At 41.7% G+C, this 144,179-nt stretch overlaps 1 protein-coding gene across 1 annotated transcript; it reads right to left on the bottom strand.

Moving 5' to 3' along the window:
- Nucleotides 1-56,321: 56,321 nt before the first annotated feature.
- LOC126252077 (28S rRNA (cytosine-C(5))-methyltransferase) lies at nt 56,322-143,472 on the bottom strand. Its single transcript, XM_049952929.1, has 6 exons — nt 143,271-143,472; nt 142,246-142,516; nt 119,209-119,468; nt 114,756-114,871; nt 71,446-71,618; nt 56,322-58,320 (listed from the first exon to the last, which is right to left on the bottom strand). The coding sequence occupies exons 1-6, from the start codon at nt 143,391-143,393 to the stop codon at nt 56,936-56,938; spliced, it is 2,328 nt and encodes a 775-aa protein (XP_049808886.1). The 5' UTR covers nt 143,394-143,472; the 3' UTR covers nt 56,322-56,935.
- Between the last annotated feature and the right edge of the window lie 707 nt (nt 143,473-144,179).

Here is a 144,179-nt window from a genome sequence, read left to right as displayed (position 1 = left end):
CTGCTACTGCCAAGACAAATATGTAGTGAGTACATGTAGAGGCAGTCGATCAACTATGTCTTTCATGTTCAGGCCTCCAATCACATTTTGCAGGGTACCACAAAAATTTGTTGTGCATTTTGAATCTACCTCCGTTAAAATGCAAAAAAATCTGCTGTGATGACGATGTTGCCTTTTGCCTGTCTTAGAAAATGTGGGGACTTCATTGTTGAAAAACTTTCCCCTTGCAAGTCTCTGTTGTTTGATCCAGAGAAAGTGCAGAGCTGTCACTACATATCCATCTGCACTCACAACAAGAACAACAGCAGTAGAACACACTGAAGTACCGCCAGTAGAAGAAGGGGAAACAACTGTCTGCACTCACAGCAGCAACAGCAGTAGAATACACAAAAACACCACCAGAAGAAGAAGAGAAAACAACTGCAAGTGAAATGTGTAGCTTAATGGGTAGCAGTAGACCAACTAATGATTCATAAAAGGGAAAGTAACAAATTTTATAGTGCCTCAAAGGAAAGCAAGGAAAAATGTAATACTAATGAAAACGCTGTTGCCTTCATGCTTGGCTTCATGCTTAGTGTTTGTCTTCATGCAATACCAGTTCAAGATATCTTCTGTTACTATATGTACAACAAGGGACAGGGGAGAAAATGTGCAGATGAAGTGGTGTCATTTTTTAATGATTATATTGACCAATTTGTCCCAAGGAACATTCATTCTTGCTGTATGATTGGAAGTTTGGAAGGGTAAAATGTGCTCTTAAGAAGAAGTATAGGATTGACACCTCCTATGAATATTGCGAGTTTATTGATGCATCTTCCAAAAACTGTGTATTTACTTTAAAAATGGTTGAAACAGGTGATATTAAGGATTTTACCAAAAGGTTGCCTCAGTTTTATAAGATGATGGTGGTATCCCAAGAAATATCACATTTCTTGAGAAAGAAAACAGCACTTCAATGTATCCTAGTTTAGTTATTTCAGGTATTCGTCAAAAAAGAAAGGATGTGTTGTAACAAACGCCCAATTTAGTGGTTGATCGAAGACACCTTTCCTCTGTCTCACAGGAAGAGATGTTCCACACACATTTTCCACTCAAGCATTATATCAAGACGTTAAAGTTCCTATAAAACTGAGTAAGACAGAAGATGTTTGGAAAGTCCTATGATATATCCCTGAAGAATGTATGAACTTTTATGAACAGATTTTATCCTGGTCACATGCTGACATTTAAAAATTCTGCAAATGACAAAGCACAGCTATTAGGTTTAGCATAAGCAAAATGTTATCAAGATAACAAACAAACATACAAACATAAATCCTTGTTTCATAGATCATGAATACGGCATTTCTTAATGATGTGGAACATGTCACTTTAACATAAGTTTTCTTTACACAAAATAATTAATTTTTTTCATCTATTGAGAATTCATCTGTTGAGTAGAAGGAGTTATCATTCAGAAATTCTTTTAATTTGCTTTTAAATGTGGTTTGGCTATCTGTCAGACTTTTTTATACTATTTGGCAAATGACCGAAGATTTTTGTGGCAGTATAAATCACTCCTTTCTATGCCAAAGTGAGATTTAATCCAGAATAGCGAAGATCATCCTTTCTTCTAGTGTTGTAGATATGCACTTTGCTGTTATTTTTGAATTGGGATGGGTTATTAACGACAAATTTCATAAGTGAATATATATACACTCCTGGAAATGGAAAAAAGAACACATTGACACCAGTGTGTCAGACCCACCATACTTGCTCCGGACACTGCGAGAGGGCTGTACAAGCAATGATCACACGCACGGCACAGCGGACACACCAGGAACCGCGGTGTTGGCCGTCGAATGGCGCTAGCTGCGCAGCATTTGTGCACCGCCGCCGTCAGTGTCAGCCAATTTGCCGTGGCATACGGAGCTCCATCGCAGTCTTTAACACTGGTAGCATGCCGCGACAGCGTGGACGTGAACCGTATGTGCAGTTGACGGACTTTGAGCGAGGGCGTATAGTGGGCATGCGGGAGGCCGGGTGGACGTACCGCCGAATTGCTCAACACGTGGGGCGTGAGGTCTCCACAGTACATCGATGTTGTCGCCAGTTTCAGTATGCTCTGCGTCCATCATGTGTTGATGCACAGGCGTGGTGTCAGAAGTCGGAGAGGGTAAAACCCATGCTGGCTTGACACGTTCAAACGATACCTTTGTCGGAAAACCATTGTACATTATGTACATGGTATGCTTATTTCTACTCAGCACCTGAAATGGGCCCATATATGGTGGTTGTAAAGACGATTTGACTGAGTCTGTTCGCAACATTACATGAGCGCAATCGTATAAGTCTTTGTGTACAAACACCTTACGGTTGCCATGGCGAGAAGGTGGCGGGCAACGTATATTTGTGCAGTGACGTTTTAGCTACTGCACCCAGTGTGTGAGGCCCTCTGATCCAGGTAGTAAGGTTGGTACTAAATAATCTGCAGGAATCTGTAGTGGCTCACCGTAAACCATCTTGGCAACTGATGCACCAATATCGGGTTTGCAAGCTGTCCACAGGCCTAACAACACTAATAGCAATGCTTCCGTCCATCTCTCTTGATGACACATCAATGCTGCTTTGAGTGTTCTGTGCCATCATTCGACCATACCATTACTGGCAGGGTGATAGGTAGTCGTGTGGTGGCGTTGGAAACCGCACATTTTGGATAGCTCGAGGAATAACGTAGATTCGAACTGACGTCCTTGGTCAGTTGTGACATGAAGGGGGCATCCAAAACGGGCAACCCACGTACACATAAACGTCTTCGCAATAGTTTCGGCTGAAATATCGACTATTGGAGTTGCTTCTGCCCATCTTGTGCACCTATCTGTGGCTGTAAACAAATATCTGCAACACTCTGACTATGGGAGAGGTCCAACCAGGTCCACGTGAACGTGTGCGAATCTAGCAGAGGTACCTTGAAAATCTCCAATATCAGCACGCACATGTCATCCTACTTTAGTTTGTTGACAAGGAATGCAGGAACGTACCCAAAGGCGCGCATCTCTTTTCATAGAAGGCCACACATAGCGGTCTGTCAGCAGCTTGATTGTAGCGTTGACTCCTGGGTGTGATAGTGTGTGGACACTGTCGAATGTCGTCTTGCGCAGTATTTCTGAAATGAATGGTCTTGGTCTGCCTTGAGAAAAGTTGCACCACAGCTTCAGCTTGGAGTTAGCCACCAGAATTTGCTCGAACTTCAGACCTGTAAACGGGTCGTTTAACAGCTGTCGTAGCTCTGCATCCTTGGTGTGTTCCACTGCAAGTTTATCATAGTCTATAATTTCTGAAATCCCGCAAATACGTGAAAAATAGTCAGCCACTAGATTTTCTCCGCCTCTTAAATGGCGTATATCTGTCGTGAACTGACTTATGAACTCAATATAACGGAACTGTCTTGGTGAGCACTTATCACTGGTGTTTTTAAAAGCCGATGTTATGGGTTTGTGGTCTGTAAACACAGTCACTGGTCTAGCCTCTATTTGTGGGCGGAAGTATCGAATTACTTCGTAGATCGCGAACAATTCTCTGTCATACGCGCTCCACTTCTGTGCAGTCTGTAACTTTTTAGAGAAAAACCGTAGTGGTTGCCATTGCCCTTCTACACGCTGGTGCAGCGCCGCCCATATTGCTGACTGGCTCGCGTCTACAACAATAGCTAGCTGTGCGTAGTGAACTCGGTGAGCGAGCAACACTGCTTTGCTGAGGCTTGCTTGAAGATCTTTAAATGCTTTGTCCATTTCTTGTGTCCACTTAATTATTCGTCGACCTTTGGCGTCGCGTCCCTTGAGTGCATCAGTGAGTGGTGCTTGCACCGTAGCCGTTGCTGGCAGATGACGTCTATAAAAATTTATTACTCCCATGTATCGTCGTAGCTCTTGGTAGTTCGTCGGCTTCGGAAGGGCCCGTATCGACGCGATCTTCTCTGGCAGAGGCAATATATCTTCTGATTACACAGTATGGCCGAGGAAAGTGACTTGGTTTTTGTGCATGACGCATTTATTTTCGTTTAAAACGAATGGCTCTGAGCACTATGGGACTCAACTGCTGAGGTCATTAGTCCCCTAGAACTTAGAACTAGTTAAACCTAACTAACCTAAGGACATCACAAACATCCATGCCCGAGGCAGGATTCGAACCTGCGACCGTAGCGGTCTTGCGGTTCCAGACTGCAGCGCCTTTAACCGCACGGCTACTTCGGCCGTTTAAAACGACTCCGTAGTCAGATAGACGCTTGCGAAGGTGACATAGATGCTGTTCATGTGTTTGACTATCCGGAGAGAAAACCAAGATGTCATCAAGATAAGCAAAGCAAAATGTTAATCCCTTTATCACTTCATCGATAAAACGCTGCCAAGTGTGTGCTGCGTTCTTAAGGCCAAAAGGCATAAATAAAAACTCGAATAATCCAAATGGTGTAATCACTGCTGTCTTCTGAACATGTCTTGGAGACACCAGTATCTGGTTGTATGCTTTCTTGCACTCTAGGACGCTAAAAATTTTCGCGCCGGCCAAAGCACATGTGAAGTCTTGTATATTAGGTACTGGGTATCTATCTGGAATGGTTCTTGATTTTAATGATCGGTAATCCCCACACGGTCTCCATGATCCATCCTTCTTACGTACTAAGTGTAGGGGTGAAGACCACGGACTGTCTGACCGGCGAATTATTCCCGACTGTAACATTTCCTCGAATATCGCCTTTGTTTCTGTCAATCTCTCTGGTGCGATTCTACGTGCTCGTCGTGAAACTGGTTGTCCTGGCGTGGTAAGAATATAGTGAACCGTACTACGTTTAACTTCTTTTGTCTGTCTGTCAGAACATCTCCGATTCTTCTCTTCGTCATGTAGCTCTTCGGCTACAGAGTTGCCAATCGCCTGTAGCTTCTCACAAGTTGTATGCCCTTTAGTGCTTGATATTGCACTGTTGTCTGTCAGATTTAACAAACGTTTTCCTTGTAAGTCGACCGCCAACTCGAAATGTGCCAGAAAATCAGCGCCCAAAATAGGTCCTGATATACCAGCTATCACAAAAGACCAGGGAAACTGTTTGGAAAAAAACCACGTCAATCTTGCACACTTTACACCCGTACGTGTTAATCACCGAGTTATTCACTGCCTTCAAACGTGGCTGTATGTCTTTTTCGTTGTGTGGCGCATGGCTGACAGGAAGCGAACTAATGTCTGCCCCGGTATCCACCAAAAACCTTGTACCCGTAAGTACGCCTGATACATACAATCTTTTCGAAGCCAGAGGTATATGTATTGACGATTGCTGTCGCTGACATGAAAACACTGCATTGTTTCTGTACATACCTTGGTTGTCTGAGTAGGCGCACGGTGATGTATATCTTGTAGCATCTCTCCCAAAACGTTTATGGTACCAACACACCTTACGCTCGTCCTCTTGTTGACTTCGTGTTTCACGCCCAGCCCGGTCTCTCTTGCGCTTAAAGATAACTTGTGGTCGCTGTACCGTGCGTAGCCGTTCGCAAATCCTCTATTGCAGTTTTTAAATCTCTAATCTCGTTTGAACTTTTTGTTGTTTGTCGCTTTGCGACCGCGGCACAGTTTATTGTTATATCGTCGGTTTGGTCTTGCTGGTTGTGGTAGTTATCGTACGTGGCATCTGTCGACGTCATTGCGACTGTTGCAGTAGGCTCGTGCGTCTCGTAGATTCTGTCTGCAGCGAGCAGCAGTTTGTCAACTGATCTTTCGTTGTATATAGCTAGTGTAGTTCTTACTTGCGTTGGTAGCTGTTGTTGCCACACGTGGAGTAACAGTTTATCAGAGACTGTCGAACTATCTACCAGGCTGCGTAAATGACGCCAGTATTCTGACGGGGTCCTATCTCCCCGTTTCTCTTGGTACAGTACTTGTTTGACTCTTATGTCGACTGACTTAATACACCGAGAAATTAATTCTTCTTTCAGTCTACAGTATGCTCCTTCTGTAGGTGGGTTCACTATAATGTCAGATATCAAAGCCGAGGTCTGATGGTCCAAACTATTTATCACCAAGGTGAACTTCTCGTGATCACTGACTATTCTTTGTTGTAGAAATATATTTTCCATTACCGCGAACCATGTGTGTGGCTGAGAAGACTTGAATGGGGGCGCTCGTAATTGCAACCGTTGAGTTGATGAAGCGTTGAAACCAGCGGGTAGTTCCATTGCTAACTTGCTGTGGTTGTGCTGCAGTAGTCCCAGTTCCCGATTATGTTGCCTTGCTGGTGTGTGCCATGGTTGTTGAACCAACGTCATTCCGTTGGTCCAGTATATGCTTGAAGTTCATATCTTTCGAAATATGCAACTGTAAAGTTTCTATCTCATTCTGAAGCCTATGAATTTCTGCCGACGACGTTCATTGCTTGTGCAGTTAATGTTCGACGTAGCTAACGAAAGGTTTAAAGTTCCTTAATCGGAGGTCACCAATTATGCAGGCGACTTGCCTGCAACAAATAATTGCATACCCGTCCGGTATAATGTGTTAACGAAAAAATATTTACTCGCAAAAACTCACAATGAGAAGAAACTAAAAAGACAACAGAGAAGTAACAAAAACTAGGAGACTCTATAGCCTTACGGCAAAGATAAAAAACAACATATGACCAGAAAGAAAACTCTCGCGCACTTTTGATATCACTTTGCACCAGACATGAAAAATATCACTGCCACAAGGTAAACACAGAAACTATTGTTTCTGCTGTTATGTTGTCTGTCGGAGTTGCCACAGGCCAGCATGTGTAATACCCACGACACTATGTTTTAGCCACAAGATGTTAAAATGAACTAAGTGTACAAACTTCAACAAATATTATCGGTACTACGTATAAAAAAGACCGTATCGTGTAAAAATGACGATAATTATTTCATTATTTCAGTCTTAATTTAATTTCTGTGTTAATTAAAACTATTATCAGAGAACTGCATTCATAGACACTGAAAATTATAATTTTTTTGTTCTCTATGATAACTGTGGTTAAGTTGTTCTTCCTGTGCTAACCGATGAACTGTTCTAACATGAGACTTGTGATGTCTGTAAAGAGAAAGTCTGTAACTACACTCCTGGAAATGGAAAAAAGAACACATTGACACCGGTGTGTCAGACCCACCATACTTGCTCCGGACACTGCGAGAGGGCTGTACAAGCAATGATCACACGCACGGCACAGCGGACACACCAGGAACCGCGGTGTTGGCCGTCGAATGGCGCTAGCTGCGCAGCATTTGTGCACCGCCGCCGTCAGTGTCAGCCAGTTTGCCGTGGCATACGGAGCTCCATCGCAGTCTTTAACACTGGTAGCATGCCGCGACAGCGTGGACGTGAACCGTATGTGCAGTTGACGGACTTTGAGCGAGGGCGTATAGTGGGCATGCGGGAGGCCGGGTGGACGTACCGCCGAATTGCTCAACACGTGGGGCGTGAGGTCTCCACAGTACATCGATGTTGTCGCCAGTGGTCGGCGGAAGGTGCACGTGCCCGTCGACCTGGGACCGGACCGCAGCGACGCACGGATGCACGCCAAGACCGTAGGATCCTACACAGTGCCGTAGGGGACCGCACCGCCACTTCCCAGCAAATTAGGGACACTGTTGCTCCTGGGGTATCGGCGAGGACCATTCGCAACCGTCACCATGAAGCTGGGCCACGGTCCCGCACACCGTTAGGCCGTCTTCCGCTCACGCCCCAACATCGTGCAGCCCGCCTCCAGTGGTGTCGCGACAGGCGTGAATGGAGTGACGAATGGAGACGTGTCGTCTTCAGCGATGAGAGTCGCTTCTGCCTTGGTGCCAATGATGGTCGTATGCGTGTTTGGCGCCGTGCAGCTGAGCGCCACAATCAGGACTGCATACGACCGAGGCACACAGGGCCAACACCCGGCATCATGGTGTGGGGAGCGATCTCCTACACTGGCCATACACCACTGGTGATCGTCGAGGGGACACTGAATAGTGCACGGTACATCCAAACCGTCATCGAACCCATCGTTCTACCATTCCTAGACCGGCAAGGGAACTTGCTGTTCCAACAGGACAATGCACGTCCGCATGTATCCCGTGCCACCCAACGTGCTCTAGAAGGTGTAAGTCAACTACCCTGGCCAGCAAGATCTCCGGATCTGTCCCCCATTGAGCATGTTTGGGACTGGATGAAGCGTCGTCTCACGCGGTCTGCATGTCCAGCACGAACGCTGGTCCAACTGAGGCGCCAGGTGGAAATGGCATGGCAAGCCGTTCCACAGGACTACATCCAGCATCTCTACAATCGTCTCCATGGGAGAATAGCAGCCTGCATTGCTGCGAAAGGTGGATATACACTGTACTAGTGCCGACATTGTGCATGCTCTGTTGCCTGTGTCTATGTGCCTGTGGTTCTGTCAGTGTGATCATGTGATGTATCTGACCCCAGGAATGTGTCAATAAAGTTTCCCCTTCCTGGGACAATGAATTCAGGGTGTTCTTATTTCAATTTCCAGGAGTGTATATTGTGGAGGTACTGCGATTATCCCGAGTTCCTTAAATAAATGTCTGCAAGGTGATCTTGGGTGGGCTCCAGCTATTATTCTGATTGCACGCTTTTGTGCAATGAATATCTTAATGACGAATTGCCCAAAAGTATGTCATATGAAAGCAGTGAATGAAAACAGGCATAGTAGGCTAATTTACTGATATGTTTATCACCATTAGCTGAACCTAACTGTTTCAGCAGATCATCGATGTGTTTCTTCCAATTCAATTTCTCATCAGTGCAGACAACTAGAAATTTAAAGCATTCTGCAACAGACTTCTGTTCATAGTCTATATTTATCAATGGTGTTATGCCATTTATTGTACAGAATTAAACCGTGTTTTCTCTAAATTTAGTAAGAGTCCATTTGCAGAGAACCACGTAATAATTTTCTGAAAGACATTATTTGCAATTTACTCAGCTGATCCTTGCTTTTGGCTGTGATTACTATTCTTGTATCATAAGCAAAAATCACTAGCTTTGCATCTTCATGAATATAGAGTGGCAAGACGTTAATATATATTAAAAACAATAAGGGACCCAAGACTGAACCCTGTGAGATACCATTCTTGATACCTCCCCAGTTACAGGACTCTGCTGGTTTTTGCAGACTATCTGTACTGTTAACTTCAACCTTGTGCATTCTTCCAGTTAAGTATGAATTCAACCATATTTGCACTGTTCCATTCATTCCACAATACTTAAGCTTATTTAGAAGACTTTCATAATTCACACAATCAAAAGCCTTCGAGAGATCACAAAATATCCCAATGGGTGATGTTCAGTTATTTAATACATTTAATATTTGATCAGTGAAAGCATGTATAGCATTTACTCTTGAAAAGCCTTTCCGAAAACCAAATTGATATTTTGTTAGTACTTTACATTTACAAATATGTGATGCTACTCTTGAATATATTACTTTTTCAAAAATTTTGGATAAAGCTATCAGAAGTGAGATTCCTGCTAGTCGTTAGCATCAGATCTATCCCCTTTTTATGCAGTGGTTTAACAATAGCGTATTTCAGTCTATCTGGAAAAATACCCTGTTTCAGTGAGCTACTACATATGTGGCTGAGAATCCTACTTGTTTGTAGGGAACAAGCTTTTAGTACTATTTTGAAAATGCCGTCAATTCCATGTGAGCTTTTACTATTGAGTGAATTTATTATTTTCCTAATTTCAATAGGAGAGGTGGGTTGAATTTCAGTTTTATCAAATTTTATAGGTACTGCCTCTTCCATATACTGCCTTGCAATTTCTAATAAATAGCTGGATCCTATTTTCTCTACAACACTTAAAAAATGATTATTAAAATGTTTTCTTCTTCTGACTTCTTGTTAACAAACTTTTCATTGTGTTTGATAGAAATACAGTTTCCTGTGCTCTTGGTTGCCCTGGTTCCCTTATAAAAATATTCCAGATTGTGTTAATTTTACTATCAGATTTGCTAATCTCAGACATAATGCACAAACTTCTGGGTTTTTTAATAACTTTTCTTAATACACTGCAGTAGTTTTTATAATGTTTCACTGTTTTGGGATCATTACTCCTCCTAGCTATAAGATACAATTCCCTTTTCTGTTTACAAGGTATTTTTATCCCTTTAGTAAGCCATGGCTTTTTACATGGTTTCTTACAGTTATATTTCACTGTTTTGTTAAGGAAACTGTTTTCAAATATACTCACAAAGCTATTATGAAATAGGTTAAATTTTTAATTAGCATCATGTTCCCTGTACTCCTCATTCCAGTCTAACTGTTGCAAGCAATCCATAAAATTTTGAATTGTTAAATCGTTAATTGAATGCACTATTTTGGAGGATTAATTTGCATTACTGTATGGAGCTATATCATGTACTGTAACTAGCTGTGCATCAAGATCAGACAGACCATTCTCAACAGGAAAAGTTTTTATTTGATTAAAATTACCTTGATCTATGACAACATTATCTATCAGCGTTATGCTTTCCTGTACCACCCGAGTAGGAAAATCAGTAACTAATGCCAAATTGAAAGAACGAAGTAATACTTCAAGATAAGGCTTTCTATCGGACTCTTTCAGAAAATCTACGTTGAAATCCCAACAAACAATAATTTGCTTTCCTCTATCTGACAGATAGCACAACAAATAATCCAAGTTTTTCAAAAACAGTTGCAAATTTCCCAATGGGGGCCTATACAAGGCTACAATTATAGAAGTGCCATTATTTAGTTTAAGCTCACATGCACATGCTTCTATATGTTGCTCTAGGCAACATTTTATAGTTTCCAAATTTTTCACACTGTGACAGATTTTAACATACATGGCAAAACCTCCTCTCTCCATAGTGTCTATACTTAGATGTGCTGAAAGCTTATATCCACCTACATTTACAATCTCCATACCTGTGACTATATGATGTTCAGACAGGCATAGTACGTCTATTCTACCCTCAGTTTCTAAATCTTCTAAACAAACAAGAAGCTCATCTATTTTGTTTTTTAATCCCCTGATATTCCGATGCAATATATTAACATTATTTTTCACTGTGATTTTATGTGAATCTTGTGACATACTAACATTATTTTTCACTGTACTGCTATGAGAATCTTGCGATATTTTCACACCTCTAGTACCTGCCAGTTTGAACTTCTCATTAAGCTTAATGTCAATCAATGTAGGATGATTGGACACTGATCTTAGCCTAAAAAAGTACTCCCATGAGTTTCATTGGCCCTCCTTAAAAATTTTGCCCTAATCCCAGCCAGTTTACCCTTCCCTTTCCTATTGAGATGCAGGCCATGTCTTGTGAAGTCCCACCTACCAATACCATCAACAGGAACCAAACTTATGCCTGACAAAGTAGCCACCCGAAGCAGCTGATCTAGTTTCATATTGACCCTCCTGACAGAGCTGTTCAATTAGGGCCAATCGTACCACATGAAAGCAGGAAACAAGCCAATATTTGTATGGTTCATTGCAGATGCTTATTTTTACCGGGTCACACTCAATATTTTGGCCCTAATCCCTATCAATACTGTTTCCCGCTTCACCCACTACAACAACATGACCCTGCTTTGTAAAACCCTTTGCACAATGATCCTACATCATCTATCACTTGGCTAAGACAAGCACTGGGCTTGAAAATACTTGGGTGATTTAATCGATCTTTCTTTTCTCGCTCCTTTCTGCTTCAGGGCGCTTTTAGCTGCATAGAATGCTTTCAGGATACAGCTTTTCGTGCACCCTTCGGTTGTCATATTCTTCTATAGCGCCCTACGTGCAGCGCTTATAACTTGGCTGAACTTCTTCACACTCAAGCCCAACTTAACTTCACCACGCACAGTTTCTTCCACTGCAAATGGTGCAACGCATTGATCTACACCAACAACCATTCTCTCACATATTGCGTTAGCTTTATCAGCTAAAATTTGATTGGCAGTGTGATGATCTTTATTTGCTGCGTATGCGATGTCATGCTCCATACAAGCCTCATCGAATAAATTTATCTCTTTTATCACAACGTGCCAATCGTCTTTGAAGTTATCTTCTAGGTCCACAATAGTTATATCCAGGAATGTGTAATTGGACAGGTAGTTTGTAGAGAGTACCACCTCCTCCTCTAGTGCGTCTTCTATCACCAATGTCATGCTACTGAGTTATATCCAGGAATGTGTATTTATCTAATTTTTCCTGCAGGATCTAGCCCACACCCCTTCCATGGCTACTACCTAACAACAGAACTTTCCTCCCACTTTCTACCTTTTTGCAGCAGTTGGTATCCCAATGAAAGTCTGTTGAGTGCTGACTACAGTTACATCTACTTGAGCCTCTTTCTTAGTTGACTGAGGTAGCAAGGCTAATCTATTGTTTTGTTTGTGCCAATGATGAAACTGTCAGATACTGTTCTTTCTCTGTGGCCCCTGTTCCTTGCAACCACTTCCCATCTGTCTTCACCTTCCTCCCCTCGTAACCTCAGCAGTTCCTCCCTAGCACTACCCAGTTCAGCCTGAAGGGCTCTAATCTTCCCTTCCTGTTCTGCTATTTTCCTATGCCTTGAACATAATCTACAATACCATGGAAGAGACCATTTACTTCCCCGATTCCCATGCCACTACATTCACCCCAATGTAACCATGTGCCACAACAGATGTACAGAACCCCAGAACTAACTTTCCTACGGTGGCTCAAACACTTCTTGCTCATGGTTGTTTACATATTTTTACAAAATGTATCTAGGCAATAACAGTAATAATGTATTAATTACAAATCACAAGAGTAAATGCCAACTTATCTTAAGTTTTAATTTTGCTTTTATAATAAAATGAAATAACATTTTTTGAAATTATGTTTTACTACCAGTGATGTTATCCTATTAATTTATGTGCACAATACCAATGTTCTTCAGCTAATAAAGTTAATCTGCAAAAGTAATTTGAGAATGTCATCTAATACTTGCAGTGCAGAAAGGCACCTAAGTCACACAATTTTGTATATTTTTGTACACTTAATTATTTCATTATCTTTCACTTGTCTAAACAACATCTATTTCGTTTTATTATAAAATTAACTAGTATTTTTTCTGTGATTGTGTATTGCTTAGTTACTGAGATGGGCAGTGTTTTTATGTTTCTCAAATTTGCTTCAAGTGACTTTCTGCAATTACACATTCAAATAACATACTCTCAGTCCCACCTCCTCATCCACTGCTCAGGACATTACACACAATACCACAATAATCATGTACAGCTTCTAACTTTATCCCATGTCACAGTCCTCCTGGAACCTTTAAAAGCTGATAATTCATTACCTGACATTTTATATCACAAACTGTACCTTTTAATGAGATCTTCAATATGATAGTGTTTGGGGATAGCATTTGTTTTAGCAGATAAGTTATGATGTGGTTATAATGTAAAACACACCAAATACAAGCATGATGAATTGTTTACTGTTACACATTTCAAATACAGTCGATCCCGTTTACAGTGACTTCGTTTTTAACAGTGCATTGGCTATAACCATGTAATCTACTGGTCCCACCTAAATCATATGTAAATTCTTTATTTTAAAAAATCGCTTGGTACGACATTACTTATTGTGACTTATTATATAAAAAGCGTATTTTTATTACATTTTCGGAGAATTATATCGGCTATAACGTCTATTGTTCATTTTTGTTTGGTATGTTATTTGTAGATTACTGAAAACAGTGTAACATTTATTTTCAGACTTTTGTTTTCTGTAGATTGTTGGTATTAAATCAATGTGTATGGTATGTTAAATAGTCAGAGCAAACATTGCTTTAAAGATGCCAGAAAAGGGGAAAGGATGTAATATTGAAGAAGTCACATGTAATATGGCGATTACAGAATGGGGAACGAACATCAGCATTCAAAAGGTATTACATGTTTCACACTTAACGATTTCTATTATTTGGATGGACAGAGAGAAAATACAGCCTCTTTTAGAACACACTTCTTTAAAAATCAAGTGGGGGAGATCATCTGAGCAAAGATGTTGGAGAAGCTTTACTTACATGGTTTAAGTGGCATAGATCAAATGAAGTTCTGATCATTGCATCTATTTTTCAAGCGAAAGCCAATGAATTAGCGCGTCTTGTGGGAAATCCAATTTCAATTGTTCTTCATATTAAATGTAAAATTTCGGAACTTTTCGTGATATTATCGTCAGGAAAATTTGTCACAAAGTTGCCGGTGTACCTGATTGTCTTACAGACAGAAGTGGCCTGTTTTGTGTGAAGGTTATGTGCCAGATGATATATTCAGTGCAGTGGGAATTGACTTGTTTTATAATCAACATTTTATACCATTCATTATCCAAGACCATGTTCGACATTACTGAACAATTTACATTGTTGCTACTTCTTTCTCACTTATTAAGACATTTTACATTTTGCTGTCATGTTATTGCTGTAAGTACTGCAAAAACATAAGTACTTCGTCAGTCCCTCATCACAAATACTGTATTATAGGAGTACTGTAGGTGTACTGTATTTCTGCTACTTTTTGAAATTTTAATTCAAAAGCAACTTAAAATTTGCAGATATATTTTTTTAAAAAACAAAGTGAATACCTGGTTCATGCAACTATGGGCTGCAACAACTGTAAACCATCAGTCCCAACGATGTGGTTATAACCGGTTGCGAATGTATTAGCTTGAAAGAGAAATTTAAGCAAAACATACTAAACATAAAAAATTGAAAACAGTCATACATTATAACAGAATTAAAATGTGCATGGATGGAAACATAGTAAATTCAAGATGTGTTCTCAAGTTTGGTAGAACAGAAATAAAATGTATGTAGGTAGACTGAACAGTAGATTCAAAGAGCATTCAAAACGTTTTGCACTGTCGTCTGTAATTTTTTTATTCTTTGCAGGAGCAGAATGAAATTCTTTGTGAACATACTTGGAACATTTAGTTATAAGTTGGTATGTAAAAGTATTTTCTTTTATTTGCAGGTGAGCCATAATGGACCGTGAAGTAGGTGTCAGGTTGCGACAACGGTCGGTGATGGAGTTCCTCTTCAAGACTGGCGATGACTTTGCCACATCGATTCACAGGAAGTTGCTCCTTGTTTATGGGAAGGACACAGTGGATCGCAGCAGTATCCAGCGGTGGTTGAAGAGGTTGAAAGAAGGTGATTTCTCTGTACTGGACAATCCACAATGCGATAGACCATCGATGGCAGTGAGTGATGTGAATATGGAGACCATTGATCAAATCATCCAAAATGACAGATGTGTGACGACGCGACAGCTTGCTGAAATGACTCGTTTGTCACTGTGTAGTGTGGTATCACTGGTACAGTCACTAGGGTACAGGAAAATTTGTGCACGTTGGGTACCTATATTATTGACAAGAGAAATGAAAACTATGAGGAAGAATGTATGTGAGGGTCTCATGAAGACCATTACTGAAGAGTAGAAACAATGTTTTGACGGCGTCATTACCCAGGATGAAACATGGTTGTTTTTGTTCGAACCTGAGAGCAAAACTCAGTCCGTGGAGTGGCGTCATCCATGTTCCTCTCGGAAGAAGAAACCAAGACTTTCACGAACAGCAGACCGAAAGATAATGGCCTCCTTCTTCTGGGTTCAGTGTGCTGTGATTTTAATTGATTTTTTGGAACCTGGCCCCACAATTACCTGGGACCGTTACTGTTTGTCATTGGACAAGCTGCGACATGCCATCAAGACCCATAAACCACAGCTTCAGGGTCAGCTCATCAGACTACACCATGGCAATGCCAAACCCCATACAGCCCTTATGACGCAGGAGAAAATCAGGGAAATGGGTTGGAAAATTGTTCCTCATCCTCCCTACAGACCGGACGTGGCTCCATCTGATTTTTAACTCTTTGGTCGTCTGACGGCCCACTTCTGTGGTAAAACATTTGATATTGAGAAAGACCTTATTTCCTGTGTCAAGCGATGGTGTAAAAGTCAATCCCCAGAATTTTACCAAAGTGCATTTACATCATGGAAAAAACGTTGAATCTGATGGGCCACAGCTGATGGAAACTACATTGAGTAGCCTCATTGTATAGCTAAATGTTCCAAATATGTTCACAAGAAACATACCCTCAAAGAAATGTTATGATTAAAGGTTTGGACGACCTGTGGCAGGTGGATCTTGTCGACATGAGGAAATATTCAAGAGTGAATAATGGATTCAAACATATTTAAATGCTCATTCATACTTACTTTAAATGTGCTTGGGCATTACCCGTGAAAGAGAAGCAGGGAAGGATGTTGCGCAAGTGTTTCAGGGATTGCTGTATACGTGGACGAATTGAAGCCCAGAAAACTTTCAAAGAGATCACGGTGGCGAGTTTTACAATAGATATTTCAAGACTGATGGAGCAGTATGGAATATATCAATACTCGACGATCACCCTCCTGAAGGCGAGTATCGTGTAATGTCTAAACAGAACAGTGTAAACCCAAATGTGGATGTGATTCAGTCTTCGTGGCTCACAAAAATGGACCAATATCCTCCCGCAAATAACTGCAAATATAATTGTACCAAACATCAAACAATAAACACGAGACCAATCGATGTTCGTGATAATAGACTTCTAGACACAGTATACAATCGTATTAAAATGTTAGATCCGCGCAAACAGCAGTTTAATGTAGCTGATTTACTGCGTATTTCAAAACACAAAACAGCATTTTAGAAGTCATACATGCCAAACTGGTAAACCGAGTTATTCACAGTTACCGAAGTGCAGAAAACGAATTCTAGAAACTACCTCTTAAAGGACAGCAGTGATACTGAAATTGCAAGATGCTTTTACACGGAAGAGTTGCAGAAGAGCTCGGAACCAGATGTGTATTTGTAGAGAGGATGACACGGCGTTGAGGTAATAGAGCGTTAGTTAAATGGCTTGGTTTTCCCGCATCATGAACAGCTGGATCGTCGCTGACGATTTGCCATATAACAGGGTGCGCAGACAACAACCACCTCAGTAGCATGACATTGGTGATAGAAGACGCATTAGAGGAGGAGATGGTACTCTCTACAAACTACCTGTCCAATTACACATTCCTGGATATAACTATTGTGGACCTAGAAGATAACTTCAGAGACGATTGGTACATGGTGATAAAGAGATAAATCTGTTCGATGAGGCTTGTATGGAGCATGACATCGCATACGCAGCAAATAAAGATCGTCACACTGCCAATCAAATTTTAGCTGATAGAGCTAACGCAATACGTGAGAGAAGGGATATTGGTGTAGATCAATGCGTTGCACCATTTGCAGTGGAAGAAACTGTGTGTGGTAACGTTAAGTTGGGCTTGGGTGTGAAGAAGTTCAGCCAAGTTATAAGCGCTGCACGTAGGGCGTTAAGGAAGAATATGACAACCAAATGGTGCACGAAAAGCTGTATCCTGAGAGCATTGTATGCAGCTAAAAGCGCCCTGAAGCAGAAAGGAGCGAGAAAAGAAAGATGGATTAAACCACCCAGGGTTCTACCAATACCCAGGACGTCGGGTGGAATTATTCCCTTCCTCATTCCTGCCCTAGGTGGTCTCTCAGCGGTGGGTTTACTGGTTGAGGGTGCTGCGGCAATTGCCAATACAGTCAAGAATGTACAAAACTCTCAGGAGCAACTGCAGCAAGCACAAAGACATATCAGCATGATGGAGACAGCAGCCATTGGAAAAAGGCTATACTTGAAACCGTGCAAGAAAGGACTAGGTCACTTCATAAACAAAAAACAAAACAAAAAAAATGCCCCCCTAGCGATCCTACCAGACAGGGCGCTTACAACATACAGATCTGCTTAAGTTTGTTAAGAAATAATTCAACATTCAGAGACTCCGAGATGTGTTTATGCGGAATGCATTACCAAAGACTATATGGAAATAAATAGAATGCGGAATTGTGAATATGGATGTAGCAGGAGGACCTTGAACTCACTGGGTAAAAAAGGGAAAGTCTGCTACTTTCACTCATTCATTCAGCGAACTGTAATCCCCAAAAGGATACAACGATCATGCAGACGACATGTGTTCTACAGTTTTCGACGCTATCAAGACTGTAAGACATTCCTGTGTGGTCATCTATGCATCGTGTTCCTCCTGACGTTTATGAATTATATGTAAGGTCGGGTATTAAGAATCCATTCACCAGTCGATGTTTGGATGCAGTGTCGTACACTCTGGCTTTAAAACAACGACCGTGTCCGTTACATGCGAATTACTTCCCAGCAATTGATTTAAGCATTGGAGATTAAAGTATCACGCTGACTGAACTGGAGATATACAATACCATCCCAAATATCACATAGGCCAACAACAAACTGCATCCAGAAATTGATGGTAAAAACTAAATTGTGGAAATTAAACCTGGTGCATACGATATTGACGATTTAAACGAAGTTTTAAAACAGTCTGGAAAAGAGACTGACAAGGGAACCTCCTCATCGCACCCCCCTCAGATTTAGTTATAAGTTGGCACAGTGGATAGGCCTTGAAAAACTGAACACAGATCAATCGAGAAAACAGGAAGAAGTTGTATGGAACTATGAAAAAAATAAGCAAAATATACAAACTGAGTAGTCCATGCGCAAGATACGCAACATCAATGACAAGAGGAGTTCAGGAGTGCGATGGTCGCGTGGTTAGCGTGAGCAGCTGCGGAACAAGAGGTTCTTGGTTCAATTCTTCCCTCAAGTGAGAAGTTTAATTTTTTATATAGTCAACTTCGCTCTCCAAAATTCCGGGACATGTTCAGATTTGCTTGGACATATGCAGGATTTGACGGTCTACACACGGAAAAATCTGAAAACGTTAAAAACATATTTTTCGACAGAGCACAGGGAAAACTGTGCGACTGTGAAACTGTTGCATTCATTTGTTGCAGTTTATGTGACAAACTCCTATGTTTTCATCACTTTTTTGGGAGTGATTATCACATCCACAAGAAAACCTAAATCGGGCAAGGTAGATGAATCTTTTTACCCATTCGCCAAGTGTACAAGTGACATGTGACACACATGCCGTCACCAGTGTCGTATAGAATATATCAGACGTGTTTTCCTGTGGAGGAATCGGTAGACCTATGACCTTGCGATCAAATGTTTTCGGTTCCCATTGTAGAGGCACGTCCTTTCGTCTTCTAATCGGACGGTTTTGCGGTGCGGTCGCAAAACACAGACACTAAACTTATTATTACAGTGAACAGAGACATCAATGAACGAACGGACAGATCATAACTTTGCTCAAATAAACTTTTCACTCGAGGGTAGACTTGAACCGAAGACCTCTCGTTCCGCAGCTGCTCACGCTAACCACGGGACCACGGCGCTTCTGGTATTCCACTATCCTTTATGTTGCCTATCTTTCGCATGGATTACTCAGTTTATATATTTTGCTTATTTTTTTTCATAGTTCCACACAACTTCTTCCTGTTTTCTCGATTGATCTGTGTTCAGTTTTTCAAGGCCTATCCACTGTGCCAACTTATAACTAAATCTGAGGGGGGTGCGATGGGGAGGTTCCCTTGTGAGCACCGTGCAAACATGAGTACACTTAAATCTCAAATAAGGACTTTGACTGCATCGATTGACTTTAAACAGAAAGGTTCAATAGGTCCACTACCGTGTTTCGCAAAAGGACAGGTTTTGAAGACGGATCCCAGTAAATTTTACAAATCTGATCAGACAGTGAATATTCTCCCTGTCAGTACAATCCATGTTGAGTGTAACATTGCAATGAACTCATATCTCGTATAGGTAAGAACTACTTTTTATGGTCCCTGACTACCCACTCTCCCCATCCGAAATACACGCACATTGGTCATTGTATACAGGAACTACTTAAGATTTTTGGTAGTACAAAATTTTTATTAACTTTTGCATATACATGTTCACACAGAAAACAACTCTTTCCGTATTTTTGTTAGGTGCAGTTTTATCAATGTCCAACTTAATTTGTAACTAACAACTTAAATCCAAATCTGAATTATCTATTTCTTTCTCCAGGCAGTAATTTGACAAATACAGAGAAGGTGTGTTCTCGAATTCCAGAACGTATCTAAATTTTTTTCGCGTAAACTACTTCTATTATAGCTTTATCAATTGGTTCTGTGTTTTCCGGCAGTTCTTCTAGACAAGAGCATTCGGGAATTTTAATTTTTCCTCTTATTTCCTGCATAACACTGTTGCTATAAGACTCCAAATCTTCCTGGGCGCGGGCTGCCAGTTCTTGTACTGCACATTCTTGTGGAATTTCGGTATAGAACTTTAAATTTACAGCTTTTACAAACGACTTTCCATTAAAGGTTGTTGTTCCGTTTGTTTTAAGCCCCGCAAACGATTGTTCTGTTACTAAGTGTATGTCATCAAGCCCACCACACTTAGATTTAATGTAACCATCCTTTTTAAGCAGATTCAAGGAGCAACGGAGATTGATAAGCAGATTTTTCGTGTGACTTTAACATAGTAAAAGTGCTTCAATCCGCCGTTTTCGGCCAGTACTCCAGCATTTGGCCACTTACCATTACTCTGTACAGTTAAACGGTATTATCTTTCATTCCCCAGCCGTAGCCAGATTTCTCCATACAGTGTGTTTAAAGCCATATGTAAACCTCAGCTGCACATCTGCAATAGCTTCTTCCTTTTCCATTTGCAGCTTACATTCTTCCATTATGACAGTTGTCTTCTCCATATCCTCCAGTTTTCTTTTCTTTACTTCGACAACCTCCATGTTCAGATTCCTTTTCCCTGCCCATAACACTTTAACTGTACTTAAAGGTGCGATTTCTGTATTGGGGGAAGGTTTAAGTCTGTTCGACAAATTGGTTCCTTTTCTTAGGACTTGTGGTATAACATTTTCTGTGTCAGCCACTCCTAATTCTGCAATATCTATAACGGGCGGTATTGTGGAGACCAATTCTCTATCTGAGAAACATAAGTTTCTCCTGTTTAACGTAACACTTCTGTATAATGCTTATATCGTCTCTATTGAAGTCAGAGTTTCGAATCTCCTCGTAGTTTACAGGTAGGTAATTAAAACAGTATGCAGGCAGAACATAGCTGATGAGCTTCTCTCGGTCCTGAGTATCTGGAAGACTACCTTGTACACCAGTCAGTTTTTGGATATTCCTGTTACCCCAGTACACAAACTACAGGTAGTTATTAAACACAACACAACTGTTCTATAGGTTATCTGTTAACTAACGCCACATGGACGCTACTGGCACAGAGTAAAATGGAGCACACTGTGAATACTGTTTGTTGGCGTCTAATACATGTGAACACTCTTACACAGGGTCAAATACACGATCCATTCTGCTTTCCTATTGGCTAATGCCTCTTGTGGTATAATTGTGTTAGGGGGGATGCACTTGTGCTTTCCTTCCAGGAGGACCGGTATTTGAGTCCTGGGAAGGGCACTGCAATTTTTAATTTCCCACCAATTGCCAGGTGTAGGGTGAGGCAAGGTGAGACGTCAGCACAGCCCTGGGACGAAGAAATTCCCGCCAAACTTCGGAATTCCCGCCAAAATTCGGAATTCCCGCTAATAGCGTAAGTGCGGGTGGGGGATGACGAGGGGGGGGGGAGGGGGGCGGAGTGCGGGAACCCTCATGCAGATTAAGGAAAATACATGACGTCATCTAGAGGTGGAGATGGATGTGGTTGGGGAGCAGGTAATTAATTGATCAATTTAATTAATTTGCACATCAGTTTGATATCATGCCCCCATCTCTGTACTACTCTTACGGTACTCTCAATGCAGGACAGTACCGTCCCTCTACTGTGCGACTAGAATTACGTGCTACAAGTCGTGATGATTTTTACTGTATTGGGCTGCGCTAAACACAGGTATCAGTTACAGAGGAAGAGATCCGAAGACGGCAATTGTCACCCCTTTTGGCTTATTTGAAAGCAAGTACGTGACATTGAGCTCGAGGAACGCCTCACAAACATGGCAACGTTTGTCGACTCAGTACTGCAAGAACTGTCATGCAGTTTCGCTTATCTACATAACGTTTTAATTTTTTCATTGGCCACAGAACAACATGAGCAACATATGTTAGCAACTTTAGAGCCGCTCAACAAATACGGGGCATTGTTAAATACAGCCAAATGTGTGTTTAGGCAGTCGCAGATTGATTTTTTAGGACACAAAATGTCGTCTAAAGGCTCACTTCCCCTACCAGAAAAAGTGGAAGCTATATTACAGATCACAAGTCCGCGCACAGCTCTTGAGTTACATCGGTTTCTTGGCATGCTCAGTTTCTACCGTCGACATCTGTCATACTCTCTTGAAGTGCAAGAACCACTCACTGCAGCATTGGCCGATTCGAAAATCAAGGGAACTTCGCCTGTTCAGTGGACCGACTACATGGATTCAGCCTTTGAAGCGGCGAAACGCAGATGCAGCGCTCCACACTCACCCAGTATAGACACACTGCTTGCTTTAGAAGTGGACGCGAACCAGACAACGATCGGAGCCGCACTGCAAAAATTACACGAAGGCTCGTGGAAACCTTAGGCATTTTATTCACGCAAGCTGTCGGCATCTCAACGTTTGTGGAGTGCATACGACCATGAACTCCTCGCGATATACTAGGCAGTAAAATATTTTCGACCTCGACTAAAAGTGAGAGAATTAACTATTTTCACTGATGATAAGCCATTGAGGCTTGCGTTCGGACAGAATAACACCAGCTGTTCACCACGCCAGCACAATCAACTAGTGTTTATTGCACAGTTCAGTACCGACATCAGACATGTATCCGGAATCGACAACATGGTAGCAGATTGCCTGTCGCGAGGTATCAAGTTCTGACGTCAAGCTTTATTGTGATCTCTTGACCAAAAAACCAAGACCATTCTTGCTGGCAGCGTTTTGTAAACCAGCTTTCCACAAATTACACAATTTAAATCATCCTGGTGTCAGAGCAACAGTTCCCATCTTCTTGCACCGTTTTTGAGGCCCAGAGAGCAAAAAGACTGCCGAGAAAGATCACGTACTTGAATAAAATGTCAACAAAGCAAGATTCATCGCCACGTTCATGTGGCAATTGGAAACTTTCCAGGGACCTACGTGTGATTCACGAACGTCCGCATCAACGTCGTACGCCCACTGCCTCCTTCCAACGGACAGAGATACATTCTAACAATGACTGATTTCCTGACACATGTGGCGGAACCGGTTTTTAATATTTCGTGACTTTAATTACTTATAAATGATATTTCAATTTAGCCAATCGAGGCGTCGCGCGCTCGCATTCAAGCGGCCTGCCAGGGGCAGTGTTGCCCAACGAGTGCTTTGTCTCGTTAGCTGAAGCTTGAATTTACGCGCGCGACGATCTGATTGGCTAACTTCAATGCTAAATAACTCGGAAACGGCGCAACGTATCGATTTTTTTTTTTTTTTTTTTTTTTTTTTTTTTGTAACATTCATATCTCAGTACAACCTGCCCTGCAACATCCCTACCAGCGTTTCAGACATTTTCTGACCACACTGTATATATCCAGTTACCTATTGTCAGCGTGACAATTCGTTTGGTCTCAAAAATGATTATCCCGGCTAATATTTGTCACTCTGCTGAAGAAATCTCCCCTTGACGTTGTCTGTAAAGCTGTGTGAGTGGCACTAAATTGCATATCATTTATCAGATTTTACACAACTGTTACTTAAGATGGAAGCACTTTTCTCTAGCAAAAGGAACATTTAGTCACAAAATACTACCTGCGCACAACACCGACGTATGTCTCCTATTAAAATATTTCATGTAAATCGTCCGAAATAATTAGGCTTCATACATCAGCAAATAAGAAATTGATATTACGTAACGTGCTGTGAGCACTATTTTTAAAGATTCAATCTGAGTTGAATTCTGTCTTTCAAAGTAGATTCGGGACCACCGATGCACATTTACTTCCATTCATTTATATCTAATAATATTTATGTTTGTTAAAATTCTCGATTCAAAACTGCCGCGGAGATATTTTGGCTAAGATGGCGGCAGACAGACGATAGTCAATTTGTCTATTGTTATTCTCGATTCCTTTTATATCAAGTTAATATATTTAGATAGAAGTCTTTAAGCCTTTTGTTCTCTATTCTTTAGCATTTAAAATTATTCTCAACGAAAATGTTTCATACTTTTTATACCAGCTACTAGTAAACTCCGTTGTAAGTTACTAGCGCTAATGGTTGCGCTCCTAATTGCGGAGCTGAAAATTAACACTTAGAAACATTAATTAGATTGGATTACAATTGAAATAAATACAAATCCACTTCTAGACAATAGCGACTCTATTTTACAAATAATAATTAACAATATAGTTACAGACTTTCTCTTTACAGACATCACACGTCCATGTTCAAACAGTTCATCGGTTAGCACAGGAAGAACAACTTAACCACAGTTATCATAGAGAACAAAAAAAAATTATAATTGCCACTGTCTATGAACGTAGTTCTCTGATAATAGTTTTAATTAACACAGAAATTAAATAATTGCTGAAATAATGAAATAATTATCGTCACTTTTACACGATACAGTCTTTTTTATACGTAGTACCGATTATATTTGTTGAAGTTTGAGTTCATTTTAACATCTTGTGGCTAAAACATAGTGTCGCGGGTATTACACACGCTGGCCTGTGGCAACTCCGACAGACAACATAACAGCAGAAACAATAGTTTCTGTATTTACCTTGTGGCAGTGATATTTTTCATGTCTGGTGCAAAGTGACACCATAAGTGCGCAAGAGTTTTTTTTTCTGGTCATGTGTTGTTTTTTATCTTTGCCGTAAGACTATAGAGTCTCCTAGTTTTTGTTACTTCTCTGTTGTCTTTTTAGTTTCTTCTCATTGTGAGTTTTTGCGAATAAATATTTTTTCGTTAACACATTATACCGGACGGCTATGCAATTATTTGTTGCAGGCAAGTCGCCTACACAATTGGTGACCTCCGATTAAGGAACTTTAAACCTTTCGTTAGCTACGTCGAACATTAACTGCAAAAGCAATGAACGACGTCGGCAAACGATACGGTTATATAACGGAAGAAATTCATAGGCTTCAGAATGAGATAGAAACTTTACAGTTGCATATTTCGAAAGATATGAACTTCAAGCATATACTGGACCAAAGGAATGACGTTGGTTCAACAACCATGGCACACACCAGCAAGGCAACATAATCGGGAACTGGGACTACTGCAGCACAACCACAGCAAGTTAGCAATGGAACTACCCGCTGGTTTCAACGCTTCATCAACTCAACGGTTGCAATTACGAGCGCCCCCATTCAAGTCTTCTCAGCCACACTCATGGTTCGCGGTAATGGAAAATATATTTCTACAACAAAGAATAGTCAGTGATCACGAGAAGTTCACCTTGGTGATAAATAATTTGGACCATCAGACCTCGGCTTTGATATCTGACATTATAGTGAACCCACCTACAGAAGGATCATACTGTAGACTGAAAGAAGAATTAATTTCTCGGTGTGTTAAGTCAGTCGACATAAGAGTCAAACAAGTACTGTACCAAGAGAAACGGGGAGATAGGACCCCGTCAGAATACTGGCGTCATTTACGCAGCCTGGTAGATAGTTCGACAGTCTCTGATAAACTGTTACTCCACGTATGGCAACAACAGCTACCAACGCAAGTAAGAACTACACTAGCTATATACAACGAAAGATCAGTTGACAAACTGCTGCTCGCTGCAGACAGAATCTACGAGACGCACGAGCCTACTGCAACAGTCGCAATGACGTCGACAGATGCCACGTACGATAACTACCACAACCAGCAAGACCAAACCGACGATATAACAATAAACTGTGCCGCGGTCGCAAAGCGACAAACAACAAAAAGTTCAAACGAGATTAGAGATTTAAAAGCTGCAATAGAGGATTTGCGAACGGCTACGCACGGTACAGCGACCACAAGTTATCTTTAAGCGCAAGAGAGACCGGGCTGGGCGTGAAACACGAAGTCAACAAGAGGACGAGCGTAATGTGTGTTGGTACCATAAACGTTTTGGGAGAGATGCTACAAGATATACATCACCGTGCGCCTACTCAGACAACCAAGGTATGTACAGAAACAATGCAGTGTTTTCATGTCAGCGACAGCAATCGTCAACACATATACCTCTGGCTTCGAAAAGATTGTATGTATCAGGCGTACTTACGGGTACAAGGTTTTTGGTGGATACCGGGGCAGACATTAGTTCGCTTCCTGTCAGCCATGCGCCACACAACGAAAAAGACATACAGCCACGTTTGAAGGCAGTGAATAACTCGGTGATTAACACGTACGGGTGTAAAGTGTGCAAGATTGACGTGGTTTTTTTCCAAACAGTTTCCCTGGTCTTTTGTGATAGCTGGTATATCAGGACCTATTTTGGGCGCTGATTTTCTGGCACATTTCGAGTTGGCGGTCGACTTACAAGGAAAACGTTTGTTAAATCTGACAGACAACAGTGCAATATCAAGCACTAAAGGGCATACAACTTGTGAGAAGCTACAGGCGATTGGCAACTCTGTAGCCGAAGAGCTACATGACGAAGAGAAGAATCGGAGATGTTCTGACAGACAGACAAAAGAAGTTAAACGTAGTACGGTTCACTATATTCTTGCCACGCCAGGACAACCAGTTTCACGATGAGCACGTAGAATCGCACCAGAGAGATTGACAGAAACAAAGGCGATATTCGAAGAAATGCTACAGTCGGGAATAATTCGCCGGTCAGACAGTCCGTGGTCTTCGCCCCTACACTTAGTACGTAAGAAGGATGGATCATGGAGACCGTGTGGGGATTACCGATCATTAAAATCAAGAACCATTCCAGATAGATACCCAGTACCTAATATACAAGACTTCACATGTGCTTTGGCCGGCGCTAAAATTTTTAGCGTCCTAGATTGCAAGAAAGCATACAACCAGATACTGGTGTCTCCAAGGGATGTTCAGAAGACAGCAGTGATTACACCATTTGGATTATTCGAGTTTTTATTTATGCCTTTTGGCCTTAAGAACGCAGCACACACTTGGCAGCGTTTTATCGATGAATTGATAAAGGGATTAACATTTTGCTTTGCTTATCTTGATGACATCTTGGTTTTCTCTCCGGATAGTCAAACACATGAACAGCATCTGTGTCAACTTCGCAAGCGTCTATCTGACTACCGAGTCGTTTTAAACGAAAATAAATGCGTCATGCACAAAAACCAAGTCACTTTCCTCGGCCATACTGTGTAATCAGAAGATATATTGCCTCTGCCAGAGAAGATCGCGTCGATACGGGCCCTTCCGAAGCCGACGAACTACCAAGAGCTACGACGATACATGGGAGTAATAAATTTTTATAGACGTCATCTGCCAGCAACGGCTACGGTGCAAGCACCACTCACTGATGCACTCAAGGGACGCGACGCCAAAGGTCGACGAATAATTAAGTGGACACAAGAAATGGACAAAGCATTTAAAGATCTTCAAGCAAGCCTCAGCAAAGCAGTGCTGCTCGCTCACCGAGTTCACTACGCACAGCTAGCTATTGTTGTAGACGCGAGCCAGTCAGCAATATGGGCGGCGCTGCACCAGCGTGTAGAAGGGCAATGGCAACCACTACGGTTTTTCTCTAAAAAGTTACAGACTGCACAGAAGTGGAGCGCGTATGACAGAGAATTGTTCGCGATCTACGAAGTAATTCGATACTTCCGCCCACAAACAGAGGCTAGACCAGTGACTGTGTTTACAGACCACAAACCCATAACATCGGCTTTTAAAAACACCAGTGATAAGTGCTCACCAAGACAGTTCCGTTATATTGAGTTCATAAGTCAGTTCACGACAGATATACGCCATTTAAGAGGCGCAGAAAATCTAGTGGCTGACTATTTTTCACGTATTTGCGGGATTTCAGAATTTATAGACTATGATAAACTTGCAGTGGAACAGACCAAGGATGCAGAGCTACGACAACTGTTAAACGACCCGTCTACAGGTCTGAAGTTCGAGCAAATTCTGGTGGCTAACTCCAAGCTGAAGCTGTGGTGCGACTTTTCTCAAGGCAGACCAAGACCATTCATTTCAGAAATACTGCGCAAGACAGCATTCGACAGTGTCCACACACTATCGCACCCAGAAACCAACGCTACAATCAAGCTGCTGACAGACCGCTATGTGTGGCCTTCTATGAAAAGAGATGCGCGCCTTTGGGTACGTTCCTGCATTCCTTGTCAACAAACTAAAGTAGGACGACATGTGCGTGCTGATATTGGAGATTTTCAAGGTTCCTCTGCTAGATTCGCACATGTTCACGTGGACCTGGTTGGACCTCTCCCACAGATAGGTGCACAAGATGGGCAGAAGCAACTCCAATAGTCGATATTTCAGCCGAAACTATTGCGAAGACGTTTATGTGTACGTGGGTGGCCCGTTTTGGATGCCCCCTTCATGTCACAACTGACCAAGGACGTCAGTTCGAATCTACATTATTCCTCGAGCTATCCAAAATGTGCGGTTTCCAACGCCACCACACGACTACCTATCACCCTGCCAGTAATGGTATGGTCGAACGATGGCACAGAACACTCAAAGCAGCATTGATGTGTCATCAAGAGAGATGGACGGAAGCATTACTATTAGTGTTGTTAGGCCTGTGGACAGTTCACAAACCCGATATTGGTGCATCAGTTGCCGAGATGGTTTACGGTGAGCCACTATAGATTCCTGCACATTATTTAGTACCAACCTCACTACCTGGATCAGAGGGCGTCACACACTGGGTGCAGCAGCTAAAACGTCACTGCACAAATATACGTTGCCCGCCACCTTCTCGCCATGTACACAAAGGTGTTTGTACACAAAGACTTATACGATTGCGCTCATGTAATGTTGCGAACAGACTCAGTCAAATCGTCTTTACGATCACCATATATGGGCCCATTTCAGGCGCTGAGTAGAAATAAGCATACCATGTACATAATGTACAATGGTGTTCCGACAAAGGTATCGATTGAACGTGTCAAGCCAGCATGGGTTTTACCCTCTCCGACCTCTGACACCACGCCTGTGCATCAACACATGATGGACGCAGAGCATACTGAAACACCGCTCAGTGCATCGTCCGAGACAGGTGAATCACCACCATAAGCAATGTCACAGCCCCCGAGACACCCGGCGCACACCAGAGCTGGACGTCGAATAAAATTCAAGTATCAAGATATCCCTGGGGCTCCTCACTGTAAGGGGGGAGGGGCTGTGTGGCAGTGATATTTTTCATATCTGGTGCAAAGTGATATCAAAAGTGCGCAAGAGTTTTTTTTCTAGTCATGTGTTGTTTTTATCTTTGCCGTAAGACTATAGAGTCTCCTAGTTTTTGTTACTTCTCTGTTGTTTTTTTTAGTTTCTTCTCATTGTGAGTTTTTGCGAATAAATATTTTTTCGTTAACACATTATACCGGACGGCTATACAATTATTTGTTGTAGGCAAGTCGCCTACAACCTCAAGCTGGATTTCTCGCTCTGGCCTCCCACTACATGTGACGACAGATCACGACTGCCAATTCGAATCTGAACCATTCTTGCAGCACAGTGCACCACTGGACTACTAGTTACCATCTGGCCAGTAATGTTTTAATCGAACATGGGCATCGCACAATCGCGGCAGCGATCATGTGCCATGGATCACACTGGACTACTGCGTTAGCAGTAGGGCAAACTTCATTCTGCCCCGTGTTCCATTGTTGCCAAATTTTTTCAAGATGGCGGTGATAGATGTGGCAACGTCACAATGATGTCATGGTGGGAAGTTTAAATTTTGGTGGGAATATAGGTCAATTGGGCTACCTCCACTAATCTAACCCCCTCCCCTTCTCTCCCCTCCCCTCACCAAGAAAATGGCAGGGAGATCAAATTTTGGCTGGAAAAAGGTCACTTGGGCTACCTCCACTAACCTAAGAAAACGGCGGGAAAATTTTGGTGGGAAAATAGATTAGTCGGGCTACCTCTACTAGCCTAAACCATCCAACGACCACCTCGTCCTTGGAATTGGCGAGAAAAGGACTCAATCTGTGCTGGGATGCTGGAGAGGCAGTACATAAGTCTTTATTTAGCATGCAGTGTTAATTTAAACAAGTTGAGTTGTCATAGGCAGTAGGTCCATCCAGTGTGTTCACCAAGAGGTCTGGAGTCCAACTCACCTAGTACAGAGTACCACCACCAGACGGCGCTGTCGTCCTAAGGCAGTCTGGGGAAGAATGGTGGGAACAGGACTCAGTCTGGGTCCAGGTGCTGGAGAGAGGAAGGAATGTACTTTATTTATTTTCAGTGGGAAGTCGGAACAACTTAAGAAGGAACAGATTTCATGTAGTTTATTTACTATGCTGATACAAAACACTCACTCTGGCATGCTTGGTGTCATAGTAAATAGCCTACAGACCTGCAAACTACTCGTAAATTAATGACATAACGCAGTACACTGATGTACAGACACGGAAACAATTCATAAATTCTCAAAACAATGCATGTATAACGCTCTGCAAACACGCTCACTAATTGTAAACTGTTGAAATAATGCATTGCACAGCCTACAGACATGTTCACAAAATAATGCAGTACACTGATGCACAGACACCTTCACTACAAGTAAAACTGTCAAAATAATGCATGTATAACGCTCAGCAAACATGCTCACAACGCTTAAACAGACGAAATAATGGAGTGCACAAACACTCATTGCATGAAAAACTGCTTTCGAACTATCGTTAAGAAATTCGACCCAAACATATCAACAAACTGTTCTCTACAGAGTTCACAAGGCGTGCATGCCGGGGCAGTGCGCTCACGCTAATCCAATCTGTCCCAAATGTGAGACGCCTCTGGCAATGCACGTGTGTTTACCTAAGCACCACCGCAGGCACAATGATGCATAGCCGCGAGATGTTTCGTTAGCGACTCACCTTTGCAAGTGTAGCTAAAAGGTGACAGTGTTATACTGATGTCTCATGTCCATGTAAATAACAGCCTAGTCCCCCTCTGGAAGTGCTGGCCTAGTTGCCGAGTGAGGTGTTTCCCTAGCAACTCAGCCACATAGGTGCAGCTAAAAGTTTGTCAGTGCTATACTGACATCTCATGTCTATGTAAATGAGAGCGAAGTCCCCCTCTCGAAAATAGTAAAGTGCCGCAGTAATCCTTAACAGTCACTTTTGTTGTAGTAGGAGCATTTGTAATGTTTCTGATTGTTTGCACGGAAATTCTTGTCCTAACAGGATCTGTTCACGAAAATAGCCCTGAATAACATCAAATTCATTCTTCCTGATGGTCCTAATGAGGCACCCTGTCCATCACATGTTACCCTCCCTGGAATTAGTGACGTCATGCTTTCAACAAATATCTCCAAAAAGGTAAACATTCTCACCGCTATGTAAAGGCTCCTATGTCCGGGCACAAAGGATGTCTTGTGAATGAATGGAGCATTCTCATTGTCTCTTACTGAATTTACCCACCAAATTACTGATGCTGCCAGTGCGGGAGCACTGTCTGCTTTTTTTTCTGTAGACAAGACTTCCAGTGGCAGAAGTATTTTGTCCAGATCACCATAGTGCACTTGGCAATTAAACCTTGCAAAAGTGGTCTACAGATCATGAAATACACAAAGACACTTCCTCAATTACACTGTTCTGCCACTGACGACAGAAACTGAATACTTCAGCGTGAAACTCATCTCCAACCCGGCTATATATCACCACATATCGCCTTGATGTAGTAAACACACAATTTGTATCCTCCACCAAACAAAATCATCACTTCTGCATCCTGCGACCACCAGACACTAGCACAAATACTGCAAAGACAGGTAGGATAAGGACATTGACCGTATACAGTCCTCACAGCACTAGATATTTCCAATGAGTTCAGTAGGCCATCAACCATATCCGACGCTCGCAAGTCATATGCCCTCACACACACATTGGCTCGACATGTGACCAGAGCAAGCTCAGTGGACTGAGGTCACACTCTGAACTATTGTACAAAGGCTGGGTCCGTTCCCTCAGTACAAACGTGTTACTGTTTCTGGTTGCTTGCTTGCTTTCTACACCCATCTGCAGATTGTGGGATTACAAGAACATATGTATTTTCACATGGTTTGCCAGAATATCATAGTAGTTTCGCGATACTTCTCGATATCAAGCACATAGCAGTATGGTACTGATCGCGTTCACAGTATAATTCCGAAGATATATACTGGAAATTATTTCTCTAGAAAACAGAAAATTTAGCGAGGTGCAATGCTCTAAACCCTTGAGTAACTAGAAACGTATCCCATCTGCAAAGACCTTTACATGAAAACTCGAAAAAAATTGAGGAAAATGATATTTCCACTCACGAATACCGATGTCGGTGATGTAACACATTTCAAATCATCCTTATAATTTACAAAGTCAACTAAGGTGTTTCCCTTGTCTACAGAACCAGCAAATATGTCGTCCACTCGCCTTTTACCTGCTAGATGCGCACACCACAATAGATGTTCTCTAAACCGGATAAAGGTGGGAAACGTGCAGAAGCTGTCAACCAAACAATTTACGTGGGAGGTAATAGAGCTCCTATGCAAACACACTTCCATATTGAATCTTCTCAGATTTGCACAGAGAACACACGTGATCATGAAGGCTGTCAAACACATAGTGAGTATTAGTTCACTATTCAGCCATCTAGAGGGCGACACGGTTGAGTCAGCTACATTCCTGTACCCCTAACTGGTCTTCCCATTCAGACGGTTCCTGCCGTTAGTTGAAAACGTGAATCATTCCCGCCACAGGCCACCACCGCCGCATACTTCTTGCACACCAGGCAGAATCGTTCTATGAAACTGGCCACATCCATATTTTATCACTGTACTTACAATTGAATACAGCAGAGTCCCAATAATCTGAACCCTGGTAATCTGAATGTTCGGTTAATCTGAACATGAAAAATGTTAGTCTAAGTACGGAAAACTGTGCGGTTAACTGCTGTACATACAAACTATTTTAATTTCTACAATACAGTAAACATGTATTAGAAAAATTGACAAGAATACATTAGGTTCAAACAAGACATAACTATGAAAGCTGCCAAACTTACTAAAATACAGTCTACCTTTTAGATGACAAAAACTCAGTCATTGTTTTTTGGCGTAACAGTCTGTTATACGACGCATAGTTGCGCCATTTTCTCATAAACATCAAATAAGCAGGTGTAGCAGTGGGTTGTTGCTCCAAATAACGTAGCGCGAGGTCAAAGGCTGCTGCTGTGTCACTGTGTGGCACAAGCTCTCCTTTGTCGGTTTCAGGCTCATCGTCACTTCTGTCACAGCAGTCCACTTCTTCCTCGTCTTGAGTCACAGCAGCAACTGAATCAGCGTCAGTAAGGTTCTGCACACATGCCCCATCCGCTGCCATCCACTCATTTACGTCTCCTTCACTAGCTTCTTCACATCCAGGGGTTGTGTATCATTTGTAGTAGATTTTCCTCTTCATTTTCAACTACGTTGAATCAAAAGGATTGCACGGGCAGACAAATGATTCTCTTTAGAAAAACGTCGAATAGAGGGAACAAACTGTCCGTGAAACTATTCTTTGAACAGCTTACCATACATCCTTGCTTTTTTTCTGGTTGGGATAATATACGGGCAGGGACTTCATGTTGCAGTTCTTGAAAACTCTGGGCCTAGCAGATTTGCCGATCGGCATTAATGGCAGCTTGTGATTACCAACAGTGTTGCTGCACGCTAATAAAGTCACACAATCTTCGCACGTTTTAAAACCAGGAGCATGGTCTTCTGCTTTTGATGCCAGGTTTTTTGTTGGCAATGCCCTAAAATTAAGGGGTCTCGTCAGCGTTATAAATTGGTTGGGGAGAATACTTTCACACTCCTATCATTTTTTCAAACTCATCCAAGTATTCCTTCGCTGCATCACTGTCAGAAGAAAGCTTTTCTCCAGTAATAGTTAGCTGATGGATTCCATGACTTTTTTTTTAATCTGTCCAACCAACCCGTACTCGCACTAAAGGACTCATCACCTTTCATTAACTTGTTCAGTTAAACAGCTTACTCCTGAACCAGTGCTCCACTCAGAGGAGTTCCCCCTTTCTCTTTCTTGCGTAAAGCAAAGGAAAAGAGCGTCATCAACTTTATCGTACTAGGACTGTTTCAAAGTCTTCCGAATTTCGAGTGTTTTTCCCGAAGACGTTGCACAGGACTGTTCAAGCCTCACTCAGTTCTTCTTCCAATCACAAATGATGGCTTTACCAACAGTCAATTCCGTTGCCAGTTTAGATACATTCTCACGATTGTCTATCTGCTTCAAAGCATTCAGTTTTTCTTTGCGAGTTAAGGTTGTATGTTTCCGTTTACTCATGACGAAAATACGTTCAAATGGATCTGAGCACTATGGGACTGAACATCTATGGTCATCAGTCCCCTAGAACTTAGAACTACTTAAACCTAACTAACCTAAGGACATCACACAACACCCAGTCATCACGAGGCAGAGAAAATCCCTGACCCCGCCGGGAATCGAACCCGGGAACCCGGGCGCGGGAAGCGAGAACGCTACCGCACGACCACGAGCTGCGGACCGAAAATACGTACACCACTGCACCTGAATGAATACAGTACAACTGTTACGCGTGCCAGCAATTGATAACTAACTTAGCCAAGCGCTTTGCGAGCCAACTGGCAGTGCACTGACCTGAGACACTACAAAGGTCTCAGCAATACACAACAACAAGGGCAGGGAGTGAGAGTGACCCATTGTTCCCACCCTTGTTTCCGTTTGTTACCATGGTGTACCCACTTATCTGCTTATTATACTTCATTCTAGAAACTCGTCACCGTAATTCCAGCTAATCCAAACAAACCAGTAATCCGAACATGGTCTGGTCCCAATTAGTTCGAATTAACAAGACTCTACTGCACTACGATTGTGGTCTCAACTGGATGACATTCGACAATGAGCGAAGGATCGGAAATACCCCCTTCTGACGGCACTGGCTCAGCAGATAGAAATATCTGTACCACTCTTATGACTTGACGTTGTGTATTGTGTGTATTGAACTGGGAACCTAGAAACGATGGATAGGCTTCGTCCTACTGTAGCCCTCAGTGGTTCACAACCCCACAACAGGCCGCCCCACCACCACCGCACACCGAACCCAGGGTTATTGTGCGGCACCAGACGAGTGTAATCCCAAATGTTTGCGTGTTAGAGTGATTATGGTGTATGTGTACGTGGAGACAGCGTTTGTGCAGCAATCGCCGACATAGTGTAACAGAGACAGAATAAGGGGAACCAGCCCGCATTCGCCGAGGCAGATGGAAAACCGCCTAAAAAACCATCCACAGGCCGCCCAGCACACCGGACCTTGGCACTACTCCACCGGGCGGATTCATGCCGGGGACCAGGATATCCCTTCGCGCTCGAAAAGCAGTGCGTTAGACCGCTATGATAGACGGGCAGGCATGACTTGACATACTTTTCCCTTTGCTATAGCAGTATTCCACGTCAGATCCATACCTTCCTTATGACTGGACATAGGTATTTTCTTTGCTCATACACACATACTTTATAAGCCTGATGCTCAAGGCAAACCTATCACGTATCCCCAACTACTGAGTATAATATTTCGCCAATAACTGATTGCTGGCAATACGAAACAATACTGAGCAAAAATCAGCAATGGGTGGACATGGCTCGTAAGTTTTTCCTGCGAGTGGTACCACTGTGTCTTAGAAAGAGAAGTGTAATCGTCTTACAAGCCACCAGATGTTAAAAACACGATCGCAACAACCCTGTTATTGTCACAATAGGTCTTGATTCTACCGGCGCACACAAGTATCCATGTTAAAAGTTATACTAGCTTTATAAATCGAGGTATTGCATTACCTCCAAATGAAGTGGTTTTTCCAGACAAATACCACGACACTGAATATAGACAGCGATTGCTGAAGTATATATTATCAGAACAACACATCACTTACACGTCGGCGACGAGTTTAAGCTCGTAGTAAAATCAGTGAATTTAGAAAGTGATTCGTCTAAGGAACATGGTATGAAGCCGGTGTTAGCAACTCCCTTTTGCCGCCACTAGATATTTCTCCAGTATTTGTGAAGCATTCTGTCTCAATTTCATGTCAGAGGTTCTGCAACATATCCACTGGGTTACAGATGATGGTTGATTGAGAAGGATCACAAAAGGTAGATGGTGCGCTGATTGAGGTCATAAGAAATGTACACAAGCTTTTCAGATCTCTAGTGCTACACTTTCCGGTAGAAATGCTGTCTGCGTTTTGGAATCAAGTCTTTCCATTCAACCACATACCTGCGTTGGATTATTTTTGGCATTCTCGTATCTTCAAACAAGTCAACTTTTTGAACTGATCTGATACAGCAAAATTTTAGATAGTCCCTATGCATCTTGCAACTGCCCCTCAGACTCTGGGATGCCATCCCTTGTGATTGTTCCAATTTAACTTGGAACTGAGTAGAAGTTGGAGAAAGCTATACCTACCACATTCTGTAGTCTGTGTAGAAATGAAGCTTGCTCCTGCAACACGAGGTAGTATAAAGACAATAAGAACGTTACGATTATGTTTCTTACTGGGAAAATTAGGAATCCTCAACATCATGCAGGTTCTGCAGTTCGAAGCAGATCTGCATCCATGTGGGTCCATTCACGTCTATCACACCAACATTCTATGATCATTATTCTGTGCCATCCAACAGAGAAAAATTACGAACTATAAAAGCTCCGCTAACTTCAAATGGTTCTACGCACTATGGGACTTGACATCTGAGGTCATCAGTCCCCTAGACTTAGAACTACTTAAACCCAACTAACCTAAGGACATCACACACACCCATGCCCGAGGCAGGATTCGAACCTCCAACCATAACAGCCACGTGGTTCTGGAAAGAAATGCCTAGAATCGCTCAGCCACCATGGCCGGCTCCTCTAACTTCATTTGATAGAGAATTCGATAAGATTTTTACTGAATCTCTCCTATCATGTATCGAAAACAAATACTGTAGGCATGCTGGCAGTGAGCACATAATGATCCTATTAAATATACAGCTACTGATCCATTGGAGCAGGCAGCCAGTGTAATGTGTCAATGCGTGTACTGTAGGTGGAGGAGGATGACCGTACCCCACAGACTATACTATCAGTCGCAAGATAGGCACTCTGTGTCGTTTGAAACATTGTTTTCTTTCTGCTGTCACATGCTATGTACGCTGCCATACATTTTGTTTTTACCACCACAACTTCGAGATCTGTGTCAGGCTCTAAACTGACATTAACACATTCTGATCCACCACCTCTCATAGAAAAATAGACATTGCACGCGTTAAATTATGTAGTTGCTGCAGCTACCACAAAACAAACAAACAAACACACACACACTGGATGATTTTAAATAAAAGACAGTTGCAACATAACGAAACTTGAAGAGTTTTGTGTCGTTGTGGGGCGTCTCTGAACTGCTGTCTGAAGGTGATTGTCGACCTTTACATTTAAACTCATCTGTCAGAGTGACAGGATAGCTGATGACTTTGTACTACGTTTCGATTGATTCCTCATATTACAGTCATGTACACGGTCACTGTTTCGGTGCTAGCCATCCCCAGAAGGTGTTACCCCTCTACCAAGACTCTTTCTCCATCTCAAACATATGATGTCAGTCAGTCATTATGTGGCAATCAACAGCATACCAGTGATCGGATGGGATGGAAAAGAGACACTATTGATGTACCATAATAATAAGCATCACAGTTGATAGTGCGAAAAATTTTAGCAGTCTTACAGTAATTTCAACATTGACCAATGATGTGACAGCGTGCTTCCCAGTTGCAGTATCATCGCTAAACCGCCGCCTCCTCTACTTTGCGAGTGCCCTCGCAAATGTAGATAGATGACTGTGCAGTACGTCCATTCATTGTTAATTCTCGAACATAACACCATCAAAGTATACAAGACAATGATCTACTTACTTCTAGCACCTCGAGCATAGTGCGTAATTTACGATCTTTCACTACACGAATGGGAGTCACAGGGCATTCTCGCATTCTTAGGATAAAGTTACAGACTGAAAGATCATATCGCACTGTCTTTGACCTACCCACCATACAGCACCATTACCTATTTAATCTGCAGCTGACCAGAAGTATACCACTACATCCTGCATCTCGTGAATGGTTGGTTGGTTGTTTTGGGGAAGGAGACCAGACAGCGAGGTCATCGGTCTCATCGGATTAGGGAAGGATGGGGAAGGAAGTCGGCCGTGCCCTTTGAAAGGAACCATCCCGGCATTTGCCTGGAGCGATTTAGCGAAATCACGGAAAACCTAAATCAGGATGGCCGGACGCGGGATTGAACCGTCGTCTCGTGAATGAATGGAGTTTGCCTAGTGCACACCCATCCAAGTGCACAAGATTTCTCCAGATGCATGCAAGTCGAGGTGGTTAGCACCACTTACAGGTATATAATATTAGATTTGAAAGTGTTGTCACGTAAAAGCAGACACAGAAGAACAAGACACGAATTGTTTCTATGCATGACGAAGTTCCAGACACACGGATTCCGAAACATTTTACATAAATCAATTACACTATTCTTATAGCGTCTGGGTTCAGTACCAGGAAGGTATTGGTAAGAGAGAACATAAACACACACACAGACAGACAGACAGCCACACACACACACACACACACACACACACACACACACACACACACACACACACTCCTAAGGCTACACGGTTCTGCACTTAAAACAGTCTATAGCTTCAGTTTCCGACCTATTAGTTGTGTGGAATGTAACGCTGTTAATATTCCAATGTACGAAATATATTTCCAGCGCATGACATACATCCTTCTTGCAGGTTTCTCTATGATGAACTATGGTAACAGACTGTAAAATGAAAAAAACTACTCCCTCAAAAAAATCGATTCCATGTGATATGTGCACAATGTATCACTGTTACCAGAGATGTATAGCATCCACTGTTCACATCTGATCATGGTTCATAACTTATACTATGCTCGCATCAGTTCTTTATAAAATGATCTTTAGTAACGGAGAATACCCCTTACAAGGAAACAAATAAACGCCCAGCAAATGCGTTTGACATGTAAAATTACACATCGTGCCGCCACTAACTCTGTAAACAGGACATCTGACAAGCAGATGTATACACAGGAATTGCAGTGCCTTACAAACACCTGTCGCTAACTTAGAATCATCTTAGTTGTGAAACTGAAGTCTCGATTTTATACCCAAGATGCAACAGGGGAATGGTGTATGTTACATAAATCTTGGTTCATGTAGAGGAATGTGTCGAAACAGGATGGTAACGTTTCATCACACGTAAGATTGAAGTCTTCTGATGACTGAGAGGTTTGCTGTTAACGATCACAAGTAGACAGTGCTCTAAGTCACACACAGAACACATGATTGTATACGAATCATACACAGTCTATGTCACACAACTGATGCATCCTGACAGAACAACGGAAAAAATGGTCAAATGACCTGTAGCAACATCTCCCACACCTCTCTAGAATGCATTATCAGAGTGCCACTAAGTCGTATCTCATTACAGCTCCATCTCAACTGATCACTCGATCCACTCCCTGTTATCCTTTGATGCAGATGCACGTAAGTTTAGAGGCAGATGGTTCTCTGTTTTCCTGCAAAGCGTCAAATACAGTTGTCAACTCGCGTGTATCACTGTTACCTCAACAGATATACAGTATAATTCTGCCTTGAAAGAAAAAAAAGGGACTGTTTTGCTACTTTCCGGCACTTCCATCTCAAAGTTTTCTCAGGTTCCTCTCACTGTTGCATATGCGTTCCCATGTACAAGAATTGTTCTGCGCCAACCAGAAGACACGCAAGTACTTCCTCAATTTCCCCGCATTTCGGTGTCTTTTCCCTCAATTCACACGTATTTCCCGTCATTTGTCGTAATTCTATCGATTTTATGTCACTTCTACCCATGCAATTATGATATCACTTCTCGTTACGTGTTCTAAAATTGCTTGTAAATGCAGTACAGCTACCAACACCTAGCACAAATGCACTATTTTTCTGGTCAGGCAGAATAGTGTAGCACTGTACTCAAATGCATACAGTCGCCTCCACCCACAATTCTACATTTTCAGTGCGTTTGCTCTGTTTTCTGTATGTCTGTGTATGTGCAAACGATTGGTAACATACTGCTACGTGCTTCATATCGACAAGCATCGCGAAAATGGTCACGCGTCGGGCCAGTGTGTGTGTGTGTGTGTGTGTGTGTGTGTGTGTGTGTGTGACTTGCAAGCGTCGGCTGCGGTGGATGACCACCCACCTCGCGGGAAATATCTAGTGCTGCGAGGACTGTAAACGGTCAATATGCTTATTCTGTCTGTCTTTGTGGTGTATGTACGAGTGTCTGGTGGTCTTTAGCTATATGCAGGATGCAGAAGTGATGATTGTGTTTGGTGTAGGATACGAATTGTGATAATTTGCCACTGAAAGTCTCGTCTGCAGAAGAGAAAGGCAGACAATGCTCCCACACCGGCAGCATCAGTAATTTGCTGGGTAAATTCAGTAAGAGCCAATCAGATTGCACTAATTGTCCACAAGACATCCCTTCTACTGGGACACAGGAACATCTACATGGTGGTGAGAACATTTAACATTTCGGAGATGTTTGTTGAAAACATGACATGATGATTTCCAGGAAGAGTAACATGTGATGGATGGTGTGCCTCATCATGACTATCAGGAAGAATGCATTCGATGTTATTCTGGGCTATTTTCGTGAACAAGTCCTGTTAGGACAAGAATTTCCATGCAAACAATCTCCTACAGCAACAAAAGTGACTAAACTATTTCTGCAACACTTTATGATTTCCGAGGGGGAGACTTGACTATTATTTACATAGACATGAGAGGTCAGTATAACACTGACAACTTTTTAGCTGCTGTTGCAATGGTGAGTCGCTAAGTAAACACCTCACGGCTACGCGCCATCGTGCCAGCAATGGTGTCTAGCTAAACACATGCGCAGAAGCGTAATTTCATTGATTTACGAGTAGTTTTCAGGTCTGTAGGCTGTGCAATGCATTATTTCGATGGTTTACAATTAGTGTGTGTGTGTGTGTGTGTGTGTGTGTGTGTGTGTGTGTGTGTGGAGAGACTTACATATGCATTATTTTGACAATTTACAAGTTGTTTTCATGTCTGTACATCAGTGTACTGTGTTATTTAGGTAATTTATGAGTATTATGCAGGTCTGTAGGCTATCTACTGTGACCCCATGCACGCCAGGGAGAGTGCTTTGTACCAGCATAATAATTAAACAACGTGAAATCTGTCCTTCCTCTCTCCAGCAGCTGCACCCAGATTGAGTCCTTTTCCCATCATTTTTCCCCAGACTGCCATGGGATGACAGTGACCTCTGGTGGCAGTACTGTGTACTATGTGAGTTGGACTCCAGACCTCATGGTGAACACACTGGATGGAGCTACTTCCTATGAGAACTCAAATTGTTTACATAAACACTGCATGCAAAATAAAGATGTACATCCTTCCTCTCCAGCTGTCCAGCACAGACTGAGTCCTTTTCCCACCAATCCCAAGGAAGAGGTGGTGGTCGGATGACTTAGGTTAGTGGAAGTACCCCAATTGACCTATTTTCCCACCATTTTATTATGTTAGTGGAGGCAGCCCAAGTGACCTTTTTCCCGCCAAAATTTGAACTTCCTGCCACTCTCTTGGGGAGGGGAGGTGAGATGAGGGGGAGGGGAGGTGGTTAGGTTAGTGGAGATAGCCCAATTGACCTATTTTCCCTTCAAAATTTAAACTTCCCACTATGAGGTCATTGCAACATCTATCATTGCCATATTGGATCTGCTACCTTGAAAAATTTGGTATTAATGCAATATGAGGCAGAACAAAGTTTGCCCTACTACTTGTATTACCAATGCTTTTACTGGGATTCCAGACGGTGTACAAACTGACTTACACGATTTACCTGCAGAAGTTGTGTACGGCAAAACACCGCGCCTTCCTAGAGAATTTGTCGAAGCATCATCGCAATAGACACTTGGTCAAGATCACAACAACTTTATAGTTACGTTCAGGGATCATGTCACTCGACTTAACATTTTGTTGTTATCTGTTTCTAAGGTGAATTTTATGTTTGAGTGGACTTTGTTCATATCACTATGGAGTTGTTGGATGTGTCTGGCTGTTCATCTAGAAGGCATATGCCATCATCTACATAACGATACCAATATATTATGTGGTATTATGTGTGTCCTAATATTGTTTCAAATATTTTATTTTCAATGTGATTAAGAAAAATGTTGGCTAGAAGTCCACTGATTGGTAACCCCATTGGAAGTCCGTCTTCTTGTGTGTAGAACTGATTGTCAAATGAGAAATAGTTTTGCTCTGTGATTAGTTTTAGAATGCTAGCTATTTCTTTTATGTAGGGTTTGGAAATTTCTGCCTGTTATTCTAATTGTTGTTTGATGATGTTCATGGTTTCTGTGGAGGGGATATTGGTGTACATGGATGTGATGTCAAATGACGTGAGTGTGGCTGCTGTGGATACATTGATGTCTTTGTGTGAGATATTTTTTAGAAGTGTTTGTGTGTTTTACTGGTATATTTGTGTTGGGTCACTGGTTAGCTTTGTTATGTTGTTGTCTTTCAGAAATTTTAAGGCTTTATCTTTGTATTCATCCTGTTTTATTATTATCATGGTGCTGCCCTTGTCTGATCTAGTAATGAGTGCCTCACTGTTTTTAAGTTTGTGTTTTATTTTTCTGCATGTTTTTTCTTCTTCGGTCACATCCAACAACTCCACAGTGATATGAACAAAGTCCACCCAAACATAAAATTCAACTTAGAAACAGAAAACAACAAAATGTTAAATTTCCTTGACCTCACAATACACAGACACAACAACCAACAACAGTTCTCCATATTCAGAAAAGTAACCACCACCAGCACAGCCATTCACAAACATTCCTATCATCCGACTACACACAAACTAGCCAGTTTCCAATATATGTTACTCAGACTGAACAAAACTCTCACTGAAAGCATCTATAACAATACATTACAGACAATCAGACAAATAGCTGTACAGAATGGATATGACACAAACACTATAGATAAACTGAACCACAAAATTAAAAAAGACACCCAACACACAAAAGCCTTCTCACCAACTTACAAAGCACACAGAACACACAAACGAACACACATGAACAAGAAACACCCACTACAACAAACCAGTGGTTCACTCTCACCTACAACAACAAAGCAGTCCACAGAATAGACAACATACACACAAAAGAAGGGCTAAAAATAGCCTACAGGACAGACAACTCAACACAGGGGAAACTAAGGACAACCAACACAAGTGCAGACAAACACAACACCTCTGGTAGTTACTAACTAACGTGTCAGGATTGCAAATCAGTTTATATAGGACAGATAAGCAGAAACTTTAATACCAGATACGCAGAACACAGAAGAGTGTTAAAAAGTAACAGCTGTCATTCCACATTTGCTGAACACCTTATGGACAATAAGCATAGCCTAACAGGCATCAATACTGATTTGAAAATTCTCAAATGCAGTAACAGCCCCCCCACAAAAACTAATAATTGAGGAAATTTATCAAATACAAAAAGCCATAGTTGAAACAAAGCAAGTAATATTTGAATACACAGCTCTCCGTAATGGAAATCTGTTCCTGCTCTTCGCCCTCAAAGAATTATTACATAATACCAACCTATAGAACTCTCCCACCCACTCCCTTTTACATGTACACTACACGTACACACACACACACACACCACACACACACACACACACACACACACACACACACACACACACACACACACACACACACACACACACACACATGCATACACAAACTGAAAATAAATATTATAATAATATTAATGATAAATCCTCAAACCAAAACAACCACCAATGCCATCTTCAACTGTTCACTGTTTGCCATCTTGTATTCACACCTTCTACTGTTCCACTGTTAGAAATCGTAATTTTTGCATAAATGTTTTGCCTACATTAAGTTGTATATAGTTGCAGGTGACAAACTGTAATGAAAAACAGCCACTGTAAAAAATGTAATACAGCGGAAAACCACACCATGTGGTAAGAAGGTACGAATACACTATTTTATGTGCTCTTCAAAAACCTGTAATTACTATTTAGAAGCTAATACTAATATGTATTTAAACAGTAAAGAACATTCCTTATGTTTAATAGCCATAATAATAAATAACCCACTGATGATGCTGCAACTGCAGTGAAACACGTCTGGGACAAAAAAACAAAATTGTGTCTTGCTAAAGGCAGACCCCACTCAAAAATATATGTTACTGTTAAAGCAAACACAGACAAAAGAGCTTAAACATCAAGATGAGGAACTAGACAAGTTGGAAAGGAAGCTGTTGCGAACTCAGACAGAAAATCCTCAAGAAGAATACCTCTGAATGGTCAGTGCCCAACAAAGAAGAGAATAGTAAATCCAAAATGCAAGAGGAAGACTATTCCATTCATGTCAATGCCCATACAGTTGAAACAATGGAAATGATGACCCCAGATGTTCCTGCGACAACCACTCTGTAGTCAGAGGATGTGGAACAAGACTAGAGGACTACAAGATGACACAACAATCAATATCAATGCAAGTATTCTTGTACATGTTCACAGTATTCTCACTTCTTGCAAGCTCCAATATTTCTAATATGGTCCAAATAACCATTCCCACTTAGTTATAATTACCCAAGTTGAATATGGTGATGCAAGGATGATTTTAGTCATATTCATTTCAAGTCCGAGCTCTGGCCTAAAAATTAGGAAATAAATCCTTAACCTTTTTTAAAAACATTGAAGTGACATCATACGTCTCTTCACGCACATACACATAGCTTTGCATACCATTTTGGTAACACCTGATAGCACTAATCACTTTGACCTCTGTCGGTCAATAAATAATAAGGGCAATGAAAGTGACATATGTCCTTCCACGCATGTATATTAAGCCTGTTACATTATTTGACCTTCGACGTCAACTGCTATTAGAACATAAAGGTAGTTAGTTTGTTCCACACTATATGCGTTCACAGACCTCACTTGATTAAGCTTCATGGCTCAGTACCTCAAGTACCTGATTTTAAGAAACTAGTTTAGCTTTAGGTTGTTTTTACACTATTTTGGTACACATCCAATAACACTATTCAAAATGACCTTTGTCGGTCATTAGATATTAAGGGCAATGAAGGTGATGTTGTACATCCTTTCACACAGTTACATTAAGCCTGTCATATTAATTTGACCCTTTTTTGATCAATAGCGCTTAGAATTTGATATAGTAACTTTACTCGCTTATCCAAGTGTAGTCGTCAAATGCAATCACCTACCCCAGGTTAATGAAAAATGGGTTATTCATCCCCCATATTTTTAGCCTGCATCTAGCTGATGGTATTTTCTCTGTACTGGGTGCGTACATTTTGATCATCTGTGGAATTTGCTATCCCACATATATAGTTTCAGCCTATCCACGTTCTGAATTTCTTCTTCAGGAAGATCACAAACGCTGCCAAAACCATTTACATTCTGATGTAGCAAGGCACCAACAGCGTGGGATGAAGCATACAAAAAAATTATGGGGCACTGGCAATCATATGCATAAGGAGGGTGGCTTGCATGAGTCTTGTCTAGCAGGTTTCAAGCGTTGCCTGCAGTTCATCAGGGTACATGACATGCATGGAGCTACGGACTTTGGGGCTGGCAAAGACAGCATGAAGTGCACCTGGCCCACAGTAGCTTGGTGTAAAAAAATGATGGTAAAAGCTGTCACACCCAGGTACCAATGCACTTCACACATAATTTTGGGGCCTGGTGCATCAATGCACTCAGCTGATGGATACATGACAACTGCAGAAACTTGAAATCCTGGGAAAGTCGCTTTGTTATCACTTGTGTTGCACTTAGCTGGATTTATGATTCTGTAGTTATCAAACCTTTGGATAACAATGTCTAGATGTCTTGCATGTTGTTCTGAGGAGAACAATACCACAAACACATCAGCAATGTAGGCAAAACAGAAGTCCAGTCCCTGAAAAACTTTATTGCTAAGACATTGAAAAGTCTGTGCTACTTTCTGTAGACCATACAACATGTATGAAAATTCAAATAGTCCAAAGTGCTTAGTTATTGCAGCTATATGGATACCCTCTGTTGCTGGAGGGACCTGAGTACAGGCTTTTAATCTGTCCACGGAAAACAGTGCACTCCACCTGTTGGCAGGTAAAATCTGTGGTGTGATGCACAGGGGACTGGGTAACAATTGTCCAGCTGTTGAGTCCTCCATAATCGCAATAGGGGTGTCAGCCAACCAGTTTCCTTGGTACCTGATGAAAGGAACAAACCTGGTGACTTTCAAATGGTCATGCAGTGCCTGCTGGGGAATTGTGTCAGCTCTTCTTTTGTGACATGGAATTGGTTGACTATCTGGATCATGAGAAAACAGGAGGACAGGGCCTGACTCTTATGTGATGCACTGTTGAGTGGCAAGCTGATGATAAAACTCCGGCAGGTCTCGTGGCAGATGAGAACTGGTTTGTCAGGTGTGTCAGTGACAGCAATGTGGCAAGGAACTGTACCAGTGGATCGTTGTACAACGTGGTTTGGCATGCAGACCTTAATGACATGACTTGGTCCAAAATGGAAGTGTTCCTTGCACCCAAGATGAGGTTGTTGAAGAATAGGAAATCTAGCCCAATGATGGCATTTGTCACATCCGTGACAATAAATCGCCATGTGAACAACCTTTGTACGCTGATGTTCAAATGTAATGTCATGAATTCACAAGTGAGCCATTTTCAGCTGCTAAGTCATAACTTGCACACAGTTGTGTTTGCCACTACTGGTTACTGGGAAACACACAAACACACGTCCATACAAGTATCCACCAAAGACTGCATCTTAGTAGACATGTCTGTTACCACTAAACATTGTGACCACTGCTTGGGTTGGTGACAGACTTGCTCACCAGGTGTGGGAGGCTGCCATTCACATTCCCTTCCCAGGGACATGGTGATCTGCACCTAAGTGCTCTGTTTCCCAAACGATAATGGTAAAAACACTCATTCCAGTCTGGCAAAGAAGGGTAACAAATGCTGTGTCACCCATGTGATGGCATGTGGTCTTGGCACTTGTATGCACTGAGGATTGCAACTTGCCATGTCATCTCATCAAGATGCAATGTGGTGATGTCCACCTTGTCTCTGGTGGGTGTTGTGGTAAATACCTGCTAGCTGTGACCTCAGATATTGTGTCTATGATCTATGTCACTTCATGTACACCTCACATTATTGAGATCAGTTATGATACATCTCTGACAAGCAACAAACCAGTATGGACCATAGCAATAGGTACAAAATTGTCTGCTCTGACCAAGATGTGGAGGTGTTGTGGGAACTTGGACAGCTTCCTGTCACCAGATTCCTCCCTGTGCAATAGTTGTTCCAAGCATTGTATTAGAGAGGGAAAATCACCATATAATGCCACCTGTTAGTAACTCATACTTTCTGGAGGCAGGCAGGTTTGTAATAACGTTGCTAATATTATTCATGGAACAACTGTCAAGTAACATCACCACATGTGCATATTTGGTGAAGTCTTACATTATCCTAGCAGTGACAAAATGGCTTTCATGGTGCATGAACCACAGTTATGGAAAATCTGCTCAGACGGTTGGTGCTTTAAATGCCATGGGGTTCATTTGCACTGATGGGATACTCCCAGTGGGTGGTGAGCAGGTAATAATACTCATTGGATTTGGGGCTGCAGGCAGATACAAGAAGGCTGTTTCCTGTTGATGGGAGGGCAGCAGGAAATGCCAGTTTGCCCATACACTCACATTCCTGGCTGTGTGACTGAGGCAACTCTTATAGATTCCCCATATGTGGTCCTACAAGCGTATTATTCATCTCTCTTTTTCTGGCTCAAGAACTAATACTTCATACTGAAAGTATGTTTCTTAAGCACATGCAAAATTACACACAAAATTTAAGCACATGCCTTAGCAGAGTATGCTCCTACTTATGCATTTTCTGTTTACTAGGCAGAGTATCACATTTTAACTATGTAGTGGAGAGCTCTGCTGCCTTTGCTCACGGCTCCAGATGGTACTGACTCGAGTCATGCAGCTTGAGGTTGTTGCCAGTAGGAATCACTGATGTGGGCCAGATGTGGCTATCCAAGGAATGTCCAACATATCCCACATGTCCCACAATTGGTACATTACTGTGTATGGCCTGGTTACTGCCTGTATTAAAGTTGACCCCTCACCTGTGGCCAAGTGGGAGGTACTTTCAAGGTGTGGCAGGAAGTGAGAGACTTTCTGGGGGACAAATCCAAAGGCTTCACTGGTTCCTCAGGGGTTATGGCTGCCAAGAAGGGGGAAGAAGTCCAGTGTGCACTCTGCGTGAATACCAGGGGTAGTCACCCCAGATATACAATGGGTCCTTCTAGATACCATGAAGAGCAGATGATGCAGCTAATTCATTTGGTACCAATGACGTGTTGTTGCTTTGAATATGAAGAGATTCTCTCTGGTTTTGAGCGACTGTCAGAAGCAAGGATTGCCAGTCTTGCTTGTGAGATGAAAGCGGAGCTCACTATCTACAACAAAGCTGACAGGACCAATTGAAGACATGTGCTACATAGCTGAGTGGAGGGTCTGATCAGAGGCTCAGACAATTCTGCGACCATGTATGCTGCAGATTCCTTGACTCATGCCTTAGGGTGGGGTCTCAGGTTCCACTTAATAGGTTAGGAGTCCATTGTACACAGGAGACAGCTACATGGGTAGTGGAGGCTATGTGGAATGGACTGGGAAGTTTTTTTATGTTACAGGACTCAGAAAAGTACAAGATGGCTAGAGTCTTGGAGGGTGCAGGTCAAACACAGGACAAGGGTAGACACAGGTACCATTGGTACTGAAGTTGTGAATTGTCATGGTTGTGTTGGGAAAGAATGAGAACTCAAGCACTAATAGAAAGTACAGGAGCTCAAATTGTTGTAGGTACTGAAAGCTGGTCAGAGCTAGAGATAAATTCATCCAAAATTTTACAAAAGACTTAATGCTGTTCAGAAAGGGTACATTCAATGGTGACAGGTTTGTTGCTGTTACAAGTACTGAATCAAACTAGACAATGAGTTAGTATGGGTAGAGGTTATACTTACAACCAGAATAAATAATAATTGGTTCCTTTTACTGACTCCCAGACTCAGATGATATAGTTGCTGAAAGATTCAAAGAAAGCTTGAATCGTTTCAGATAGATATAGTTGCCACAGACTTCAATCTCCCTCAATATGTTCACAAAAATGCATCTTTGAAGTTAGTGGTAGGCATAAAACATTATCTGAAACTATACTAAATGCTTTCTTTGAAAATTATTTTGAGCTATTACTGCAGGAGTCCACTAATACTGTAAATGTTTGAGAAAAAAAGCCTTGACCTCTTAACGACACATTACCCAGAACATCAAGACAGATACAGGGCTTAGTGACCACAAGATTATTGCAGTGAGACTGAATACAGTAACATCCAAGTCCATCAAAAATAAACACAAAATGTATCTATTTAAAAAGCAGATAAAAATTTGCTACACCCTTTGTAACAGGCAGTCTTCACTCCTTCTAAACTAACTATGTAAGAGTAGACCAAAATTAAAATTCAGTTCAAAGAAATAACATTGACAGCAGCTCAGAGAGTTATACCAAATAAATAACTAAGAGATGGAAAGATGGAACTAATTCCCCATCGGACGCAGAACAGGTCAGAACAGTGTTGCAGAAGCAACAAAAACAGCATGCCAAATTTGAAACAATGCAAAAACTCCAAAATTGGTGATGTTTTATAGAATGTCGAAATTTAAAATGGACTTCAATGTGAGAAACTCTGCCTCAAAAGTGGTCAGAAAATCCAAAGAGTTTTCGCTCGTATGTATAATAGACTGGGAGCACTACATAACAGAATACCTTCATCCAAGGTCAGCTGCCCCCTCCCTTGAGATTCAAAGAATTTTTTTTTTTATTTACACTGGTCACCCAGTTGGTGACACAACAACTCAGACCTCCTGGTCATGGCTGCTTTCATTTGAAACATACACTCCTGGAAATTGAAATAAGAACACCGTGAATTCATTATCCCAGGAAGGGGAAACTTTATTGACACATTCCTGGGGTCAGATACATCACATGATCACACTGACAGAACCACAGGCACATAGACACAGGCAACAGAGCATGCACAATGTCGGCACTAGTACAGTGTATATCCACCTTTCGCAGCAATGCAGGCTGCTATTCTCCCATGGAGACGATCGTCGAGATGCTGGATGTAGTCCTGTGGAACGGCTTGCCATGCCATTTCCACCTGGCGCCTCAGTTGGACCAGCGTTCGTGCTGGACGTGCAGACCGCGTGAGACGACGCTTCATCCAGTCCCAAACATGCTCAATGGGGGACAGATCCGGAGATCTTGCTGGCCAGGGTAGTTGACTTACACCTTCTAGAGCACGTTGGATGGCACGGGATACATGCGGACGTGCATTGTCCTGTTGGAACAGCAAGTTCCCTTGCCGGTCTAGGAATGGTAGAACGATGGGTTCGATGACGGTTTGGATGTACCGTGCAATATTCAGTGTCCCCTCGACGATCACCAGTGGTGTACGGCCAGTGTAGGAGATCGCTCCCCACACCATGATGCCGGGTGTTGGCCCTGTGTGCCTCGGTCGTATGCAGTCCTGATTGTGGCGCTCACCTGCACGGCGCCAAACACGCATACGACCATCATTGGCACCAAGGCATAAGCGACTCTCATCGCTGAAGACGACACGTCTCCATTCGTCCCTCCATTCACGCCTGTCGCGACACCACTGGAGGCGGGCTGCACGATGTTGGGGCGTGAGCGGAAGACGGCCTAACGGTGTGCGGGACCGTAGCCCAGCTTCATGGAGACGGTTGCGAAAGGTCCTCGCCGATACCCCAGGAGCAACAGTGTCCCTAATTTGCTGGGAAGTGGCGGTGCGGTCCCCTACGGCACTGCGTAGGATCCTACGGTCTTGGCGTGCATCCGTGCGTCGCTGCGGTCCGGTCCCAGGTCGACGGGCACGTGCACCTTCCGCCGACCACTGGCGACAACATCGATGTACTGTGGAGACCTCACGCCCCACGTGTTGAGCAATTCGGCGGTACGTCCACCCGGCCTCCCGCATGCCCACTATACGCCCTCGCTCAAAGTCCGTCAACTGCACATACGGTTCACGTCCACGCTGTCGCGGCATGCTACCAGTGTTAAAGACTGCGATGGAGCTCCGTATGCCACGGCAAACTGGCTGACACTGACGGCGGCGGTGCACAAATGCTGCGCAGCTAGCGCCATTCGACGGCCAACACCGCGGTTCCTGGTGTGTCCGCTGTGCCGTGCGTGTGATCATTGCTTGTACAGCCCTCTCGCAGTGTCCGGAGCAAGTATGGTGGGTCTGACACACCGGTGTCAATGTGTTCTTTTTTCCATTTCCAGGAGTGTAGTTGAAAATTAAAATTAAATAGTTCTGTATGGCAAAGTCAAATCCCACTGCAAGCCAAGAAAGTAGAGACATTTGCAAATGGGCACAACCGGCAAGGTGCATTGTTGGACTGTGTAGTGTGGTTTGTTCACTTTTACTGGATCTTTGTAACTCTACATTACACTAATTTTGGCCATGGAATGTTGTTTGTTGATGTACTACAGATCCAGCACAGATAAAAGTAACATTTCATATTTTTGAGCTTATGTTTTGCAATATAGTAATCCCTCAAACAAGTAAAAACTAAACCATTGCTTGGAATGAGGCTCGGTGTAGAAAACAACCATTTGGTGAGCAGCAAGCAATAAAATTTAAGAATAATGAATTAAAAAAGTGTTTAATTCAAGACTCGACAGGACAGTGAAAACCATGACGTGTATACAGTCATTACATCATCCACGTGATATACATACACAATCTAGCCTGTATCTGTGCTTGAGCTCTCAGTTTGCTGCCGCCAAACGTAAAAAAAAAAAAAAAAAAAAAAAAAAAAAAAAAAAAAATCGTTCATTAGTTCAAGAAAAGTCATCATGACTCATGCAGTAGAGCATTCAACACATGAGGGTTTCTTGCAACAATGGTAAACACATGGCATATTCCTCTGGAATAGATTTTGCATTGTCACAACTGACACACTTCGCTCTGTTACGCTGAACACCCGACAAAATGATGCTCTTTCTGATGTGACATCACATTCTGAAGTGTTATCGAACCGTTTTAAAGTAGTACCCTTCAAGTCTGTATTGGGTAAGACAAACAGCAGGTGAACAACTGGACACTGAAACCACTAGGCAGAGACCAGGGTTGTGCCTGAGGCAAGTAGCGCTCTAAAACCCTTTAAGTGGCTACTGGCAAAGGATTATTTGTTCAGGAAGAAAAAACCAGACAACACTCTAATCCCCTACCCCACCACTAAGCATTAGCAACAGTCTGTCTGGTCTGTCACTAAACGCTAGTGGACTGTGAGACTGCACCTAGGATGGCAACAGTTTTGTTGGAAGTACAGAACTGCAGACAGATATACAGCCACACAATGAATATCAGAAACTTTTTTTGATGAGAGTGCTTTCAGTTTTTATATACATCTATTTATGATTACTTATTAGTGTTGATATAAATGCCAGCTTTTGCGTACCGTTAATTTGAGAAAATAGTCATTAATATTTTGACACCATATTTATAATCCTGTTTGAAATTGGGGCTTTGAGTAAGCCCTTTAAGATGCTCCCAAGCAGCAGAACAGTGTTAAACTATCTGGAAGGAGCAGGTATAGAAAATAGGTGTGACACCTGCTGGCTTCATGTACTGGTAGGCCTAATTTGTTTTTGTGCTCTAAACAACACTGTCATACGAATTAGCAGTTTCACTCTCTAACTAAAGACCGGCTACAAAAGCAGCGAATAAAATAACAAATAGGTGAGGAGTGAGAGTATCTCACAGCTCACAAACATGTCAGATGTGTTTGAAGTAAACCTCTTTATTATTGTGGTTAAAGCCAATACCCAAATCCACGCATACAGAATGGAAGGAAACAGAGGGAACCTCTTGATTTAAAAGGAACTTGCCCATTATGCATCTACATAGTGACTTAATTTTTCTGCTGGATTGGAATTCTGTAGTCTATAAATACCTGGGACTGTAGAATACTTGCAGTGGCAACCACATAGATAGTAGGACCCTGATACAGTACTATACATGGGGCATCAAGTAATGTATTGTGACATGGAACCAACACACTTTCTGTTGTAATTACAATCCATAAAATCTAATTCTTTGTTCCAAAAATAAGTACTGTTTCTAAGACATTCAAACTAATTTCTCAATACATTTTACTTGACTCAGACCCACAGCAAAAATATAGATGATACCTGCTCTAACCAATAATTAAAATTAAAAAGCAGCGAAGTCCCACCTCACTGGTCCCTAGTATGCCTACATGACTGTTTTTAAGCTATTGTTTCTAATACAAACTTTTTCCTGTCTAACAGTGCACTATAAGTAGAGTCTTACTATTATTGTCGATGCGATTTATTATTAACTGGCTTTTTATTGTGACCTTCCATGCATATAAATATACAGAAAATAATTGATTCTGATTCTGTTGCCAACACGCTTTTTGGGCGACAACTAATCTAAAAATAACTTCTTAGTGACCTATACAATGATAAATTTAATGCTGGTGTTTGCTTCTTCCCAATTTTGGCTTTCTGAATTTCACTTTGGTTTAGTTATCAATTTGTGAGTTCTGACTGGTGAATTTATTTCATTAAACTTCCTCAATGTACTGGTGGCTATAACATAGTACAAACTAAAGGACAGTTGCTGTTCATTTGTATTGGCAGAAACAAATGAATTGATGACAACTTCCCTGAAGCAGATAATGTCTCAATAAGTGTTTCTCTATTCTTGCGTGACTGTGGGAAAACTTACATATGCAAATTATTTTTTGTAATCTCTCATCAGTACTAGGTTATGCTAAATAGTTGTTCTGTTTAGTAATTTACAGTAAATCTAAAAAACCTTGTACATAATTATGATGTCGGCGTATAAAGGTAAAAGATGTGTTAACTTCGACCCAATTGTACACAGAACTGCTACGTGTAATCACTTTCAAACAAACTTCTTTGCAAAGAAGATGGTTTTACACCTCTAAGAAAACTTTTTTCCACCATGATAGATTAATATCCTTATATAATTTGAATAAAAAATTACTATAAAAAGTATCATCTCTATGGTAAGCAAACTAACAAATTTTATCAATAGGTAAATAAAATTTCATTGCTATAGTATGTTTCTACTATAATTTTGCAATAAGTTTAAAGAGAGAAAAAGGACAGAAGACAGAAACATTGATAGAGAGGACCCAGATAAAAATAATGATGAGCAGGATTAAGTGGTAGAAAGCAAGGAAGACCTGGATTTCGCAGCCAGAGATTCTCACCCAGGAAACTCTCTCAAAAGCCTGGATGTAATGCTCAACCTTGTAATGATTATACGTGTGTCGCTTTGTCAAAATCCAGCACTTCCAAAGGTATCTTTTTCATGGAGTCTAGGGGGAAAACTCTGAAAATTGTTCATTTTTCTAGTTTCCCCACAATACGATAGCCAATTACTATTCAATAACATCTCCAAAGTGCACAAAAAATTAGCCTTACATGCTTTTCCTAAGCTACTTATTGCCATTCTGTAATATAAATATTTGTTTTACAGAGATGGACCCTGATGCCAATTTTGGAGATGTTCCCTACAAATGTAAGACTTTTAGCTGCTTTTCCTGCTCAAAATCAAGTGACAGGCTACAGAAATTAAACACCAATTTTGTAATCACGTCATGTTGAGTTTTTTCTGTTTGTTACGGTTAGTGTCTCGCAATTACCAACATCTAATGCTCCATGCAAATACCTTGATCCTTCACACATAGCAATTTACATTGGTGTCAGAAAATCCAAGAGATATGCATACAAATTCTGGTAGAACTACACAGAAAAGTTATCAGGTGCACTGCAGGTTTGTAACCATGACATTTCTGCAGAAATACATTCAAAGAACTAAAATATAGGGGTACTATAACACAAGATGTTTTATTTTACTGCTAAACACTGATCAACTTTCAAAATGCACAGAGAGGACATCATTATTCAGTGACGAATAAATGGGCTATTTATAATATTACCTTGCCCAGCAGAATTTAAAAACGAAATTGAATCTGGTCACTAAACTTCCAAAAATAAAATGTAATTGTGTTTTAAGATGTCCATTCACAGTCCAACTGGTTAGCTGACCTGCTCACCAACGATAGCCACAAACAAACCAACTGCATGTGGAGGCTGGTAAGCACATGGTGGACCATACCTGCCTGCACTGACAGAATGTGGGCTGGCAGGCAACAGTTTGGACAAGCAGGCACAGGCTTTGCAGTGGAAACAAGGCACTTGAACAATAGACCTAGTCACCCAAATGTGGGCAAGAGGGTCAGGACTGGCCCACTCAGCAAGCAGGACGGTGGATCAGTCAGCTTGGGTGTGGGCAGCTTTAATAAATCAAAGGGAGTTTCTCTAGTCATCATTTTTATTTCTTTTCACCAAGAATATTTCTGCTATTTTGTCATCTTGAATGTGTCTGTGCAATAATAACACTATGCTGAGGGATCAGGAAATATATTAGCAGTCTTGAGAACCCAAAAATGTAAAAAACTGTTCCATTTTTCAATTTCCATAAACTGTCCTCCTGTGTTTCCATTATGACTTATAAGCCTACCTTGTCAAGTTCAATATCAAGGTAAAGTATGACACAAAGACAAATAAAAATTCGAAAAAGGCAAGATGGTGCCATTGGCATTCCATCTTTCAGGGGACTTTGGCAATTAACTAAACACAAATTTAATAATACCACAAAAGATGGAACTAATTTTTTCTTCTTCATGACTAGAATTAACTTTTTCTAATGCTCTTACACAGTGTCTGTCTGGTTTATGCTTAAAATTTACAGAGGTAAAGAAATGCATGTGACTGTAAAACAATCAAACAAATGCCGTGCATCACATTGAAAAGAATAAAGTAATGCAAATAAGAAATACAGTTTTATTAAAATCAGACATCAAAATAGTCTGTAAGAAACAAATACAAGTTCCAAATACAGCATACAGATCAGTTTGGCGAGTCCTATTTAACATTTTCCTTCACAAAAATGGAAACAATTCTTGTACATGTCTAGTCATTATATGAGTGACTGTCTAGAAAATGGAGACATAGAAGGGACATTCTTCATTCTTGACTGGTGTGGCACAATTAGATTTTACAACATGTGTATTTTGGTTTTTTCTTTGCAATGCACTTCTCAAAACTGTGTCTTCTAGGGTATACAGCACACTATTTTTTACTGACTGGTGTATATTACAAGCCTAAAGACGTTTTTGTTGATGACATGCCTTTATTTCCATTTCATATTACATTTAAGGAGGACAACTGTTCTTATATTGTGTCATGGAATTCCTGTTGAACTTGGTTACTGTATATACCCAATGCCAGCACATTTACCAAACACAGCAGGGAGTCTTCGACATGGGTACACACAATATCATATTACCATTCAAGGATACCTAGGGAAATAACACTGATAAATAATATCAGCATTAAATTCCATGCAAGAACCTCAGTTCATTTTTGAATATGCTACCTATCACATTTTTCCTCTTTCTTCCTTTTTTTCTTTTTTGAATGATTTGTTTCTTCCAAATTATAACTAAATTTATTGAGTGGACTGTCATAACTATCACTGATAACATTATTCAGATCAGTTCTTGTCACACTGCCTAAAATGTTTACACTGCCACTATCATCATCATAATGAGATGTTCTTTTCTTTTTGAGGCTGTGTCTTTTATTCAGCATATTGCTGTCTTTGGATTCTTGTACATCACCAAGTTCATTGGAATTTTCTACCAGTGTCTTCTTTTTCTTTTTCATATTAACTACTTCTTTTGGAATATCAAGTCCTAAGCTATGTTCGTTGAGAGTAGAACTGTGACTTTCTGATTTATCTATTCTTCCCCTAAAAATAAATTCACTAGTAGTTTTTTGTTTCTTTTGTTTGTGGTTCACTGATACTGTATGATAATCATCACTTACTTCTGATTTTGATTTTGTTCTGTTTCCAGTCTCTACAATCAAATTTTTGGGTGAAGTGTTGGACCCGATGTGAGAAATTTTTTCAGATATTATATTAACAGTTGGAGTGTCACCAAGGAGAGAGCCAGAAGTAGTTTCCTGTGAACTATTTGTATGATCACACACACTTTTTCCTTTTTTCAGTTTTTTCGCTTTTAAGTTTTGACCAAATTTTGCCGGTCTGGTCTCATGACTGAGATTCTCTGTGCAATTGTGTACTACAGAATCCTTCTTTTGAAAATGTTCTGTCTGATATGTCTTTCCACTGGTAGTAGCCTCCCTTGTAAGTCCATCGAGCTCATCCTCTATACTTTCTTCGAGAGCAGTGGTATTTCCATCACATATCTTTAATTTACTTTTCTTTCTGTGATGCTTGACAAGCTTTAATTTTCTATCATCGTCCTTCAAAATGTCATGTGAAGAAGCAATTTCTGCGTGTGCCATACCAGTTTCTGGTATTTTTAAGCTGGTTTCTTCAGGTTTTTCCGAGTTCCTAGTATATTTGTCAGTACATTTTTCTTTTTCACATGAACCATTATGCCTTTCGAATACTGCAATAAAGAAACCATTGGTTAAATCCTCCTCTGGTCTTGAATACAGGCAATATTTACCCCCTACATAACATTTATTGCCACGGTTTTTCCATGTGTCAGGCAAAATTTTCTTAACCAGCTTAAACTCTGGTGGGTCAGGGAAATATGATATAACTTTCTGCACAACTTCTTCATTTTCTTCAACATTCAATGAGCATGTGGAATAAATTACTTTTTTTGCAAGTGGGAACTCTGTAAGAGCATGGTGCAATAGTTTAATCTGAAAGCCACCCAGCTTGTAAAGACGAGATGGATCACTGCTCCTTTCTGGTTCCAACTCGATTCTGTCCACAATACCTACAAAGAAACAAATTATAAAATAGTGCTAACAAAGAAATAATTTCCTTGGAAGTTCAATGCATACTGATTACACAATGATTTTAAATAGCCTTAAATATTTAAGATTCTTTAAAATCATATTCTTTTTGCTGTTTTTTTCCACTCACATTGAAGCACAGATTCAGAATAAAATATGCTAATGCCAAACAGATAGATGTAATGTCTGAAATTGATAAGAATGTTGACATTGACTTCAAGTGAATGAAGAACACATTTACAATTCAAAAGATGTCTATAAAGTTCACTGTGACCATATCATTCATTTCACATGAGAATAAGAAATTTAGAGAATCGGCTGACTGCCAAACGATTCTACTGCCGCCAACATACATTGCGCATAAGGGTCACGAAGATAAGATATGAGACATTAGGGCTTATGTGGAGGCATATAGATAGTCATTTTTTCCTCGCTCTATTTGCGAGTGGAACAGGAAAGGAAACGACTAGTAGTGGTGCAGGTTACCATCTGTCATGCACCATACAGTGGCTTGCAGAGTATCGATGTACATGTAGAGTAAGCAAATGGAAGTTGCATTGTCAGTTTATATATAGATGAAGGACAAAAGAAAAAAAAAAAACGGACCACTGACTGGGAGGTGTGGGGGAATATGAGTCTTCTTCCACATCTGCAGCAATTACTGCCATACAGTGAAAGAAGCATGTAAGAGAGGACCAAATGCACCAAGGATAAAAGAATAGCATACGTTATAGAACATACAAACAGAAAGGACAGTACATGGACCTAGCAGCACCTCTCTGAATTTCTTCTATTTCTTCCTCATCCCAACTTCAAACACAGGATCAATACTGGTCACATTAGCATCTGATATGCTGTTTCCTTTAGAGACACGTAAAACTTTTAGAGATGTTCCCTACAAATGTAAGACTCCTAGCTGCATTCCCTGCTACTGATATTACTCAAAATCAAGTGACAGGCTACAGAAATTAAACATCAATTTTGTAATCATGTCATGTTGAGTTTTTTCTGTTTGTTACGGTTAGTGTCTCGCATTTACCAACACTTAATGCTCCATGCAGTACACCATGTGACAATACAGTTTTTGTTGTCCTGCATTTATTTATTTAATTTTACAAAAAACTTCACTGTAGATAACTGCACCACCACGATCTGAGTGTATTGCTAACCATATCTAACAAATAATAATTTATATATACTGAGAACAACAGTAATCCTACTGAATTTTCCTGGAGCATATGTGATGTTACTTTTGTTTCTGTTGAATATTTGCCATCCAATATAATATACTGATTTCTACTAGCAAAAAATTGTTCAAGGCTTTCACTTATTTGCAAATTTTTATCAATCAACTATGTGATGAGGTGCTGACTGTGTTTCAGAAATCTAGGAAGGTGGAATCTACCTAGTGATCTGCACCTATTGTATGCTACATTAATTAGATTAGATTAGTTAAACTTGATTCAGTTTTCATACCATAGACCCAAAAATGAGAGGGTGTGGAATAACTCAGAAAGTATAAAATAAAAAGCAAAAACATTTGAATATAATACTCACTACCCCGATAATCTGTCAGGAGATTGTCAAAATAGGTGAGTACATTACAGTAAACTGGAACTGATAATATTTACAGAATTAATACACTGTCAGAATGAAACATAGTTATGCACTTTTAATAAGTTTATCACACACAAAATACCTAATCTGGACTGTTGTGACCAAGCGCTGTCAAGATTGAAATCTACCAGACATTTTTACTTAAGCTGGTCTAACAGTCCCTGTTAAGATATTCATCTATGGAGTACAAGGAGCTGTGTATAAAAAAGTCTTCCAAATTCTGTTTAAACTGTTTTAATGGTTGCTCGCAATTTATCGAAAATGTGTGTGCCTGAATACTGGGCCCCTTTTTGGATGAAGGTAAGTGATTTTTGGTCTTTATGTAGATTGTTCTTATTCCTAGTATTGATATTACGTTATGAGCTATTGGTTGGAAATAGAGATATATTACTTGCAACAAATTTCATTGCGGAATAAATAAACTGAGAAGCAGTGGTTATAACCAAAGTTCCTTGAACAGGTTTCTACATTATGTTCTTGTATTTGCACCACAAATGAGTCTTATTATATGCTTTTGTATGCTGAAAACTTTTGCTCAGTTTGACAAGTTAGCCCAGAATATGATCCTGTATGACATAATACAATGAAAGTATGCAAATTTCTTTATATTTATAGCTCCTACACCTGTCATCATTCTCACTGCAAATACAGACTTGTTTAGGTGCTTCAGCAATTCTGTGGTATGCCCTTCCCAACTGGATTTATTATTATTGAGTTGTAACCCCAGAAATTTAACACTGTCAACCTCTTTGATTTGCATGTCTTCATATGTTATACAAATGCTGGAAGGAAATCTCTGACAGGCTTTGAACTGCATATAGTCAGTCTTTTCAAAGTTTAATGACAGTGAATAAGCTTTAAATCATTTATTAAAGTCAGTGAAATTTTAAGTAGCAGTCATTTCTAAATGTACATGACTTGATACTTATTGCAGTGTTTGTACCATCTGCTAACAAAACAAACTTGGCATCTGGCAATATAACAGACGAGAGGTCATTAATGTACACAAGAAAAAGCAAGAGACCCAAGATGGAACCTCGAGGAACACCGCACGTAATTAATTCCCAATCAGACGAAGACTGACAGCTTGCTGCACAGATATTTCACAACCACCACCACCGCCACCTTTGTTTCCTGTTAGTTAGGTAAGAATCGAACCATTTCACAGCACTGCTGGTGAAACCATAATATTTTGATTTACTGAAGAGAATGCTGTGATTCACACAGTCAAAGGTTTCTGACAGGTCAGTTTTGTTATCCAGTGAATTAAGTACATTCTCACTGTACGTGTAGAAAGCTGTCCTGTATCAGAAGCCGTAATGAACACAAACTGTGAAATGGAGAATGTACCATTTGTAGTCAAGTGCCTAAGGAGATGCTTGAACACAATCTTTTCAAATATATTTGGAAAAAATCCAGTAAAAGTGAAACTGGTCGATAGTTTGATGGTATCTCTTTACCTTGCTTCTTGTAAAGAGGCTTAACTTCAGCATATTTTAGCCAGCCTGGAAATGTTCTGCTAGTAAGAGATTGATTATAGAAATAACTTCAGATAGAATTCAACTCACATAAGCACTTTTTGATTAACTTCATTGATATGTAATCATAATAACTAGGACAGTTAGATTTTAAGGATTTTATGATGCATGCTATTTCTTTGGGAGACATGAGTGTGACTTCCATTTGACTGAAGTTACTTGTTTAGAGTGGTGTTGGATATTCCATTGCACTGTTTACCGAACCTGATAACCCCAAGCTGTCAGTAACACAAACAAAGCACTTGTTTAAGAGGTTTGAAACACTACATGCACTTGTTACCAATAACTCATTTATTTTTAGAGCCCACCTGTCTCTGTAGATTAGATTAGATTAGATTAATACTAGTTCCATGGATCATGAATATGATATTTCGTAATGATGTGGAACGAGTCGAATTTTCCAATACATGACATAATTAGGTTAATTTAACAACATACTTAAGTTAATATAACAACTTTATTTTTTGTGTTTTTTTGTTTTTCTTTATTTTTTTATTTTTATTTTTTTAATATTTTTTTCTTAATTTATATCTAAAAATTCCTCTATGTAGTAGAAGGAGTTGTCATTCAGAAATTCTTTTAATTTCTTCTTCATTATATCCCATACAGTTTTTATTTTGTTGCCTGATACAATAATCTTTTTCTCATAATACTGATGCTTTATTTCTGGATCACATGCTTCAATATTTTGCAGTATTCTTTGCAACTTTTTACAATGCTAACATCAGAGCTGTTACTAGGTAGTAGGTACAATCTCCTTTTTGTCCCACATATCTTTATTCCTTGTGTAATACATGGTTTATTTTTTGACTTCTGTTTGACTTGAGTTACCTTTAGGGGAAAACAATTTTCAAAAGTGGAAGCAACTTTATTAATGAATGCTCTGTATTTTCTGTTTTAGTCAGAAATATCTATCCAGTTCATGTCTTTGAGGAATCTCTAAATATTCTCAATTTTTGACTGATTTATTACCCTTCTGTGCTCAGATTTAATAGATTTTTTATCCTCACAAGTTTCAACATTTAACGAAAGATGCTGCATGTCATGATCAGGTAGTCCATTTGATATTGGTTTTTTGATATGACATTTTTCCATTATGAAATACTACTTCTGTTGCACAAGCTTCTAAGTGCTGCTCTGAGCAAAATTTATTAATATCAATATTCTTGAAGTCAAAATAGTTTCTGATAAATGTGGCAACTCCTCCTTATTCCACATTTTCTCTGCAAAAGTAAGAAGCTAACTTGCATCCTGTAACATTTAACACATGATGTTTAGAGAGGAAGATTATATCAACCGGTTTGCTCAATTCTAATTCTTCCACACAAATAAGTAACTCATTAAGCTTACCCCTTAATCCTTGGATACTCTGATGCAATAAGGATAACTGATTTTGTGCACTGTCTGGATTACAACTGGATAAATCTAATTTTTCTGTCAATTTTTGAATATCTCCAGTTTCAATAAGGGGCTGTTTGCATGAATTGTGTACATTAAAATTTGCTTTCTGGCTGCCTGTTTTATCAATATGAATGTCATTTTCAGCCCGTCACCCTACCCTGAAAAAACTGCTGTTCTGTCACATCACCTGTACTGTACCACAGGTATGTTACCAGTTGTGATAGTGCCCTCACTTAAGTTATTTGCTACTAGACAGACAGTTTTCCCTTCCCTTTCCTGTTGAGGTGAAGGCCATGCCTAGTGCAGTCCCACAATGATATGAGACCCTAGACCTGAGCCAAGCAGTTGTTCCTCCTCTAAATTAACTCTCCTAACACAAGAGTTTAAATGGGGCTGGTCATGGCACCTCTGGACTGATACAAGTCCAACACCGCTATGTCTCGTTGCTGACGCCATCTTTACCCGGTCACGCTCAACTGAAAACTAGGGTCCCTGTCTATGCTGCTGCCCACTGCACCTACTATTACCATGGTGTCTTCCTTTGTGAAGTCTTTGCAAAGTGAACCTACATCCTCTATCACCTGACCCAGACTTGCACTAGGTAAAACAGCCTCATGAGCTGGTAACCTACTTCATCCTGCAACAGTTGGCCAACACCTCTACCATGTGAACTACCTAACAACACAACTTTCCTCTTCTTCTTCTTCTTCTTCTTCTTCTTCACAACTATTTCTGATTTCTTATTTCTCAAACACTTTTTGAAAGTTCGCTGTGTCCTACCTAGTACTACATCTACTTGTGGCTCATCAGTTTCCCACTGTGACAGCAGATCAAACCTGTTTTCTACACTGACAACAAACCTGTCTGAAGAAATCATATTCCTATTTCTTCTGTAGCCTGTTGTCACATCCCACACTCTTTTCCCTTCTCACCTCTTAATCTTTCCAGATCTTGTTTTGTCTTATCTAGTTCCACCTGAAGAGCAGCAATTTTCTCCTCTTGTCCCACTATCTTCCTATCTCTACAGCAGATTGTACACAACCAATGAGCCTTGTTTTTTCCCCAATTCCCACACCACTACAGTCATCCATATGAAAGAAACTGTAACAACCCTCACACCATACCCAAGAACTATCGATCCTATGGCAAGTAATACATTTCTCACTCATGGCAAACAAATTTTACCTTTAGTCTAAATAAACCAAGAATATCTTCCTAGACTATTCAATTAATATATAAAATTTCTTAGAAAGTATAGGCCTAAAGTTTGGATTCTAATTCAAAATTTCCAGAGAAATAGAAACTACGTAACTACACAAAAGTAAACAATTAGCTGAGCCTACACTATATGCAATTTTCACTTATTCCAAAACTTTTCAAAAAATGGCTCTGAGCACTATGGGACTTAACTGCTGAGGTCATCACTCCCCTAGAACTTAAAACTACTTAAACCTAACTAACCTAAGAACATCACACACATCCATGCCCGAGGTCCAAACTTTGCACTTCGGCTACTTACTAGGGAATCAAATGGATAGTGTGTAAGACTAAACTAACAACACAAACTGTATTTTACTGAAATAATCACATAACTTACAGTATATGATAACGTAAACAAACCTAGTCCAAAATTCACACCTATGAAATGTTTTCTTTTCTGAAAAATACGCAAATAAATGTGTAACCTCCAATTGATGGCTTACAATAGATATTAATTTACTTATTTATGATATACTATTGCCTTAATTAATTGCTGTTACACAATTAAACACTTATCTTTATGTGAGGTCTGAATTGATATTGTGTGTGAAATAAGCAAGTTATGTTTAACATGAATGATTATTGCTGAACCTGTGCTGATTCTTGGAGATACGCTTTTGTCTTCCAAGATCCTCAGAACGTCCAAATTTATAATTTGCTCTTTGAATCTACAACAGATGGATACTAAGCATATTGGTCTACAGTACAGTACATCCATTCTTTTATCTTGTTCTATAAACAGAACTCTTTGCCAATCTCATTCCTATAACAAGTAGCAGCTTAGTTTGCATTTCTAAATATTTCCACTGCATGCTCTAACACATCTACATCTACCTCAACATTCCCACTCTTCAAAACCACACTGAAGTGAATGGCAGAGGGTATTTATGATCTAAGCTGTATTAAGAAGTCTTCCCTTTCCATCTGTGTGTGGAATGCAAGAAGAATTACTGCTTAAACACAGCTGTGCACACCAAACATAGTTCACTATTGTCTTCGTGATTCCTAAAGGAACAATATGTAGAGGGCTGTAGTATATTCCTAGATTCCTCACTTAACAGCAGTTCTTGAAAATTTTTAAGTGGACTTCCACAGGATAGTTGATGTCTATCTCCAAGTACCTGACAGTTTATGTTCTCAAAATTTTCACCATGCTCTTCTGTGTGTCATACAAATCTATGACCATATGTGCCACCCTTCTTTAATTTTAATTCTGGTTTATAGTGATGAACCCACAACTCATTTTCTGTGATTATTCTGTTGAAGATGGTTAGTCTAAACTGCTGAGAATCTGCAGAATACTGATGTCACCCTTTTGTGAACATTCATAGCCATGTGACCCACACTTGACAAAACTAAAGCTAGAACCAACAACCAAAAATAACTATTACTTGCACCCTGGGAAGAATTTTGGCTTGGTCACAATACATTAATGGTTTTCTTTTTCTGTTGCTAAAATGCAGACATTATAATCTGCCAGTCAGCTGCGAGTGTAAACAAACTAGAATTATGACTGCCAGAGGGGAGAGGAGTGGTGCAGGGAAAAATTCCTGCCTCCCCATCTCAGCATTTTTATGAAAGCAGAACAGACATATGGTCACAGGGATTATCAATCCCTTCTGGTGTTGTGATGGTCATAATTAAACTCCTTGATGAACTAACTTCAAAATAAGAAAAGAAAACAATGATCAAGGCACAACACAAAGCAATCACTAATGGCTACTGTGCAATTACATGTTGAGGTTTGCACGATCAACAAGACATTTCAGGTCCAACCTCTGCTGCTATTTGACCTGCTGTTCAAAACACCTGATTCCTAAAACTGTCATGTTAAATGTGTCCATATTATAACAATTTTTGAACTTTAAATAGTAAAAAAATGTACACTTTTCTTTGTTCTAAGATTCTAGGTCCCACAGCTGAGTACTATGTTGCATTATGTGGCATGTATTTTACACAGACAATTCAACCACTCATGATTGCATGGTGCCTGAGCACAGAGCGCACTGATGCCTTGTGTTCATGTACCTTTTTGTTTGCAAACACATTCTTACACAAATTATCTTTTCAAATTGAGCTTCACCAGATAATATGCAATACCAGTAACTGAAAACTGATTTCACAATGAAATAACGTCTATCGAGTAATTTTGGGTTTTTACATTTTGAAACATATTTTGTTCCTATATTCACATTTATTGCAAAATGTGAATTTTCTCAGGTCCCCAGTCATAGAGAAAGCCTGGATAATTTTTGACTTACTCTCATATTTTCAAAGCTCATTCAAGGGAATAGAAATTGTTTTGTTTGGCTCGTCAAATACATCCATACTTACCTCCAGTGCTGCTTTTGGAGGCTATCAATAGTTGGTTGTACATTTCTCTCAAATGAAGATACAGATGGTAATGTAAGATGACAAATATAAATTCAGTGAATTTTCACTGAAGTTCTAACAGCGAAAAGTCATGCTGTTTCCCAAATAGTTAAAATTAACTATTTTCTTCTGTGTTGCCCCTTACTTGTTTTAATCAGGGATAAGTGGATAACTATTGAAACATCTATCTGGTAAATAATAACAGCAGCAGATGACCAAAATAAGATTAACTGAGAAAATAATGTGAGTGCTGGAATGAGATATAAGAGAAGGCTTGGTGATTTTTTTAAAATATGCCCACAGCAACATAAACAACTTTGTACATTAAGATTCATTGACACTGAGGGTTTACAATACAGGATGAAGAATATGAGGTTTCACAACAAACAAAAAAGGCTACTTGCATTCCAAAGAAGCTGTTTGTCACCGAGTTTAATTTTGAACAGTGTTGTTACAATGTGACAAACTTCAGCTGGCTGTCAATAAATTTCGTGGCTGTGGTCAATAAGTTTACTACAGATTATTTCTTGAGCTACATCTGAAAATGTGGATTCATCATGGTTCTGGCTCGAAAGAGTTGAGAATGATAATGTAATTAGTGTATTTACCAAATACGTTCAATTAGTGATGGCTGTCTACAAAGTAGAATCCATTTAACTGCTGCTCAAACTTTTCTGTGTGTTGTTTTCTGAGAGCTTACACAGAACCTCGGGCATTTTTCACTTCCAGAGAAAAACAACAACTCCTACCTAGCCAATCAATTTTGAAGAAAATTGTCACACCATAAAGTAAAAACAACCACACAGATAAGTAGTAATGCACTAACATGAACAGTTCCTCTTTAGATCTCAATAAGTTGACTTGTTTGTTCTCATTAACACAAATTAAATGAAGAGTTTAGAACAGATAGTGTGAGGAAGTAACATCTACATTTTAATGATCACTTCTAAAGCCTGTATTACAGTAAAAACAAATGAGTGTGTGCACCATCATCCAGAGAGCATTTAGGTACTACACAGGAGTGTTAACTGGTCAACAGCTGTGCAGTGTTTATAATGGTCTTTGAATGTACTGGCTTCTTTATATATAGATACATTACTCAAATGCAATTTAAGTGATGTTTCATTCATTTGTTCACAAGCAATAAAGGTTTAAGTAAATAATGGTATCGCTACATACAAAAAATAAACCCACAACTCATGCAAGAAAGAGTGCTAATAAATTTGGTACTGCATATTTCTGTTTAGGTGCTGAAATTAGCTTATGTATCCATAAATACAAGATACAACAATCATCAGGGGCACTGAGTTGATGCCAGGCACATGAACTAGACTGAAAATTATGCTAACTTTCGAATAATTCTACCTCGAGGAAGAGTACATCGTGTGCCATCCCCCTCCCCCAACACACACCTGTATGACTACCTTATGCCATCTGCAGTTCTGAAGGTTGACTGGGGTGAAAGACTGATGGGTGGAGTGGGTCAGGGGACAAACGAGGTAAGGGGTGGGAGGGAGTGTTGGGGAAGGGTGGCTAACTGCTAAGAGGGAGGCAGCGAGTGCACAAGATAGGAACACAGGAGGGGGAAGTAGCAGGTGCACAGGATAGGAATGCAACACAAGCACCAGTACCAGTGAGTTGGTATAGCACATGACGACGTGGAGGAGTGAACTTGAAGTGGATGACAGAGCAGAGAAATTGGAAATCGTGGAGAAGAAGATGTAGGTCCAGTACAAATCAAGTTAGATCCTGGGGCAGGTTGAAGGATGGTGGTGGGGGTGGGGGTAGGGTTGTTTTGGGGAAGGAGACCAGACAGCAAGGTCATTGGTCTCATCGGATTAGGGAAGGATGGGGAAGGAAGTCGGCCGTGCCCTTTTCAAAGGAACCATCCCAGCATTTGCCTGGAGAGATTTAGGGAAATCACAGAAAACCTAAATCAGGATGGCCGGACGCGGGACTGAACCGTCATCCTCCCGAATGCGAGTCCAGTGTCTAACCACTGTGCCACCTCGCTCGGTCGGGGGTAGGGGTGGGTGTGGGTGTGGATATGGGGTCCAAGAGAGATTGAGGCCAGCGGGATTACAGGAATGAAAAATGCATTACAGGGCAACTTCCACCTATGAAGTTTAAACAAGCTGTTTCTGCTCACAATCTTTCCTGTAACTTGCAAAGCAGTATTCTGCTCAGTTAAACATGTCATTCTTTATGTAATCTGACAATGCTGATTTCGGACTGAAAGGAGTTATGCAATAAAGGCAAACTAGTCTGAAAAACAGAGACAAACTCACAAAATTCAAAACATTTAGGACAGGAAAACAGCAACGTACGTCACTTAGGAATGAAACAAATAGGAAGAGAAGGAAAGTCAAAGCAAAACAGCTACAGGAAAATTTCTAATAAATCGGAAATAAAATGGTCCTAAGAAAAGCTTGTTCAGCATATAGGAAAGTCAAAACAAGTTTTGGTGAAATTACAGGGTGTATAACTGGACAAGAAAAAAAATTCTGGATATTTCTCAGTTACAAATTCACTTTTTCCTGGGTGAAAATATGCTTTTTCTATGTTACGTGACAATATATTTTCTCTCAGAGCTGTAATTAACTTATCAATTCTTTGAATGGTAAATGTTTTTCACAACAGCACAGAACTTCCCTGCACTTTTGGAAATGAAATCCAGCGAACACAAAGAGTTTTGAAAAGATCTTTTGATGCACGGCAACATGTAAATTGCGTATTTTCACATTACAAAATTATATATATACAAATTCCACCAAGTACAGCACGGTAGCTTCTGAAGTACTGAAATTGAGATCGTGCTGCATGATGCACTTTTGCCAGCCGATTATAGTTCATGTCACGTGATGTCACCAGCCAACGACAGCATATATTCAGAGCATAGGACATATGATCTCTAGGTCGTACACTTTTAGTTGGCCCTCTTCGATCAGTGGAAATTGGCTGTCTTTGTACCACTCTGAAATACTTTCACTCATTGCCAACCTTAGCTACGTAAAAATATTGTGCTCCTTAACAGTAAGTAGCCAGTGTGACTCTAGTCTTCAGCCAAGTGCACTGCTGTGTGTAGTGATTGTTAATATTATTTACAAAAATAAGTGAAGAGGCTGTACCTGGCCCTTCTATGACTTGTCATAAACTTCTGTGTCACTTGTGTGTCAGATTAATTCATTATATGTTCGTTTCTTTTATATCCTATAAGCTGGCTGCTTTGGGAAAAGCAGGTGAGGTTTGTCTCAGCAGCCAATGTACATGAGCCAATCAGAAGCTTCTGCTCCCAGCATCCTCTGTTCCAGACCCAAATAAAAGTGTGCAACCAACCAATAGCAACATCATTCTTAAGTAGTGTGAAAATACAATTAGGAAAATTTAATGGTTTAAATTAATATTTGTACAGTATAGTTACAAGAAAAAGCTTAGCTTTTGCATATAACATTGGTCATCAAACATTTTATTTCCCTGAGGTGTTGCTAGGTGGGATCCTAATAGCAAAGCAGGATTAAAAATTTCAGTGCTGTGCACCGCACATTTCATGGGTTACCTGGATGAATACATGTTCCATTAGGCACCTCGACTTTTCCACAGAAAAGCTGGTTATGTTTGAAATTGCTCAAGAACTCACCTCACAATTTTTTTGAAGGCTAATTACACTATCTGCAATTGTTATTGCATAGTCTGTAATCTATGACAGAACTAAAATAAATATGAGAAACTAAGCTTGAAGTGTGGTCTTTTTTAGTGTATGGTATCCTTTAAGAAACATCTAACACAAATGTATCATTAAAATTTTAAATAATGACGTAACGGCTGGTCTTCTGGCTCTGAAATTGTTCTGAGTGGCTGGTCGTCAAAACGTTAAGTTTTGAATGAGCATAAAGTGCTCTGTGATTTAAGAAATTCATTGCACATACTGACCCATGCATAATTCACCTTGCATAGAAAGAAATTTACTTTTGAAAGTAATGCCTCTCAAACAACTATTCAACATATTTTCCTGCGACCTGCTAGAAATTTAAATAGTTGTGATGTTACACTCATAAAAAGCAGTTTTATTACAAACTACTGCATAGTCTTCATCCTAATGCATTTGACACAGTTTGCTGTTGACAGGCACTTGGGTGTGCACTGTGTTTTGATGTTATAAATGGCGCATTTTCTTTCCAACGGAGGTTTTATTTTGGTGTTGTTTTGTTTATATTTATTGGTGCAGTATTATTCTGTAGTAAAGGCTTAAAGTAAAATTCTCTGTAAGGGTATTAGTTCTTACCAGTCAAAATTACAAAAATTTAACTGAAAATTAAAATAATGAAAAGTTCATGGAATTCTAAAATACTCCCATGTGTTTCCAACATGAAAAGCTCCTCACATTTTTCCTGGATTTCCCAGGGTATATAAACCCTGAATTAAAATCAAAAAGTGCCTACATTGAAAGTGAAAGTGGAATTCAGTCATTAAATGCATAGGAGGCTGGGAAAAAGTGTACATCGAAGGCTTCTACGAGGGGGAGGAACTGTCTGATTATGCGACAGAAGATGAAACAGGAGTCAATATGAGAGACATGGAGAATCTAGTATTACAGTCAAGAGTTTAACAGAGCCTGCCTTCAATGGCTCAGCACAGCATATTTTGACCTAATGAATATGCAATTGGACAGGTCAACCCGTACCAGTTTGTCTAAGTTTCCCCATACACAATGAAATCTGGTTCCGTGTGAGACCTTTCAACCTCATTATGTGTGACAACATTTAAACAATAAAATGTGTCTATTAGTAATACTGAAATTTCACATTTTGAAGGTAGACACCAGTCAGCCATTCTGTCATCTTTAGATTTTAGTTTTCGAAAATGAAGTCCCCTTTTGATACAAAGATGACACTTAATCAATACTTATACTCATCTTACCTGAACCAGAACATGATGGATCAACAAGAATATACTCTACACCAGGAACGTCACTGCTGCTTATGCTCAGCGAATCACCAAGCAGGGTTTCGACACATGTGGCACCAGATAATTTTACTGTATTCTTCAGTATGTCATATCTTTTCAGATCACGTTCAACTGCATATATTTTTCTGAAATGAATAAAACATAAAAACATCTTTAGAGGTTCAGCCATATCAAACTCGGTTTTAATCGCGAGCGAGCGTGTGTGTGTGTGTGTGTGTGTGTGTGTGTGTGTGTGTGTGTGTGTGTGTGTGTGTGTGTGTGAGGGGGGGGGGGGGCGGCGGCACAGACATTCTTGTCTTTCCAAACACATTATTGATATAAATTTTGGAAAGTGACATGCATAGAGATGAACCAAATGTCCATATGACTAAGTGATATTACAAAGAAGCATTGGAAAACATGTTCAAAAATTTATTCAAAACTGAACAAAAAGACTGAATCTGCAAATATCAATCATTGTCCTCTTGTTAGAGGTTACCTTGTGTTTCCACTATCTTCAAGATGTCTTTGGACTCACATATTTTTATGTCTACAACACTTAAATAAATAAAATTTTTTATTTGTGGGGATCCACAGCTTCCAGATGCTTTAAAAACATACACATGATCCATGGTAAACTGTAATGTGATGTTTATTTAATCGCGCAGTTAGATAATTTAGACTAAGCGCCATTGTCAAGCATATTTGTAACATCTGTATTTCACAGTATGATCTTAAAAGATGTCACGTAGTGTGGATTCTTTCATAAAATGACAGAATATGGAGACCTTTTACTTTTAATTAAAAGTGATTTGAAAAGGACATGAAATTCAGATGTTACAAATGTGGTTGACAATGATGGTCAGCCGAAATTAACTAATTGCACAATTAAATAAACATTGCATTACACCCTATGATGAACAGTGTATACATTTATCAACCTAAATAAATACTTTAAAACCTGTTGCATAGGGCTCGATGGAAATATAATTGATACCAGTGTGTCCATCCTTGTACTGTTTCATTTGTTAATGAAATGAGGAAAAAATGAGTGTCTGCAGACTATTATATGTCTCCTGCTCTCTCTTATTTGATGCTCATGATCCCACTATGAACTACACTTGGGAGGAAGAAGAATTGCTGCACGGTCTATCTCGGACATGTGTTCTCCAAATTCAGTCAACAGATTTTTGTGATGACAATGTCATGTTTCTTCCAAAAGATTCCCCTGTAGCTCCCTAAGCACCCCCATTACACTTTTGTGTGGGATGAAGTAACCTGCAACAGTCCTAGCAGAATATGTCTGCATTTCTCCCATGCTTACTTCATAAGGACTCAAAATGCTGGAACAGTACTCTAAAATAGGGCACACTAGTATCTTAGATACTGTGTAGCATGTTAAGGTTACAGTGTCATAGAGCTGTTCAAACAAAAATACTTCAACATTTTTAAATTTTTTTTTTTTTTATGAATGCAGTTTAGACTGTAACATCAGGGCATGTCTTTGGCTAGGACAATGTGGATTTCTTAATTATCAACGCAGATAAAGTGAGCTACAGAAACTACTGCAAAATTCTAAACAAAGTGAATGCTCATACGTACTTGTTTACAGGACAAAATTAGTCAGTTGTGTAAGATAACCAAAATTATGTGTAGTGTAATACGTGGGACAGTCAGTCAGCAAGCCCTTCAATACTGTCCTTAATTTTAATCACAAAGAAATTAGGGGTAATTGGGGTGCTGTAAAGACCTTCGATGAACATTTTCCAAGTGTCTCTAAAAAGGCAGGTTGTGAGTAGCTCTTGATGAGATAATGGTTACCTTCAAACAACAATTTTCCATAATTTGTGATGAAATGATTGTATCTCCTACAACCAATTAATAACTATAGAGAACATGCCCAACTGACAATGTCTTGAGTAAATTACTCAAAACTAAATTACAGCAATTTTTAGTTTTTTTTTTTTTTTTTGGTTTTAGGGCGCAAAACTTCTATGGTCATAAGCGCCCAGCCCGTGACTTAAGAAACAGTAAAAAACCAAAATTGAAAACCAGCAGCAATGGGAACAAAGTCATAAAATTGGAGAAACTAAAAGCAGAAGGAATACTTAAAAATCCACTACAGAAAGGGGTGGTTGTCCCCAAAATGGCTTCAAATGACTGACGTCATTTCACTGTCACTAATAAACTGGAGAACGCGGTCGGCTGAGCGCGTGTCATCTGCTAAAATCGACGATAGATCAGGCGATAGCTGTAGACGGGAGCGTAACGGATTAAAATAGGGGCATTCAATTAAAAGGTGTCTGACCGTCCACAGCTGAGAGCAGTGGGGACAGAGTGGGGGAGGATCACCGCTTAAAAGATGTCGATGGCTAAAAAGACAGTGCCCTATCCGGAGTCTAGCTAAAATTACCTCCTCCCGACGACGCGTTCGGGAGGAAGAGGTCCAAGCGCAAGGAAGGGCTTTCACTTCCCGCAATTTATTACGGGGAAGTGTTGACCAATGTGCATGCCATAATTGAGCAACTTTGCGACATAAACCGCTCCGTAGATCGGTGAAGGGAAGCGACTGAATAGCTGGCCGAGGAAGAGAGACGGCAGCCTTGGCCGCTATATCGGCCGCCTCATTCCCACAGATACCAGCGTGTCCCGGGAGCCAGAGGAACGCCACTGAGATGCCTCCCAGGTGGAGCAAGCGCAGACAGTCCTGAATCCGGTGGACCAGAGGGTGCACAGGGTAAAGAGCTTGGAGACTAAGGAGAGAGCTGAGAGAATCCGAGCAGATTACGTACTGTATCCGCTGATGGCGGCGGATGTAGTGGACAGCCTGGAGGACAGTGTAAAGCTCCGCAGTATAAACCGAACACTGGTCGGGAAGCCGAAAGTGATTTGGGGTGTCGCCAACAATATAGGCACTCCCTACACCTAACGATGTTTTCGAGCCGTCGGTGTAAATAAATGTGGCGTCCGTCATTTGTGCACATAGAGCAGCAAATGCCCGACGATAAACAAGTGTAGGGGTACCATCCTTGGGAAATTGACAAAGGTCACGGAGCAGGCAGATCCGGGGACGGAGCCAAGGCGGTGCTGTACCCCAAGTTGTCAAGAAGGTTTTAGGAAAGCGGAAGGAAAGAGAATGGAGCAGTTGACGGAAGCGGACTCCTGGTGGTAGTAGGGAGGAGGAGCGGCCTGCATACCCTACATCAAAGGAGGCGTCGAAAAAAAGGTCATGGGCTGGATTAGCAGGCATGGAAGACAGATGGCTAGCATAACGACTCAGGAGGACTGCTCGCCGATTGGACAGCGGAGGTTCAGCAGTCTCAGCATAAAGGCTTTCCACAGGGCTAGTGTAAAAAGCTCCAGACACTAAACGTAATCCACGGTGGTGGATAGAGTCGAGACGCCGAAGAATAGACGGCCGAGCAGAGGAGTAGACTATGCTTCCATAGTCCAATTTCGAGCGCACTAAGGCGCGATAGAGGCGGAGAAGGACCACTCGGTCCGCTCCCCAGGAGGTACCATTCAGGACACGGAGGGTGTTATGGGATCGCAGACAGCGAGCCGAAAGATAAGAAACGTGGGAGGACCAGCACAGTTTTCTGTCAAACATAAGACCCAAGAATTTAGCGACGTCTGAAAACGGAAGGTTGACAGGACCTAGATGTAAGGAGGGCGGAAGAAACTCCTTACGTCGCCAAAAATTAACACAAACGGTCTTACTGGGTGAGAAACGGAAGCCGGTTTCGATGCTCCACGAGTGGAGGCGATCGAGACATCCTTGAAGACGTCGTTCAAGAAGGCTGGTCCGTTGAGAGCTGTAGTAGATCGCAAAATCGTCCACAAAGAGGGAGCCCAAGACATCAGGAAGGAGACAATCCATAATTGGATTTATGGCGATGGCAAACAGTACAACACTCAGCACGGAGCCCTGGGGTACCCCGTTTTCTTGGGAGAAAGTACGGGAGAGAGTAGTGTTCACCCGCACCCTAAATGTGCGCTCTGCCATAAATTCGTGAAGAAAAAGGGGCAGCCGGCCTCGAAAGCCCCAAGAGAACAGTGTGCGGAGGATGCCTGTCCTCCAACAGGTATCGTATGCTCTCTCCAGATCAAAAAATATAGCTACTGTTTGGCGTTTCCGGAGAAAATTGTTCATGATGTATGTGGAGAGAGCAACAAGATGGTCAACTGCAGAACGATGCTTTCGGAATCCGCATTGGGCTGGTGTTAAAAGACTGCGGGATTCCAGCCACCAAGCTAAACGGTAATTGACCATACGCTCCAAAACCTTACAGACACTACTCGTGAGAGAAATGGGGCGATAGCTAGAGGGGAGATGTTTGTCCTTTCCAGGTTTCGGAACGGGAACGACAATAGCTTCCCGCCATCGTCTGGGAAAGGTACTGTCGGTCCAAATTCGATTATAAAGGCGAAGGAGGTAACGCAGACTATGGGTTGATAAATGCAGCAACATTTGGACATGGATACCATCCGGTCCTGGGGCGGAGGAGCGAGAAGAAGAGAGGGCATGTTGGAGTTCCCGCATGGAGAAAACAGTATTGTAGCTTTCGTGATTTTGAGAGGAGAAAGCAAGATGTCGCACTTCCGCTGCACGTTTCTTCGGGAGAAGCGCTGGCGGGTAATTTGAAGAGCTCGAAATCTCAGCAAAGTGCTGACCCAATGAGTTAGAAATTGCGACGGGGTCCACTAAGGTATCATGCGCGACAGTGAGCCCAGAGACCGGGGAGAAACTAGGCGCGCCTGAGAACCGTCGAAGCCGACTCCAAACTTCCGAGGAGGGAGTGAAGGTGTTAAATGAACTAATAAAGAATTTCCAGCTTGCCTTCTTGCTATCGCGGATGACGCGACGGCATCGCGCACGGAGCTGCTTATATCGGATACAGTTGGCCAAAGTAGGATGGTGACGGAAAATGCGAAGAGCACGTCGCCGCTCACGTATTGCGTCACGGCATGCCTCGTTCCACCAAGGAACTGGGGGGCGCCGGGGCAATTCGGAGGTGCGTGGTATTGAACGTTCCGCAGCTGTAAGAATAACGTCGGTAATATGTGTGACCTCATCGTCGACGCTGGGAAAGCGACGGTCATCGAACGTCGCGAGAGACGAAAAAAGTGTCCAATCGGCTTGGGCAAACTTCCAGCGTCGCGAGCGCATATATGGCAGTTGAGGCTGCAGTCTAAGGACACATGTAAAGTGGTCACTCGAGTGTGTATCATCAAGGGCGAACCATTCGAAGCGCCCAGCTAGCGGAACAGTACCGACCGCAAGGTCCAAATGAGATAAATTTGTCGTGGAGGCAGACAAAAATGTGGGGACCCCAGTGTTGAGGCAAACTAGATCCGCTTGGTGGAAGACGTCGAGCAATAGTGAGCCACGTGGACAAGGATGTGGAGATCCCCAAAGCGGGTGGTGGGCATTGAAGTCCCCAACCAGCAAATAGGGGGGTGGAAGCTGACCAAGAAGATGAAGGAGATCAGCTCGTGCCATTGGTGTGGACGATGGAATGTATACAGTACAAAGAGAGAACGTGTATCCAGAAAGCGAAAGACGGACGGCGACAGCTTGGAAGGAACTGTTTAAGGGGATTGGGTGATAATGGAGAGTATCATGGAGAAGAATCATGAGTCCTCCATGGGCTGGAGTGCCTTCAACAGAGGGGAGGTCATATCGGACGGACTGAAAATGAGGGAGAACAAAGCGGTCATGGGGACGCAGCTTTGTTTCCTGAAGACAGAAGATGACCGGCGAGTAGGATCGTAAGAGGATCAACAATTCATCCCGATTGGCTCGAATGCCGCGGATATTCCAGTGGATAATGGACATAGGGTGAACAGAAAATGGAGGAATGTGACCAAGGGTGCTGTCAACTCAACGACTGCTCAGAGCTTGCGACCGAGAGCATGGAATGGCATTCAGCCGAAGGCAGAAGATCCTGATCCATAGGCTGGTCAGGAGCAGCTCCAGCCACCAGCGATCGGCCGGTTGACCGGCCACCAGCAGTGCGCCTCGGCGACACAGAAAACGGCCGAGGGCGATTTCCGCCAGGTGGTGCTGTAGATGGGACACGCCTTGGCGGAGAAGGAGAGGAACTGGGTTTCTTTGTAGCCTTCTTGGAAGTATGATGTTTAGATGAAGGAGGAACTGATGGTTGTGAAGTTGCGGTACGTAAAAAACTCTTCACGAGTATGCTCTTTTTTCGAAGACTTGGCGTCGGACTTTTGGGCTCGAGATTTAGCAGAACCCGACGAAGAGTGTGCCATAGAGTGGGCAGGCGAAAGTGGTGAGGTTGAACGGGCGATCTTTGCGCTGGCCGATCTGACGACCGTGGTACTAAAGGTGAGGTCGCAAGTCTGCGTGGCCGCCTCCTTTGTTGGCTGAGGAGAAGCAAGGACAGTGCTGTATTTTCCTGTCTGAGGCACGATGGGCTGTCGACTGGCAAATAATTTTCGAGCAGCAAAGGTCGACACCTTTTCCTTCACTCTTATTTCCTGGATGAGCTTTTCGTCCTTAAAAACGGGGCAATCTCGAGAGGAAGCAGCGTGGTCACCCATACAGTTGATGCAGCGAGGGGATGGAGGTGGACAAGCACCCTCATGGGCATCCTTGCCACACGTAACACATTTGGCCGGATTGGAACAGGACTGGCTGGTGTGACTGAACCGCTGACATCGATAGCAACGCGTAGGGTTTGGGACGTAAGGGCGAACGGAAATTATCTCATAGCCTGCTTTGATTTTCGATGGGAGTTGAACTCTGTCAAATGTCAAGAAGACAGTGCGGGTTGGAATGATGTTCGTGTCAACCCTTTTCGTAACTCTATGAACAGCCGTTACGCCCTGGTCAGACAGGTAGTGCTGAATTTCTTCGTCAGACAATCCATCGAGGGAGCGTGTATAAACAACTCCACGCGAGGAATTTAAGGTACGGTGCAGTTCCACCCGGACAGGGAAGGTGTGGAGCAGAGAAGTTCGCAGCAATTTTTGTGCCTGGAGGGCACTGTGTGTTTCTAACAACAGGGTGCCATTCCGTAATCTGGAACAAGACTTTACAGGACCTGCAATTGCGTCGACACCTTTCTGAATAATGAAAGGGTTGACCGTGGAGAAGTCGTGACCTTCGTCAGACCGAGAAACAACAAGGAACTGTGGCAACGATGGAAGAACCGTCTGTGGCTGAGACTCAGTGAACTTACGTTTGTGAGCAGAAATAGTGGAAGGTGAGGAAACCATTGCGGAAGAATCCCCCATGATTACCGGCGTCTCCGATGGCGCGCTCCTCCCTTGTGGGGGCCCTAGGGCACACCCGCCTTAGGTGATTGTTCACACCTCAGGTCACACCTCCCGACAAACGGACGGAGGGACCAATCGGCACTTTCGGAAGGTATCAGCTCGGGTAATCACCCCTCCCTGGGCCTGGCCGTTACCAGGGGGTACGTACGTGTCCTACCTGTCTACCCAGGGTGGGGAATTACGCGTTACCCCGTCACCCGCTACGCATGGAAGTGCGTGGGTTGGCCTTCAGACACGCACAGGGAGGAAAAAAGAGAAAGGGAAAGGAAAGAAGAGGGGGTCTCAAACGCCGCAGCGGAGAAAAGGGCAAAGAGAAGAGGGAAGGAAAAGAGAAGGACAAGGGTAGGACGAGGACTTGCAAGCGTAGGAAGCAAGGAATTTCGAACTGTTTCGAGCGTCCGTCTCCGGACGTAGGCACAAACTAGACTCCCAGAGGGGGAGAAAGGGAAGGAAAGAGCCAGAGGTGAGGGGGGGGGGGGGGCGAAGATGGGGGACGGGGAAGGATGCGGAAAGGGAAGGTATGCAGCCCGGAAAGGAAGGAGGGCCACATTAGCTCGGGGTCCCGTGCTCGCTACGCACGTGTCCACAAAAGAGTTGTGGACCCCCTGGGGGAAGCAATTTTTAGTGAATTGCTTTACTACTTTATTGATGACTTTGCAAATGTAAGTTTTCCAAGTAAATAATTCTGATAAATTCATGTTTCTTTCACATGTTAATATAAGCACAGCAGTATAATGTATCTGCCTGGGACTGTACAGCTTTGCATACCAGGCATATATTGTGGACTGGCACCTCTCTCTCTGTAAAGTTCATTTCCAAGATGACAGCATCTTTTGCCAGTCCTGAATCCATTGAAAAGAGCTCCGACACCTGTCGATGCACTGGAGTCAGCTTGGGCAACTGTGGAGATTCCTTCTCCTCTGCTGCCTCTGACACCGCTTGTTACCAGCCTTTTCGCAGCAGCCTCTGCACTGGGCTGCTGTTAACCCAAGTGACTGTGCAGACACCTTTACCTCTGCTGCCCCCCCCCCCCCCCCTGCACCCTCCCCCTGACACCAGCCATGGCTGTAGATGACTCTCCACCTGCTGCCACCACCTCCTGCACCACAGCTCTCTTGTTATCCTAGTCAATGCTGGCCCTGTTCCAGACAGCCCTATCACTGGCAATGCCAGCCCTTCCGTTGGCAGCCTTGTCACCACCATCCCTATCATGGGTGGCCTTGGTGCCATTGCCTCCGGTTTGACTGCTACTGACCCTACTGCCACCATAGGTATCCCTGCTTCATCCCACACCTAGTTTCCTGTGCCTCTTGGGCTTGCTGTGCATACATGCTTCAGCTGGGATTGCTGTGGGTTGCTACTTCTGTTGCTGTGGTTTGGTTTTGACAATCCTGGAAATTTCACCACCTCAGGCAATGGGCAATGACGGATGACAGCCCCCCACTCCTGGTACCCGGTTGGTCTTTTACTATGCTGATCCTGTCTGTCTATCCGTCTAAGATTTTTCAGGTCTCCAGTCAAGGTAGCCTTTTGGTGGCTGCATTACGCATCACATGCCTCACCATCATGTCAGCACTGTTTTCTTATAGCCAGCCACAGTTGAGGAAGTGTCATGGTTATTGGTCAGCATTGCCTACCAATGCCATTTCCAGCTCTCCATTCCTGGGGTGCCTTCTCGTGGCAGCAGCCACTTCACCTTTGAGCTGGCTGCACCATGTATTTTAGGAGTTGGGAGCGGGGGTTGTATAAGGGTGGACGAGTATATTGTGTAGGTTTGGTGGACAGTGGAATACCACTGTGGGAGGGGTGAGAAGGGTAGTGGGTAGGACATTCTTGATTTCAGGACATGATGTGAAGTAGTCACTCACCACCTCCCAAGGACTATACTGCTCTAAAAACCAGGAAAGTATTATGGACTGCCACCTCTCCAAGAGGATGTGAATAAACAAATCACATAAACATAATTCACCCAGCTGTTTACAAACCTAACCTCACATGGCTTAGGCTGTTTACACTATACCTTCACATAGCTTCCACAGAGTCTGGCAGTTCCAATCTCGTTGACAGGCAGTGTTCTTATTGTGATAGAGCGCACTGTAGTCAGAGATCCCTTTCTCATGCCACATCATGAGTCCATTCAGCACTGCTGGTATCCCTCTGCTGGAGAGTATTCAGGCCACCGCTGGACCTTGCTGTGGCCAGTAGCTCTCATCTTGGATCCACCAGCAACCCTCTGATTGGACTTACTGCCCCGCCATAAAGCACCTGTTACCGGTACTATCATACTAGCTGCAGGCTGTGAAAAAATCACTGAAATGACAAATGTCATATTGGGTAGTGTGCTCAGAAACTGGGTGGTCCAGCTGTTCCATAGTAACAGTTTGTTGGTAGCCATTCAGGTGGACAGGCAACTTGTTGGTTGTCTTACAAACACAGAATGCAGTACAGTGGCTGCAGCTTAGCTTGTAGGTCACATGACTGGTTTTGCAGGTATCCATGCCTTTGATGGAACAGGTGATGCTTGTGACCAGACTGGGGTAGGTACTGGTGGGAGGAGGTATGTGACAGATCTTGCATCTATGTCTACAGCAGGTATATGAGCCATGAGGCAAGGGGTTGGGAGCGGTGGTTGTATAAGGGTGGAGAGGATATGGTGTAGGTTTGGTGGACAGTGGAATACCACTGTGGGAGGGGTGAGAAGGGTAGTGGGTAGGACATTCTTGATTTCAGGACATGATGTGAAGTAGTCACTCACCACCTCCCAAAGTTCCACCTTACGACTAAAGAGGAGCATTCCCCTCGTGACTCAGTACTCTGCAGGACTGGAGCAACTGAATCACAGTCTCTGCCATGGTTTCAACTACCTCCATTGTGCCCTGAAATCAGGAATGTCCTACCCTCTATGTCTGGCACCCCTTCCATAGTAGTATTCCACTGCCCACCACACCTACACAGTATCTTCGTCCATCCCTACACAACCCTGCTCCCAGCTCCTTGCCTCGTGGCTAATCTCTCTGGAAGAGACCTCTATGCAAGATCTGTCCTACATATCCTCCCACTACCATCCACTCTAGCCCGACCATAAACATCACCTATCCCATCAAAAGCATAGCTACCTGCGAAGCCAGTCATGTGACCTACAAGCTAAGCTGCAACTACTGTGCTGCATTCTATGTGGCTATGACAACCGACAAGTTGTCTGTCAGCATGAATGGCCACTGACAAACTATGGCAAAGAAACAGCTGGACCATCCAGTTTCTTAGCATGCTGCTCACCAAGATACCACGATGTTCTTCATTTCAGTGACTGCTTCACAGCCTGTGCCATCTGGATCCTTCTTACCAAGACAAGATTTTCTAAAATGCAGAGGTGGGAACTCTCCTACATTCCCGCAACCCTCCTGGCCTCCTCCTTTGTTAGCCATTATCCTTTACCCACCTATCTCCTTCCATGTTCTCATTCCAGCACTAGACAGCCCTCTATTCCACCAGCACACACACAATCTTTACTTCTCTCCTTCCCTGTATGCTCCCACAAGCAGCACTTTACCATTCCCCACCCCTACCCTGCTATCCCTCCCCCTCCCCGCCCCAGCCCCCTCCTTACCACCTAGATTGTTTCTAACACTATGTGCTGCTGCTCGCAGTCTGGGCTCGGCACCCAGAGACTGTGGTTGTGTGTGTGTGTGTGTGTGTGTGTGTGTGTGTGTGTGTGTGTGTGTGTGTGTGTGTGTTTTGTGATTCCAATGAAGGTATTTTGGCTGAAAGCTTACTTATTTGACAGTTTTTTTTGTTGTATCTATCTGCGACACAGCATCTCTGTTACATTGTGAGTAGAAACCTGTCCTTTTCATAATACTGACATTATTCCATCCTGGATTTTCCAATGATAAAATGTGTGTTTATTAACTGACTAAAGAAATTGTATTTTTCTCTTTTCATGTAATGGCTGACCACATGGAGAATGTGTGATGCCTCTGAAGACAGGCTGCACTGACAAATACCTGGTCACAAGCTGTGGTGTGGTGAAGACCACTGTCCCTCAGAGCAATGTTCATGTCATAACTTTATGTTAATGGAATTGGATTAAATGGAGTCCAGTTTATCAGATAAGCTTGTTCATTTTAATATCTACATCTTACATCAATAAATTATTTTATCTTGAAACCTAAGAAAAATAGTTGATATAGATTTTAATATATAGAACTTTATGAAATAGAGGGAAATTGATTTTGTTCGAAGAACATATTTTAATTTTTGTTATATACTGGAGCCTGAAGAGGAGTTGATGGGCCATATGACAAAAGATTGGTGAATATTCAGGCAACTGAAGACAACTTTATGAGAGAAGAATTTTGTTTAATATTTTTGAATCATATGTAGGAGTTCCATGCTTTTCAGCAGTGATTTAATGAGTGGTATTGATGACAGATACACACTCATAAGCCAGAACATTATGGTTACCTTCATAATAGATGGTATGTGCACCTTTGGTATGGATAACAGCCGCGACACATTGTGGCATGGAAGCAATGAGGCCTCGGTAGGTTGCTGGAGGGAGTTGGCACTAAATCTGCACTCACAAGTCATCTGTTCAATCAGGATCACATCTGGTGAGTTGGGGGTCAGCATGCTCTACTGGAACTCACCACTGTGTTCCTCGAACCAATTCGTCACACTCCTGGCATCGTGTATTATCTTGCCAGGGAGTATGATACTCCCTGGTGCCTTGCTCAAGCTCCACTGGATCCATGGATGACCACGTGAATGTTCCCCAGAGCATATTGGAGCCACTGCCAGCTTGTCTCCATCCTGTCACATTAGGTGTCAAGGAGCTGTCCCCTTGAAGACGGATTCGCTCCCTCACATTGGCATGATGAAGAAGGTACTGGGATTCACCAGACCATGCAATGCTCTGCCACCATGCCAAAATCCAGCGCCAGTGGTCACATGCCCATTTCAGTCGTAGTTGCCAATGTCATGGTGGTACAAGCATAGGTCATCAGCTGTCGAGGCCCATCATTAAGAGTGTTTGGTGCACTGTGTGTTCACACACACTTGTACTCTGACCAGCAGTAAATTCTGATGTTAGGTCCACCACGTTTTGCCACCAAACCCCATGATGTCTGGACATGGTTTTACCTTGGTTTCGCCACATGTTGAAGACAATAACCACGGCACTCCTTGAACACCCGACAAGTCATGGAGTTTCCGAAATGCTTGTGTCAAGCCTCCAGGCCATCACAACCTGCCCTCGGTCGAACTCAGATAGATCATGTGTCTTTCCCATTCTATACACCGACAGCATGCTCACTGATACCACAGGTACTATGTCTGTGTCTGAGTAGCAGCCATTCCTCTCTAGGTGATGCTGCTATCACCTGGTTGGGTTTATATCAATAATACATCATGATCATAATGTCCTGGCTGATCGTTGTATTAGAAATTTATCACGGTTGTCACCCCTGCTCTATGTATCCTATTGTATTTCCCTTCTCACACTGCACAAAGTCAAACATGCAATATCAAAATGGTAATTAATATCATCAGTCAATGAAGAATTTTGATACAAAGCAGAAAATATAAAACTCTGGTTGACATGCTTTGCTGTCTGAATTGTTATATGGTGTTCAACAAAACCGGATGAGAGAAAATATAATAAGTAAAAATTATGATATGATGACAGCACAGGAAATAAATAATGCAACTGGAAGGTGTCAAGTTCTTTCTATTGTTTACAGGTATTAAGCTGCATTTACCCACATTTAGACAGAGCCATCTATCACTGTACCAAGCAAAACTGATAAGTGTGTGCTTCCAGTAAACTGTTTACGAGTATTGAGAACGTTACAGTCCTATTATACTTCCTTGGGGCACACATGATGTTACATTCATTTCTGTGGAAGATTTGTCATCCAGTACAATATACTGGATTACAAAAGTAAAAAATTTTTTGAGGCAATAAATACTGAAAGCCAATTATGCTATACTCTCCTTGGAGACAAGAAATTCAATAAACAAGTTTTTCAATAATTTTTTCCTCCTAAAATCTCCTCTTGTACACTTACAATGTATACATCTTAAAACATCTATTTTGGCAAGAAACACTACCTGACAAAAAAAGTGAAGCACCCAGAAGACATGTTCAGAAGTTAATGTAACTTCGTACTTGTACAGGCCATCAGTATCTACATAAATGATTAAGAGTTGCAGCTGTTTGACAAATGGCACAGCCACCGGAGGGCATTAGTGTTGTTCGTGTTTACTGTTGTTGCTACTTATACATGATTAATTGACATTTCATCCAGTAAACAGGTGTTTAAAGGTAAGTGTTGAAACTATTAAATATAAAACTGAATGAAAAGCCCCGTAGTCTGCTGTAGTTGTGCTTATTTAAGCCGATTATAGACCCATACAACCGGTTTCACAACTTTTAAGCTGCATTTTATGGTGTATATCTGAACAATTTTTTTTTAAAATTAATACTTTGATAATGAGTAATTGCAGTTATATGAGATATCTTAAAGTACTGAATGAATAGACAAATATGGAAAAAATATTACACATCAAGTTAGGGAACTAGGTGTGGATCACATATGCCCCACAGAAGACGAGTCAACAGATCATGTTTAGTGGACAATATTTTTTCCAAATTACATTGTGAATAGACTGAATAAGTGTGCTCATATGTTAGCACATTCAGCCAAGTGTGTTATGACTTTCTGTTTATGTGCAGAAATACACAAGTCACATGTGAAAAAAAGACAGAACTAATAAGGCGCTGTATATGGCAAACTTGAAGTTAGCTAGTATGATTAGCATTAGGACCTTTGATGCAGTATGTGAGCATGTGAATGGATGTGTCAATAGATTAAGGTACAGGCTTTCTTCGGTTCATCAAAAGAAACTACAAAACTTACGTTATCAAAGTAGGGAACCTCACCATCCCAGCACTCCTCGAAGCATGTTTCAATTTGACTCTCCAGATTTGTAACCTAACTGACATTAGACTCATTACCTGCAAAACATGGCAACCTGAGAAAGAATTAGCACATAATATCACTAAGCCGTTATCCCAATTCCGCTGCACACTCCTTAGCTCCCATGGATGGCATTCTACTTTCAATTGCCCAAAGAAATGTAACGGCCATTAAAATTAATACGGTAAATGGTACACATTCAGCAGCAGGGGGTTGGTCCACATGGGTACTCGGAGTCAATCTGAGAAAACACTGCTCTATGCACCATGAATAAAAAACTAAATGATCACAGAGCAATCATAATAAGGGCAAATAAGGCTAAAATGAGTACTGTCATGAAGCACAATGAATATGTAGCCAAAGTACAGGATTTCTTTGAAGAAGACAGTATTTCTTGCTGCAGATCTGATCCAACGGCAAACTTTTTGGCCCAATTGAAAAAACACAAAGTCCATTTCATCTTCTCCCACCTCTTCTCAAAATAGATCTCTCATGTCTATGAATCCACAAGCATACAGTTTAAGAGTGGTAATCAAGTTACACAAGATAGGTCTTCCAGTGCATACGATCATCAATGTCAGAAAAGTTATTAGCCAAGTATATTAACAGGCATTATGTATACCCATCTAGCTTTTCACTACACAATCATGTAAATGTAATTTCCATTTTAAACAACTTGAACATTCCCAGTGATGCCAACACAGCATCTTCAGATATTAAAAATATATATATCAATGTACCTACGGACCGAGTCCAGTATATTATTGCGGAAAATCTACATACCCATAACAATCGTTCACCTGACGAAACTAATGAAATGCTGAAGTTATTAGGAATTGTTCTTACTTATAATTACTTTAAGTTGGAGACTCTTCTTTCATTCAAAAACAGTGACTAGCAAATGGTTCTCCTATGTCTTCCTGCCTGGCAAACATTTTTCTGATGAAGTTTGAATATGATTTTGTGCAAAAGCACTCATCTCACAATGTAGAAATCCTTGGGTGGTTTCGTTACATTTATGATGTTCTCTTACTATATAAAGGGGCCAATGAGTTTTGCATTTCCTTAGGGGACCACCTGAATTCGTAGCATTCTGGTATTCAATTTACAAACAAACACAGTGTTAACGGAACACTCCATTACCTCGATCTCTTAATCACATTAAGAAACAGTACTTTTGTTTTTGATTTTTATGGAATCTGTCAAACATTGACACTGTGCTCTATCGTTCTTCTAATCATCCCATGAAATATCAAAAGACTGTCTTTCATTCACTTCTCTACCATCTCCATCAAGTCCCCCTAAACCCCTCAGCCTTTGACCGGAAGTACCAGGTTATACAAAGTATTTCACTTGCTAATGGTTACAATACAAATTTTGTTCACAATATTAATAAGGAAGTATTGAACAAGACAAGTTCTTCCAATAACCACTCCACGTTTTCTACCACTTTATCACCTGTTCGGTAGGACAACAAGAACTACTATGGCATTCCCTGATATGATCCCTTTTCAGGGGGAGGGGGGGGGGATAATCCTGCAGAATTTAGGTGCTAAGTATAGACACATGGAACAGTCAATCAGGAAACTACATAAGAACACAGGGGTTTGTTCAATTTCCTGTAATGACTGTTCTCAAAAGTACATTGGGCAAACAGGTGGAGGTTTTGAAATTTTCTTTGAATGACATCTCAATGTGAGTAGTTCAAAATCCGAGCTAACATCTCACTTATGTGGCAATCAACATTCTATTTCAGATCTCCACAATAACCTGGAGATACTACATAAAGGGAGAAAGCACGATTTTTAAATGTACATGAGGAGATATAAAGTCCGTAATGCAGTCTGCTGATAATACTGTCAATGGAGGTAAGGCACCGAGTTTTGTTGGCCAATTTTGACTATTTGAATTTTTGAAGTTAGGGGTCTCATCTAACTAGTTTGTTAGCTTATTAGAGCTTTTCTATGCTAATATTCATGTTTACTCCCACACTCTGGGCCACTTGGAGGTCATCTGATCCATTTAATATATACACTATTTTAATGATTCAGGAAGAAGTAGTTCATCTTAGTAACATTACTTATATTAATATTATCCAGGTTCAGTTTTATGTACTACAGAGAGTCAAGTCTAATAGTTTGCATTGTGACCGCAATTCCTCAGCAGTTCCATTTCTGACTACTAATTCTATTCTTTCATTTTTAGACATGACATTCATCACTGATGATTTTTTTAATGAATTATGATGGTTTTCTATCAATGGAGAAGGGATGAAAACTTTGCCTAGACACGAGATAAGTTACTCTGGCACATTCTGTAACTACTCCCTATACTACATGACACAGCATTTGTATGTAACCTTCACATCATATGAATATATCTAAATAAGACATGGGGTGTGCCTCAGGCTTTACGGTTGACATCACCCTCCACCCAGACGCAGTGCCTCAGTTCTGTCAAAAGCAGCATCTGTGTCGGTGGGAGGATGAGTGTCTGAAAGTGACTGACAATTTTTAGTCAAGCCCAAAACGCATGTGTGGTGTACTTCCTTCCAGCCTCGTAGGTGGGTCGAGTTTCTCCTCACTCATCTTTGGATAGGCCACAGTCCTATGACACATGGCTTCTTGCTCCGGTGAGAGGACCCTCCAATGCTCCAATGTGTGGTGCTTGTGGTATCCAGGTCACTGTGCACCATGTTTTATTGGATTGTGTTTTATTTTCTGACCAACGAGCCTTGGCTGACTTGCTGGCAGATATGTCATCTCTTTTAGGTAATACTCAGATGAATGTGGTTAGAATTTTACAGTTTTGTAACTTGTCCAATGTTTTTACTAAGATTTTAGGGAGAGGGTTTTAATTTGTTCACAAGGTAACTGGCTCGCCCATATTATACATAAGTGGCCTACCAGTGACAATTTTCTGTGGCATCCTTGAAGCTCCTTTCCCATTTCACTTATGTTTTATTCTCTTATACAAAAAACACACACACACACACACACACACACACACACACACACACACACACACACACACACACACAGTTCAGTCCTTCATGGAACTGATGACCCTGTAGTTTGGTCCCTTTCTCTCCAACCCAACCAACCAATCTGACATTCAAGACCCATGCCACTCACACTATATGCAGCACTGAAACAGCTCGACTGACTTCAGGAGACCAGAATAGTTGAGCCTGCAAAATCAAGTGCCTGGGCCACAACAATGGTCATCATCCAAAAACCAAACAGCTCATCCTGGTTATGTGTAGATTACAAAACCATGATAAACACACAATTGAGGAGAATACTTTTCAAAAATTGACCTGACAGATGCATATTTACAACTGCCTTTTGAATAATAAGCACGAAACAGCATTGTAATTAATATAAATTTTGGTTACACAAATACAAGCAACTCCCCTTTGATACTGCATCAGCCTCTGTAATCTTCCAAAGGTACTTGGAGCGGCTAACACAGCACATTACACAGTGAAAGAATTATTCTACTTGTCACGGTAGTCTCCTGACAGGAGCACATGCAAAACTTCTGTACCATATTTTCAGCTTTTCAGGATATACCAATTGCTGTGCCATTTACAGAATTGCTGTTTTTTTTTTTCAAACAGAAATAGAATGCAGTCAGCCAAACATAAGAGGACATGCTTCCTGCTTGACATCTCAAAGTGTTACATGCCATTTAGACAAATGTTTCACACTCCTTGTGTAGTACAAGGAAAGATGATCATGGCAGAATAATATAGTATGGAGTAGGTTGTGGAACAGATACTGTGCAGTCTTTGTATGTGTAGACACTAAATCGGATGTGTGGAATATGAGAAAATGGCAATGCGTGATGACAAGTAAATGGCTTCACAAGTAAACGGCTTCACCTGCTGTGGGCAGAGCCTTTTACATTTTGGCATTATGGCTTGGAGGTATCCTGACCGTTAAGGAGCAGCCACAGTCTCCAAGGATGAAAACAAATGAGAAGATGATTAGGTGACAAATAAAATGTTTTGTGATCTTGAATATCATGTTGAGCCTTCGCGGCATATGTCGAATCAAAAGTTGTGTTCTACTCTAATTCAGTCACTCTAATGATACGTACATCCATTCAAGGAAATAAAATGTTTGTAAAAGGAAAGTATTGGACTTGCTTTTCCATGATAAGAGTAGAAATTATCTTCTTTTGCTCCAGTAACAGCTGCAGAATGTGAAGAAGTCAAGCCTTCCTCAGCTACACACGATTTCAGAGGCACTGATTAGCAGGACCTCTACTTTAAGAAAATCAACTACGGCAATCGGATCAACCTCTTCTAGAACAGGACAATAGCTTGCTGCATCAATGATTACATGGGTCAACATCACGTGGCAGCAAGCATTTTTGCCCAGCATTCACCACTCTCCAGTCCCTTCTGCATAAGAATAATGCAATCTGCTGCCACCTCAAGATGGCAGTGATGGTTACACAGGTGGTGGTCCTGGTGACACTACCTCCATCACTGGCAGTGTGAACCAACACAGGCCTGCAGCTGCTGCCACCCACACAACCAGCAGTGCTACTGCACACACCTATGCACCCAATGGCTATGCCACTTCTAGGGTAGGCGTATATTCTACAGCTTCTAGAGCTGTGGTGGTGTGTGGCACGGCAGAGCTTGCCACCTCCAAGTGGAAATATGCAATCTCTACAGTGAGGTTATTTGCAGGTGTGGGCAATGTGTCCTCTATGAATGCCTCCGTTGGCTGTGTGGACTATGCCAGCAAGGCAGGGCACTGTGCTACATTACTGCCACTGCCCCTACCTATGTCACCATGGCAACATGAGCCACATTTGCTAAAGTGCCTGTGGCTGCCACAGTCATCAATCCCATTATAAAGAAATACAATGACAAGCTTTCGAGGATAGCATGCATGACACATGTATGCAAGTGTCTGACCCCACAGCTGTTGCCACTGTCACTCCCACAGTAACTTATTATTTGCCTAGTTCAGTCAACTCATCTGGGATGGCATAATCTGCTGGCACCAGTTACTGAGCTGGAGTCACTCTCAAGAACAAAGCTCTAGTGGCACTGGAGGTACCCTACTCAGTCCCAACAGTAGTGACCTATGCAGAACAGATAGTGGCTACCTAATCAGCAACAGCTGTGATAAGTGCAGGCTGCTCCGGAGAATGTTGTCTACCCTTGGATGTAGTGCAAACAGTGAAGTATGGAAGAGATATTATGGTATGGGGATTTTTGCTGTTGTTGTTTCGGTGTTCTCCCATTACTGTGACAAAGAAAAAGTTAAATTCAGGAGGATATGAACAAATTTTACAGCATTATGTACTGAGTATAGAGGAACAGTTCAGAGACATAATTGATAGTACCAGCATGAGAATGCAACCTGTCAAAAGCAGCATTTGTGAGGCAATAGTTTGTGGACAATAACATTCCTGAAATGGACTGGCCTGCCAAGAGTCCTGACTTGAACCCAATGCAGCATCTTTGGGAAAAGTCAGAATGTTGATTTTGGTACAGAAACAGTGTCCAACATCGTACATTATATGATTTTGGCTCTTGAGGAAAAATGGGCTGCATTTCTTTGTGGACATTCAGACACCTCATTGAAAGTATCCCCAGCAGAGTTCAAGATGTTATAAAGGAGAAGGTGGCCTATCACATGTTAACGTCCACTAATAGGTGTCACCATACCTATGGTCAGATAGTGTACACACTGTATTTCATTTTATGTGTGATTAAAACTGTTTATTTTCTGGTACCAACATATCATTTGTATTTATTTGAAATTACACAATATGAATATTTTTGAGAATAAGACTGTCTGCTGTGAACCAGTTGTGAGCTTGGGCTGTTTCTGGTATGGCTGAATTTGGGTCGCTGATTACTACACTTTTTTGAACAATCTTACGAAGTAATCAGAAGTTTGTTTACGTAGATTAGGAATAACAGTCGACAGAAGAGGGAAGTCAACACTATTACATGTTGTTTTTTCTCAAGTATCCAAACCCTCTGCCACATATGTCATATTCTTGTGGAAGACCCAGGTGCAAACTTGTCCAATACACCTACCCAGGAACATCATAATCTAGTCCTGTCACAGATTTATCCTATCCTATAAGAGAGAGGGCAACCTGTGAAAGTGGTCATGTCATTTATCAGCCATGCTGCAACTTCTGCACAGCAAATTACATGGGTGTGACCATCACCCAGCTGTTCACCCAAATAAAATGCCCCATAAAACTCTGGTCAAGTGTACAGTTGACCAATCAGTCATGGAACACAATGTTGAGCACAATATGTTCAATTTCAATGGCTGTTTCACAACCTGTGACATCTCGATGCCACCCTCTCTCTTCCTCAATCGCCCTCTCACACTAGATGCGAGAGGTCCTTGCAGCATATCTTACTCTGTTATCCTCCTGTCCTCAATCTCTGCTAGTCCCTGGCCCCACACCCATCTCCACTAACGTACTAGGACTCTTACTTTGTGACTTAGTGGTTTAGTTATTTTTTCAACCTCTGGCAATAATTATTGTTGTTCTTTTTTCTGATTCCCTGCTTCATTTTCAATGCTGTTTTATAAGTAATATGTATGTACTGATCCCCCATGAACCATGGATGTTGCCATCAATGGAGTGGCTTGCATGCTTCAGCAGTACAGATAGCCATACTGTAGGTGCGACCACAATGGAACGATGGTTGTCAGGCAAATGTGTGGTCCCTGAAGAGGGGCAGCAGCCTTTTAAATGTTTGCATCAGCAATGGTCTGGATGATTAACTGATCTGGCCTTGTAACTTAACCAAAATGGCCTTGCTGTGCTGCGAATGGCTGAAGGCGAGGGCAAACTACAGTCGTAATTTCTCCCGAGGGCATGCTGCTCTATTGCATGGTTAAATGATGATGACGTCCTCCGGGGTACAATATTCCAGAGGTAAAATAATCTCCCATTTGGACCTCCGAGCAGAGACACTCAGTAGGATGCCGTCACTGGGAGAAACAAAACTGGCATTCTACAGGCCAGAGCGTGGATAGTTAGGTCCTTAACGGGACAAGTGTGTTATAAAGTTTGTCGTCGTGTTGCGGCCTTCAGTCCAGAGACTGGTTTGAAGCAGCTTTCCATGCTACTCTATCCTGTGCAAGATTCTTCATCTCCCAGCACCTACTGCAACCTACATCCTTCTGAATCTATTTAGTGTATTCATCTCTTGGTCTCCCTCTATGATTTTTACCCTCCACACTGCCCTCCAATACTAAATTGGTGATCCCTTGATGTCTCAGAACATGTCCTACCAACTGATCCCTTCTTCTAGTCAAGTTGTGCCAAAAACTTTCTCTTCTCCCCAATTCTGTTCAATACCTCCCCATCAGTTATGTGATCTACTCATCTAATCTTCAGCATTCTTCTGTAGCACCACATTTCGAAAGCTTCTATTCTCTTCTTGTCCAAACTATTTATCGTCCATGTTTCACTTCCATACATGGTTACACTTCATACAAATACTTTCAGAAACGACTTCCTGACACTTAAATCTATACTTGATGTTAACAAATTTCTCTTCTTCAGAAATGCTTTCCTTGCCATTGCCAATCTAATTTTATATCCTCTCTACTTCGACCATCATCGTCCAAATAGTAAAACTCATTTACTACTTTAAGTGTCTCATTTCCTAATCTAATTCCCTCAGCATCATCCGACTTAATTCGACTACATTCCATTATCCTCATTTTGCTTTTGTTGATGTTCACCTTATATCCTCCTTTCAAGACACTTTCCATTCCGTTCAACTGCTCTTCCAGGTCCTTTGCTGTGTCTGATAGAATTACAATGTCATCGGCGAACCCCAAATTTTTTATTTTTTCTCCATGGATTTTAATTCCTACTCCGAATTTTTCTTTTGTTTCCTTTACTGCTTGCTTAATATACAGATTGAATAACATTGGGGATAGGCTACAACCCTGTCTCACTCCCTTCCCAACCACTGCTTCCCTTTCATGTCCCTCGACTCTTATAACTACCACCTGGTTTCTGTACAAATTAGAAATAGCACTTCACTCCCTGTATTTTACCCCTGCCACCTTCAGAATTTGAAAGAGAGTATTCCAATCAACATTATCAAAAGCTTTCCCAAAGCCCAAAAATGCTAGAAATGTAGGTTTGCCTTTCCTTAATCTACTTCTAAGATAAGTCATAGGGTCAGTATTGCCTCACATGTTCCAACGTTTCTACAGAATCCAAACTGATCTTCCCTGAGGTCAGCTTCTACCAGTTTTTCCATTCATCTATAAAGAATTTGCATTAGTATTTTGCAGCCGTGACTTATTAAACTGATATTTCGGTAATTTTCACATCTGTCAACATCTGTTTTCTTGGGGATTGGAATTATTACATTCTTCTTGAAGTCTGAGGATATTTCGCCTGTCTCATAGATCTTGCTCACCAGATGGTAGAGTTTTGTCAGGGCTGGTTCTCCAAAGGCTGTCAGTAATTCTAATGGAATGTTGTCTTCTCCCGGGGCCTTGTTTCGACTTAGGTCTTTCAGTGCTCTGTCAAATTCTTCACGCAGTATCATATCTCCCATTTCATCTTCATCTACATCCTCTTCCATTTCCATAATACTGTCCTCAAGCACATCGCCCTTGTATAGACCCTCAAATACTCCTTCCACCTTGCTGCTTTCCCTTCTCTGTGAAGAACTGGGTTTCCATCTGAGCTCTTGATATTCATACAAGTGGTTCTCTTTTCTCCAAAGGTCTCTTTAATTTTCCTGTAGGCAGTATTTGTTTTACCCCTAGTGAGATATGCCTCTACATCCTTATATTTGTTCTCTAGCCATCCCTACTTAGCCATTTTTGAGACATTTGTATTCCTTTTTGCCTGCTTCATTTACTGCATTTTTATATTTTCTCCTTTCATCATTTAAGTTCAATATCTCTCCTGTTACCCAAGGATTTCTACTAGCCCTAATCTTTTTACTTACTTGATCCTCTGCTACCTTCACTACTACATCCCTCAAAGCTACCCATTCTTCTTCTACTGTATTTCTTTCCCCCATTCCTGTCAATCGTTCCCTAATGCTCTCCCTGAAACTCTCTACAACCTCTGGTTCTGTCAGTTTATCCAGGTCCTATCTCCTTAAATTCCCACCTTTTTGCAGTTTCTTCAGTTTTAATCTACAGTTCATAACCAACAGATTGTGGTCAGAGTCCACATCTGCCCCTGGAAACGTCTTACAATTTAAAACCTGGTTCCTAAATCATTGTCTTACCATTATATAATCTATCTGAAACCTTCCAGTGTCGCCAGGCCTCTTCCATGTATGCAACCGTCTTTCATGATTCTTAAACCAAGTGTTAGCTATGAGTAAGTTATACTCTGTGAAAAATTCCACCAAGTGGGTTCCTCTTTCATCCCTAACCCCCAGTCCATATTTGCCTACTACTTTTCCTTCTCTCCCTTTTCCTACTATCGAATTCCAGTCCCCCATGACTATTAAATTTTCATCTCCCTTCACTATCTGAATAATTTCTTTCATCTCATCATACATTTCATCAATTTCTTTGTCATCTGCAGAGCTAGTTGGCATATAAACTTGTACTACTGTGGTAGGTGTGGGCTTCATGTCTATCTTGGCCAAAATAATGCTTTCACTATGCTGTTTGTAGTAGCTTACCCGCACTCCTATTTATTTATCCATTATTAAACCTACTCCTGCATTACCCCTATTTGATTTTATATTTATAACCCTGCATTCACATGACCAGAAGTCCTGCTCCTCCTGCCATGGAATGTCACTAATTCCCACTATATCTCATTTTAACCTATCCATTTCCCTTTTTAAATTTTCTGACCTACCTGCCTGATTAAGGGTTCTGACATTCCACACTCCGATCCATAGAACGCCAGTTTTCTTTCTCCTGATAATGACGTCCTGAGTTGTCCCCACCCGAAGGTCTGAATGGGGGACTGTTTTACCTCCAGAATATTTTACCCAAGAGGACGTCCTTATCATTTAACCATACAGTAAAGCTGCAAGCCCTTGGGAAAAATTACAGCTACTCTGTGCTACTTTGGCTTCCCCTTGATTTCAGCCGTTCACAGTACCAGCACAGCAAGACCGTTTTGGTTAGTGTTACAAGGCCAGATCAGTCAATCATCCTGACTATTGCCCCTGCAACTACTGAAAAGGCTGCTGCCCCTCTTCAGGAACCACACATTTGTCTGGCCTCTCAACAGACACCCCTCCATTGTGGTTGCACCTACAGTATGGCTACCTGTATCACTTAGGCACGCAGGTCTCCCCACCAATGGCAAGGTCCACGGTTGAAGGGGGGGGGGGGGGTTTAGAAAGTTTACGAAGGGAAATGGTTACATTTTAGTTCATTTTAGTTAGGTACGGCGGGAATTAGTGAAGTTTGATGGTAGGAAGAACAGGGCTTTTGGTCAGATGAGCAAAGAGTTATAAATACAAAATGGAATAGGATAATGCAGAAGTAGGTTTAATAATGAGTAAGAAAATTCAGATGTGGGCAAACTACTATGAACAGGACAGTGAAAGCATTATCATAACTAAGACAGACACAAAGTCCACACTTACCACCGTAGAGCAAGTTTATATGCCAACATGAAGAGATTGAAGAAACATAAGAAGAGATAAAAGCAATTATTCAGATAGTTTACGGAGACGAAAATTTAATTGTGATGTGGGACTGGAATTCAATAGCAGAAAAAGGAAGAGTTGAAAGTAAGTAGGTCAATATGGACTGGACGAAAGAACTGAAAGAGGAGGTTGCCTGGTACAATTTTGCACAGAGCATAATTCAATCATCACTAACACTTTGTTTAAGAATCATAAAACAAGGTTGTACATGTGAAAGAGGCCTGGAGACACCACAAGGTTTTAAATTGATTATATAATGGTTAGATATTTAGGAAGCAGATTTTAAATTTAAAGACCACAATTTATTGGTTGTGAACCACAGATTAAAACTGAAGAAATTGCAAGAAGATAGAAAATTTAGGACACACAACCTGGATAAGTTGAAAGAATGAGAGGTGGTTGAGATTTTGACAGGGAGCATTAGGCAACGGATGACTAGAACAGGGGAAAGGAATGTAGTAGAAGACAAATGGGTAGTTTTAAGAGGTGAAATAGTGAAGGCAGCAGAGAATCAAATGAGTAAAAAGACAAGGCCTAGCAGATATCCTTGGATAAATAAAATATATTGAATTCAGTTAATGAAAGGAGAAAATTTTAAACTGCAACAAATGAAGCCAGTGAAAGAGAATACAAATGTTTAAAAATGAGATTGACAGGAAGTACAAAATGGCTAAGCAGGAATGGCTAGAGGACGAATGTAAGGATTTAGAGGCATACTTCACCAGGGAAAAGAGAAGCAGCTGCGTGAATATCAAGAGCCCAGATAGAAAACTCGTCCTAATCAAAGAAAGGAAAGCTGGAAGATGGAAGGTGTATACAGAGACTCTATATACGAGAGATGAACTTGAAGGCAATATTATAGAAAGGAAAGTGGACACAGATCAAGATAAAATGAGAGATACGATATTGCGAGAAAAATTTGACAGAGCTCTGAAAGATCTGAGTTGAACTAAGGCCCCACGGATAGACAATATTCCATCACACCTAGTGATAGCCTTGGGAGAGCCAGCCATGACAAAAATCTTCCATTTGGAGAGGAAGATGTATGAGATAAGAGAAATATCCTCAGACATCAAGAAGAATGTAGTAATACCTATTCGAAAGAAAGCAGTTGCTGACAAGTGTGAAAATTACTGAATTATCAGTTTAATAAGTAATGTTTGCAAAATATTGCCATGAATTCTTTACAGAAAAACTGGTAGAAGCTGACCTCGGCAAAGATCAGTTTGGATTCTGGAGAAATGTAGGTACATGTGAGGCAATACTGACCATATTACTTGTCATACAAGATAGGCTAAGTAAGAGAAAGCTTTTGACAATGTTGACTGGAATATTCTCTTTCAAATCCTGAGTGCAGCAGGGGTAAAATACTGGGAGCGAAAGGCTATTTACAATTTGTACAGAAAGTAAACGGCACTTATAAGAGTTGAGTGGTATGAAAGAGAATGAGTAGTTGAGAAGGGAGTGAGACAGGGTTGCTATTCAATCTGTATATTGAGCAAGCAGTAAAGGAAACCAAAGGAAAATTTGGAGTAGGAATTTAAATTCACAAAGAAAAAAGAAAAACTTTGAGGTTTGATGATGGCATTGTGATTCTGCCAGAAACAGCAAAGGAGTTTGTAGAGCAGTTGAACAGAGGATGTAAGATGAACATCAACAAGAGAAAAATGAGGATAATGGAATGTAATTGAATTAAATCATGTGATGCTGAGGGAATTAGATTAGGAAATTAGACACTGAACATAGAAGATGAGCTTTGTTATTTGGGCAGCAAAATAACTGATAATGGCTGAAGTAGAGGGGGTATAAAATGTAGACTGGCAATGGCAAGGAAAGTATTTCTGAAGAAGATAAATCTGTTAATATTAGATATAGATTTAAGTGTTAGGAAGTCTTTTCTAAAGGTAACTGTCTAGAGTGTAGTGATGTATAGAAGTGAAACATAGATGATAAACAGTTTTGACAAAAGGAGAATGGTAGCTTTCAAAATGTAGTGCTACAGAAGAATCTTGAAGATTAGATGGGTAGATCATGTAACTAACGAGGAGGTGCTGAACAGAATTGGGGAGACAAAAAATTTGTGCCGCAACTCGACCAAAAGAAGGGACTGGTTGATATGGTACATTCTGAGACATCAAGGGATCAATAATTAAATACTGGAGGGAAGTGTGGTGGGTAAAAATCATAGAGGGAGACCAAGAGCTGAATACAGTAAGCAGATTCAGAGGGATGTAGATTGCAGTAATTATTCGAAGATGAAGAGGCTCACAAAGGATAAAGGATCATGGAGAGCTGTGTTAAACCAGTCTTTGGACTGAAGACCACAACAACGACGACGACACCACCACCACCACCACCACCACCACCCACCACCACCACCACCAACAACAACAACAACAAATATTCCAAAGGTGTAATTACAGATTCACTCATTTAAATTTATTGTTCAGTTTGTCTTTCTCACTGCACTAATCTCACTGATAACATCAATTTGGCTATGGAGCATTTTAATTAAAATTTACAGTTAATTGTAGTTAACACAAACTAGCTAATAAGCATAATTCCATGTAATGACCCACACCAAATAGAAAGTTAAACACTCCAACTTTCCAGTAATATATTTGAAATTATTGGAAACTAATTGTCTTCTGATATAATTAAACCTGAAATTCATAAACAGCCCCAATTTTCATTGCAGAATTTGCCATAACCACAGTTCGATTCTGACTTTCAACTACCTACTTTTGTTACTTTAATTTTTCTGTGCAAAACAACATACTGTACTGATTAATAATTTCAAGTAATTTAAAAACAATAGTGTGTGTGCATTTTTCTAAATTTCTGATCAGCAACTGTTTTTATAAATCAGAATCATAAGAGTTCTTGTAGTTCATCCACACAATAAAATACAACCTAGCTGATTTTCAAAGCATAATTTAATTTACGAAATAACAATTTGTTCTTACACCCATATATTAGTGGTTGCACATTACTCAAAACTAGTAGTATGCAGTTAAGACAGCCCATGAGGAAGAGCTCTGTTAGGAGCACTCTCAGTGTTGGCTCACACCACAATCATGCACATTTTTTTTCCAGAAAAAACATGAACTGACATCTGCAAAATTCAAGAATTTTAATCTGTAATGACTCAAGTGATTTCTGTAAGTTAAATCAATGAACAATTTAATTGAACTGAGTTGTGATTGGTAGGAAGTGTGGAATGTTAGTGTCATCAAACTGTGTTAACTGTTTGATATAGTGAAACTCATTTAGACTAGATTAATTGAACTTTTCTGTAATAAATTACTACAGGACAATATTAAGTAGGAACTGTGACTTCTTTGTGTAACTATGAAATGTGTTTTGTGCCACACTAGAGCTATTAACTTCACCACTGCAACTGTAACTGCTGATCAGATATGCTGCATTAAATTTTTGTAAGTTACAAATTGGTCACTGTTATTAATAACTAATTAGTGATGAATAATGTGTGTATGTGTGTGTGTGTGTGTGTGTGTGTGTGTGTGTGTGTGTGTGTGTGTGTGTGTGTGTTAGTGAGCATCTTTCAGTAAAAACCATCCCACACTCATTTAGATTTCAGTTTTTTGGTGATCAAGCGTGGTGGTACCAAGGAGCGGCTATGACAAGCAGGTCAATTTTGGTACAACTTCACTTACCCTGCACCCACACCCTCTTCCTCTTTCTCTGTTATATCTCCCCCTCCAGGTTCACTTTTGAACATCACTGAGTGCTGCACGAGCTCACTCGATGTGGTGCTTGTGCAGCATTTCTATTATCTCATTCTGCCACCACATTACTATTCCATGCACCAGTTGCTTCCCTCTCTGAGCCATCGGAAATCTTTCCTGAAACCTCCCTCCCACTTCCTTTCTTCCCTCGCCCACTAAACCTGACACTATCACTCCACCCATCTGAGCTGCAGAGCCTAGTCAGCCACTACAGCGTAGCCACAAGAAACGATTTGTCCATTGGTTAGTAGTCCTTTTTATGTGCTTTTTGACAATCAATGCCTCTGCTATTTAGACAGTTGGTTACCTTTACGCCTTAAATTATTCATCAGAAAGTTTACTGTAAGAAATTATCTGTTGTTGTACCCGAAAAGCTCAAGGTGTCTCCAATCAGTATTACATGACATTGAAGTGACTGTAAGTAATGACTCTCAAGTTATTTCAACACTTTCTTCTTAATTCTCCCAGTAAGTAAATGATGACATTTTAAATATTGCCTACTGATGGCATATAAAGTATGCTCCTTTCATCATCTGATTCAGTTTTGTTGCCGTAATAGAACTCAACAAGGATTATTTCACACACAAGGTTTTGGGCTTAGCACATGTAACAGCTAACTGAGTGGCACATCTTTCATTAAGAAGTGTGATGTGTTCTATGAAGACGCCTTACTACAGAAGTGAATATATAAATTTGTTAATTTCCACAAGATGACAGGAAATTTTGTATAGTAGTACTTATGTTGGTAAGAGTCATTCTTTTACTCATTTTGTTTAAAAATTCAAGCACATAATTCTTAGTTGGCACCAAGATTAAACGATTGGTCTCACAGAATTCATAGAAATGGATAAAGATTAGAACTTTCCTATGATAAAACATTTTTATTATAAAAATGTGTAGTAGCTCAGATAGAAAGTAAGTAGAAAATTCTTGGGGACACTCTACTAGGACTTTTATTATCACATAAATGAATTTAAACATAATCATACTAGCACTGGTCATTTAGCACTTCCAGGTCAGTCAAATGAGGTTTCTTATGAAGAAATAGTGTGTCACAGTCCCACAACAGAAAACATTCACATAAAAACATCATGAGACTGTGTGATGGTAATATCTCATATGAATGGATGAATAATACCCAGACAAAGTTATTCACTTCATTTAAAAAAATTAAATGATTGTATGGCATTATAGATTGGGAGGCTCCATCTGGCATAGTTAGACTGCCCAGTGCAAGTCTCTATTTGATGCCACTTCAGCAAACTGTACATCAACAATAGTGAAATGATGACGAGGACAAAACAACATCCAGTCTTTGAGTGGATAAAATATGACCAAGTGGGGAACTGAACCCAGACCCCATGATTTAAGGGTAGCAGTGCTACCCACTAGACCACAAGTGGTAAAAATGTAATTGAACCTACTTTTTTCAAACTTACCAACTAAATCTCATATAACTGCATACACAGTTAGCCATCATTTACAGAATCAGGTCAAAGGAATGACTGATGTACACTGATCAGCTGGAAAATTATGACCTCCAATCTATTATTGATATAAACCTATCGAGGAAATAGCAGTGTGACCCGACGAAGAATGACTGCTAGTCAGACACATGCATGGTGCATACAGTATCAGTGAGTGTGCTGTTCGCATGTAGAATGGGGAAGGTGTGCAATCTATCCGAGTTTGACTGAGGACAGATTGTGACGGCCCAGATACTTGGCATGAGCATTTTGGAAAGTGCACGACTTGGGTGTAAGTGTTGCAGTGAGCGTCTTCAGCGTGCACTGAAAACACATCCAGACATCATGGTGTTGGGCGGCCACCCATCATTACATATGTAGGCTGGGGAGACGTAAAAACAGGACAGGCAGCAAACCATGGTGCAACTAACATTAGAATTTACTGCTGGGCAGAGTACAAGTGTGTGTGAACACACAGTGCACTGCCTCCACAGCCGACGAGCCATGCATGTGCCAATGTTAACACTACAACATTGGCAACTACAACTGCCATGGGCACATGACCATCGGCAGAGGTCATCGGTGCACAGGCAGGTCTGGTGAATCCCAATACCTTCTTCATTATGCTGATGTGAGGGCGCAAATCTGTTGTCTTCAAGGGTAACAGCTCCTTGACACCCGAACTGTGGGACAGTTGGCGGTAGCTCCATGATGCTCTGGGCAAACATTGATGTGCGCATCAATGGGTCCAGTGGAGCTCGTGCAAGGCACCATGATGGCTACGGAGTACTGTACACTTGTTGCAGACCATATATACCCCTTCCTCACAATCATGTTTTCCACAGCAGTGGCATTTTTCAACAAGATAATGCACCATGTCACAAGCCCATGAGTGTGATGGAGTAGTTCGAGGAACACAGTGGCAAATTACAACTGATATGCTGGCTCCCCAACCAACTAGATCTGAACCTGATTGAACACATCTGGGATGTGATTGAACACGGCATCAGAGCTCAACCCCCCCCCCCCCCACCCTTTCACAGAATTTACAGGAGGTAGGCGACTTGTGTGTGCAAACATGGTGCAAGTCTCTCTAGCGACCTACCAAGGCCTCACAGCTTCCTTGCCATGACACGCTGTGATGAAGCAAGCTGGGATATTTTTACTTCCCCTCTTGTTTTGCCATCTGCCTCCTTAAAATTCAGTTATTCATGTCAGACTAATTACCATTAACATACTTGAGTATAATCTGCATTTCCATATAAAGGTTGGCCCTCAGTTTTAAAGATTATAACACCAGATCTAGTGAAACTTCCTGGCAGATTAAAACTGTGTGCCCGACCAAGACTCGAACTCGGGACCTTTGCCTTTCGCGGGCAAGTGGTCCCGAGTTCGAGTCTCGGTCGGGCACACAGTTTTAATCTGCCAGGAAGTTTCATATCAGCGCACACTCCGCTGCAGAGTGAAAATCTCATTCTGGGACCAGATCTAGTGTTATGCTTAGTTTTGCGCATGTCATAATTTTTTTAATTTTCTTTGACTATTCTTAGTTAATACTTTTGTTGTAGGGTGAAATCAGTAATTGTTTCATAGTTTAAATTCTATTGTTGACTTACAAACAAATACCAATTCTGTACTAATTATAAACATTAGTAAGATGAAACAATGGCATTCTTAAAGTATTTATTTTGGCTCTATTCGAAAACATGTTAGCAAAGCCAGCTCTTAATTCCACAGTAATTACCAGTTTTGTTAAAGATATTGTTTGTGTAACTATATCTGCTAATATAAGAACATAGGCTTCCACGGCCAGTGTCATAGTGATTAAAATTCTTCTGGGTATTATGCCGTGTCATTGCTAAAAACTAACAACAATAATAAACTAAAACCGACGTTTCGGTCAAATTGGAATGGCCTTCCTTAGGGCACGACTCACTTTAGCTATGACGCGGCATAATACCCAGAAGAATTTTAATCACTATATCTGCTAATTTCATGACTTAAACAAATAATATGGCTTAACCCTCGTGGTAGAAGAAACTGTTAAGAAGAACCAATTTTTTGATGTATTCAGTTAATTTAATGAGTTATCTTTTAATTGTAATTTCTGTATTTTAAACATCAAACAACATGTAGTTTCAGTGCCTATTATTGTGATGATTGGGATCGAGCCAATCAGTTCACGGCCAATTTTCAGTGAGAAACCCATGCTGGTTAGGTCAACAACAATACATCAACTGTTCTGTGAAATCAATGTAAGATGAATAGGTCATGTATTAAAACAATGACAGTGTCTGTTCAATACGTACCATATTATTCTGCAAGAACTGTGAACTGTGTGGTTAGGTTTTTACTGCTCATACATATTCAACAGTAAACTGTTGTGGCAGTATGTTGATGTTTGCTAGCAACCTATTAATGAGGCTTATCAAAGTTAACCAATAGACTGGCCATATAAGTGTGTGGGTCACAATGTGCACCTGTTGGCCACATTATTTATAGTAGTCAGTGTTTAACTTCCACCCCCCCCCCCCCCATTTTTCAGTCAGTACAGCAATGCGGTACATCGACACCGAGGACAATCAACGAGGAAATAAGTCAGGTGAACATCACAATGCCACCTTGTTATCCATGCCAATGATGGGCGGTGGTGGTGGTTGTTGGGATGTTTAAGGGGGACTAAACAGCTAAGGTCATCAGTCCCCCATTCCAAAAAAAAAAAAAAAAAAAACGGCGAGAGGAAAATTTGCGGAGCAGGTAAAACCCCAAGGGGAAGGAGACTCCCTCCCAGGCACTGAAAGAACACAAATGCGGCAACGAACACTACAGACAAGAAGAGTACAGATGAACACCAGACAGAAAGAAACAGAAGAAAAGAAGATGGCCGGAGACTGGTTGACTGACCACGAGAACAAAAAAAAAGGGAAAGAGTCAACCATCCGACTACACACCAAAATCTGCAACCAATTATGAGAGACTCGAGGACAAGAGACACAGAAAGGGAAAGGTGCAGGACCTCCCTAAATGGAACCATAAAAAGGACTACCATGGATAAAATTTAAAACGTCGTCAGCCATGGAGGCATCGTCGCATAAAACCAAAGGCAAAGTGCCCGGGAGATTAAAAGACTGCTGGAGGGTGCGCAGTCGGGGACACTCCAACAAAATGTAGGCGACCGTCAGCCGGGTGGTGGTGGTTGTTGGGATGTTTAAGGGGGACTAAACAGCGAAGGTCATCAGTCCCCCATTCCAAAATCAGGCGAGCCGAAAATCTACGGAGCAGGTAAAAACCAAAGGGGGAGAAGACGTCCCCCCAGGCGCTAAAAGAACACAAATGCAGCAACAAACACTACAGACAAGAACAGGACAGAGGAACACCAGACAGAAAGATACAGAAGAAAGGAAGATGGCCGGAGACTGGTTGACTGACCACGAGAACAAAAAAGGGAAAGAGTCAACCATCTGACGGCACACCACAACAGCAACAGACACAAGGACAAAAGACACAGAAAGGGAAAGGCGCAGGACCTCCCTAAATCGAACCATAAAAAGGACTACCACGGATAAAATGTAAAACATTGTCAGCCATGGAGGCATCGTCGGATAAAACCAAAGCCAAAGTGCCCGGGAGATTAAAAGATTGCCAGAGTGTGCGCAGTCGAGGACACTCCAGCAAAATGCGGCCGACCGTCAGCCGGGACCCACACCGACACAAGGGGGGATCCTCCTGACGTAACAGATGGTCATGCGTCAGGTATGTATGGCCGATGCGCAGCCGACACAGGACTACCGAGTCCCTGCGAGAAGCCTGCATGGAGGAACGCCACACATCGGTCGTCCCCTTGACAGCCCGCAGTTTATTCGGGGCTGTCAGGCCACGCCACTCATCATTCCACATCCCAAGCACCTTCGGCGCAACACCAACTGCAGATCACGAGCCGGGAGGCCGATCTCCAAAGCGGGGGCGTCGATCGCCCCTTTGGCCAGCCTGTCGACACGTTCGTTCCCTGGGATGCCAACGTGACCTGGCGTCCAAACAAAGACCAGCGAACGACCAGAGCGGGTAATGGCAGAAACAGACTCCTGAATAAATGATACCAGAGGAGAAGAGGTATAGCAGCGGTCGATAGCCTGGAGGCTGCTCAGGGAGTCACTGCAGATGACGATGGACGTACCTGAGCAGGAACGCATATGCTCAAGAGTGCGCAATATGGCCACCAGCTCTGCAGTAAAAATACTGCAGCCAGCCGGCAAGGAGCGCTGTTCAACATGGGCAGCGTGAGCAAAAGCGTAGGCAGTACGACCATCAACCAGGGAACCATCAGTGTAGACAGTCTCACAGCCCGAAAATGAGGCGAGGAGCGCAAGAAAACGGCGACGGAGGGCCACAGGCGGAACCGAGTCCTTGGGTCCCCGTGCCAAGTCCAGACGGATGGACGGCCGGGGCATACACCAGGGAGGTGCAGGTACACGGACCCGGGAGGGAGGCAGAAGAGGGAATGACCCCAGTTCCAACAGCAGGGACTGGATGCGGACAGCAATGGAAAGCCCAGACCTAGGTCGCCGTTCGGGCAGATGGAGGACCATGGCAGGAAAAAGCAGGCGATGATTGGGATGGCCCGGCGAGCAATGCACGTGGACAGCATAGTCGGCGAGCAGTCGATGGCAGCGAATCCGCAGCGGGGGAACCCCGGCCTCTACCAGTAGACTATCCACGGGGCTCGTACGAAAAGCGCCAGTTGCAAGCCGAACCCCACAGTGGTGTATGGGGTCCAACAACGTCAACACTGAGGGTGATGCAGACCCATAGGCCAGGCTCCCATAATCAAACCTGGACTGAACAAGGGCTCTGCACAATCGCAACAGCGTGCAGCGATCTGCACCCCAAGACGTGTGGCTCAGGCAGCGGAGGGCGTTGAGGTGCCGCCAGCACTTTTGCTTCAGCTGAGTAATATGAGGAACCCATGTGAGCCGGGCATCAAAGACGAGTCCTAAGAAGCGGCTAGTGTCCACCACTTCAAGTAGGTGGCCGTCGAGGTAAAGTTCAGGATGAGGGTGGACCGTCCGACGCCTGCAGAAGTGCATAACTCGAGTCTTGGCTGAAGAGAACTGAAAACCATGAGTCAGAGCCCATGATGCTGCCTTGCGAACGGCTACATGCAGCCTGCGTTCGGTGACTCCCGTAGTCGTTGAGCTAAATGAGATGCAGAAGTCATCGGCATACAAAGAAGGAGACACCGACGACCCCACGGCTGCAGCCAGACCATTAATGGCCACTAGAAATAAGGAGACGCTCAACACCGAGCCCTGCGGGACCCCATTTTCCTGTATATAAGATGAACTAGAGGCGGCACCGACTAGCACCCGGAAAGAGCGGCGCAATAAAAAGGTTTGAAGAAAAGCCGGGAGCTGACCACGAAGACCCCACTCATGCAACGTAGCAAGGATGTGATGCCTCCATGTGGTGTCATACGCCTTCCGCAGATCAAAAAATACAGCAACGAGATGCTGACGTTGGGCAAAGGCTGTACGGATAGCAGATTCCAGCCGCACCAAATTGTCCGCAGCAGACCGGCCCTGACGGAAGCCACCCTGGGATGGAGCGAGGAGAACGCGCGACTCAATGACCCAATACAAACGCCGCCCCACCATATGTTCGAGCAATTTGCACAAAACGTTGGTGAGGGTAATGGGACGATAGCTGTCCACCGCCAGTGGGTCCGCACCGGGCTTCAAGATGGGGACAATAACACCCTCTCGCCATTGCGACGGGAACACGCCCTCGCTCCAAATGCAGTTAAAGATGGTGAGGATGTGTCTCTGGCAGTCCCTGGACAGATGCTTCAGCATCTGCGCGTGGATGCAGTCTGGTCCTGGTGCTGTATCAGGGCAATCGGCGAGGGCAGCGAGGAATTCCCTCTTGCTGAAAGGAGCATTGTATTTTTCAGAACGACGTGTGTGGAATGATAACGGCGTCTACTTGGCTCACTCCTTTAGAGAGTTAAAGGCGGGGGGGGGGGGGGGGGGGGGGGCGTAAGTTGCGGTTGCAGAGCTCGTAGCAAAGTGCGCGGCAAGGTGTTCAGCAATGGCGGCAGCGTCCGTGCAGACAGCACCATCCACGGAGATCCCAGGGACAACCATAGGGGTCCGATATCCATAAATCCGACGGATCCGGGACCACACAAGCGAGGGGGAGACACGAGAGCCCAAGGATGAGACATACCTCTCCCAGCACTCCTGCTTACGCCGTGCAATAAGACGACGGGCCAAGGCACGGAGCCTCTTAAAGGCGATGAGGGTCTCCAGAGATGGATGCCGCCTATGACGCTGGACAGCCCGCCTGCAGTCGCGAATAGCCTCAGCAATCTCCGGTGACCACCAGGGTACAGCCTTCCTCCGAGGGAGTCCAGAAAAGCGGGGCATGGCAGCCTCGGCTGCAGAAATGATTGACGTGGTCAAGACACGGACCACCTCGTCAATGTCACCCTGTGGGGGAGACTCAATGGTGGCAGCGGAAGTAAAAGCCGGCCAGTCAGCCCTGGTGAGAGCCCAGCGGGGCAGGCGTCCAGAAGAATGACACTGGGGCAGTGACAAATAGATGGGAAAATGGTCACTACCACACAGGTCAGGATGCACCCTCCAGTGGAGGGATGGGACAAGTCCGAGGCTGCAAAGAGAGAGAGCGATGGCCGAGAACGAGCCATGGGCCACACTGAAATGCATGAAAGCACCGGTGTTCAAGAGGCTAAGGTCGAGCTGAGCCAACACATTTACCACGGCATGACCGCGGTCATCGGAGACAGTCCCACCCCATAGAGGGTTGCAGGCATTGAAATCGCCAAGAAGCAGCAATGGTGGCGGGAGTTGAGCCAGCAGCGCAGCCAAGACATGTCGGGGGAGCTCCCCATCTGGAGGAATGTAAACAGAGCAAACAGTAATAGCCGGCGAGAGCTCAACCCTGACAGCAACTGCCTCTAAAGTCATCAGAAGGGGTACTGGCGAGCTACAGACAGAGTGGTGAACAAAGAGGCAAACTCCACCTGACGCTCGTTGACAGGCAGCGCGGTTCTTATAGTATCTCCGATAACCGCGAAGGGTGGGGGTCCGCATTGCTGGAAACCAAGTTTCGTGAAGAGCAATGCAGAGAACAGGGGAAACACTCAGAAGCATCCGGAGCTCAGGCAGGTGGCGGAAATAACCGCCACAGTTCCACTGGAGAATGGAAGCAGTAAGGGACTGGGAGGGCGTGAAGGCGACTAAGAGGCAGACGACGCCTCAGAGCCAACTGCCGCCACCAGGGGAGAGTCACCTGTGTCCATAGGAAAGGCCCCCGAGGGTTCCGTGAGGGCGAGATCCGCGGCAGAGGCGAGGATCTCCACCTCATCCCCAGAGCCAGAACTATTTACAGCAGGCAGTACTGAAACTGCCGGAACGTCCTACTTCTTGGACATGTTCCGTTCCTTCTTCTCGCGCCTGTCCTTAGGGTTAGAGGGCTGGGAGAGCTTCTCTGAAGGAGCGTCGGAGGCTGACGACGACGCAGAAGCCCTACGACCAGCAGGTGGCGGAACCTTCAGCCACTGGCTGACATCCGGCTGGGTAGGAGAAGAAACGAAGGAAGGGAGAGCCCCGAGGGACCCCTTCCGCGAGAGAGGAACCGGCAGAGGCCACGCCGGTGGAGAAGGAGGGGGAGGGATTGAGCCCCCCGGTTTTTGAGCAGATGTCACTCCCGAAGAAAGCGTGGGGGGAGTGACAGAAGAGGGTTTGCCCCCAACTGCTAAGGGGGCAACAGAGGAAGGCTTGCCCCCAGACATTAGGGGGCAGACAGAGATGCACGGCCCCGAGGGCCCACCGAAGGCGGCACAGATGAGGCGACAACTGCCGCTCGCGAGGGCAATGATAACGTGGCTGCAGCATAAGATGTTCGAAGGGAAACAGGATACAACTTTTCAAATTTCAGTTTTGCCTCTCGATAAGTAAGGTGGTCCAGGGTCTTAAATTCCATTATCTTCCGCTCCTTATGAAGAACGGGGCAATCCGGCGAGCATGGAGAGTGGTGCTCCCCACAGTTGACACATACAGGCGGAGGCGCACATGGAGAATCGGGATGAGAGGGGCATCCGCAATCTCGACATGTGGCGCTGGATGGGCAATGGGACATATACCCAAACTTCCAGCACTGGAAGCACCGCATCGGGGGAGGGACGTATGGCTTGACGTCACAACGGTAAACCATTACCTTGACCTTCTCGGGCAATACAGCACCCTCGAAGGCCAAGATAAAGACACCGGTGGCCACCCTGTTAGTCTTGGGTCCTCTATGTACACAATGGACAAAATGTACACCACGTCATTCAAAGTCGGCTCTCAGCTCGTCATCGGATTGTAACAATAGGTCACGATGGTATATAATCCCCTGGACCATATTTAAGCTACTGTGGGGAGTGACGGTAACAGGGACGTCACCCAGCTTATCACATAAGAGCAACACTCGTGACTGGGCTGGGGAGGACGCCTTGAGGAGGATGGACCCATTCCTCATTTTAGACAACCCCGCCACTTCCCCAAACTTATCCTTCAGGTGTTCCACAAAAAACAGAGGCTTTGTCGTAAGAAAGGAGTCACCATCAGTCCTGCTGCAGACAAGGTATTGTGGTACGTAAGGCTCCCGCTTGTCACTAGATCTGCATCCCTCCCATGGCGCAGCCAACGAGGGGAACGACTGAGGGTCATATTGCGCAGCATCAAAGTCAACTCTGCCTCGCTTAGAGACGCTGGTGGCCGTGCGACCACCAGCTTGGTGTGATTTATTGCGCTTCATTGCACCACATCTGCCCAGATGCCACCTACTCCGAACGAGGGCTCTCCCAAAGGGCGCCACCCAGCCAAAGCAACAGGTACTTGGCCGATATCCCGTTGCCCGGAGTCCCCGTGTCCCAGACAAGATGGGCACATACTCCTTGGCATGAGTGGGGAGGAAACAGCTCTGGCATCTGTAGTGTGATCCCTGCGTGGTCAGGGGGCTACTGTGCTGGATTTTAGGTGTTGAAAGGGTCCACAGTTGTCGGGGGCGCTAAGAAGGGGATTGCGCACAAGACGAGGAGGAGGCAACCCAGAAGACATTGGGTGGAAATCCCGCCACACGACAAGAGGTAGCATGCAAGATGGTGGTGCATGATGGACCAATAGAAAAACACCACGTAAGGCGTCCTTCCCCAAATGGCACGCACTAACAACGGAAATTTGGAAAAATGGAGGTCAAACCCAAGAGGGGACCATCACATGAGGCCGAAACGTTTGAGACTCCTTTTAGTTGCCTCTTACGACAGGCAGGAATACCGCGGGCCTATTCTTACCCCCGAACCCGCAGGGGGTAATGATGGGCATACCTGCTACTAGGTACATCTAAATCTACATGGATACTCTGCAAATCACATTTAAGTGCCTGGCAGAGTGTTCATCAAACCACCTTCACAATTCTCTATTATTCCAATCTCGTATAGTGCATGGAAAAAATGAACACCTATATCTTTCCATACGAGCTCTGATTTCCCTTATTTTATCGTGGTGATCGTTCCGCCCTATGTAGGTTGGTGTCAACAAAATATTTCCGCATTCGGAGGAGAAAGTTTGGTGATTGGAGTTTCATGAGAAGATTCCGTCGCAACGAAAAACGCCTTTCTTTTAATGATTTCCAGCCCAGATCCTGTATCATTTCTGTGAGACTCTCTCCCATATTTCGCGATAATACAAAATGTGTTGCCTTTCTTTGAACTTTTTCGATGTACTCCGTCAGTCCTACCTGGAAAGGATCCCACACTGTGCAGCAGTATTCTAAAAGAGGATGGACAAGCGTAGTGTAGGCAGTCTCCTTAGTAGGTCTGTTACATTTTCTAAGTGTCCTGCCAATAAAACACAGCCTTTGGTTAGCCTTCCCCACAACATTTTCTATGTGTTCTTTCCAATTTAAGTTGTTCGTAATTGTAATACCTAGGTATTTAGTTGAATTTAGGGCTTTTAGATTAGACTGATTTATCGTGTAACCAAAGTTTAACGAGTTCCTTTTAGAGCTCATGTGGATGACCTCACACTTTTCGTTATTTAGGATCAAACTGCCACTTTTTTCACTATTCAGATATTTTTTTCTAAATCGTTTTGCAGTTTGTTTTGATCTTCTGGTGACTTTATTAATTGATAAATGACAGCGTCATCCGCAAACAACCAAAGGCGGCTGCTCAGATTGTCTCCCAAACCGTTTAAATCACTTCTGTTTTACTTGACAACTTTCCGTCAATTACTACAAACTGTGACCTCTATAACAGGAAATCGCAAATCCAGTCACATAACTGAGACGATATTCCATAATCATGCCATTTTACTACTAGCCGCTTGTGTGGTACAGTGTCAAAAGCCTTCCGGAAATCCAGGAATACGGAATCGATCTGAAATCCCTTGTCAATAGCACTCAGCACTTCATGTGAATAAAGAGCTAGTTGTGTTTCACAGAAACAATGTTTTCTAAACCCATGATGACTGTGTGTCAATAGACCGTTTCCTTCGAGGTAATTCATAATGTTCGAACACAACATATGTTCTAAAATCCTGCTGCATATCGACGTTAATGATATGGGTCTGTAATTTAATGGATTACTCCTACTACCTTTCTTGAATATTGGTGTGACCTGTGCAACTTTCCAGCCTTTGGGTATGGATCTTTCGTCGAGTGAACGGTTGTATATGATTTTTAAGTATGAAGCTAATGCATCAGCATACTCCGAAAGGAACCTAATTTGTATACAGTCTGGACCAGAAGACTTGCTTTTATTAAGTGATTTGAGTTGCTTCATTACTCCGAGGATATTTACTTCTACGTTACTCATGTTCTTGATTCGAATTCTGGAATATTTACTTCATCTTCTTTTGTGAAGGCATTTTGGGAGGCTGTGTTTAGTAAATCTGCTTTGGCACCACTGTCTTCAATAGTATCTCCATTGTTATCGCGCAGAGAAGGCTTTGATTCTTTCTTGCCGCTAACATACTTCACATACGACTAGAATCTCTTTGAATTTTCTGCCAGGTTTCGAGACAACGTTTCATTGTGGAAACTGTTATAGGCATCTCGCATTGAACTCCACACTAAGTTTTGAGCTTCTGTAAAGGATCACCAATCTGGGGGATTTTGTGTCTGTTTAAATTTGGCATGTTTGTTTCGTTGTTTTAGCAACAGTGTTCTAACCCATTTTGTGTACCAAGGAGGATCAGTTCCATCGTTTGTTAGTTTATGTGGTATAAACCTCTCAATCAATAATGTTCTGGCTGATCAATGTATTTGCCTTTACTGGCAAATACCTTTACAACAGCATTTATGCATCCCTGTGTAATAAAACAAGCTACTTTCACATGTGATTCAAACAATTTTACTACTAAAATTATTTACTTTCATCATATCATGTTCTGCTGTGCTAGCTGCTCAACCAAGAGTACTGAATGACTTTTCTACTTCATTCCTTAATAGGGTGAGAAGTTGTGACTGAATGTAAATAAGTTCAGAGCAAAGGAGATAACTGAACCAAAGAGTGGGAGTGTTGAGTCATCAACAGGTACACAAAAAGGATGAAATTTTTTTCTAGGTTTCAGATGAATCCTTTAACAAGCTAGAATCCTCCCCCCCTCCTCTTCCACCATTGCACCTGTGATTTAGGCCTTCCCTGCCAATGTTGATGCAAGATTTACACTCTAAGTATTCAATTAACTACAGAAACTTTTTGCACATCTCTAATAATTTCTATATCCTCTGAAAATGAGTATTGGAAAATTTGAATTAGACCATCTAACTCTAGAACAACTGTCGGTGAGACTGTGCTATTAAGAAACAACAACTGTTTTTCATTTAAAATTAACACTCTCTCCTTCCATCAAATGTCTTGATTAGATAGTTTGAGAAACTAACACTGTGTTCTCCTGAAAGTTTCCAGCCTTCTCAGGACTGACACCATGTATAATTTTTTCAACTTCCACTACATAATTTTAGTTTTAATTACTGATCAAGCCATGTTCGAAAGCATCATATTCTGTTTCACAAACTGTTTCATCTTCTGAAACAGACTGTGACAAGAAAGTCCAATCTTGAATGCTGTCATCATCTGATGAATCTAGGCCATCTATGCTCTCTCTCCAGTTGTTCAGCAAATTCAAAATTTCACGGCACTTTAAACCACTAGACATTCTGTGAAATGCATACCCACAAGGCATACGTTAATGACAAAACATAAAATAAAGCTTGCAATAAGACTGAGTGTCATGCGTTAAATAGTTGGTTTTTTGAGGACCGTATTTACACAATGTTGCATTTCTGCAACTCAGAAATAAATTGTCTTATACATGTAAAAATTGTATGATTTCAAAAAATACATCTATCAGAATGCATAACATGGAACCTCTTAAATACAGTCTCAGTTTGGTCTTATATAATAGTTCTTTCCAACTTAAATACAGTCTCAGTTTGGTCTTATATAATAGTTCTTTCCAATTATTTGTGCTTCAAAAACAGCTTACTTTAGAAGCATGCATCCTTTGAAAAAAAAACTGACAAGTACTTGGAGCAAAGATATTTGGCAGAATTGCTAAGAACTTAGAAAGGAAGATGGATTGCTGGAGCACTGCAACACTGTGAATTCATGTTCTAAGATTCAAGAAAAATTGCTTATAGAGATTTGAATAGTATGTTGCAGAACTCAGAACTGAAACATGGTGGTACAAATGGTTACAACAGAATGATGACAGCTTTTATTTACCCAACAGTTTGTGTGACTTGTAGGATCTGCATTTTTCACACACCGTAACAAGACAATGTGCTCTCATCACATTTCACTCACACTTCTTGCCTTTGCCATGATTAACAGAATATGGTATGTTTGCACATGAAGACACATGCAATGTGATGTCAACAGTGGTTACATAAATAACTGGAGGTGATAACCGCATCATTTGTTACCTATGTTGTAACCAGTTTACAAACAAAAGCAAATTTTCAAGAAGCATTAATTTCTGCATCATCTTTACTGTCTAGACAAAACACAATTTAAAACAGCACTGACAAATATGCATTTTCTATTTGAACTCACCCCCTGTTTTCCATTAGGGCTGCAAGGTGTGTTGTTTTCATTCCTGGTGCAGCACACATATCAAGCACAGTACTACCAGGTTCAGGTGCAAGCAAATGTGCAGGAAGGCAACTTGCCTAAAACAGTAAGAGTCAGTAGTAATAGCTACAGAAAGATGAAATCCATATCCTAAAGGAAAGATACTTATCACAATGACTGAAAAAATGATAATCACAAAACAGATAAATTCAGGAAATTTAGATAAAGAGAATTAGATGATGCAATAATAACAAGAACCAGTCACTAATTAACACAAGTTTATTTCCCTAAACTGATATCCTTGTGATATCTGTCTTCACTGGTTCACACAGTTTCCTTTACACCTGTAGTAGCTTTGAAATATGCAGCAGTGTCTGGAGAAGCATGCTAGTGTGAGGAAGTACACTCCTGGAAATTGAAATAAGAACACCGTGAATTCATTGTCCCAGGAAGGGGAAACTTTATTGACACATTCCTGGGGTCAGATACATCACATGATCACACTGACAGAACCACAGGCACATAGACACAGGCAACAGAGCATGCACAATGTCGGCACTAGTACAGTGTATATCCACCTTTCGCAGCAATGCAGGCTGCTATTCTCCCATGGAGACGATCGTAGAGATGCTGGATGTAGTCCTGTGGAACGGCTTGCCATGCCATTTCCACCTGGCGCCTCAGTTGGACCAGCTTTTGTGCTGAACGTGCAGACCGCGTGAGACGACGCTTCATCCAGTCCCAAACATGCTCCATGGGGGACAGATCCGGAGATCTTGTTGGCCAGGGTAGTTGACTTACACCTTCTAGAGCACGTTGGGTGGCACGGGATACATGCGGACGTGCATTGTCCTGTTGGAACAGCAAGTTCCCTTGCCGGTCTAGGAATGGTAGAACGATGGGTTCGATGACGGTTTGGATGTACCGTGCACTATTCAGTGTCCCCTCGACGATCACCAGTGGTGTACGGCCAGTGTAGGAGATCGCTCCCCACACCATGATGCCGGGTGTTGGCCCTGTGTGCCTCGGTCGTATGCAGTCCTGATTGTGGCGCTCACCTGCACGGCGCCAAACACGCATACGACCATCATTGGCACCAAGGCAGAAGCGACTCTCATCGCTGAAGACGACACGTCTCCATTCGTCCCTCCATTCACGCCTGTCGCGACACCACTGGAGGCGGGCTGCACGATGTTGGGGCATGAGCGGAAGACGGCCTAACGGTGTGCGGGACCGTAGCCCAGCTTCATGGAGACGGTTGCGAATGGTCCTCACCGATACCCGAGGAGCCACAGTGTCCCTAATTTGCTGGGAAGTGGCGGTGCGGTCCCCTACGGCACTGCGTAGGATCCTACGGTCTTGGCGTGCATCCGTGCGTCGCTGCGGTCCGGTCCCAGGTCGACGGGCACGTGCACCTTCCGCCGACCACTGGCGACAACATCGATGTACTGTGGAGACCTCACGCCCCACGTGTTGAGCAATTCGGCGGTACGTCCACCCGGCCTCCCGCATGCCCACTATACGCCCTCGCTCAAAGTCCGTCAACTGCACATACGGTTCACGTCCACGCTGTCGCGGCATGCTACCAGTGTTAAAGACTGCGATGGAGCTCCGTCTGCCACGGCAAACTGGCTGACACTGACGGCGGCGGTGCACAAATGCTGCGCAGCTAGCGCCATTCGACGGCCAACACCGCGGTTCCTGGTGTGTCCGCTGTGCCGTGCGTGTGATCATTGCTTGTACAGCCCTCTCGCAGTGTCCGGAGCAAGTATGGTGGGTCTGACACACCGGTGTCAATGTGTTCTTTTTTCCATTTCCAGGAGTGTATATATGCATGGGCCATATGTTTAAGGTGAAATTTTATTTACCAAGTATATTCAACATCAGACTTGGAGTCAGGCAATTGTGCCACATTCTATTTGTAAACAAAAATTAAGGATTGGAAATCTAGAACAGGGGTATGTAGTGTTGGTAGAAATGGAGTTAGACTGTGTGACCAAAGAAGATACAAATTTAGATTATAATCAATTAAAGGAAAAAAAATATTGGGTGAAACAACTGTGGGATTGGTATACTGTACACAAAAGCCATGAAACTTATCGGTGGTAAAGTCTGACCAAAATAGCTTGCAGATGAAATACTTCTTTTCAGTGGTGGGGTATGAAACAGAAGTTCTGTCAGACTATATTAAAAACAGAGTGCTTTGAAAAGGAAGAAATCTCAAGGATATATGCTTATTAAGGGAAGATATTTCAAGACATTGTCCATTCCATTCGATTGCTCTTTGAAGTCCTTTGTTGTCTCTAACAAAATTGCAATGTAATTGGCAAATCTTGCAGTTTTATTTCTTTTCACTGAATTTCAATTCCATTTCCATATTTCCCCTTGGTTTCCTTTACTGTTTGCTAAATGCACAATTTGAATAACATCGGCGATAAACTAAAGCCCCATCTTGCTCCTTTCTCAACTACTGCATTCCTATCCTGCTCTTTGACTCTTACAATTGTCGTCTCGTTTCTACACAATTTGTAGGCAACTGTTTGCTCTCTTGCTACCTTTGGAATTTCAAAGACCGTATTCCAGTCAACAGTGTCAAAACAGTTATCTATATCTGCAAATGCTCTAAACTTAGGTTTGCCATTCTACAGTTTCTTTTCCAAGAAAAGTTATATAGCCAATATTGCTTCCAGGTTCCTATATTTCTCCAGAACTGAAAATGATCTCCCTCAAGGTCAGCTTCTACCAATCTTTCTATTCTTCTTTAAATAATTTGTGTCACGTTTTGGAAATCAAACTGATGGTTACGTAATATTCACACTTGTCAACACTTGTCTTCATTGGAATTTCAATTATTACATTTTTCTTCAAGTCTGATGATACAATGGCCATTTTATGTATCTTGCACATACCAAGTGGGGCAGTTCAGACATGGTACATTGTTCCAAAGACATTAATAATTCTAAGGGAATGTCATCTGTTTCAGATGGCTTGTTTTGACTTAGATCTTTCAGTGTGCTGTCAAATTCTTCCACTGCGTACATCTCCCATCTCATCTTTCACTACTTCCTCTTTCCTTTACATAATATGGTCATCAAATTAATTTCCTTTGTGCAACCCTCCAATATATTCCTCCTATCTTGCAGCCTTCCCTTCTTTGCTTAGTACAGACTTTTCACCTGAGCTCTTTATATTCACACAGCAGCTTCTCTTTTCTGCATAGGGTTCTCTAATTTTCATATACGAGATACCTTTTTTTCCTATAGTCATGCATGCTTCTAAAGCTTCACATTCTCAGTTCCAGACCTCTGTATTTTCTTCCTGCCTAATTTTTATATTTTCTGCTTTAACAAATTAAAATCAGTATCTCACATGTTATCCGAAGATTTCTATAGATCCCTGTCTTTTAGAGCATCTGATGCTTTTAATGTACCATCTCTCAAGGCTACCCACTCATCTTATATCATATTCCTTTTTCTAGTTTCAGTCCGCTGTTCCTAATGTCACCTTTGAAACTCTCAAAAACTTCTGATTTGTTCTATTTATCCAGATCCCATATTCATTTACTACCTTCCTGCAGTTTATTTAGTTTTAATCTGCAGTTCACAATCCAAAAAATTATGGTCAGAGACCACATTGTCCACTAGAAATTCTTGCAGTTAAAAAGTCCTGAGACTTTCCAGTACCTCCAGGTCTTTTCCAGGTGAACAGTCTTCCTTCATGGTTTGGAAACCAACTGCCAGCAATAATTAAGTTATGATTTGTGCAAAGTTCTACCAAATAGCGTTAACTTTCATTCCTTCCCCTCCAGTCTGCATTCTTCTAATTTTCGTTCTGCTTTTTCTGCTATTGAACTGCAGTCCCCCACCCATCACAATTAAAATTTCATTTACCTTAATGACTTCTTTTATCTCATCCATTCTTACAATCTCTTCATCATCTGTAGAGCAGCCGGCCGAAGTGGCCGTGCGGTTCTAGGCGCTGCAGTCTGGAACCGCGAGACCGCTACGGTCACAGGTCCAAATCCTGCCTCGGGCATGGATGTGTGTGATGTCCTTAGGTTAGTTAGGTTTAACTAGTTCTAAGTTCTAGGGGACTAATGACCTCAGAAGTTGAGTCCCATAGTGCTCAGAGCCATCTGTAGAGCAAATTGGCATACAAACTTATACTACAGGGATAAGTTTTAGCTTTTGTGATCCCCATATTAGAAATGTTATTAGAAACTAGCATGCATTTATTTTTTACGTCATAAATTTTTTGTCTCTATTCACGCTACGTTCACACCAGCCTTTTCTGTCTCTTAAGTTTTACATTGGATAACCTTTATTTTAGATTGTTAGCTGTTAAAAATCTCCTCACAGAAAATTTTTGCACACTGTAACATTGTTAATGGAATTTCATGATATTTTACTGACATATATATATAATTAACACATACCTTGTCTTGCAAAATAATGCTGCCATTAATGTAAAGATCGTGCTCATGAAAATCTGTTTTTGGTGGGAAAACTAGAAGTTCTTTAATATGAAAATCCTGCATAAACTGCTCCTCCTTTAAAGAACGTATCTTTTCCAAATACTGAGAGTAGCTTTTAAATTTTATTCTCATCTTCTCCCAACCTTCACTACAAAAATATTTTACAACATCCTCAACTGATTTATAGATGGTATTCACACGAACATATCGAGGTAATGTTACTGGAAAAAAAAAAGAGATCCATTTTAGTTTCATGACAATCATAGTTAAAGGCTAGAACAACACACTATCTATGTATATACTCTATACTATATATGTATAAACACTATCTATGTCTATACTCTGAAAAACCACGGTGAAGTGCATGGCAGAAAGGTATGTCCCATTGTATTAGTTATTATGGTATTTTCCCATTTCAGTTATGTATGGAAGGTGAGAAGAATGATAATTTAAATGTTTCTGTGTCTGCTGTAATTAATCTAATCTTGTCCCCATAACCCATAAGACAGCAATACATTGTGAGTTCCAGTGTATTCCTGGAGTTATCATTTAAAGACATTTCCTTTAATTCTGAAAGGAGGATTTCTCAGGATAGTTTGCCTCTACCTTCAAGAGTCTGCCAGTTCAGTTTCTTCAGCTATTCTGTAACACTTTCCTATGGGTCAGTAAACCCTGTGACCATTCATACTGCCTTTCTCACTTTCTCATATTAATATCAAATTCCACATATCTGGGGTTCTATCAGTTTGCTACTTGATGTGTGCTCCAACTAAAATCATTTCATTGCCATTGTATTTGTAGGCAATATAATCATAATATTATTGTTGTAGAGACGTCCAAAACATTGACAAAACAAAATATTCTGACTTTACTACCAGTAAGATATCTGACACTGTCAATGACACACAATTGTTAGCCCTGGTCTGTAGCTAACATTTTGCAAACAAAAAAAGCGTTGCATGAAAATGGTGGCTCGGGGTCCATGAGGTATTGTTCAACTGCTTAACTGGAATGAGTTTTCTTCCTTCATGCTCAATGGCCCCTTTCCACAGGGCATGTGAGAGTTGTGATGAACCAGTAATCTAGCTTTATTTTTTGTGGAAACAAAGATGTGTGACTTACCGAACGAAAGCGCTGGCAGGTCGATAGACACACAAACAAACACAAACACACACACAAAATTCAAGCTTTCGCAACAAACTGTTGCCTCATCAGGAAAGAGGGAAGGAGAGGGAAAGACGAAAGGATGTGGGTTTTAAGGGAGAGGGTAAGGAGTCATTCCAATCCCGGGAGCGGAAAGACTTACCTTAGGGGGAAAAAAGGACAGGTATACACTCACACACACACACACACACACACACACACACACATATCCATCCACACATATACAGACACAAGCAGACATATTTAGAGACTTTGTCTCTAAATATGTCTGCTTGTGTCTGTATATGTGTGGATGGATATGTGTGTGTGTAGCAGACATATTTAGAGACTTTGTCTCTAAATATGTCTGCTTGTGTCTGTATATGTGTGGATGGATATGTGTGTGTGTGTGCGAGTGTATGCCTGTCCTTTTTTCCCCCTAAGGTAAGTCTTTCCGCTCCCGGGATTGGAATGACTCCTTACCCTCTCCCTTAAAACCCACATCCTTTCGTCTTTCCCTCTCCTTCCCTCTTTCCTGATGAGGCAACAGTTTGTTGCGAAAGCTTGAATTTTGTGTGTGTGTTTGTTTGTGTGTCTATCGACCTGCCAGTGCTTTCGTTCAGTAAGTCACACATCTTTGTTTTTAGATATATTTTTCCCACGTGGAATGTTTCCCTCTATTATATTTATTTTTTGTGGGTTACACAGCCTCTGAAAGAGTGAATATGATACTAATGACTAGATATTTTTAATTACTGGCTTTTCCAAATTCTATATACAAAACACACACTAAAAAACTGAACTAATTCATAGGCGGTTGTGTGGCTATGATATTATATTTCCTTGTAAAACATTAAGTTGCTAATATTGTTAATACAGAAACTGTAGGGGTTGTGAGACAGTTGAATTACATTTTCAGAAAGTGGATAGCTTGTGCAATAGTAATACATCCTACATGATTTGCTTTGGATTACACATTCCACATTTTGCTGAGATGATTGAGAATGTCCAAATATCAAAAGGAAACATTTTGTAAAATGTAAAACAGAGTTAGTCAAAAATCCAGTGATTGAAATGGGAGAAGTTGCTTGCACTGCACCAGACAAATGAGGAAAATTCTTCAAAATTCTGTGGACCTTTTTTTTTTTTTTAAATCAAAATTCAGAAGGGAATCACAGGAACAAAAAGCACTGAAAGTAATGTTTCATAACTAACAAAAAATTCAGCTAAAATTCTCAGTATACCCTGACATTATATCACCTCTAGCCATTATCATTAGTTGGTAGGTTGGTTGATTTGGGGGAGGGGACCAAACAGGATTAAGGAAGGATGGGGAAGGAAGTCGACCATGTCTTTTCAAAGGAACCATCCTGTCATTTGCCTGAAGAAATTTAGGGAAATCACCACTGTCAGGTACAGTTAGCTACTAATGAGGAATGGGGTTATTCATTTTAAAGCTGGAAGGACGATTAAGGTTTAACAAACTGTCAACAGAGACACCATTGGAAAGAGTCCAAGAGTTGACTGCATAATGATGAGTAACAAAATCAGTCATGTCCTTTTCAAAGGACCAATCCTTGTATTCACCCTGACAAATTTCAGGAAACTACAGAGAATCTAAATTGGCTGCATGGGGAATCAAGCCTGCTACTACTGAAAGTGAGTCCAGTGCTTTAATGATTGCAACACACCATTACATATAATTCATTTCAAGCCCTTTTTAGTGATGATATATTAATTTTCATTGGGGTTAAAGACAGCCAGGTCTTTAGCACACACATTAAAATCTTAAATGATGTGACTGTAATTACAAGTGGTAAAAATTCGTTGTTGTTGTTGTGGTCTTCAGTCCTGAGACTGGTTTGATGCAGCTCTCCATGCTACTCTATCCTGTGCAAGCTTTTTCATCTCCCAGTACCTACTGCAACCTACATCCCTCTGAATCTGCTTAGTGTATTCATCTCTTGGTCTCCCTCTACGATTTTTACCCTCCACGCTGCCCTCCAATACTAAATTGGTGATCCCTTGATGCCTCAGAACATGTCCTACCAACCGATCCCTTCTTCTGGTCAAGTTGTGCCACAAACTTCTCTTCTCCCCAATCCTATTCAATACTTCCTCATTAGTTATGTGATCTACCCATCTAATCTTCAGCATTCTTCTGTAGCACCACATTTCGAAAGCTTCTATTCTCTTCTTGTCCAAACTATTTATCGTCCATGTTTCACTTCCATACATAGCTACACTCCATACGAATACTTTCAGAAATGACTTCCTGACACTTAAATCAATACTGGATGTTAACAAATTTCTCTTCTTCAGAAACGCTTTCCTTGCCATTGCCAGCCTACATTTTATATCCTCTCTACTTCGACCATCATCAGTTATTTTGCTCCCCAAATAGCAAAACTCCTTTACTACTTTAAGTGCCTCATTTCCTAATCTAATTCCCTCAGCATCACCCGACTTAGACTACATTCCATTATCCTTGTTTTGCTTTTGTTGATGTTCATCTTATATCCTCCTTTCAAGACACTGTCCATTCCATTCAACTGCTCTTCCAAGTCCTTTGCTGTCTCTGACAGAATTACAATGTCATCGGCGAACCTCAAAGTTTTTATTTCTTCTCCATGAATTTTAATACCTACTCCGAATTTTTCTTTTGTTTCCTTTACTGCTTGCTCAATATACAGATTGAACAACATCGGGGAGAGGCTACAACCCTGTCTTACTCCCTTCCCAACCACTGCTTCCCTTTCATGTCCCTCGACTCTTATAACTGCTATCTGGTTTCTGTGCAAATTGTAAATAGCCTTTCGCTCCCTGTATTTTACCCCTGCCACCTTTAGAATTTGAAAGAGAGTATTCCAGTCAACATTGTCAAAAGCTTTCTCTAAGTCTACAAATGCTAGAAACGTAGGTTTGCCTTTCCTTAATCTTTCTTCTAAGATAAGTCGTAAGGTCAGTATTGCCTCACGTGTTCCAGTGTTTCTACGGAATCCAAACTGATCTTCCCCAAGGTTGGCTTCTACTAGTTTTTCCATTCGTCTGTAAAGAATTCGTGTTAGTATTTTGCAGCTGTGACTTATTAAACTGATAGTTCGGTAATTTTCACATCTGTCAACACCTCCTTTCTTTGGGATTGGAATTATTATATTCTTCTTGAAGTCTGAGGGTATTCCGCCTGTTTCATACATCTTGCTCACCAGATGGTAGAGCTTTGTCAGGACTGGCCCTCCCACGGCCGTCAGTAGTTCCAATGGAATATTGTCTACTCCGGGGGCCTTGTTTCGACTCAACAGGAATTAAATTCAACAGGAATTAAACCCCCACAAACGTGCAGTGAAACTATCTAAGGCAGTTCAAGAGATACACGTGGCTGAGTGACCGCTGGAGTGAACCAAGATGAGTCAGCCACTCAACACACTAACATTTCCACATAAAAGCTTGGACACTACACAAAATTTTAAAAGCTTTGCCACATTCTTTCCATTTGCACAAGTAGAGGGCAGGTCCCATACAAATTTCTTCTGCTCTCTAACCAAAATGTAACACACAGTTAATATGTGGCATGTAGCTCTGCATATCACAGATGAAGAGAAGCAGGCAGAGAGGTGGGAGTCCTCTGGCCAGAATATGAAACCAAGAGTTAATGGACTATGTCTTATTCGAGGGAGGGTAATGACTTGTACCATGGATGCCACAGCTGAATGGTTGGTTTCAATAACTGCAGCTTTTGTTCCTCACTGCTAGCTGCTACTCTTCCTATAACTGCATGGCTTTCTCAACTGACTGTGAGATGACTGCCTGCAGGGGAATCAACACTGTGTTGCTTGCAGACCACCTTGTCTTGCTTGTTCATTTTTCCAGATTCTAACAAGCTCTGGTACACAGCAAAATGATACATGTTTCCCCTGCTGATGAAGAAGCAGCAGTTTTTCTTGCATTGCTTGTATCAACTTCATTGTAGGGACACTTGCTGTAATACTTATCAGGCCTAAAGGCAGTTAGAGCAGAGCAGAATTTGGTGCTTTGATAACTCATCTGCTTCACTGTCTTCAGAATCACATGCAGTTGTGCACTGAATACAGTGCAGAAACTGAGAATTTGACTCCTGAAGATATGCCTGAGGAAAACGACGAAACATATAAGGGAATACCCTTACTCGAGACATCAATGTATACTATACTAAAATTATGATGCCTATCTGAAGTGTCAAAAGATAAAAAGAGTTATAAAGTAAACCTGGAGTGCATTTCTTCTTAAAATTAATCAAATATACAATATATTTGGACCTACTAAGAAGTGAAGATGGAGACCTGCTTCACCTTTGGCAAAAAATAGGTAGTACGAAAATTGCATGGGGCTCATTGTCACATGGTGTACAACACACCACAGACAATACAGAACCCAGCTGCCACATGGAAAACGAGCTGTTTTACACCTCTTCACTGGCAGAACTGAAATCACAACTGACCTTTATGCTTTATGCTCCCATGGTGCAGTGGATTGGGTTTGTAACATGATCCATTTCTTGGAAGCACCTGCACCTGCACCTGTTGAGATGCCAGGAAACATTTGGTTCCTGGGAACCAACCAAAATGGCTTTGTTCCTGAGGGCATGCAGCTCTACTGTACGATTAAATGATGATGGCATACTATTGGGTAAAATATTCCAGATGTAAGAAAGCTGCCATTTGGATCTCCAGGCGGGAACTATTCAGGATGATACTGTCAATGAGAGAATGAAACTGGCACTCAATGGGCCAGAGCATGGAATGTTAGGTTACTTAATCAGGCAGCTACATTAGAACATTTACAATGGGAAATGGATACCTTGAAGTTAGACATAGTGCAAATTACTGAAGTTCAATGGCAGGGACAAAAGGACTTCTGGTCAGATGAGCAAAGGACTATAAATACAAAACAGAATTGGGGTAATGGAGGAGTAGGTTTAATAATGGATAAGAAAATTAGAATGTGGGTAAACTCTATTGTAAGCATTATCAAACCCAAGATAGACACAAAGTCCACATTCACCACAGTAGTGCAAGTTTATATGCCAACTAGCTCTGCACATGAAGAGACTGAAGAAACGTAAGATATAACAAAAGAAATTATTCAGGGAGTTCAGGGAGATGAAAATTTAATGGGGGATTGGAATTTGATAATGGGGAAAGGAAGAGAAGTAAAAATGGTAGGAGAATACGAGCTGGGATAAAGAAATGAAAGAGGAAGCTGCCTGGTAGAATTTTGACAGAGCGTAATTTAATCATTGCTAATACTTGGAATAATGAAAGACGGTTATATACGTGGAAGAGACCTGGAGATAAATTTCACATTGAATACATAATAACAAGACAGATATTTCAGAACTGGATTTTAAATTGTAAGATGTTTCCAGGGGCAGATGTGGACTCAGACCACAGTTTATTGGTTACAATCTGTAGATTAAAACTAAAGAAATTGCAAACAGGTACAAAATTAAGGAGCTCAGACCTGGATAACTTGAAAGAATGAGAGGTTGTTTACAGTTTCAGAGGGAGCATTTGGCAATGATGGATTTGAAGAGTGGAAAGGGGTACAGTAGAGGAGGAATAGGTACCTTGGAGAGATGAAATAGTGAAGACAAGGCCTAGTAGAGATCCTTTGACATTACTGGAGGTATTTAATTTAATTGATGAAAGGAAAAAATATAAGAATGTAGCAAATGAAGCAGGCAAAAAGGAATACAAATGTTTAAAAAATGAGACGGACAGGAAGTGCAAAACGGATAAGCAGGAAAGGCTAGGGGACAAATGTATGAATTTACAAGTGTGCTTCATCAGGGATAGATACTGCTTACAGGAAAATTAAACAGGCCTTTAGGGAGAAGAGAAGCAGCTGTATGAATATCAAGAGTTCAAGTGGAAAACCAGTCCCAAGCAATGAAGGGAAAGGTGAAGGGTGGAGGGAGTATATAGAGGGTCTATACCAGGGAGTCAGGCTTGAAGGAAGTATTACTGAATGGGAGGAGAATGTAGATGAAGATGAGATGGGAGATATGATACAGTGAGAAGAATTTGACAGAGCACTTAAATACCTAAGTCAAAACAAGGCCCTGGAGCAGACAATATTTCGTCAGAACAACTGATAGCCTTGGGATAGCCAGCCATGACACAACTATTCCACCTGGTGTGCAAGATGTATGAAACAGATGAAACTGAAGAATGTAATAATACTAATCAGGTATGGCTATTACCCAACTATCATTTTAGTAAGTCATAGTCACAAAATACTCACGAATTCTTTACAGAAGAATGGGTAAAATTGTACATGGAGATGAAGAGATGCAAACAGTAAGCAGATTCAGAAAGATGTAGGTTGCAGTATTTATTCAGATACGAGGAGGCTTGCACAGGACAGAGTAGCAGGGAGAGCTGCATGAAACCAGTTTCAAACTGCAGACCACAACAACAATTCTTGGAAGCTGTCATGCTATTCAAACACAGCAAGTTCACTGTATAGTATCTACTTTGCCATACTGAGCACCAATCATAGCAGCTTTCTTCTGAGAACTGTTCTGTGTGACGGGTGAATACAAATTGAAAAGTAGTCAGTAGAGTGCAAGTCATCAACTCCTTCCATTTGAGCAGCGAATGTGAAGGCTGTGGAACATACTAAGATATAAATAGCAGTGAATGACCCTGTTGCAGCACTAAGTACGAACTCTGCTCCCCAATACAATAGACATGTACTTGGTAACATTAAGAAGCTCTGAATTGCCCTACTTCTCACACAGGTTGTTGTTGAGCAGTATATGGATTAAAATCTCCACAAGGGAATTTCCAGAGAGCTCTATGGGAGACCTCAGGTCTAGAATTTAATTCTGAGAACAGATAAGTACATATGGTTAGTTTATGATGTACTTGCATGGGAAAAGTGACAGCTTGCAGCCTGTCAGTGAGGGGGGAGAGGCAATGTGTGGTATGTATTGCTTATGAAATTAACCAAGACTCCTTTAGCTCGTTCTTTCTGCAAAGACCATATGGAGCATCACAGAATCTCTTGAAAATATATACACACTGGTCTTACCTGTGCTAGAACTTTTAGTCTGCCTGAGCCCATTGCAGCTGTCTTGGCAATGGGGTTTCTGAACCTCTTTCCTCGGAGATGGAGAGTCGGCAGCAATGAGGGAGTTATTTAAGAGTCTTGTCAGTTTCCTCATACTGACTTTCTGTACAGCATATGCAATTGTCATCAGATCTACCTGTCATGAGACAGGCTGTGTGTTCTGAAAGTTTTTTTTTTCTTTTTTAACTGTGTCTGTTTCATTGTAGGACTTGGTACTTTGCTTGGATTTTGAGAATGATGATAAACTGTTCTAACAGTATGATTCTTTTGAATCTCTCTCTAGCTGTCTGCTGTGATGGCATGTTGTTATTTTTGATATGCTCCACCATCATTTTTTTTTTCCCCTTCAAGGCATAACAGTGTGTTTCCAGTCATTAAAACTGACAACAGCTGGAAGAGCACTATGTTCATCAAATGCCCCTCCATATATGTATGCAGTGACACATATATGCTGAGGATGACAATGCAGTCAGTTGGTACCCTTGGACTTTCAATGCCTATTTGGACAGAATTTGTTTTATGCATACCAGTGTGTTTAGTCAGTGGCAAACGTTTGAAGGAACATTTACAGGTTGTAACATGTCCTGTTGTATGTTAAATGGAAAATGATATTATATTCTCTTGTCACAAAGATGACAAATATTTTTATGATGCCACACGAATTTGGTGCTGGAGAAATGTGATGAATACTGTAGATTTGTCTGCAAGAAAGCTCACTGCTCTTTGCATTGCGACATTTACTCCATGAAATGACAATTCACTGAAATGGAACTGAGGTAGACATACTTCTGTTCGAGAACTTTAATCAGATTGTTGATATTTTATGACTAGATTCTTTTGTATAGTCTAGGCATTGCTGGCAGCCACCGTAACGTAACTTACAATTCACATGGATTCTGTGTATTTACTGTGCGCTAGATAAGAAAGAAATCTCACCAAAGGTGTAGTGCAAAAGTGTACTGCCTCTTCCAGAATATAAATTTGTTAATTATTTATAAACATACGTTGGAGTTCTAATTTGATCAAAGATATTTCGGATATTCAAAGATCTTGCAGATCGATGAAGACTGGATGGATATTTAGAACTTGCAAACATGATCAGGTTTTTTTTTTTTTTTATTATTTTTAGGAAAAAATTGCCATTTCTAAAATTTTTAACTGACAGCAACACGATTATCTCATCCACTCTTCATAAGTGCCATATTGGCACATATGCTGACTCCGAGTGGTTTATAAAGCTGAAATTAATTATTTTTTATCACTTTTCAGGAACAGTTGATTCGTAGCTTCTGCAAGAGGCTGCAGAAACAGCACAGAATAAACTACGAGACTTTGTCAGACATGTTCAACAGAAAATAAAGCAACCATTAATTACAACATAAAGCCATGAATAGCCTTACTTTTCTGAACAAAGGAAGTGTATTCATTAAAGAAAATATCCCCCCTTCCATTGTTAGACTTCTTAAATTCAAAGATAATTAGTATTCAAACCTTTTATAATCTGTCACTCCAATAATATGTGGCAAAAAATGTATTTAAGGCTATCCAGCTGCCTATCTTTATGAAACCATTCACCTCAGAATTGAAGCACCTGTTACTGAAGAAAGTGCTTTCATTAGTTGTCACTGTCTTCAATAACAGATGCTTCAATTCTGTGGTGAATGATTTCACGAAGGTAGGCAGCTGGACAGCCTTAAATGCATTTTTTGCCTCACATTATTGGATACACTGTGTAACCTTGATTTTCTGTACATTTTGGCTCTTTTAGATGAGTGGACTTTCGTTTACACATACTGGATGTTGTTGGGAGCAGTTAACACACGTGGAAAAAGTTGTACATGGAGTATTTCCTTTATGGGTAGACAAAACACATCTAACACACAGCACCTACTCTGTGCATCCCACAGTGTTGTGCCCAAAGACTTTGTGGCAGATGAAACTTGCTTTAATGTACTCCAGTAATTACGGTTCTGAACAATCTAAATAAAAGCTACAGTCTCTTCTAGATAATCATTAACTTTTTTCACAATATTTCTAATTTCTGCCATATATTTATTTCCCACCTTTGTTGTGACTCTTTCGTGTCCAGCTGCCCAACCCTGCAGCTAACTAGCCCTTTTCCATAATTTAGGGGTATGTTTAGATTTCTGGTCACAATATTCTCTTAGCAATCTAACATTTAACAGCTTGCTTACCTGGTCAGCTCTTTTTGTCTGGACTACGACTGTGCCTTTCTTCAGTCTCTTAATAGATTTCAGTGACCCTGCAAGTTCCTCTTAAAATTTCATTGCTGTAGAAGGGTGGCAGTTACTCAAATATTTATGCCTCTATTTTAATAACGTTAAAGAGAAGCATTGCATTATTTACTGCAGGTTGTGGTCTATCAGTAACTTTCTTAACCATAGTCTCTAAGACTGGCAGACTAGCCACACAAGGTTTGTTTGGGGTGTATTCACTTTTCACTGGAGCTATCGAGAGTTTGTGGCTATTGAAGGATCTGTTAGCATCACATGAACAGCTACGGAACTAAAGATCCCCACAGATAGAGTCTAACTTATTTGGCTAAGCCTTATTTTACTGGCATGAGGCACATGCCCCAAGAGGTTACCTGATAATCTGTCCTTCACATCAACTACCATCCACCCAACTGACATATAGCACACATTGAGGTTAAGGTGGTTTTTTAAATAGATGTTTGCACAATCCCCACAATCCAGGAGGTTAACAGAAGACCCCAGTCCTTATAACATACAACAGGGGCGTCCAACCTGGGGTCCGCATGCAGCGCAAAGTAAGTATCGATATCGATCCAGAAGTACGCATCTATCACACAACAACGTAAAAAAAAAAAAAATCATTTATATAAAGCTATGATAAAATTAATATTTTCAATGTGAAACGCCTGCCACATGGTACTATTCTCTCCCTATGGGGGGAAAAAAAACGAGAGGAGTGAGGAAAGATCAGCAGGCATGTTGGCATAGGGTTGCAAACAAAGGTTGTAAGAGACTCCTGTGATAGGACGCACATATTGGAAACTGTTGGGTGGAGGGTGTGGGGACAGTATGTTACTGTAGGTTGAGGCCAGGATAGTTATGGGAGCTGAGAATGTATTGTAAGGATAACTCCTGTCTGCACAGTTCACAAAAGCTGGTGGTGGAGGGGAGGATTCAGATGGCTCAGTAGTGAAACAGCCATTGAAATCAAGTGTTATCTTCAGCTGCATGTTGTGTCACAGGTTGGTCTACTATGCTCTTGACCACAGTTTGGCAGTGGCTGTTTATCATGGTAGACAGTTGGTTGGTGGTAGTCATACCAATGTAAAAAGCTGTGCAACTATTGCAGCAGAGCTGGTAAATGACATGGCTGCTTTCACAGATGGCCCAGTCCCTCCTGGGGTAAGATAAACCTGTGACAGGACTGGAATAGGAAGTGCTGGGTGGGTGGATTGGGCAGGTCTTGCACCTGGGTCTTCCACAGTGATATCTTTGTGGCAAGGGATGGGGATTGGGAGTGTCATAGGGATGGAATAGGATGGTGCGGATTTTGGGTGGGTGATGGAACACCACTTTGGAGGGGGAGGGGGGGGGGCAATCTCAGGTAGAATGTCCCCCATTTCAGGGCATGATGCTAGGTAATCAAAGCCCTGGCAAAGGATGTGGTTCACTTGTTGCAGTCCAGGATGGTACTGGTTGATGAAGGGGGCACAGGAGATATTTTTGCAGACTAAGTCTGGGGGATAGTGTCTGCCTGTGAAGGCCTTGGTGAGACCCTCAGCATTCTGGGCAAGGGGGTTCTTGTCACTGCAGATATGCCTTCCCTGGATAGCTAGCCTGTATGGGAGGAATTTTTTGGTGTGGAAATGATAACAGCTGTCCGAATGTAGGTATTGTTGGTGGTTGGTGGGTTTACTGTGGACAGAGGTGCTGATGGAGCTGTCAGAGAGGAGGAGGTCAACATCTAGGAAGGTGGCACACTAGGTTGAAGAGGACCACCATCAATGGACCTGAAATAGGCTAGGGGTTTGGCATTTTGGAAGGCTAGGAAGGTCTCTTCTAGATGGCCCATAAACAGGTTGGCATTGGAGGGTGCCGTGCAGGTCCCCCTGGCTGTGCGACAGTCTTGTTTGTATACCTTCCCTTCAGAGAAGATGTAGGTGTGGGTTAGGATAAAGTTAGTGAGGTGTATGAGGAATGAGATAATGGGTTTGAAGTCTGAAGGACTTGGGAAAGTTAGTGTTCAATAGCAGTAAGACTATGGGCATGAGGGATGCTGATATATAGGGAGGTGACATCAACAGTGATGAATAGGGATCCAGGAGGTAAAGGGGTGGAGATGATGGAAAGTCAGTGAAGGAACTGGTTGGTGTCTTTGATCTGGAAGGCTAGATTACAGGAAATTAGTTGGTGTTGGTCAATGAGGGCCTGAGAGCCGAAGTTCTATCAGTGGGGGCACAATAACCAGCCACAACGGGGCATCCAGGATTGTTGGGTTTGCAGATTTTGGGGAGCATGTAGAAAGTGGATGTGCTGGGTATGGTGGTATGAACTGGGAGAGGCAGGGTTCAATATTGGAATTAGGTTCACTTTGGTTGGAAGGACTGGCAACAAAGAAGTATTTCCACTCCAGGGATTGGGGGAAGGCCAGTAGGACTTTGATAAGTCCAGCATGATTAAATTTGTGTGTGGGGCTAAAGGTGAGGTCTTTGGGTAGGACAGAAACTTTTGTTGTGGAGCTGAAGGTTTTGGAGGAAAGGTTAACAACAGTGTTATGGGAATACTTGGGTTCTCAGCTAAAAGCCAAGTCCGTGTGTGCTCATCATTTGGCATGACACATAATGCACATATTGCTTACTGAACACCAGTTATGTGAGAAATGTTAGCCTGTCACGAGGACAGGTAAAACTGGAATTTATATATCGCAAATAATGTGAAACATATATAATCAGTAAAAAATAAAGAAAACCAATTTGAATCTGAACTACAATCTTTAAATAACACAGTAATGTGCATCACAAAAAGGGAGTGTAAAGTGACAGAAAGAAAATATGTAATGTTAACTGCACATGAAAAGGTAGACTGTAGGTGAAAGGCTTCCTTCAACAGCATAGGATTATTATTTCATGCAAGAAATGAAATGTAGTTAAAAGTGAGATATGTTTGTAAGTGCTGATAATAACTTTGATATATAATGCACTGAACTAAAGGCTAGATCACTACTCAACAAACAGGAGAGGCACTGAGCATGGATATGCAAATGAAAGTATATGCAGTGTCTCAGAAAGTCAACTTATGTAAGAACAAACTGACTGAGAAGGCCTGCATGACCTGGCCTTCCTTCATATGCTTCCCAAACCTATGTCTCTTTCCTCCCTGGTGAAGGAACTAATCGTTCTGAAAGATAGGAAAAGTATTCTTCTATTTCTAATGCGTCTATTGGCATCGCAGAAATTTTGCCTCCTGAAGGTAAATAATGATAAGCCATTCTGTTACCTTATAAAGTTTTTTTCCCTACATGCTTTCATCTTTTGATAAAATTCAAACTGTGGTTTGAATCTTACAGCAAACAAGCACAACAAGCAAAAACAAAAGCTTATTATAGAACTGGTTCAATGCATTAAAGTTAGATTATCTCACAAACAGTTATTTTTAATTGTAGTGATGACATCATGTGACTGATGTTCAATTTATTCTTTATTAGGTTATCAATTCAATCAGTTAATAACAGTCAATGACACAAGCAAAACAAAAAATGAAATGGCAAAGAATAATGAGAAACTGTTAGCGTAAAATACCGCTGAACAGTAAATGTCACAGCTATAGTTCTAATCAGTTGGCATTCATTTTCTTTTTGGAAGAAACTTAGATATGTGCAGAATGTGACCACATGCACAAATTAATTTGTGATGTGAATGTAAAATGAAAACTGGCATTCTACAGATCGGAATGTGGAATGTCAGATCCCTTAATCAGACAGGTAGATTAGAAAATTTAAAATGGGTAGGTTAAAGTTAGATATATAGAGGGAATTAGTGGAGTTTGGTGGCAGGAGTTCTGAATACAAAATCAAATAGGGGTAATGCAGGAGGTGGTTTAATAATGATTAAAAAATTGGTGCACAGATAAGCTACTATAAAAAGCATAGTGAACACGTTATTGTGGCCAAGATAGACATGAAGCCCACACCTACCACAGTAGTACAAGTTTATATGTCAACTAGGTCCACAGATAATCAAGAGATAGAAGAAATGTGTGATGCAACTAAAGAAATTATTCAGAGAGTTAAGGGAGACGTAAATTTAATAGTCGTGGGGGACTGGAATTCGATAGTAGGGAAAGGGAGAGAAGGAAAAGTAGCATGCGAGTATGGACTGGGGTAAGGAATGAAAGAGGAAGCCACCTGGTAGAATTTTGAACAGAGCATAACTTAATCATAGCTAACACTTGGTTTAAGAATCATGAAAGCAGGTTGCACACGTGGAAGAGGTCTGGAGACACTGGAAGGTTTCAGACAGAGATTTAGGAGCCAGGTTTTAAATTGTAAGACATTTCCAGGAGCAGATGTGGACTCTGACAACAACTGATTGGTTATGAACTGTACATTAAAACTGAAGAAACTGCAAAAAGGTAGGAAATGAAACAGATGAGGCCTGGATAAACTGAAAGGACCAGATGTTGTAGAGAGTTTCAGAGAGAGCATTAGGGAATGATAGACAAATACAGGGGAAAGAAATACAGTAGAAGAAAAATGGGTAGCTTTGAGAGATGAAATAAGGAAGTTCACAGAGGATCAAGTAGGAAAAAGGACGAGGGCTAGTAGAAGTCATTGGGAAACAGAAGAGATGCTGAATTTAATTGATGAAAGAAGAAAATATAAAAATGCAGTACATGAAGCAGGCAAAAAGGAATACAAATGTCTCAAAAATGGGATTGACAGGAAGTGCAAAACTGCTAAGCAAAGATAACTAGAGGAGAAATGTAAAGAGATAGAGGCATATCTCTCTAGGGGTAAGATAAATACTGCCTACAGGAAAATTAAAGAGACCTTTGGAGAAAAGAGAACCACTTACATGAATATCAAGAGCTCAGATGGAAAACCAGTCCTAAGCAAAGATGGGAAATCAGAAAGACAGAAGGAGTACATAGAGGGTCTACACAAGGGCAATGTATTTGATGGCGATATTATGGAAATGGAAGAGGACATAGATGAAGATGAGATGGGAGATATGATAGTGCGTGAAGAATTTGACAGAGCACTGAAAGGCCTAAGTCTAAAAAAGGCTCCAAGAAGAGACAAAATTCCATTAGAGCTACTGATAGCATGACCAAACGCCACCATCTGGTGAGCAAGATGTATGAGACAGGTGAAATACCCTCAGACTTCGGAAGAATATAATAATTCCAATCCCAAAGAAAGCAGGTGTTGACAGGTATGAAAATTACTGAACTATCAGTTTAATACGTCATGGCTGCAAAATACTAACACGAATTCTTTACGGACAAATGGAAAAACTGGTAGAAGCCGAACTTGAGGAAGATCAGTCTGGATTCCGTAGAAATGTTGGAACATGCAAGGCAATACTGACACTATGACTTATCTTAGAAGACAGAGTAAGGAACGGCAAACTTATGTTTCTACCATGCGTAGACCTGGAGAAAGCTTTTGACAATGTTGACTGGAATAATCTCTTTAAAATGCTGAAGGTGGAAGGGGTAAAATACAGGGGAGCAAAAGTCTATTTACAATTTGTACAAATACCAGATGGCAGATATAAGAGTCGAAGGGCATGAATGGGAAGCAGTGGTTGGGAAGAGAGTGAGACAGGGTTGTAGCCTATCCCCAATGTTATTCAATCTGAATACTGAGTAAGCAGTAAAGCAAACAAAACAAAAATTTGGAGTATAATTAAAATGTACGGAGAAGAAATAAAAATGTTGCGATTTGCCGATGACACTGTAATTCTGTCAGAGACAGCAAAGGACCTGGAAGAGCAGTTGAATGGAATGGATAGTGTCTTGAAAGGAGGATATAAGATGAACATCAACCAAATCAAAACGAGGATAATGGAATGTAGTCGACTGAAGTCAGGTGATGCTGAGGGAATTAGATTAGGAAATGAGAAACTTAAAGTAGTAAATGAGTTTTGCTGTTTGCTTATTTGTGGAGCAAAATAAGCAATGATGGTCGAAGTAGAGAAGATATAAAATGCAGACTGGCAATGGCAAGGAAAGCATTTCTGATGAAGAGAAATTTGTTAACATCGTGTATAGACTTCAGTATCTACATCTACATCTACATCCATACTCCGCAAGCCACCTGACAGTGTGTGGCGGAGGGTACCTTCAGTACCTCTATCGGTTCTCCCTTCTATTCCAGTCTCGTATTGTACGTGGAAAGAAGGATTGTCGGTATGCCTCTGTGTGGGCTCTAATCTCTCTGATTTTATCCTCATGGTCTCTTCGCGAGATATACGTAGGAGGGAGCAATATACTGCTTGACTCTTCGGTGAAGGTATGTTCTCGAAACTTTGACAAAAGCCCGTACCGAGCTACTGAGCATCTCTCCTGCAGAGTCTTCCACTGGAGTTTATCTATCATCTCCGTAATGCTTTCGCGATTACTAAATGATCCTGTAACGAAGCGCGCTGCTCTCCGTTGGATCTTCTCTATGACTTGTATCAACCCTATCTGGTACGGATCCCACACTGCTGAGCAGTATTCAAACAGTGGGCGAACAAGCGTACTGCACCCTACTTCCTTTGTTTTCGGATTGCATTTCCTTAGGATTCTTCCAATGAATCTCAGTCTGGCATCTGCTTTACTGACGATCAACATTATATGATCATTCCATTTTAAATCACTCCTAACGCGTACTCCCAGATAATTTATGGTATTAACTGCTTCCAGTTGCTGACCTGCTATTTTGTAGCTAAATGATAAAGGATCTATCTTTCCGTGTATTCGCAGCACATTACACTTGTCTACATTGAGATTCAATTGCCATTCCCTGCACCATGCGTCAATTCGCTGCAGATCCTCCTGCATTTCAGTACAATTTTCCATTGTTACAACCTCTCGATACACCACAGCATCGTCTGCAAAAAGCCTCAGTGAACTTCCGATGTCATCCACCAGGTCATTTATGTATATTGTGAATAGCAACGGTCCTATGACACTCCCCTGCGGCACACCTGAAATCACTCTTACTTCGGAAGACTTCTCTCCATTGAGAATAACATACTGCGTCCTGTTATCTAGGAACTCCTCAATCCAATCACACAATTGGTCTGATAGTCCATATGCTCTTACTTTTTTCATTAAACGACAGTGGGGAACTGTATCGAACGCCTTGCGGAAGTCAAGAAACATGGCATCTACCTGTGAACCCGTGTCTATGGCCCTCTGAGTCTCGTGGACGAATAGCGCGAGCTGGGTTTCACATGACCGTCTTTTTCGAAACCCATGCTGATTCCTACAGAGTAGATTTCTAGTCTCCAGAGAAGTCATTATACTCGAACATAATACGTGTTCCAAAATTCTACAACTGATCAACGTTAGAGATATAGGTCTATAGTTCTGCACATCTGTTCGACGTCCCTTCTTGAAAACGGGGATGACCTGTGCCCTTTTCCAATCCTTTGGAACGCTACGCTCTTCTAGAGACCTACGGTACACTGCTGCAAGAAGGGGGGCAAGTTCCTTCGCGCACTCTGTGTAAAATTGAACTGGTATCCCATCAGGTCCAGAGGCCTTTCCTCTTTTGAGCGATTTTAATTGTTTCTCTATCCCTCTGTTGTCTATTTCGATATCTACCATTTTGTCATCTGTGCGACAATCTAGAGAAGGAACTACAGTGCAATCTTCCTCTGTGAAACAACTTTGGAAAAAGACATTTAGTATTTCGGCCTTTAGTCTGTCATCCTCTGTTTCAGTACCATTTTGGTCACAGAGTGTCTGGACATTTTGTTTTGATCCACCTACCGCTTTGACATAAGACCAAAATTTCTTAGGATTTTCTGCCAAGTCAGTATATAGAACTTTACTTTCAAATTCATTGAACGCCTCTCGCATAGCCCTCCTCACACTACATTTCGCTTCACATAATTTTTGTTTGTCTGCAAGGCTTTGGCTATGTTTATGTTTGCTGTGAAGTTCCCTTTGCTTCTGCAGCAGTTTTCTAACTCGGTTGTTGTACCACGGTGGCTCTTTTCCATCTCTTACGATCTTGCTTGGCACATACTCATCTAACGCATAATGTACGACGGGTTTGAACTTTGTCCACTGATCCTCAACACTATCTGTACTTGAGACGAAACTTTTGTGTTGAGCCAACAGGTACTCTGAAATCTGCTTTTTGTCACTTTTTCTAAACAGAAAAATCTTCCTACCCTGAAAAAAAAATTCCTATTTACGGCTGAAATCATCGATGCCGTAACCGCTTTATGATCGCTGATTCCCTGTTCTGCGTTAACTTTTTCAAATAGTTCGGGTCTGTTTGTCACCAGAAGGTCTAATATGTTATCGCCACGAGTCGGTTCTCTGTTTAACTGCTCAAGGTAGTTTTCAGATAAAGCACTTAAAAAAATTTCACTGGATTCTTTGTCCCTGCCACCCGTTATGAACGTTTGAGTCTCTCAGTCTATATCCGGCAAATTAAAATCTCCACCCAGAACTATAACATGGTGGGGAAATCTACTCGAAATATTTTCCAAATTATCCTTCAGGTGCTCAGCCAAAACAGCTGCTGAGCCAGGGGGCCTATAGAGACATCCAATTACCATGTCTGAGCCTGCTTTAACCGTGACCTTCACCCAAATCATTTCACATTTCGGATCTCCGTCAATTTCCTTCGATACTATTGCACTTCTTATCGCTATAAACACGCCTCCCCCTTCACTGTTCAGCCTGTCTCTGCGGTATACATTCCAATCTGAGTTTAGGATTTCATTACTGTTTACGTCTGGTTTCAGCCAACTTTCTGTCCCTAGTACTATATCGGCGTTGTGACCGTTTATTAATGAGAGCAGTTCTGGGACCTTTCTATAGACGCTCCTGCAGTTTACTATTAGCACATTAATATTGTTATTCCCTGTTGCATTTTGCCTACTCCTACCTTGCCGCGTCTCAGGAGGCGTCTTGTCGGGCCTAGGGAGGGGATTCTCTAACCTAAAAAACCCCCATGTGAACTCCACACGTACTCCGCTACCCTTGTAGCCGCTTCCGGCGTGTAGTGCACGCCTGACCTATTCAGGGGGACCCTACATTTCTCCACCCGATAGCGGAGGTCGAGAAATTTGCACCCCAGATCTCCGCAGAATCGTCTGAGCCTCTGGTTTAAGCCTTCCACTCAGCTCCAAACCAGAGGACCGCGATCGGTTCTGGGAACGATACTACAAATAGTTAGCTCTGATTCCACCCCGTGAGTGAGGCTTTCCGCCTTCACCAATTCCGCCAACCGCCTGTACGAACTGAGGATGACCTCTGAACCCAGACGGCAGGAGTCATTGGTGCCGACATGAGCAACAATTTGCAGTCGGGTGCACCCAGTGCTCTCTATCGCCGCCGGTAGGGCCTCCTCCACATCTCGGATGAGACCCCCCCGGCAAGCAGACAGAGTGAACACTGGCCTTCTTCCCCGACCTTCCCGCTATTTCCCTAAGGGGCTCCATCACCCGCCTAACGTTGGAGCTCCCAATAACTAATAAACCCCTCCCCCCGTGTGCCTGCTCGGACCTTGCTGAAGGAGCAGCCACATGTCCACTCACAGGCAGAGTGGGCGATGCCACATGGCCAGCCTCCACATTGACCCTCCGCCTCGTGCGCCGCGAACGCCGCTGAACCCGCCACTCCCCTTGGGGAGAGGGTGGCCCAACCGCGCCCGGTACCCGCGAAGATGTCTCGACAGCAGGGACAGTGTAACATGTAACACCCGGGGTGTACCGTGCGACGCACCAGACTCCCCACTGCCGCTACACTCCGAGGCAGCAGCCTGAAGACGGCTGACCGCGGCCATCAACACGCTCAGCTGTTCGCGAACAGTGGCCAGCTCCTCCTGCGTCCGTACACAGCAGTCACACATCCTATCCATCCTAAGGAATCAATTTACTGAAGTGAGTTAATCAACCTTTAACTAGACTGCTAATTCACTAAAGGCGGCTGTTTATTCACTAAACTGTGGTTGCTAGCCACTTCTTGCAGAAAACAATGAAAATAGCACCACCTGTCTCTGGACTGTATTGAAAACGAACACTAGCACTACTGGCACTATGGTAGACTAAAGGGACTCTCTCTGTGACTGTATTCAAAACAAACACGAAATCTATGGAACACTATTAATAGCACCCGACAATTAAAGCTTCCTAAAAGCAAATACATACGGAAGAAGAAGTGACAAGTAAGAAAAATACAGTTAATATTTAAATTAAGGTAGCTCACTGCACAGCAGACGTGAAGCAGTCTTTTCTAAAAGTATTTGTATGGAGTGTAGCCATGTATGGAAGTGAAACATGGACAATAAATAGTTTAGACAAGAGGAGAATAGAAGCTTTCAAAATGTGGTGCTACAGAAGAATGCTGAAGATTAGATGGGTAGATCATGTAACTAATGAGGTGGTGCTGAATAGAATTGGGGAGAAGAGGAAACTGTGGCACAATATGACTAAAAGAAGGGACCAGTTAGTAGGACACGTTCTGAGGCACCAAAGGATGACCAATTTAGCATTGGAGGGAATCGTGGAGGGTAAAATTCATAGAGGCAGATCAAAAGACGAATACATTAAGTAGGTTCAGAAGTATGTAGGTTGCATTAGTTATTTGGAGATGATAAAGCTTGCACAGGATAGAGTAGCATGGAGAGCTGCATCAAACCAGTCTCTGGACTGAAGACCGTAACACCACCACATGCAAAATGACTTGTTCTACATCATGATCAATTGTGTAAAATTATCCATGGAACATGAAACTGACATATTGTGCTGAACCCATTCAGTAGCTATTTAGTTACAACTGTTACACCAGCACGTAAGTTTAGGCCTCAAGTCAACCACTATTACAATACATGACCTGTTATATTTAGTTCATTTGTCAATTCATTTTTAATACACATGGTTGACAAAGATACAGACTGTCAACATAGAAATTACTTCTTGAGATATGTATGTCCACTATTGTACATTGGGTTAAAGTGCTGGTTGATGCGTACATGTGACGAAATTTAAATGTGGTCACTCAGAAACTGAAACCGGCCAAAAGTAGATGGGAATAAGTTTAAAATTTTGACAAAATGCTTATTGCCCCAGTGAAACAAACCATGGTTTCTACCATCAAGAAATTCTGTCATCCTTACATTTTCGAATTGTGTATTTAACCAATACCACACGTCCCCAAAAGGGGCATTAAAAAGAACCATACTGTAATTGCACTAAGCTTTTATAAAACTGAAACATAATGAAATTTTTAAGTTTCGCAAGTATACTTACAGCTAAACACTGCTCGACATTCCCTTTTATTTTATGTTGTTATAATCACCAAATGACTTTCCGGTTATGAACTACATACACGAAAGTGGGTATATGAAAATATAGAAAGCAGAGGAATTAATGTTTGTGTACAATATTTATTACTGATTTTAAACAGACTGTAAAGTAATTCTACAATGAATACTACCACTTGGGCCTACCCCATATTAATAAAAGGTAGACAGTATCAGTGCCAACATTCACATAACAGTCAATGGAATGATATGAGCAATCAAAAATGCTGTCACGTGACCTTGTACAGTTATTATTCACCATCTTTAAGCTAACAAAATTACACTGATATGGAACAGGTTCAGGAAATAGACATCACTAATTCTACCTGTATCTTTCACTCAACTTGACAGGTCAAGCTGCAGCATCAAGTTGTGATGCCAACACATTAGGATGATAGTTACAAAAAGAGGAACAACACTTCAACTTAATGGAAAGAAAAACCAGCCACTGATTCACACACAGTACACAATTTACACCAGTAATCATTTTTTTTTTCAGCATTAAAAAAAAAAAAAAAAAATTAGATATACACAGGTTCTTTCAGATGGCAAATTACACGTATCTGTAAAATCTCCCAGGGTTATTAGCATGAAGTTTAAAGTACTTCTTCAGAGTTATAAAGAAAGCTGAGACAATACAAATACAGCGTGAACAAAGTATGCATAAAAAATTATTGGCAACACAATCCAACAATTAAGTGTGGCTATTTCACTTGATTTACCAAGGCAACACTATCAGCAGTGCAATTAATACAGCATCTTACTTAATATAGTGAACTGTTAACTTAAAAAGCAATAACAGCACTTTTAATCTTTCTTTTTCTGGTTCAAATCACTTTTACTCGCAGTTGCTTTACTTTCATCCTCTTCTGCCTCACTGTATCCCTTACATGCGTACATCAATATGATAATGTTTGTTACTATAACAGCTGCAAGAACTGACCACACTGTGTTCTGAAATCCATCAATATGAAACTGAGTCCTCAGTGTATACTTTGTACCATTGTAAGCAATGAATGGCAATGTGAACATTGCAAGGCTATAAATAACAAAAGAGGCCAGCACTCTTGCAGAATCAGCAAATGACGTATTCTCCACAGGTGGGCTGAATGAGACACCCTCACCTTCAGTGGGTTCCTTGCCTTCCATGATAAATTTAATCAAATCTGAAATAAAAGAGAAACAAAATTACAAATAAAAAAGCACTGTTACCTCTTCTACTTTCTTGTTCCTTAGACAGAAACTCTTCATAGCATGGTTCTGCCTTGACCAATTCGTCTTTGTACGAAATTACAGTCTCTACAGGTTTGCTGTTCCCAGGAAGTTGTCTTTTTCCCCACAGGAGTTCAGAGATGAGAATTCGTGCCAGGGACGGGTCCAATCTTTCTTCTTTAAGAAGTATTTCGCTCTTTTCAATTACATAGTCCAGCACTTTTGAATGACGAAGTGCTTCTACTACTAAGGCATACAGCGCCTTAATGTTCTGCAAAACGAGAAAGAATTGACTGCAGGTATTCATTGTCTTTGAAACTTTATTTCTGAACTTTTGGTGGCAAAAAATGTACTATGTACACAAAAATATACTGATTATTTATGGAGATGGCCCATTATTTTAAAACTGATACAAAATCTAAACAGTGGCCTATAACAACGGAATTCATGCGCACTTACTCTGTAACAAAGACTTTTAGTTCGTCAGGTTATGAAATCGGCCAAAAACATGGCCCACAAAATCTGCAATTACTTTCGTCATAAAGAAGTTAGTTTACAGGATGGAGGCTATCACCCAGTATTTAAAAAAGTTACTAGACAAAAATACATGAAAAATTTCGAAAAGTACCAGGTCTGCTTAAGTCGACGAAAATCACGCTAATACGCTGTACCATAACATGACAGTGAAACTGCCAGTTGAAGAATTTGAAACTCTCTTAATGGGCATCAGTTGGTGTAAGTCCTGTATAATCCGCGGAGAAAAACAATGTAAAAAATTATAACCACGTAGTGAGTGTTAGGTAGCATAAGTAGTAGGCATAGCAACACATATTTGTGAAGCAATGAGAAAATTCATCAGAGTTCATAATATCATAACTTCTCCACACGGAAAATGAACTTAAATATTTCCAGGTACATGAAGCTATAAACATTACAAAAGGTGTCACAATAACAAACTGCGTTAAGAGTATAATACGATATCCCTATAGCTAATCATGCACACTTGCGATCGTAATAAAACTCACATAAAAGCGTTGGTTGTAAACAAGCGTCTTCAAATTTCCACCAGCAATTACTTCCTTCAATATTTTAGCCGCTACTTTATACGTCCTCGGAACTTTCACTGAATGTGACTTCTTCTCTGACATATCCTCCCACAACTTTGTCACACCACCTGATCGCCATCGGCAATGTTTACAAAACCAAACACATGGTTCAAAGCTAATACGAAAGTGTCTCCACTCTTCAGTATGTTTACCAAGGATGTTAGGTTATTTATTTAGCACCACACGAGGGAAACTGAGACGAATTCAGACGCATACTTTTTTTAATATCAGTTGCAAAGGAAATGCTAAACAAGTCAAATCGAAAGATCATTTATTGCAATGCGTATCTGTAATTATAACAGTGTCCGCTACAGTCACACTAAGGGCAATTCACACAGGCTGTCACGTCACGTCAAAACATTCCACAATGCATTTTAAATGGCCGCATTCGCACGAGCCAACGTCAGATCGTCAGGCCAAGTCACGTCAAGGTTCCTTGGGAAGAAAGTTTTGACGGCGGTGTCGCCTGCCAGCATCAGAAGTTAACCGATTTTCGCCGCGCTCACTCACTTTATAGTCGTGGATTTTGTACATTATGCCTTCTTAATCTTTATTTTACTACTGCGCTTTGTTTTTGTAGCAAACTGCAAATGTTCCATTTTGCCACAGATTCGATGTACTGATCGTGTGAGAGCTCGTACTGACGTATTGTCGGTATCAGAAATATTGAAGATCAGTACTGATGGCCCTCAAAATGTTTGAAGGCCATCAGCTGACAGAGCTTCATGATGCAGCAACGCAGCATTAGTGTGCACAGTCTACGTTTTCGAATCGCCTTCGTGCGTATCATACCTCAGCTTCAATTTTCCAAGTAACCTGTTATCACAA

Source organism: Schistocerca nitens, chromosome 4 (genome assembly GCF_023898315.1).
Source record: "Schistocerca nitens isolate TAMUIC-IGC-003100 chromosome 4, iqSchNite1.1, whole genome shotgun sequence".
Classification (NCBI taxonomy): domain Eukaryota; kingdom Metazoa; phylum Arthropoda; class Insecta; order Orthoptera; family Acrididae; genus Schistocerca; species Schistocerca nitens.
Note: the sequence above shows the minus strand (reverse complement) of the source record. Positions and strands in the feature narration are given on the sequence as shown.

Bases quoted from the DNA above. Each gene is read 5' to 3' on its own strand.
- LOC126252077 (XM_049952929.1), bottom strand. From the start codon at position 143,393: ATGTCAGAGAAGAAGTCACATTCAGTGAAAGTTCCGAGGACGTATAAA. The intron at 119,469-142,245 runs GTAACAGTGCTT...TTTTTTTTCCAG, and splicing joins GGAACAAGAAAGTAGAAGAG to TAACATTACCTCGATATGTT. The intron at 114,872-119,208 runs GTATGTGTTAAT...TTACTGTTTTAG, and splicing joins GCATTATTTTGCAAGACAAG to GCAAGTTGCCTTCCTGCACA.